Source organism: Pelmatolapia mariae, linkage group LG20, assembly GCF_036321145.2.
Source record: "Pelmatolapia mariae isolate MD_Pm_ZW linkage group LG20, Pm_UMD_F_2, whole genome shotgun sequence".
In the NCBI taxonomy this organism is placed as follows: Eukaryota; Metazoa; Chordata; class Actinopteri; order Cichliformes; family Cichlidae; genus Pelmatolapia; species Pelmatolapia mariae.
Genome location: NC_086244.1, coordinates 32,026,996 through 32,133,090, shown reverse-complemented (window position 1 = coordinate 32,133,090; position 106,095 = coordinate 32,026,996). Strand labels below are relative to the sequence as shown.

Below are 106,095 nucleotides of genomic sequence, written 5' to 3'. Positions count from 1 at the left end.
ATTATAGTCACATCATAGGTTGAGTGTCAGCATTTGACATTTTACTTCAAATCTGGCACAAAATTGTATATAATATGTAATAATGGAAATACTTCTGAATGACTGAATGGCAACCTATTTGTTACTAGACTGTTGATAATGTCCATACTCTCTTACAGAATAAATGACTGTTTAACTGAACAGGCTGGCTGGCTGGACTTACTGCTGTCTCAATTCTGTTATGTGGCTGGGTATGCGTAAAGAGGGGAGGTTATCAGTCATCTTCATTGTTATTATTTTATTTTGAAATCACATGTAGATCGTGACCTTAATATTTAAGGTCACAATTAAGGTCATAAAAAGAACAGAGTATCACATGTGAGAATTTTTCAAATTTGTCAAAGAGTGTAAACAAAGAAAAAACATTTGGATTCAGCTCCTACTTCAGGTGAAATGAAGCTTGGAAAGTAGATTTTTACACAGTAATACATATTGCAGGGTTAAGTGAGGTGTGACACAGGTCAGTAGGCTTGGTCGACCTGAGTTTAGTAGCGTTTCATGAGCAAAACTAAAGACTTACCTTGGGAGAAAAAAAAATCTGCATTTGTTTGCCAGGCTGAAAAGCACGCATCAGGCAGTAGGTGGCAGTACTGGCTCATACAATTCACTGAAGACAGGCTTGGTTATATGAATGTGGTACTGGAACTGGTACACACACATGCAAAGCATGAATGAACCGAGGACTGATGTGAGATTTCTCAGGTTTTTTCAGTCTTGGAGCATGAATGTACTCTGACTTCTCTTGTCTACAAGCTAAGGTCTTTGTGTTAAGCTCTGTCTTGTCTTCCAAGTGCTGACCAACCTTTCTCTCTGTCGCTCTGCTACTCCTCTGTCTACCTCTCCCTAGCCTCTGTGTGTGTGTGTGTGTATGTGCATAATAACTCTTCTTACTTCCTCTCAGGAGTAGGCATGGCCACCTAAACTCTAACTGATACACCTGTCACTCGTTACCTTCATCACCCTCATCTACAGTACTTAAAACCAGCTCTGCTTATCATTCACTGCCAGACTGTTGCACTACACTGCTGCTAGCATTATTCTGACTTTAATTAAAATTCCAGTCCTATTTAGCTTTGCCTGTACCTCACTGCCTTAGATTCATTCCTGAAGAGTCAGCTGATTGTTTTGGGAGGAAGCCAGCTCTAAGCCCATCTCCAAGGACTACCAGCAGGTGGAGTGAACATTTGGAGAGCAGAGTCTGGGGAGTGTTTCAGCATCAACCCTGGGAGTCAAGTTTTTTAGACATCTGGACGTGGATTTTGTTTGGAGCTTCAGATTAATCACTCTGGGGGAGGTTTGATTTGTAAGTCTGTCTTAACTACTTTAGAAATCTCCTTTCTGATCTGGTTTGATACTCAGACTTGTGAATGAATAATCTAAAGGCGGATCATTGCAGATTTATCCAGTGGAGGAGACTAAACTTGATAGAAATATTTTGGAATTTCATTCTGAGTTTTTCTGCTGGCAATGTTCACATTAAAATCTCTGAGCTCTTTGTTGCGTGTCCTTTTGGTAACAAAACATAACACCTTGTTTAATAAAGTTAACTGTATTCTTAGAGTGGCAACATGAAAACACCACTTATGTGTAATTGTTTTGGCTTTCCTCCTTTACCATTTTATTTCTGCTCAAAGATTTTTGCCATGTAAAGTACAGTCGTAGAGTCATTTAACATTCTTTGAGTTTATTTGCCTTAATGCACAGGTGAGACAAAGTTTGCTAGAAGCCTAATAAGCCACGCAAAGCACATCAATGGAAGCAAATCAGATGGGACCTATCATCCCTCTTCTCTCCTCCTCATCCATCTTGTTGTCAGCACCTGATAACAAATAAAAATGAAAGTTGCTGTATGTCTGAAGTCCAAGACTCAAGTGTTTGGAAAGGATAAATACAAAAGCTGTCCAATTTTCTTCTGGTTCCCTGTTTTCTTTGCTTTTCCTCCTCCTCTTTACCCAGTAAATGTAGGTTAGTAGCTCTCCTTGAGACATTTTTAGAGTTTGTCAGGACCACATTTGCAGTAACTCTCCAAGGATGACACTTCCAGGAAAACCATGGCCAGAATCCACACTCTAAATCTGTATATTATACCACCATGGTAAGATAGAGATAGATAGATAGATGAAACTTTATTAATCCCTCGGGTGGGTTCCTCTGGGAAATTCAGTTTCCAGTAGCACAGCACCGACAGAAGTTGCATGTTACAGATACAATAAGGGGAATGAGAGTAAGGAAATACACAATCTAACCCTGGGCCATTTTATATATACAAATTATACACAGGTGATTTCTCAGGATAAGGGATAGGGAAGTTGGGTTAACAATAACTGATTTCCACGGTGTATCGTTTTCCACAATCTAACCTGTTCAATGACAATGTGGAGGTATATTTTTATATATACACGTTTTACTTGTTTTATGTTGAGTTCATTCTTCCAGCAGGGGGAGCCTGGAGGTAGACTTTCCCGTTTGTTGGAAACAAAGACCTGAGCCAATCAGAAACCGGTTCAAGGAATTAAATCCGGGCTCGTTGTGGCCATGGCAACGGATTTACCTTGGTGACAGCTGAGAAATAGAAATGGAAGAGGAGATGCGACATGGGCTGTAATGGTCCTGAGCAATACTCTCAGAATACTTCAGATCCACCCTCGGTGACCCCACTGCACCATGACAGGTTAATTTCTGCAGGGGGGTGGACTCCCGAAGATCTGCAATAAAACAAAGTAAACAAAGGCAGGAATATGGAAAGGGAAACAGCAACCTTCAGTAGTACCCTAATTCAGGAGAGCTCTGTGTAAGAAAATAGAAGCAAATGTAGACTGGTGCATTTAAGGAGATGACATTCAGAAGGTTACATGAAGATTTGATGTATTGGCTCAGAGGGTGATAGCAAAGACTGTTGCCTAATCTGAACATATCTATGAAAACCCAGAGAGTCTGAAAAGAAGGAAAGGATAATAGATACCAGGTTAAGGACGAAAATTAGAAAGTGATGAGAGCAAGTGAACACCAACGAGGTTAAGGCCGTTCAAGAAAGGTTTTCTGTTGCAGCTTTTTATGCAGTTTAGTATTTGATATCATCCCATGTCAGCATTTAATTTGTCAGGAAAATGTGTCTTACTTGGGTTACAGTGAAACTAAATTGACCATTGTCCTCTAACTATAATGATAATTCTCAGAGACACCCCATTGGCAGCTGGACAAAGGCAGATATTCACATTCAGCAGCGTCTACATATATAAAAAATGTTTAAATTATTACACACACACACACACCCACACCCCTTTACCAAATTGTCAAGGCCACTTCTGTAGGTGTGGTCCTCTTGTGACTGTACAAATATGGTTCTGCCTTCTCTACCGCGTCTAATCCCAGAGCTGTATGTAATTGGCTGTGGTATTGGAAATTTTTATTTTAATTGGCCCTGGTTTCTGTCACTCTACGTCAAACGCTCTCTGCTCACTGTGTAACCACGCCTCCTCATGCTTTCCTGAGCCAGTGGTTCATTCGTGCGTGTAGAGCCGTGGATTGCCTCGCCGGGAGGGAGGAAACGTGTTTCGTTTAATTTTGCTGGGTTCTCGTGCTGTCATTAGCAGTGCTGCTACTACAGTAACGTTTTAAACAGTATTTTCGCGGGTACCTTGCGTTGTAATTAACGGCGGCGTGGCATAACGTTGCGAACAGCAAGGTTAGGCTCTGTCACCTGGCTGCAGCAGCTGACTTGGTGTCTTGCGGAGAGTGGTGACAGTTCCCAAAAGAAAACAAGCAATTGCTAGTTAGCAATTCAGCTAGTTAGCCTGTTAGCTAGCTAGCGCTTGCCTTATTGCCACAGCAAGTCCCTCCCTCACAAAGTGCGTGGACGCTGTTGGCTGCGACGGTGAAGTCGAGTGTTTTTTTTCTTTCTTTCTTTCTTTTTTTTCCTTTTTTTTTTTTAAAAACTTCCCTCCTATCAGCTTAATAGCCAGCATCCCTATACAGTTGGTTTGCACGGGAAATACCCCCCACAAAGGTTAGATAGGTTAGGAGACGGTAACATAAAATTGCTGGCTTTACGTTCGACAAGTGTGTTCTGTGGAGGGATACGGATCATACACTGGCAGAGAGACTGGCTAAAAGAAGACGCGAAATAAGAGCGAACAAGGAAGACACCAGGAAGGAGGGGACTGGCTAGTTTAGCCGGGGAGACTGAATCGCACGTAAGTGACTCATACTTCGCAGCAGTAAGTTAGCTTGACAAACGGCTTAACCTGTACAACTTGCACTGCTTGCGGCTATCCAGTCTTCTACTCTTCTGTGGCTTAGCACCTACAACCAGTACGCCATACTACAAATGTTAGCTAGCTGCACAGGCTTCCTTGAAGGTGGCTTAGTAGCTAGCACGACAGCTAATTGAATGGTTCGAAAGTGAAAATGTGCTTGAAACACATCTCGACTACGCTTTCTTCACACGTTCCGTCTTAACTAAGACTCAGTTAAATAGAGGAGTTTAGACAAGTTGGATGTGTGGCTTGAACAGCACCGTGTACCAGCTAGTTGTCATGAGTGGGAGCTTATTAGCCGCTTTGCTAGCTAATTCCTGCCGGCTACCCACTCAGATTGACAGCTCAGCTTCTGACGACACGAAACCTGAATATTAGTGAAACCCAGCTTGTATCGCCCCTTTACAAAACACAAGGCTCATATCTATTACGTGCAGCTGTGGGAACTGTGTGTTCCTGAGCTGAACCAAAGATAAACTTGTCAATGTCATGCAGAGTTCATATGATATTACACTATCTTGGTTATAAATGACTGTAGCTGTCAAACTACTCAGTTAATCAGTTTTCTCATTTGTATAGGTTTCATCAGTCACTCAGCATTCGCAAGTCATGCACACCTTTATAGTAGCCTATAGTAAGCCACAGCTGTGTAAATCAGCAAATGGGCAACTCTCAACAACAGCACAGCCCTGCACTTAAACACAAGTATGATTCTGTACCAAGATCAGTTGTGACAAATATTCTCTCCTCTTTTAGATAGTACATCAAGCCACGCACAGCCATGAGTATTGAGATACCGGTTGGGTTGACAGAACTGCTGCAGGGCTACACTGTGGAGGTGCTCCGACAAAGGCCGTCAGACCTGGTGGATTTTGCCGTACAGTACTTTACCCGTTTGCGGGACACCAGAAGTCAGGATGGGGCCAGCACAGGCGGCAAGACGGGAAAAGGAGTGATGTTTGACGGGGAACCGATGCAAACAGAGTCCAATGGAGAGGATGATGAAGATGATGACTCCGACTTTGAACGTAGGTTGATCTTTTTGTTGTTGAGATTGTCAGCTGTTGTGGTGGAGGTGCTTGTGTGAGTGAAATGGGACACAATGAGTGATTGTGTTTGATTTTGTTAGGGAAAGAGCAAGTGAAGGTGAGGCCCAAAGACTTGTCACTGATATGGTCAGAATTTATCCGTCTTCTTGGGAGATTCTTTAGCGTGTTACGTCTGCCATATTTTCATACATGCACTTGCTCTTAGAAAATCCCACTGAGCAGACAGCTTGGCAAAGCAGACATGATCTAATCTGGGTCTACTACATTCTCATCATCTGACTTTCAGGATCTGAAATAATTTATTATTTACGTGTGTCTAAGGATCTGAAAGATCCGTCTTTGTTAAATATAGATTCAATCTGCTCTTTAACATATTCTTAAATTAAATTTATACTTCCAGAAAACTGAAGTAGCCCAAGATGCGAAAGGTAACAAGGTAAAGCTGTCCTGTAACGACATATAATGTTGTAATAACAAAATCGGCATGTTGTTTTCCCAGAGCAGTAAATGTGTGTGTATATATAACTCTAAATTGTACCTCAATAGTGATACTGGGCCTCTTTTGCATCCATCCCTTGTGTTTGGCACACTGGCATAAGATGTAAGCTGCTCCCAAACTCAGCTGTCCTCTGTGCTCCTGAGAGCAATGTGACCTAGATCACACCAGTATGTTCACTGGCATCATCTGTAAACTATCATGCATATATGTGAAACTATGTGGAGATAAAAACTGAAGCCCCTTTTTCGTTTGTAAATAGTAATTGGAATCCAAATGCTGCAACCTAGCTGGCTGCACAGCTTTTGCCAAATCACCAGCAGGTACCGGAGCACTAAAGTGAATTTTGGGCTTCGAGAGATCTATTCTTTTTGGGCCTGTTGTTAGTGTTCCTTTTTTTGAGCTTCTTTTTTAGTTTTGTGGTTTAATAATTATGCCAAATATACAGTTTTAAATATACAGTTTTAATCTCTGCTGAAAGCAATGTTGGCCAGCCTTGTAGATTGGTACTAGCTGGTTCATGGTGAACAGGGATTATGGTTCCTTTTTCTGCTAATACAAAATGGGTTCTGCCCGCTGTAAAACAGCTGTGACTTCAGCTGAGAGAGTTGTGTGTGTGTGTGTGTGTGTGTGTGTACACGCGCCAGATGTATCTGAGTTTCAGTGAGTCCTTTTGCTTAGTTGTGAAAGTAAGCAGTTGTGTTCTGGCATTATTTCACACCCGTTCAAATTCCAGCCTGGTGACGACATAAAAAAATGTGTCCAAGTACACTGTGATTAGCAATCACACCTCATTCTAGGGCATAATAAAGGAAAGGGAGCTGCAACAGTTGTGCTCCAGGGAGAAATCTGGATTCTGGAGTTCACACACATGACTTCCATGACATTAGATTATCCAGCAGGCTTGTGTATACTTCCCCCAGGGGAACATTAATTTCTGATGGTAATAACACAGGCCTGCATAATGAAAGGTATCGTGTGTTCTTGCCTGACCACTGCTGCAGCCTATAGGTATAAAGAGTGATCTAATTCAGTTAGTTCACTAGCACGTGCTCTAAGACAGTTGCTTGAGTACTGAAGACGGCAAAATAGCATTTTTAATTCACAAACCAAGAACGTCATTACTTATTTTTCTAGGTGAGAAATACAAACCTGGTTCTGTTAGCTATAAAGGGGACATTCTGCATAACTATCAGCACAGTCTGCAAACTATGCTGGTAAAATACAAATGTCATACTTCTACTTACTTAAATTATGATTGGTTATTTGGGGCATTTTGGTGAATTTGGTACTTGCTGCATGTCCTCTCTTGCATGCCTTCTGCTCAAGACTAGGAGTAATTTTTCTCACATTTAGAGCACAAGTGATTAAACTGTATTACTGCTGACTTGGCAGGTAAGGTATTTTGAGTTGCTATCCTCTTTATAAAGTATGGCTGTTGTGAAATTAGTATTGAGGTGAAATAGTATTGAGCTGCGCACTGTAATATAAATATTGTTTAGCTGGTCCTGAATTCAAGAAAAAATGAAAGAAGTTCAAGGTGCTTTTCCAGTTGTGTTGTTTTGCTTGATTTTTCATGAATCTGTGGTATCTGGATATTCTTTAGACTTTAATTCTATTGTTTTAATAGGCTACTTACATTTACGATGACTCACCAGTGTGCTCTTAACCTTTCTTTTGCTCTGCAGGAAATCATTGAGTGAGTGTGTTGGCTAAAGGCCTAACATGTAAATGAACTAGATAGCTGCTTGTGTATTTCCATGGATGGTACACCATATCAGTAAAAACATGAAGTCTTGCGGTAATTTACATGTCTTGTTTCTGTAACTCCTGCTGCCTGAATCCACTTAGGGCTCACCACACAGGTCTAAGCTGGTTAACAATAGCGGATATAGTTATACATCCATCATATTTTGGTGATATTCAGGTTTTTAAGTAACCCTTTTTATATTGAGGCTGAGCTTTTAAGAAGTCATTTATTGACAATTTTATAATCTTCTTCTTCTTTTTGCTAAACGGCTGACATGGACACCAAACTGTGGGTTTCTGGTATTGAATTTAAGATTTGTATTTGGCAGGAGTAAAATTCACTTCTGTGAATATTAGGATTGTGTCATACTTACCTTTAATGGTTAGTAGCTGAATCCAGAACAAATGCATCCATTTTATTCAGTTTTCAGAAATACAATGATAATGAGAGGATAAAGGGACTCGTATTTATGAAGAAAAAGGGTGCAACACAAGGGCATCTTTCTAATTTGTATATGTGGTTTTCCTCTCCTTGCCTCCTCTACTGTCAGTTTAGCAGTGCTTGTTCACTAAGAGAAACAGGAGAGGATGAATGGATGCCTCTGACTGAAACGAGCAGGGCTTTTTAGTCAAAGATGGATGGAGGGACAGATGACTCCTAGAGATGATAATAGAAACTAATTAAAAGTGTCTTTATAAGAAAGACAGCAGGGAAAAAGCAGAGGCTGTATTAAAAAATAATTGAGGGAGGAGAAGAGAATCGGTTTATGTAATTATTCTAAGCTGTACAAAACTTTGTAGAAATGCTTTGTAGCTAGATCCATGTGCCGCATGGATTCATAACAGAATGCTAGCTTAGATTTTTCTCTTCAGAGTGCAGATTTTCCATAGATTAATAGCTCTTAGCCAGTTTTGTCTAGTAATGATTTAACTGTATCACTTTAAAGTTTTTTTCCCTTCCTTAAAAGCATCGGTCCATATTTTCAAAATTCTACCTCAGTGTGTTGTTTTGATTATTTATAAGCACTGGTATTTTGAAAACAGATATCTTGAGAGGAGTCATAACGTCATTAGTGTTTCCTTTTCATCGCAGCAGCTCTCTTGCAGCAGTAAGTGCAAATTTTCCCAGATGGTTGGTATCCATTTCGGACTGCAAATCTTCTGTTGCTGTTAAACACACCATTAGATTAAGAGATAAGGTCTGTTAGAATTTTTTTTTTTATGATACATAGACATCTTTCTAAGAAGGGTGTCCGCCAGTCTTTAAATGTCATCAAAATGGAACACATTAAATAACAGGGTTGAGGGCCTTACAAAAATTTAATAAAGTGCAATAAAATGTTTCAGATCTCAAACTCTTTTGCTGTTTTATTTAGGTGCAAATTAAATGTGACAGTGTGTCATCAGTTTTGTTTTGATGTGATTAAACCTAGAGTAAATGTTTTGAGTTAAAGTGTGTTTGCCCTGTTAAGAGTAAATACTGTTAGGCCTTTATGTATTTAAGTTCTTCTACCAAAGAAAATGTACAGGAAACATTAAAGCTCTATGGTTGAAACACCAGTAATTGGAAAAAAATATATTTTTGTAGAGTTTGTGTTGCAAGTGGCACGTGTTGTAGTTTCCGTCATATCTGTCCAACATGATACAAAAACACTGTCATGCACTTGTAGATTTGCATTGAAGATGTGGTTGTGTTCTAGTTTTGCATGGCCACAAGAGTCCCCCAGTCCCAAAATTCATCATCTGGCCAAATCCGAAAGCTTCATCAGAGCTCAAAATTTATCAGTCTGAGTTTGGCATATGAACCGACAAATGTGTGGATGTGTCTGTCAATGCAGACCACAGTTTGTTTCTGTGTGGAGTAGATAAAATGTGTTTCTTGTATGTTTGGTTTGTGTCAAAGGCTCGGCGTAATTTAGCTCAGAGTATGGCTGCACACAGTGTCATGAAATTCTGCCTGTGACCTCTTTCTGTCTCCACCCTTGCTCTGTCACCACCATCTCAGTGTTGTTTACACCCTGCTCCCCCCAGTCTCTTCCTTTGCTCCCATAGTATTCTGCCTTTCTCCCTCTATGTCCCTCTTTTTTTCCCTCCACATTTTTCCTTTATGTCTCTTAAGCAGTTTGATTTGGCTCTTCTTCTTTTTTTAGTAGATAAAATTAACTCATAACATGATTGTCAGAACAAACTGTTTCTAAAAGAGAAAACAGAGATTCCTGTAGTTTTCTTTGATATAAATTGTGATCCTGCTACTGTTTTCATTTTTTTCTATCCCTCTTTAATTCATACATTTGCTACTGGACCATTTTCCCCCCTTAATATTGCTTCGTGCTTTAGTTTCACTTATTTGGGATGAAAGTACAGACTGCTTTGTCTCTAAAGACACTAATAATTGGTTCAGTAAGACGAGCTGAGATGTCAGTTTTCATTTTCGTCTAGGAGCTTTATGTGTCTGTGCACAGTGGTAACAGTGATTAGTGGAAGAGGGAGTACATGTACACTCAAATGACTTTTGTCACTGTGAGTGTGCACAATTTTATATCTGTAGGTTTGCGTGCTTGTGACTGGTCTCAGTTTAGTGTTGTGCAACAGGTGACCTGATTAGTAGACAGCAGTGTATGTCCAGGGTGCTTTTAGCCTGCAGGCAAATCTCATCCAGCCTACTATGGAGACCAGTTGGACTGGCAGTCTGATGGTGTTAAGTGGAAAAGCCCCCAGACGGCTCATACTACTCTGTCTCGCTGAGAGTTCACTAATGCAGTCGCTGTCTTTACTCTTGTCTTATTTTTACCATATGCAAAAAAGACAAGTTTTTAAAATGCCTTTTTTTTTTTTTTTTTTTTAGCCTTCTGTCCAGATGAAAACAGGGTTTTTGTTCATGTTCAGGGTGAGTAATTATCAAATTACCAACATGGTGTTTGTGTGACCCTCGTAGGATTGGCTGCCTCCATAGACTGAACCTGACTGAATCTAAACTCGGTAGCCCAAACACATAAACTGAACCAGCTGTAAGATAATGGAGTGCTGGTAATAGGATATTCAGAGGGGAGTAATACCACACTTATGGCATTAAGAAGAAGAAGAAGGAGTAGGCTGTACTAGCTGAAAAGTCTTCAGATACAACTATGAAAAATTTTGTCTATCCCAGTTGGTGACAATATGTGATATTACCAATTATTAAGTCATAAAATCTGCCTGGGTCTGTCTCACCTTTGCTCTTCTCCATGCCCTTCCTACACACAGCAGTTTCAGTGTGACAGTGACACCACTTTAATCAAGAAATTGAGGAGTAGTGGCAAAGTTGTGCGTCAGCAGACGCAATTACAATAGGCTCTAATTTAAAATCAAGCTAACGGACAGGACAAACTCTGTTTCTGCATTCTCTCGTTTTGATTGATCGATATAGCTTCTCTCAGCATGCACATTACTTTCAAAGACTGCAGAACTGCAAGCATGACTGGTTACATGAAGACATCTTGACATGAAAGTGTAGCAAGGCAGATTAGACTGAATATAAATTTAATAATGATATTATTAATTTTCTGCATTAATTGGAAAATAAGCTAAAAATTGCCTGGATTGACTAATCATTAATACCAGAGATCATTGTCCATCTATTTTAAATGCCGTGTAGAGTACATAGCAGAAGATGTGATGTTCCAAATTCATGATACAAACATCCTTCGTTGTGTATTACTATCCACACCTCATCGCCTATTTTATGGTCTTAGTCATCTGTACGCTAGTAATAATAATATAGAAGAAGAAATTTTGTAGAACAGACGTTAGAAAAGTTATGTGAAGTATGACCAACTGGAATTTGAACCAAGTTTATGGTCAAATACGTCTTTATGCACCTAATTTTTAAGCCCACTTTTTGTGCTGATGTCAATAACAAGTTTTTGTATGTAAAGCTGAGAAATAGCAATTAACAATTTTTTTTCAGCATTGTATCATATATTATAAATTAACTAGCAATGTAACAGTTTTACTTATGCTAAATAACTTTGTGCTGCTGCTAAATGAGTCGTGGTTAAAGCATGCCAGTCTAATGGGGGGTGGTGTCTTTAAACATTGCTAAGGTCATAAAATTGATCTCTTTTGTGCACTCTGCGTTTTCTTTTCCTTTTTAGCACCAGGGGAGTAGTATGCATTTATGTATGTATGTATGTATTTTTTGTCTGCCTGTTGATCAGACTGTAGAACTCTAAATTTGTGTCTTTGTTGCGTCATTCCTTTGATTTCTTCAGATTGTGTGTGTGTGTGTGTGTGTGTGTGGGGGGGGGGGGGGGGGGGGTGTTAAATCTGCTTAAACTTCATTATCAGCTTTTCTTATCTTGGTGTCTCTTTGTTTGAATGTCTTTGTGGCCTTATCTCTCTACCTTTCATCACCCTGTTTCTTCACGTCTCTTTGAATTAAAAATACATATATATGGAAACCGACAAATTTTCTTAATTCTTTTGTCCTGTTTGTATATTTCTGTATATGACTTTTTGAAGTATTTGTCTTTACATCATTTTCTGGATAAATATCTTTTTAAAATAACAATACACTAAAATAGTTATAGTGTCAGTTCTTTAGTCACTCTTCAAGTCTCAAACACTTTATGTGGAAATGAGATTTCAGGAGACATTTTTGTAGCTGTCCTAATCTCTGTTTTCCATTTAAGGGATTGTCATCAGTTATTGGTACAGCAGGCTATGAGACAACTTGGCTTGCATGCATTTGCTAGTAGACATCATTTGAACCTTTGTACTTCCTTGTTCTCTATCCTCTAGCCATCTTAGTCCCTGCAACAAAATGAGGAAGTGGTGAGGGATGACTGGCTTAAAGAGAGAGATTGCATTTTATCTTCTGCTGCTCCTGTTTGAAGTTAATATGCATCCCGTGGCTCCAGCACCCTATTCTTCTGAATCATAATGCTGTCTGAACCCTGCCTCACCAGTCCAGTTAAAGCCTTCAGTGACACATCTATGTAGATTTATTACCGCCATCAGAGGCATCTAGATTACATACTTCTGGACAATAGATCTGAGTATGATGCCAGCCTTCTTGGTGTACATTAACTCCAGGCTGGAAGCCTCTCAGGAGACTGTTTCTGTCCCAGTCGTGCAAAAGGGTCAGGTTGACCAGTGCAGACTCCTGTCATGTCATCATGTTGATCTCTTTGGTGCATTAGAAGAAGGTGTGATGTTTTGTGAATTCAGTTCATTATGTGTTGGTCTCACCTTTGATTGTCATATGCAATAGATAATGTGGTATGAGCCAGACTCCCCATCATTGGAAATGATCAGATCTGTACTTTAGTTTGGTTTGGTTTCGCTCTTTCTTGAAAAATAAAACTATAGTCTTTTTTGAAAAAGTTAAAGGCTCAAAGTTATTTAGCTTACCCCAGTGTTCTAACAAAATATGCTGTGTTTATCCTACTATACGCACTGTATATGAAGATGTGCAAATTAAAGTAAGAAGAAAGAGAGCAGGAAGTAAAAGAGCTGAGAAGCATCAGTGTTTTTTGTATAAAATGTTTTAAGCAGTTGTTTTTACTTTTTTTTCCCCCCCAATTTGGACAATCCACAAAGCAAGACTTTTAGTTTCAATTCACTGGCCAAATAAAGGCAATAAAACTAACACTAAACCAATATTCTAGGTATCAGAAATATGCTCATTTATTGATGTTTCTCCTGGGAGAGAAGCGGGGGGAACTACAGAGGGGAGTGAACAGATGAGGGCATGGGATAGGAACAAAGTTAAGGAGGATGACAAAGACCTGAATTGAAATTATAAAAAGAAACAAATACAACTAAAGGATGTGGGAATCATTCCTCCAGCGTTTAGGGTTGTTACTGGCGCCACATTTGTCTCAGAGGGCCATAGCTCCAGGCTGTAATTTGGGAATCCCGGTCCTTACTAAGAAGTAAACCAATGCTTTTTTTCTTCTTCTTTTTTTTCACACATTTTCATGGCACTCTAACTGATTCCTGATGTATACCAAAGATGTATCCTCACAGAAATGTATCAGATCTATAGGTCTTATATTGTTTTGTCATTTTTGAGCACTCTTAGCCACTATTGAATGGTCTGCAAACATGCTTCCTGTGTGAACAAGTGCTTTTCCTTTTCATGGGGCAGCCATTGTTGATTATTCTCTCTTAGCTCATGCTGCTCTCATGTATTCATATAGAAAACATCTATAAATGTAAAGTATAGAGCATATAGTACAGAGCAGGATTGTCAAACTCATTTTACATCACATCAATTTTAAGTGGGCTGCATCAGTGCAAGTCCCCCTTCCTGACAATGGATGGAAGTTTAACTACATATTTAATCCTTGAGATATTTTAATATCAGAAAAAGTGCAACAGTACATCTCAGATTTTCTACATGATAAAGAAATGCTGATGCAGCAAATGGAAGAAAGCTGTCAGCACAAATTAAATATGTAAAATCACAGAAAGAAAATCCTGGTAGCCCAGACTCCTGTAATTACAAAATTGAAAAGTTTTGAACAGAAATTTCTATAGTGGGTGGTGATAAAAAAGGAATTTTTCTGTCATTTAATTCTTTATCTCTTACATAATTACTTTTGAAGTATGAATAGCCATTTCCCTAAGCCTTCCAGTGGGCCGGATTAGAGTTTTTACCAGGCTGATTCTGGCCACTGGGCCTTATGATTGGTGTAGAGGAAAAATTGTGTTCACATAGGGTTCAAAGGTAAATGCTGAAGGGAAAATTTGTTTTCTGAGTACGAATATACACATTTCGAATAGTTCATTTAGCATAAAGTCAGCTGCCTGTGCAATGCAGTGGCAGTAAACTCAGATAAGCCTGTGACCAAAAGTTGTTGTTTTAGCTCTGTTTCACAACCTAGCAATGTGAGATAAGAATGAACTGACGGACCTGAAACCTGGTCGGTTATCAAATTATTTTTTTAAATAATTTCTACCAAAAATATGTGCATTTAAAAAAATAATAATAAAATAAAAATCATAGTAACTTAGTATTTAATGTCCTCCATTGGCAGGTTGTTTACCTATGTGTTAGCCATGACAGAACACATCATTTTAACCTTGGTTCTTAAATAAGTAGGACATTGTGTAAAAGGAAATTTATGGTTCATATTTTGCAAATCATGTAAATCCTATATTTTAATTGAAAATAGGACAAAGATGACATCATCATGTTGAAACTGATATATACACTCTTTAAACATTTGAATTTGGATTTTATGTCAACAGTCATGTCCTCCCTTTGTTCTCCCAATCGGTCTGTCAGCCTGCTGTTCTGTTTCCACTGGAACCTACTGTGTCATTCTCACGATCTCCTGTCTCCCTTGGCCTGCGTGTTTGTCTTGATGTACTTGCCCAATCTCATTAGGTGACATGGCTTAGAGAGAGAGGTTATTAGGGCGGTTTAGCAGAACCATCTTTGGCACAGTAAGAAAGAGAATTAACAAGGGACTGAGGTATTGAGAAAGAAGGAAAGCATGAATGAGAAGAGGAGACTGAATGACCGAGAAAGCTGTGGTTAATATCAGCCAAATATCTTTAAAGTTTGACTTTATCTGCTCTTTCAGCCTCTTTAGCTGACAGGATGTAAATACTGTTCAGAAGTATTCTATAATACAATATTTTGTTGCATAACTGCTTAAAGGAGATTTGTTATAATCACTCTAAATAATCAGTGGCACAGTGGCCTCCATCAAGTGTTGCTGAGGAGGTAAAAATTAACCTTGCAGGGTTTTTGTTTTCTTTAACTCATCAAATAACATTTTAATATTGGAGCCATTAGGCAGCAGGTATTTGTATAAATTTGTTGTTCAATTAAAAACAATCACAACAAAATTCGGACTGGGCAGCCTGGAACTTTATATTTCATGGGATTTTATTGAATGCACGAGGAGAAAGCTTTATGTAGACGAGCACTAATGCTTGTTTGTGTAATTTGTTACATATGAAATTAGCCATTTTTTTTTAATTTTATTTTTTTGGTGTTTTGTGTTAGGCAAAAGTCATTGGGGATTTTTTTTTTTTTTAATTTCTAAACTCCTTTGATTTGTAAAAGGAGAGATGAACCTGAAGTGTATAGGCTATAGCAAACTGGAGTCATTCATGTGCCTCAAACCTCGGCCTTCCAAAAACCCTTCCTTCCATACCAACCCACACTATGGGTTAGTGTGGAGGGAAGGGTTGCATAAAGTGACAAAGGTTGTAGGGAATGGTGGTAATTTACATCAATACTAGAGCTATTCCTTCTGGACTTCCAGTGTTCATTTTAAAACAAGATGTAAGCCCGTTATAGATCATTTATGAATGCAACATCTGGAATTAAAATACTTACTAGCACAGTAATAAAAGAAATAAAATGGTCTGCAGGGTTGGACAATTTGCTCCATAGTCTATCGATCATATCATCCACCTTTGGCGTCACTGCTAGGCAGCAGAAGAGGCTATCCACCCTCCATATTGCATAATGTGTGGCCCTGTCGAGAGAGAAACACACAGACTGGTGTTTCTCACTTGCTGCATAAAGAAAAGTTTAAACATTAACATATGCTGCTCATTGATTTAGGCGACCATAATTAGTTAATGTAAATGGACAGATAAACAGCTATGCTGAGCAGCTATAACAGTAGCAACTTGTAACACTCGCTGGTTCTTTACTTATTTACCTTGGACCTACATATCTACTGTCTATATTTCTACCAAAATGTACAAATGTACTCTGTTCTCTAGCTTAAAAAATTATATTAGGAAAAAATCCATCAGTTTGCCTTGTTTCTCATTTGATGATGATGGATCAGTGCCGCCGCTTTAAAGGTAAGCATTAATTTCAAAGCCGGTTTTGTTTTTTGTTGTGTTTTTTTTCCCCTCCCAAGACTTTTGGGATGTTTTATTAGTTTACAGACAAACATGATTGAAAACACAACCACCTTGTAGGAGGAAATGGCAGGTTGCTTTTAACAAAACCATTTGAATGGACTATACATGGTGAAAGAAATTTGTTTTATTTGCTAACAAATGGTAATGACAAATGGTGAATCCCAAAACCCACCAGTAGTTTTCACCACTTACCTGACAATAGGGAGTCTAAATAACTACCTTTAAAATAAAAATGAAATGGTTCGCTTCAAGACATGTAGATTGCCTTCAACATAGCGCTCTACACTGTTGCAGCTATTGTTACCATAGAAACCACTGTCCTTGAAAATACTCTCAGCCAATTGCTGCTGGACATGACAGTGAAAGGGAGCGGTCTCACATAATTGTGAATCAGATAAAGAAAGTTGGGAGGTCACAGGTGGTTCACAGCCCTCACTTCCATAACAAGTATCTGTATCAATATATTTGCATAGCCTTGATATGACTGACTTTCATATCCCTGTCCTTGCGTTGCACTTCTGATAATGTGGGTTTGTGTAACCCTGTTACTGTTTTTCTTCTTAAAAGAGTAGCTGCTCTGTTCATTGGCAGTCAGTAAGAATTGAAGCTGCAAGTGAGAATCAAAGAAAATAAGAGTGATTAATTAAAAACAATAAGAGGATGAGTGCAACCTGTCACTTGTTTGCTTTTGCTGTTTGTTGTATATTTATCTTCCTAAATCTTATAGACTTCCTTCATTTCCATAGTAACACAACCTAATTATGTGTACTGGGTTGGATTTGTTGACTTGACTGAAGTACCAGGTCAAACACGCTTGGCTGCTTCAGTGACATAACAAGTGGTACCCATGAGTTAGGTAATTAAATTCACTACCATTTGACATTTAACTGTAAACATAAGCTTGAGAATTTGGAATTTTGACCCTCTTTTGTGACTGTAAATGGTCATGTAATGGGAAACCACATTGGCCTTGTTTATGTTATACTTCAGTGCTTTGATCAGAATGTGTTACGCTCTAGGCTGTGCAGGCTGACTGTTCTGCAGTTCATAGTTGTACCACCACACAGTACTGTTGAAGGTCATATAGTGTGTTTTTACTTGGGCATTAATGACATTCTTTGTCATCCTGCAGATTAAAATAAATGCATGCAGCATTATCATGGGTACAAGTAATCTTACATCAGTTAGCCACAGCAATAACACCAATTCCCTAATATTATATAGATCTGCTTTGTACCCCCAAAGTAGCCTTTACCATTCAGTGTATGGACATTGGTGCAGTGGGAATGCACATTTTCACATTTGCAAGTGTGCACATCTTGCACATTTGCAAATATGCAAGATCCTTCGGGTCCTGAGAGTACATAAATAAGAGTACAAAATAGCATCCTGAGCAGTAACCAGTCAGTGGCTGTAATACCACAGTCTGGTGTGAGGAGTAATATTGGTACTAATATTGATATTGGCCAGATGGCACATGATTCATTATAGCTATTCATGCTTTTTGCTTTGGTTGCCTTTGTCATATGGAGGATGTGTCATCCCTTGAGCCCTTTTCTGACATGGGATACATAAATCCTTATCAATCTATCAAAGTAATGGTATTCATAATGGCAAGGGATGTTGCTGTGCTAAATTGTGTGTGTTATTTAATTTTAAATTGGATACTTTGCAATGCGCTTGTGTAGCAGCTGTACACCTCACATGATGACATAATTAAAGATGCTTTGGCCTATATGCGGTTACGAAAACGAAATTGTGTCTCTATGTTGGGGATATTATTTATGGCACCCTGTACATGAATTCGCACTACATTCTCACTTTGTAGAAGGTTATGATAGATGTTGCTGCTGTATGCCTGTAGTCTGCAAACTAACCTTAGTTCCTGTTAATGTACTTGCCAAAGCTCAGATTATTTTCATTACTGGTGAATCTCTAGTCTGACACGTCGCAGACAGTCTTCATTTAGACTGTTAAGTTTTATTCCATAAACATTTCAGTCTTTAATACAGCAACTTGAGTGAAGAAAAACTCAGGAGAGGTCTGTGTTCATCTCTTTCAACTAAAGTCTTGCTCACAAAAAATGGAAAAGCAAAAGCACAGAAAACTGCAGGACCATAATCTGGGAGTTCTCTGCACGACATCGGAGTCACCAAAAGGGGAATCGAGGTTGGTCATGACACAAGCGCCTGAGGCTAAGGACTATAAATTATTTCCTGCTATTTACAGATGATAAATGTTGCAGAAAAACTACACCAGCTAGGTTCATAAATTTAGTACCAGATAAAGTCAGAAGGGGGATTGCTGTCATATACGTTCTGCAGCGTCAGTTTCCACAGGTGACTGATAATAATGCCCAACTTGTGCAGATTTATAATCCAGCAAACTGTCAGTTATATTGCAGATTCTGCTAATATTAACATACTAAACACTACTTACAAACCAAACCTTTTTTGGTCTTTAAACGTTTTTTTAAATGGAAATTTAATTGTTGCAATTATACTCGTGTTCATATCTTGGCTGTTACTTGTCTCTGACAAGCTGGCAGCTTGTTTTGGGCTGCCAGCTGCCAATACTCAGCCACACTCGGCTGAATTATGTTAGAAGCGTCGTGTTAACCTCATAATCCCGTAGTCCTAATTCCTCCAAAACACAGGTGAATCCTTCAGCGCCATTTCTGCAGGAATTTAAACTGTTCCTGTGGTCTTCCTCTGTTTTTTGTAATATTAACGATTTTTTATCATCCTTTTTCTTGTGCAGGATTGCACAAATTCCTCGATACTGGCACAAGTACTGTGCATCAGCTTTGACATCAGCATAAAGTTGTCATCACTGATGCCCAGTAACTATTAGCTGTCTTCATGAATGTGGTGTTTCTAAGAATTTCTTTTTGGGAGGAGGCAGCATATTGGTCATTAGAGACTGTGTATTGCCCCCCTGAGAGAAGAAGTCTGGGAAAACAAACTACAGTGTAGTCATTTAGCTTGGTCACTCCCATAATCAAGTCATAACTACTAGGTTATGAGTCAGTAATATGTATTTTATTGAGTAGACAGTCATCAGTGAACTGTAACCTCTCCTAGTTTACTCAGATTGGTCAGGATTGCATTAAGTAGCTGCTGCTGGATTAAAGTGGCACTTGCCGCTGATTAGTCTTTGTGTCATGTAGCACAGTTTGTTCTATGCCTGTTTGTTTTTTTTCATTGATGCTATGTGATGTCCAGTAATTGAAAAAGATAGCAAACTCATGATGTTTGTTAAAAAAAAGTGGTGCTTCTTTTGCTGCACTAACTGCTAGCCTGTGTAAATACTTGGGAATTGCATAGTATTAACACTACCAGGGGCATGGGGGATTTCCAAAGACCTTAAATAAGCACTTTCTCGTGGTGCTTGAATATCATTTGCAAAAGCCTTCGTACGCCTGTGTCTGTGCTGCCATTGCTGCTGCTTACAAACTTTGAAATTTTAGTGAGACTTTTGTGATAACTTGGAGTATATACTTAAGTCAGACTTCAGATAACTGAGTAATCAAAAAAAATATTACATTTTTAGCTGTGTTGTCGATCTTTTCAGCCACCTCGCACATGTAAGCTATGCGGCCAGTTTATTTTTTTCTCTGTGTGAATTGTGTGCTTTTTTGGTTACACAGTAAACCAGCTCCTAAGGGATGTGTTTAGCTTTCCACTGCATAGATGACTCTTTGAGTTATCTTTCTCACCAAAAACAAAGGACGACAGGTTTGTTATATTACAGCCAGCTACAAGTTGACTTTGGAAAGTAGTACATTTTAAAAAGCCAGAATGTACCTTCTACTTGACACAAAGAAAACATTTTGCTCCCTGTGTGAATCTGTAACTAGGAAGTGGCAGGGCACATTTTTTTGGTTTTCTGGTTACTTGCTACAAGTTCACTTTGGAGCGCATTTGATTTTTAGTGGTCATAAACACGGGTAATACAGGAAATTGTATTAGTGAGAATGTTTTGACAATATTATTTTAATATCACATTTTGTGACAGATTGAAGTAATAAACACAAGAAAAATAGAAGTCAATTTGAGCTTAAAGACATTAGAGGCATTGGCAAACCTGATGGCTGTGGTGATGGGAAAGGGTTAACACCAATGCAGCTATAAGCAGTACAGGGTTACTTCCTTTTAAGGGCCTAAGTCTTAGGGAGCGTGTGATAGAGGGAGTTAGATACTGGGAAAATAAGTGAGTCACATATGGGGCAAGGGGAAAGAGGGAGAGGACGAGACTTTTTTTGTGTTGAGAGATGGTAAGAGTTAAATCATAGGCAGGATGTAGAGTGAGCAGAAAGTCGCATGGTGTGAAACACAGACTGAAACAGTAACTAAACTGAGTGTAATAGCAAAAAGAGAGGAAGCATTATGACAAAAAAGATGAAGGTATAGGCTTTGAGAACTGCTGAGATGTTTGTTTTGGCAAGGACGAATCGAAATAGTCTGAATCAGTGAACAGTAGGATGCAACATTTACAGCAAATGTCACTGCAAGCACAGTACTGTAGAAAAGGAAGGAAAGGGCAGGGTAAAGATACAAGCAAGGTAGCTCCTCCAAGACCAACATAAACAGAAGGGGAAAAAAAGTAGTATGTACATATCAAAAGTATAGGAAAAGACGATGTGGAGGAGAAGATGAATAAAACGAAAAATAAATTATTAGATAGTCATAAATTCCAGAACACATGGTAAATCACAGCTAACTATAGGCTGTGCCAGTTTAATTTTGTTTGTCCCTTTATGTCCATACTTTCTATATTACATCAACCATTAGTTTTTGCATCAGCATGTCACAGTGACTGTACAAGCTATTGTTTTATGCTGAAGTGCCTAAGATGGGGTATAAAATATAGCCCAGTTACTAAGTAAAATTCCTCTTGCACCATTCAGTGTAGCGCTGGTAGATTTACTGCTCTTTATAGAGATATAAAAGCTATTTTTCCTCCTTAAAAATCTATATCAGCACTTGCCAAAATCCTGCTTGGCTCATTGCAGTAGCACCTCATATCTCGCCACTCAATTGTCTTTTTCCTCCCGTGAACTCCTGAAGAATTGCTGCTTAAAATCTCCTAAATATCTATGCAGCCCTGATTAACAGGTTATGTTATCAGTCTGCATCCATACAGAACTATTTCTTGCACAGTCTTCCAACTGTTAAAAAGAGTTATTTTGAAAAGTTGTTTTTGGTTATTTGGGCTGAGGCTTAACAGATGAGATTGATGTCATGTATTTGTCAACAGACTTTTTCAGTACCTCTATAGTTTTTGCTGCTGTGACTTATCTTGCTTATTTTAAGTGTTGAACTTTTTTTAAAAAGAAGAAGAAAAAAAAAAAAAAAGAGCCCAGAGTTCACAAGCTTGATCCTTGTAATCTCCATCCTACTGCTGGTGGTATGAACGTGCAGTTATGAACTGATGTTAGCTATAATTTTGTTGAAATATTAAGCATTTTCAGAGTGTGCTCTGTCTATTTGGTAAGGTCCCAATTTGCTAGATGCAGTAATTGGCAGGTTGCTTGACACTCATAATTTGACTCTGGTATGACGCACTGCAACCAGCAGGCATGATACGTCAGCGTTCTTGATACCTGCATTGCACTACACATTTTAACCCAGTATGACACAAAAAGATGCCACAAGGCTTGTTATCGATCTGCTTCCTCTTTGTAAAGCAACCACAAGTGTCGGCACATTCAGAAGCCACACACTGAACTGATTTATCAGAAAACCGTGAGAATACTGTTCTTGATAAGACAATTAAGATCAAATTATTTAATTTTTACTGCAAAGCTATTTTGTCACCACTTTTTTTTTCAGTTTTTTTACACTTGCTGCTTAGTTCACCTAGAGTTATGGAAAAAAAAAACATTTGGTCAACAAGACCAGTCTAAAAGGAATAAGTTGTTGTAGCTCTCTTGTCGCCCCCCCCCCCCAAAAAAAAGGACAAACACTCACTACTCTGGGACTAAGACTCTGAGATGACCTAGTCGCCCACCATGTCCACCTATTGTATCACTACTAGAGCTGTGCCGTGTCATATTGTCCAATAATACCAGTATAAATTTTTACATGATATTAAAATGTCATATCATGATATCATTGCTATAGCAACATTATGCATTTACCTTAGTTGTTGTGTGCACTAGGGAGACGAGACTAGGTATGTCTGTGAGCAAAGCTGCCTGTAAGGCCTCCCATGAAGATTTAGTACCTAAAAAGAGAACTAGCTTAACAGCCTATAACAAAGTAAAGTACTTTGGGAAATCTGCAAGAAGATTGTTCCTGCTAGGCAACAAGATGGAAACAGCAAACCTGGTTCACCACTTCAAAAACATACCAGTGAGTACAAGGATACAAAGGAGGAGATGCTAGAAGCTGGTGATATGCGACCCAAAAGTAAACAAACGACTCAATTGCGAGCTGGACACCATATGACAGGAAGAGCAAACAGTGGATGGAAATTACTGAGGTGGTCACATGGTAAAAAGGCAGGGTTCTAAAGCAACTGGTTAAAAATCTTGGCCCAAGATATACAACACACCAGCTAGAAAATGTTTTTCAATTTTATTTTACAGGATTAACTCTTACTTCTTATTCCTACTTCTGTTGCTGTTAAACTAAAGTGTTAAACAACTATATTGTACTTTTACTTAAAATTTCCAGAGAAAATACTACCTAGGCTACTTCAGTGCTTACATCTTTATGCTGGATATATTGCTGTGTCACTACTGTTGCACTGTAATGTTCCTGGTGCTGGCACCTTGCTTCAATAGCTTCACACTTCAAATTATGTAGTGTGTCATCTGTGACAGTTGCTCATTAGAAAAGGATATTATAAATAATGCTGCCTGCAAGCTGCAAGCATTGATGAAATGTTGTTCTGTATTTTCTCTGTATATTCAGAAATCTTCTTGAAATATTGTGATATAATTTTGAGGGTATATTGCCCCTATTCCCTACTATACATTTAGTTAAATTTAATAAAGCTGTATTCATTAAAAATCCCTGTTAAAAATTGTATTAAAATTTTTTATTATTGTTACCGACTGCTGATATATAGGTGTACATGTGTAAATGTTATCTGTGGAGGAGGACATGCAGGGTAATGGCACGGAATTTTTTTTTCCCCCCACTTCAGACCAGTCTGCCAGTCCTCTGTACTTTTCCCTCCAGTGAGTGGATTTGTATTCAGTGTACTAGGGAGTGTGCAGTACTTCTCGATCTGATGATGTGCTTTATTGAGTCTGCCAGTTATGTGTCTACATCTCCTGTTTGTGTGCCTATATGAACACCTTTCTTATGCTTCATGTATCTGTGTGGATTGCTCTTCCTGTCTTGCTGTGGGTCCAAATGCCTGTTTAAGCTACTGTTTGTAAATGCGTGCGAGTGTGTTTATGTGAGGACGTGCCAGCAGAGTCTTGCTGAAGTCCTTGGCGGCTAGCTCTGGAGGAGAGGTAACACGTGAGGGGAAGCTCCACATCTGACCCTGACCCCTGACGCTCTTATCAATCAGGCCTTGAGAGGCGGAGAAAGTAAGAGGAACAGGCATAAGCATAGAGGCTGAGAGGACTGGATGAAAAAAGATGGAGAGAGGAGGAACAGATGGCAGGAACTGTTGCTGAGCAGGGAATATGCTTTAGGTGAGGGGGGAGAGAGGAATAGATGGCAAAATTTTTGGTCTTTAAAATTACATCAAAAATCCAAATCACAAATGTCTGTAAAGTCGTAGTTTATTGTCAGGGCTAGTACCAACTAAATTATTATATTTGTTTTTTTGCGTTTATTGAAAGATTATTGAATGTGTGTTTATATTTTAGATGTATTCATAGATCAGCTGTGAACATTTTAGATGCAGTTGGTTTTTTTTTTTCTATGAGACATAAAGCCACAATATCAAAACAATAATACTAACATTTTATTTTTGCATGTTGAGCCAAGTTGCAGGGATGAAACTATACAAATTTCTCAGTAATTGGGAGTTGCTACTGTGGAATTAGAGATGAAAAAGCAATCAATCATTAGACTTCTTCAGGTGCACCCTGATGCTTGAAATTAGTCAACCACTACCCCTTATGTTTGATATGCTGGCAAAATAATGATCTTCCCCCTCCCGTAATAGGACCTGTGCATGTGTATCATTTTTTAAACTTGAGTTAGGGTTAGACTTTAAGGTAAATTTTCTTAATTTAATAAAGGGTGTCAAATAGTCACACATAGTCTATTTTCAGTGTTGTTCTGAAAAATTGCCAGCAGCACATACACGCCAAGCACGATCAAGTCCCCGTCACTATTTTATTCTGCCAGACTTGTTCTGTTTAATAGATTGAAGACTCTAAATGGTGTTTGACTCTCTGCCAGGATGGCTAATGTAATGGGCTGACCCGGTCTTTTAAAAGCCAAAAATTTCCTCCATTTCAGTGTTACTATTCCAGGAAGAGTGGTTAAACAAAAACTAGGAGGTGTGAGCAGCTAATACCAGACAAATCCAAACTTGTCACTTTTTTCTTGTAGCACTACGCTTTGAAAGCCAGCACTGCTTCCTTAGTTTAAGTTGGGGCTCATTCATTCCTTGTTAACTGTAGCAGATCTGTCTTTTGTGTTTTCTTCAACTGTACCTCTCGAACTTGTCAGTCTTATTAGTGTCATCACCTAGTAGGCCTTTTGTTGAAGCAAACATTGCAGAATTGGAATTTGAAGCATCTTGTGGCTAAATACCTCATTTGGTTTCCTCCAGCTAACTGAATGATGTATCGATGGGCTGAGCAGACAGTTACACACTGAGAAAGGTTGCAAGGGAAATCGATAGAAAATACCAAGCAGGGAATCTCTCTCTCTCCCCTTCATATCTGTTTGCCCACTTCCTGTATTTATGCACAGTCTCAAGTCAGGGTGCTCTCTTTTTTTTCGTTCCTTTTTTCCTTTTCTGTATTGATAGTCATACAAGGTAGCTCAATAGTCATCACTCATCAAATGCTATCAAGGCATTTTATAGTCTTTTTTTTTTTTTTTTTTTTTGCACTTTGTTTCCCCCTCCACAGTCAGAATCACTCTATCACCCCTTCTGGTGTTTTTGTTTCTTCCTCTGTGGTCCCCTCTCTATTTTACTCTTCCCTCCATCTGTTAATGCTGTTATAGCTGTGCGTGGGAGTATAGGGAGGGATGGAGAGAAATGGAAAAACCACGAGGAGGGGGGGTGCTCTTCTACTTGTTACGAGCTGGATTGTTTGGGGTGGGGTGGGGGGTGGGGGGGGGGATTGTGAAGGGGGTTGTGTTGTTATGGCAATGAGATCTTCTTTGTGTTAGGTTGCCAAGGCAACTTCAGGCGTACACTTGGTACCGCCACCACCACCACCCTACCCCGCCCCCAACCCCCTCAGCCACATGACTGCAGGGAGAGCACTTCACGCTTTGCATGCGCAGCCTTATGCACCCACACACTGGAAATGCATAAAAGCATGTTCACACACAATTTTATTATATCTACATCCTTTTAAATGAGAGCTCTGCAGACTGACAGTACCCAAATCACTTTTAAACTGACTATTGTAAACAAACTATTTTACAGTTAAGGTTTAGATATACTTTTTTTTTTCTTAGCCATTAGCATGGACATTTGAAAATTATCCAAACATCTACTGGCTACACTGGAACACTTGATCAGCAAAGTCATCAGACCAGAGTTGATGGTTTTTTAGAGTAGATTTTCTCAAAGTGGAACTGTTATAACAGAGTATCAAGAAGGTGTATATATATTTTTAAATATTAGAGATCTACTTTTCAGAATTTTTTTTTGGGCGGGGGGCGGAAAAGATTTCTGCAGCACAATTGTTTCTCACCTCAACACTGCACTAAATGACCCCGAAAGATCCACATCTACTTGCTGTTTCGTTTGTTGACTTTGGTTGCAGTTTGACACACATGGTGGTGAAGTGCATAGCTCTAAAAAACCACAGGACCAGAGAAAAGTCATCTCACTGTTCACGTCACTGCCCAGACTTTATATTGCATTAAAATGGTCTGTTCTGAAGTAAACACAGTGCAGCAGCAGATCGCCAGTGCAGTGATCATCACTTATGTGAACTGCTGCAGATCAGCAGTTTGTGATAAGATCCTGCGGGTGTAGCTCCTCATACCGCTGTCATTTCAGTGCAACCTTCATGGCAGCACTGAAATATGGTTGCAGTATCACAGCAGCAGTAATCCCAGGGCAGCACTAAATATATCAGAGCCCTCAGTGTTATATGGAATCAAGCAGTATGCTGCCTACAATCAGGGGACACAGACAACCAAAGGGAACATAACCTCCTAGGACCTGGCATCCACATATGTGGACATCACATTTTGGGTTATTTAGACCAAAATACTAAATTTAGCTCTACAAGGGCCTGATATCCACTTATGAGGACATTATACTGCCACTGTTCTATCGAAATTTTAAACGAATGTCCTCATATGTGGCTCTCATTTTTCTTAGAAACAAAAATCAGGTTAAAAAAAAAAATCTGGTAATTCTTTGTTTTTACATTCATCGGGTGCCAATATGCCCAAATATCAAAGAGAAATTAAAAATGCATGCCATGGAAGAATTCGGGTCTTAGGAGGTTAAAAGCAATTCTTGTGGACTTGTCTCTGCCCAAAAGAGACTAGATGAGCCTTTGAAAACTTCTCGACTCTTATAAGAGTAAAGAAGAAGGACAGGGAATCAACCTTTTGCATTTAAATAAAAAACCCAAAAGAATTTAGGCACCATTTGAGGATACAGTAAAATCATGGAGGAGGACAGTATTAACTTGTAAAATATGTGATTAGTTAGTCTTTTAGATAGACCATATAAAGGAACGTGAAACCTAAGCAACAGTGGTCCGGAAATCAGTGTGTGCTTTAAATGTAAAGGGCAAAAGTACAGACAACAGCTGTAAAACAAAGTATTGTCTGCATGTATTCAGTCAAACAGCAGTGAGGTGGACATTATAGCAGCTTTTTGCTGAACAAAGTACATCAGTGTTTCCAAGCATGGCCTTTTGTGGTCTATGTGTGGATCTTAAATTCTGTGTGAGAATATTCTTTTTTTTTTTTTCTTTCCTCTCTCGTCTTTGTGCCTCTTGCCTGCGGTACCTGCAGCGATCTGACCTGTTCGTGAGTTTGAGTCGGATCAAAACAAATCATTTTAAGCAGTTTGGAATGCGTCCCCCCTGTTGGTGGGTGAATGGTAGCGCTTAAGGGAAATGGGGATTGTGTTGAAGGGAGAGAAAAGTGTGTTTGGGAAAGGGTAAAAATTAGGTTAAGCTGAAGTTAAATCTTCCCAGGTGGTGTTGGGATTTTTCTCAATGCACCCTTTTTAAGAAACCAGCTTATGTTACGTTTTTCGTTCAGTGTATCACAAATTGTATATCTTCAGACCTACCAAGCTCTTATGGAAGAAGGGCTGATAGATGAATGAGCAGGTGAACCTGAGGTCACTGATGGAAGAATGTTAGTGCTATGTGCATGTGTGTTAAAGGCATAGTACATTGTTATGTATTTTAGCATGTTTAGCATTGATATCTAAGTTAACTACAGCACATATTCATCTTGTTAGTTATAGAAAACAGTATTCTGGTTTGTTCAAGAACACTTGCAGTTAGTGATAGACCATTTAATTTTAACCCTGAACTAATGGGAGGGTTGTTTTCCAGCCTTGCTTTTCTGCAGGCTTCACCTCGAGTGCTGTGTGCTGACCACATTTCTTATGGACATGATTTCCAGTGAATGAGGTGGAGGAACAACTAAACATGTGAAAAGAGGGCAAAAAGTATACTACTGCTCTCTGTGAAGCTAAGACTTGTTGACTTTGGTTGCATGACGACGCATCTGAAGTCTGTGTTGTTAGACTTTCCCATTGTAGCTTATAAAAATCAATAAGAAGATGTTTTTAAAGCTCATCACAGTAATTACCAATATAGAAAACAGTGTGCATTTATGAAGCCATACTGACATCACTACTGTAAGACATAAGTTAGGTGCCCCGACTGAGATTTTTTTCTAATTTCACATGAAATATATTAGGTTCTCTGTTAAATAAGTGAAATAGGATATCAGTGTAATTGTGTGTCACCACTGACTGCTCATGTGATTAACAAAACAGTGACCCTTTTGTAGATAAAAAGACTACTTTTGGATTTTTTATCTGTATTTATGAGCCATTTGTGGGGTGTTTTTGTTTTGTTTTTTAGACAAACATTGGTTTGTCAAAGTGCTATTTTACTCCCCCCCCCCCCCACTTCATGCATTAGTGTTGGCAAAATGAAAATTAATCTACTTCCTGTTTTGGCTAATGTTCATTAACATTACCCACCCAGTTTTATGAGAAAACACAAGATTATCTGCCTCTGCTTTGTGTAGAGCCTCTTCAAGAGCTATGTTTTTGCTTTGATTTGAATGGTTAAATCATAATCTGGCAAGGACTGCTTCAGTTGGGCTTGTAACTTTTATGGGAGGCTCCGACACTGTAGGTTCTACTCATGCGTTGGCATTAAAACTGAACATGCAAGCAGGCAGATACAGATTTCAAGTAAAGGAGATCACAAGAGCCTGACTATCTGGTATATATGTGAGAGCTAACACACACACACACACACGCACACTTGTGTATCATTTACTCTTGGATGTGACACAGATGTCAGTGTACTATTAACTAGGACCCCTCTATGGCTTTATCTGTTGAGCCTAAGTAAGCCTGATCTCCAGAGAGAGCAGGCATTGTGAAACCCTCTCCATATCCCCAGATGACTGCAGTAAAGTGGTGTGTGTATGTGAGTTTTCCCCAAGCTCCTGTCTTCGCAGTCCAGATCTAATTTGCTCTGACAGGATGGTAATAAGGTAGCAATAGACACATGCTGTGTGTGTATCTGTATTTCAGCCGTGAACCATACCCACGCTGGCTTGTAACAGCCCACTGCTAGAAAGCAGGTGTTTAGAACCTCAACCTTACCCTCTGCGTGCGTAAATGAAGGCCATGTTGCACACAGACTTAAATACTCACAAGTGCATACAAACTCGAGGGCACAGCTGTTGCACTGGCTTTACCGAAGAAACACATTATGTAACCAACTTTAGTTTGTCTAGATAGAAGTGATATTGTCTCATTTTGTGTCTCATTTGAAAACCTATCAATGCACTAAAGTAGATATACTTCCCAGCCATAACTAACACACACACACACACACACACTGCAGAGACATTGTTTCACTGTACATATGCTCTCATCTACACTGCTATCTATTTATACCCAGCTGTGTTCTTCCGGGCTGCCATAGCTCTGAAAATTTTCTTTTGTCAAGTGCACAGCACTTGAAATCATGACCAGATATTAAACTCGATTATAGTTGTTGTTGAAACATTTCCAGGAAACATTCCCTGATTTAGGTAGGATGTTTTTTCCTGTGTTTGTGTTTAATGTTGTTACTAACAGTGGCTAAAGCCAGCTCCTGTATAATCAACTATCAAAGTAACACAGGAAATTAATGTGTTATTGTCCAAACTCTGAATAATAACGGCTAGAAATGTTAAAGCTGTTTTATTTCCTTTTAAGAGCTCATTGCCCTGTTAATTATTTCTTTGCCACAGGGCCGCACCGGTCCTTGATCTTGAGAGGCCATAAAGCCAGGAGAAAAGATTGTGAGCAAAATGATGGCTTCCTGGCAAGTATTCCTGTGGCTCGGCTGGGCAAAGTCTGAAAAAACAAAAAACAACAAAAAAAAACAACAAAAAGGGGCAGCACCAGCAGTGAGTGTAGCTGCTCCATGCCCAAATGGTCAGCTTACGCTAGCAGAACTAGACCAGTTTCAGGCTGTAGTCTCACCCAGTTAACTCTAAGACTACACTGTGGATAGCTCGTTTGTAGCATGATAAAGAGTTCAGTATTAATACATGCAAGTTTATTGGTGTCCCTAAGGAGAAAGGCCTTTACTAGGTGTTTTAATCAAGACTGAAGGCAAAGTCCATTTCTTGTTTTATTGCTCCTTGTATCATGATTGACACCATAAAGGGACTTTTTCATGATTGCTCTTATTTATAAATTATAGGGCAGTGTAATAAAAGAAGGGTTGCTCCACTTTATTTTACACATGTCGCCACATCTGAAACTGTATTGTAATCTGAGTTGATAGTGCACTCCATCCACTTTTATGAACATGACACAAGTTGATAAGCATCTCTGTGAATATGCAGTTATTAATGTAAATGCATTGACCATTATTTGGCTCAGTGTTTGTTTAGTTTGTACAGAGTACAATGTGTTTAGCTTTGGGTTTCGGGAATACATTGTTTTTTATTGCCCAATCTGCGATGAGCAGAACTCAGAAAAACACATCATGCTGCCTCATATTTTGTTTTTTCTTCATCACATTGCATTGATCTGCAGCGATTACCGTTACATACTTGTGTTTTGCTTAAGAAAACACTGGTAGTGGAGGTGCATGCTGTTTTGAGTCCTTGAAAGCTGAATTTGAAAGCAGAGACAGATCACATGTGCTACCCTGGCGGCTCAAAAATGTTAACAGCGCCCCAGCAGCATCTGTGCATCCAAACAGTGCTTTGCAGCAGCTTGAAGCTGGCTACACTGGCGCGCATACAAGTCGTCTTGTTGAAACAAAATATAAACAAACCGCAAACCTCTGAACGCAGAAACCTTTATTTAGGCAACCAAATGATTATTACATGTAATGTGATCTGTCAGCTGGATTTTATTCCAGCATAACCTTCATTACACGTACGATTAGTTAGAAATGTTTTACTTGTAAACATGCATCTGAGACTTCCTTATTAAGTTATTTGTTAATACATTCATATCTCTATTTTGTTTTGTTTTTTTGTGATCAACTTTTGTTTTATTTTTCCACTTTGTAGTCATGAAAAAATGGATCTCTTCAGCTCAGGGAAAGTTTGTGTGTGTATGCTGGTGTCTTTAGTCACTGCTCATTAATGTGTATAAAGAGACTGATAACTGTGCTAATCTGAAAATGCTCTTTGTTGCGTTCTCATATCTCTTAGCCTAAATCTCTCCTGGTTGCACTTGGTTTCTCTCTAAATCTTCTTGCCCACCTGCATCTCTGAATGTGTCCCACTTTTAGTCTCATTATTTCTGTTTGTCTACCTTTTGTCCAATCTCCTTCAATTATGAACACCGTCTGTTCAGAGCACATAATAGTTATATGGATTTTTTTTCTTCCATATAATCATGAAATTGTATTAAATGTCACCACATTAAAACATAATTCTTTCTGTCTGTTCACAGCTCCACCACCAAGCAGATTCAACAGGAGAGTGTCAGGTAAGTTCACCGGTGTGTGTTTGTGTGTGTTTGACGTCATGTCCCCCAAGTGTAAACCACACCATTGGCGACATTACATACATCACTGCCAAAACAGCTTACCAACAGTTTATTTGTGTGTGTGCGTGCCTGTGGGGCTGATTAGTATCTGCTTTTGCAGTAGAACGGTGCTTAGCCATTTTTTGGGGGGGGTAATCACTGTATTTGTGCACGTCACAAATGTACAACAGTGTTAAGAAGCTTCACTGTGGTGTGTTTTGGGTCTTGTGCGTCTGCCTCATCTCTGTTTCTGTGCTTTAGCGTCTGTGGTTTGGTGTGCACTGTGCTCTTGTTTTCTCACGCTCCGTCATACTTCTGTAGTGTTTACACGAGTGGCTGAATGTCGTCAGCCGTCACAGAGCGCTGCACTTTGATTAGGCTCTGGGTGTGTCCCCTGATGTTTATCTGCACTGCTGTTTTATCATTACTGACCTCCTGTCTTTACCACAGTCCAATGGTTTCCTTGGAGAAATTGCACATTTTAACAGAAATTGCACATTTTAACAACTTTATTTTCTTTGTTTTTTCTTTTCTTTTCTTTTTTTAAAAGCTAATTTAGAACAATGACATTTTGCTGCCCAGAGGTCCTTGTTGCTATGATTTGGTAAACAAAACTGTTCAAATATTCTTTGTTGACAAAGATACTGTGTGGTGCCACAACCTTTGTTGTGGTAATGTTGTAAGACACGATGATCCCTTCTGAGCCATGAGGAAGAATTGCTTTAATATAGCAACAAAGATGGAGCGTCACTGTGATGCTCGTCATGTTTCCCAGAGATGTCACCGCAAAGATTCTTCAGAAACGAAGGCCCATGTTTGTAGTTTTCCTTTTCAGGCATTTGTATGTACAGTGGCTTGCAAAAGTATTCGGCCCCCTTGAACTTTTCCACATTTTGTCACATTACAGCCACAAACATGAATCAATTTTATTGGAATTCCACGTAAAAGACCAATACAAAGTGGTGTACACGTGAGAAGTGGAATGAAAATCATACATGATTCCAAACATTTTTTACAAATAAATAACTGAAAAGTGGGGTGTGCGTAATTATTCAGCCCCCTGAGTCAATACTTTGTTGAACCACCTTTTGCTGCAATTACAGCTGCCAGTGTTTTAGGGTATGTCTCTACTAGCTTTGCACATCTAGCGACTGAAATTCTTGCCCATTCTTCTTTGCAAAACAGCTCCAGCTCAGTCAGATTAGATGGACAGCGTTTGTGAACAGCAGTTTTCAGATCTTGCCACAGATTCTCGATTGGATTTAGACACCAGACAGGTCAGGGATAAAGTTATTGAGAAATTTAAAGCAGGCTTAGGCTACAAAAAGATTTCCCAAGCCTTGAACATCCCACGGAGCACTGTTCAAGCGATCATTCAGAAATGGAAGGAGTATGGCACAACTGTAAACCTACCAAGACAAGGCCGTCCACCTAAACTCACAGGCCGAACAAGGAGAGCGCTGATCAGAAATGCAGCCAAGAGGCCCATGGTGACTCTGGACGAGCTGCAGAGATCTACAGCTCAGGTGGGGGAATCTGTCCATAGGACAACTATTAGTCGTGCACTGCACAAAGTTGGCCTTTATGGAAGAGTGGCAAGAAGAAAGCCATTGTTAACAGAAAACCATAAGAAGTCCCGTTTGCAGTTTGCCACAAGCCATGTGGGGGACACAGCAAACATGTGGAAGAAGGTGCTCTGGTTAGATGAGACCAAAATGGAACTTTTTGGCCAAAATGCAAAACGTGTGGTGGAAAACTAACACTGCACATCACTCTGAACACACCATCCCCACTGTCAAATATGGTGGTGGCAGCATCATGCTCTGGGGGTGCTTCTCTTCAGCAGGGACAGGGAAGCTGGTCAGAGTTGATGGGAAGATGGATGGAGCCAAATACAGGGCAATCTTGGAAGAAAACCTCTTGGAGTCTGCAAAAGACTTGAGACTGGGGCGGAGGTTCACCTTCCAGCAGGACAACGACCCTAAACATAAAGCCAGGGCAACAATGGAATGGTTTAAAACAAAACCTATCCATGTGTTAGAATGGCCCAGTCAAAGTCCAGATCTAAATCCAATCCAGAATCTGTGGCAAGATCTGAAAACTGCTGTTCACAAACGCTGTCCATCTAATCTGACTGAGCTGGAGCTGTTTTGCAAAGAATAATGGGCAAGGATTTCAGTCTCTAGATGTGCGAAGTTGGTAGAGACATACCCTGAAAGACTGGCAGCTGTAATTGCAGCAAAAGGTGGTTCTACAAAGTATTGACTCAGGGGGCTGAATAATTACGCACACCCCACTTTTCAGTTATTTATTTGTAAAAAATGTTTGGAATCATGTATGATTTTCGTTCCACTTCTCACGTGTACACCACTTTGTATTGGTCTTTCACGTGGAATTCCAATAAAATTGATTCATGTTTGTGGCTGTAATGTGACAAAATGTGGAAAAGTTCAAGGGGGCCGAATACTTTTGCAAGCCACTGTATATTCAATGATGGCTTCATTTTTTTTTTTTTTTTTTTTGACATTTTGGTTGTGATATACAGTTCTTTGCAAAATCTTGAGCTCCCCTTGTTTCTTTATATTTTACGAGGAGCCACACTTTTTTATTTTTAAAGTAGTCTTGAGCAGTAGTTCTCTTTCTGAAGGCCTTTCAGAGTTTTTCTTTGGAGTTTGGCTGCTTTTTCACGCATTTTAAGTCCAATGTATATACCTGACCTTTTACACAGGATGCTTTTCTGTTTTTTTTCTCTTTTCCTACCTAGAAATCCCTCAGGAACCAATCAGTCCTGTATCTACACATAGCAGACAATCAATTTTCAATTGTATCCTGAGGCAGTTTGTTACTAGCAGCCTGTTGCAAAAACAAATTTGCTCCAGTTGTTTAAAAAGTTTAATCTTTTAAAAAATCCCAAAGAAAACAGTTTGAAAATGGGTTTAGAGCTATTTGGAAAACTGTAGAAGTGGAGGATAAAGGAAGAGGTTATAGGCCTTAAAACACACACACAAAAAACAAACAAAAACGAACAAACAATGACTTACAGATGAACAAATATCCCACGAATTGCCAAATTTCACAAGAACTGGATTGAAAATCAGTGGGAACAGGTCTTATGGAGTGATGAATCCAAATTTGAAAATTTTGTTTAAAATTTCTGTTGGTATTGATGGAGAAGGAAAAAGAGGTTCAATGTCTACAGCCATCTGTAAAACATGGTGGAGGCCATGTCATGCTTTTCGAGCTGCACGTCAGTCAGTGGTGTTGAGGATCTTGTCAAAATTGATGAAGTTATGAACCCAGAAAACTACGATCAGATTTTGCAATACATCTAAAAGGCAGCCAAATTCCAAAGAAATGCGTTGTCCGTGTGTTTCATTAAAAATAAAAGTGTAGTCTGCCCTTAAATGAATAAGAGAAGAAAAGGGAGTAGAATACTGTCCAGAAAAGGTGTAATGATGTCATTCAACAGTTACACAAAAGCATTTACTCTTTACTTTTCTAAATGGTGAGGTAGGTGTAGCATCCAAAACTTAATATGTGACTAATTTCACAAGGAGATTGTTATTTAGATACAAAGATGTTTGCCTAAAACCTTCTTGGCATTGTCTTGTAATTAGGATTCCTTAATAATTAGATTATTTTGTGATATTAAACCACTGGTCTGTGGTTCATTTAGTAACAGGCATGATTTCACTTTCAGACCGTCTAGTGCAGTGTCCGACAACACTTCCAAATAAGTTAATTAAACAAAGATGGGGCATCTTTTGTTGTGGCTTGGCACTATAAATCAAAATATCCTCTCTGTACAGTGATATTATGAGAGTCCTGTTTTGTATTGTAGCAGTTAATATGAGGATCTGCTCAGAGTTTCTGTCCGCTCTAATGCAAGAACAAATAGTTGGGGGGAGAGGGCCGCTTTCCAAGGACGTGCTAAGTAAAGGAATTTCTGATGACGTAGTTTAAAGTGTTAAACAAAAAATTCAGCCTTGGAGCTTTTAAACTGTGCTTTAAATCAAAAAATGCACTTATCATCATTATTTATTTTTTTAATAATACAGCGTTTGGTCCAAACACTTGTATTTTGGGGCAGAAAAAGTAAGGAATAACTTATTTGACCCAATATGTCCTTTACCTTTGTGGGTCTTAGGTGTGATGCCTCATTGTTTAAGATTGTGTTCTCACTCCTAATTAACTACCATATTCTGAACTGAAGAGCACTGAAACTCACACTTTTGCATATTTATTTCTTCAAACTGAAACAAATGAGTTAGCACATTGACTCTCTAGAGATCACACTGCTTCAAACATCATTGTTATGACTGCTGGAAGAGAAGACTCTACTCTTGCAATTGTGTACACACACACGGAGGCATCAATGTGTTTTGTGAGAAGTGGTGTCTCTCTCTACAGAGGTGGAGGAAACAGATAAATAGTGACTATCTGAAATGACCTTGTCAGTGTTTGTCATGCACTGTGGCAAAACATGTCGCTGCACATGTGTCATTTCCTCAATCCAGTGTCCTGCGGTCCTCTCTTTCCCTACGCTTGTGTGTAGAAACATTAGTTTGTTTTTCCTTGTCCACAAGAATGTGAGAAAATTGAATTATCTTACAAACATAATTATCTTACACATACACACACTTTTTGTTGAGTGGACTCTGGGCTGTTAAGAGTGGTTCATTTTAAAGTTAAATTAGTAAATTAGCTTACCAGTTTACAATGTAAGGGACAGAGTAGTGTATTTTTGACAAGGTTTGTCATTTTTAAGGCAAGTTTTTGTTATGTTTTTAACAATCTTATTACATTTTTGTATGCCTTCTTGTTAGAGCTTGGTGAAGTTATTATACAGTGCTATGCAAAACTCTTGAGCCCCCTTATTTTGTTTATATTTTGCTGCCAAGCAGCCAGACTTGCTTCAGTTGTTTTTTCTTTTCTTTTGTCTTGAGTAATAATTCTCCAGGCTTTCTAAAGGTCTTTATATTGGCTGCTGTTACACTCACTCACATCTGACCTTTCTCATAGCAATCTTTTTTAAAGACTTGACACTAACATATGAATCATTAAGGAATTAAAAAAAAAAAACCCTAACTAATTCAAGGGATGTACCAGTGTTGCTTCTACACATAACAAAGCAAGCCATAATACCACATAATTTGTTTCCATTTGTTTCCATTTCTGTAGTTAAATCTACAAAAAATCCTAGCAATAACGCAGGCATGAAATCGTATTTTTTTTCGCTAACAAAGTGATCAACAAAGAAGCTATTGGCTGAAAAGAAGGGGCAGCCCTAAAATAAAAAACAAAACAAAAAATTCTCTCCAGCAGATGAACAATACCTGAAAGTCATGTCCTTACAAGAAAAAAATCCAGCAAAAACCTGACACATGACCTGAAAGATGCTTGCCTTTTAGTCGATCTATCTAGTATTCACTGAAACAGTCTCAGTAGAATAATGGCTGTGCTGAAGCCATTCTTAACTTCCTAAGACCCGAACTCTTCCATGGCATGCATTTTTAATTTCTCTTTGATTTGACTTTTGGGACCTGATGAATGTAAATACAAAGAATTTCCAGATTTTTTTATTTTTTCTTCTTTTACCTGATTTTTGTTTCTGAGAGAAATGAGATCCACATAGGAGGACATTCGTTTTAAATTTCGATAGAACAGTGGCAGTATAATGTCCTCGTAACTGGATATGAGGCCCTTGAAGAGCAAAATGTATTATTTTGGTCTAGACATCCCAAAATGTGATGTCCACATATGTGGGCGCCAGGTCCTAGGAGGTTAAGGTAGATGTGGAGAAAAGGCTGAGGTATGCCACATTCCACAAGAACTGGACTGAAAATTGTTGCAGACATGTAGACAGGAGGACAGGAAAAAGGTGCAGCCATCTTTAAACCACGGTGAAGGCTTTATAGTGGTTTCAGGCTGCATTTCAGCCAGAGGTGTTGGGTCTTGTCAAAATGGATGAAGTTATGAAGAATCACGAAAAATGCCATCATACAGCATACAATACTATTTGGAAAGTGTCTAGTAACAGATTAATTTTTCAGCATGACAATGATCCCAAACAGACTTCCAATGGAGTAAAAGCATCCCTGGATACAAAATCCCATAGTGCAATGCCATCAGTCACAGTGGCTTTGGGACCTGAACATTATTGAAGCAGTGTGGGATTATCTTGACAGAAAACAGAACAAAAGTTAGCCAACATCTAAAGAAGAGCTTTGAATGTCCTTCAAGAAGCCTGGAGAACTATCCTTGAAGACTACTTAAAAAAAATTACAAGAAAGATTGCATAGGAGAGTTCAGGCTGTATTGAAGAATATTTCCATGTATGTTTGCTTGTTTCAGTAAATCACTGCATGTACCTCCCATTTTCCTAACAAAATATAAATGAATGGGGATGGGTCCAAACTTTTGCATCGTACTGTAATTATGTTTTTGGTTGAAGTGGCTTAATGCTTACTCTGAAAGAGTAGTAGAATACTGTATTTTTTACCTGGATTTCTTTGTCTGTAGTGTGTGCGGAACCATTAAACCCAGACGAGGATGACGAGGACACTGAACCCAGAGTGGTTCACCCAAAAACAGACGAACAGCGCTGCAGACTGCAAGAGGCCTGCCGAGACATCCTACTCTTCAAAACACTAGATCAAGTAAATCAGTCACACAAACAAACAAAACAAAACAGGAAGAGATGTGTACACAGATGGTTAGCAGTGGATATAACTATTAAAAAAAAAGGAAAAAGGTTGAACAAAGAATGATTCCTGAAGGGATGCCTTCCTCATTAAACCTGTCAGTGAGGCCATGAAACAATATTTATTATTAACTTTCCCCATTTGTTTATTCATCTTTCCTGCATGCTATGAGATACGTAAAATACTCAAACATTTTTTATCCACCCTGCAAAGAGTAAACCTGAAGCATCGAGAGGGTACAGTGCAGTAGAGTTAAACGCAAATAATGCTATATTACTACTTGTGGTGTTTGTGTGTGCAATGAATTACTGTCTTGTTTGGGTCACATAAACAGCACAGGTAAATTATGTTTCTTAAAGTCAATTGCTGTTGGGGTAAATCTGACATTGTGAAAAAAATTATTGTATTGTGGACTCGAAAATGGTCCTCTTCCTTTCCCTTGTGTACTTTCTAACACCATTTCCCTGATGGGATAATTAAATTTCATCTCGTCTCCCTTCAGGAGCAACACACACACAGAAGCTAACTGAAATTATTGATGCACAAGCGCATGCGCGCACAAAATATATTTTCCCTGTTACTCATCTTCCTCATTTGTGGCTGACATCCTTTTTCTGTTCCCGTATGAAGGAGCAGTTCTCACAGGTGCTGGACGCTATGTTTGAGTTGATTGTTAAGCCTCAGGATCACGTCATAGACCAGGGACACGATGGAGACAACTTCTATGTCATAGAGAGGTAAGAAGCGGATGCCCGTGTCAGATCATTAAAACTGGGACTGTTTGTTTATTCAAATACAGCCTGTTTATTTAGGCTAGACTGGATGGCAAAAAGGCCAGTGATGGTGTTTTACAGCATAACTGTTGCAAAAGACGATGATGACCAGAGTTCCTGTTTTGTATATTTGAGTTTATTATATTATACTGAAAGACCAGACAATATACATTTGTATTATTTAAACCAATGCAGTGCCATATTCCTGCATCATAATGTAGCATCAGTCTGTATGGAAAAGAGTCAGACAATTATGAGCCTCCTAAAGTATAAAACAATAAATCCTTCCATTACATCCTAAACAACTGCCAACTAGATCTGACATAGTGATATCACTTAGAAAGTATATTATGGTAATTAAGAAATGAGTAGAAGGTAGTTTAAAAAAGCACGGCTGTTATTTTAGAAATCAGTAAATAAGTTGTGACTGCTGGTCATAACAGTTGGGCTTGGGTTTGTGAATTGTTCAGGTTTGACAGGCGTGTGTATCTGTGTTTATGGTATTAGTGGAGCTGTGTATTTCACCTGCTGTATTGTTAATGTAAACACATGGTGCGTTCACAGGTCTTTACAAGGTTAACTTGCATTAAATATACCCTCTGTATTATATTTAATATGGAAAAATTAACACATTGTGATTGGAAAAATTATAATTACTCATTCGTCTGCAGGAAGTTGTGCTGATTGCTGCAGTAACTTTCTTAGGCCTTGGTGAAATACAAACATTTTAAGTTCATTTCAAGAGTTTTGTACTTTAATGTTAGATGCAACTTGAAAGGTTTCCATGGTGATCTCGAAGAGTACAGTGCTCTTGGAGGATATAGCATCTCTTTGTCGCTTACATTACTCTAACCAAAGTGATTACTTAAGAATGACTTAGGGATTACTTGCACTGAAAAAAGCCTGACCTCAAGATGTCAGTTTTTAACCTCTACCACTGAAGAGAGAACAGACTTCCCACTGTGTTTCTGGTGGCCTGCCAACGTTTGTCCCACCCTGGCCTCAGTTCATTCTTGGCATGGCTCATATCAGTGCAGTACAGCAGTGTAGTTCCACTCGTGTGCTATCGTGTCATCTGCATACACACTTTTAAACACAGCGTGCTCCCTGTACATGAGACATGCAGTGACCTTTATGAGCAGCATGCCTGCCTGATCATATACTATCCTGTGGTTTTTTCCTAGCCTGTGCAAAGTGTAGGTGGTAGCTAATGTCACGAGCAGGGTGGGGTGTGAACATGGACACACAGAGAGACGAAGGGATAAACAGAAAAGAAAAGCAGTGAAGATAATAGGATAAAGCAACATTGCTTGTTTCCCATTTAATCTTTTTCTTATGTCACTGAGGCATATTTGTATTATAGACATCTCCTGCTTTCCTTATGGTGTCGTATTATTAATCAGCTTAAACAGATTGGTCTGTTTCTGCTGTCAGCTGATTCTGAATGGCATAACTAAATGGGTTTGTGTAGCTGGCATGTGTGCCACTATATGGTAAATGTCCACTTAACAAAATCATAGACAGTCAGTTCTAAAGCCTCTAAGACAGGAAGTGGCTAGAAATCCTTCAGAGCTCCTCAAGGATGAGGAGTAAATATATAATGGGAGGAGTGACGTGAAAGATGTGAAAAAGGATCATTGTTGCTTTCAGCTGTGATTACTTAAAGTGTTATTACTGTAATCATTAAATTAAAAGTTTCAGTTTTGAAATCATTAAGTTGCGTAATCTTTCTCTCCTGCCTGGATTTTTCTCATGAAAGCTGTAATGTCTTATATATTTTCAAATCACTGTGAAGCTCAGTGCCCAAAATAATTTTTAAATTCTGTTTACTGATATTGAGCATTTGCACCGTGTATCTAGTTTAAACATCACTGAAGGCTGTGCCCAAGGGTGGGCTTAGAAAAATTATGTACACATCCCCTAAGTGCAGGAAGAAACATCCGTTTGTCCTTGAGCAGCAGTTCCACAAATATACTCGTCGCTTTCTCATTTGCTGCAGTTTATCAAGAAAGTACATTTAACACTAGAAACACTTTGAGTTCAAAAGCACTGAGCTACGTTAGTGTGATGTTATTCCTAGTGGTTGAATGAAGAAACAGAGGTGGTGAAAGAATCATGGCTCTTTGTTTATATTGACCCAGACATATTTATCCAAGCATGAAATTTATCAGTGGCCACCAGGTTTCACACCTGTTTGGTTGTTGAATAATGTGTGAACAACACATACAGATGGGTCTAGAGGGGGGAAGAGAAGAGAGGCTATGAAATTGTCGAAGTAACTTGCAACAGCTTTAATCCGCTTTGGCACAGATTCTACAAATCTATGAAACTCTACCAGAAGGATTTAACACATGTAATGCTAATACAGCTTTCAGATCTCATATCATATCTACTATCATTTAAATTTAATTCATTTTAAATTTAAATTTATCAATGGATTTGAATCACATCATAAAGCCATTCATTAACTTCTCTTGCCCTATGAATGGCAGAATGGTCTCACCATAGGATGAAGGTGACCACATCGAACAAGTTTGCATTGATTTGCAATGAACAGATCTACCAGATCCTTCACTGCTTAACTTTCTCACTCATCTGTAGCTACATCTTAACTTCAGGCAGCTGGTGAAACAGGTTATCATTTTTCCCTCCGTCATGATAATCCAGTCGACGTAAGCTAATACTCACTCGCCATCGATAGGGTTTTATCCCCTCTACGCAGCCAATGGGAAGACTGGCTAGCCTACAAAATGAGGGGTTAATCCTGCCAAGCAACAACGCTGCAAATTACCTACTCCAGGTTTAATCCTCATGCAGACAGAGAGGGAGAGTGGGCACAGAGCTTCTCAACTGAAGCATTAGTCTCAATGAGTCAAGTAGGCACTATAACCTTTTTTTATTAGACAGTGGGATAATATAACAAATCCGACTGTTTTCCTGTCATGTTTTCCTGCTATTAAATCTTTTACTTAGTGGATTGCAAAACAGGATACTTTGTAAAATGAAAGATTTTGAATGGAATGATTTGCAAAACATTTGAAGTACATTTAATTGGTAGAAGAACAACGACAAAACAAAAAATGTTAAAAGTGAGGAATTTTCTTGAGTTTGAAAAATATATGATCATTTTGAATTTGGTGCTAGTACCACATTTTAGAAAAGTTCAGACTTTTGTTAATCACATTTTCTTTCAAGCATGGCTAATGGTACTGTTGGAGTTATAATAGTGAAATGTGTTGCCATTCTCACTAAATATTTGGAGCGGTTCAGGCAATCCTCTGTGGTATTTTGCATTTCATAATGTACCAGATGCTTTTAATAAGCGACAGCTCTGGACTGCAGTCAGATCAGTTTATCACCCCAACACTCTTACTGTGGAGCTATAATGTTGTAAGAAAGTAGTTTGCTATAGTCAGACTGATACAGATACAGCAGCATGTACTACTTCAAAATTTGCATTGCTTCTTCAGAGTCGGTGGTCCACAAACATATGTGAGCTAATGCCTCCAGCCCATAGAATCGCCGATGCTTATTTTGAATGGTGCAGTCCTGATGGCACCTCTGTTTATTGTCCTAAATGAGCTTGTGCCCAGAGGATGTGTCATTTACACTTTTATTCATTGCTGACAGTGTTTTTCACACGTGTTCCTGAGCTTGTATGAACCCACTGATTTTTCCATTACTAAAATCTTTTATGTTTTAAATGTAGTGCCTCCTCGGGGCCTAATGATTCTGCCTGTTCACTGTTAGTTTTCAGCCTTGTCCCTTGGAAACAAAGATTTTCTTTGTTATATTACACTGAGAGGTGTATTACAAATTATTGAACTTCTTCTTACACAGTATTTCTCAGGGAAATAGACACTTCTCCATCTTTACTTCCTCTCTGAGATGCTCTTCAAATTAAGTGAGTTCAGGTATTTTTTGCAGTGATACGTTTTCCCTGGTTATACCTATGCGCGCCCATCAATCCATTTCAGATAACTTCACAGAACAGTGCAGCATCTTTATTTGCTTACATTACTGAAATATAGTATTGAAATGATTTGCAAATCAATGCATTCTGTTTTGTTTTTTGTTTTTTTTCTTTTTAAGAATAAACACAAGTCACCAAGTGTGCCACGCTATCACGGTCCTATCCACAGGCTAGAGATGCTCTGTAAATAGATAACCATGTACACCATTTTGTAATTAATAAACATTACCCATTTTGGGTGATCAGTGATGACTGTCATCAGAAAAACCTCTTACAACAACTAAAATGGTAAATTTTTTTAAAGCTTGTGGAGAGGTTGAACACAGTCAGAGGAGGAAGCCATAAAATTTTTATGCAGATCTTGAATCACTTTCTTTGAAACTGCAGCTCTGTCCAAGTGCCCTACTTTTCTCACTTTGAGACTCTGCGGCTGGCTTCTTGTTATTTCTAACCTTCTGTCCATCGCTCTCTCGCCTTCTCTCCAGGGGTGTGTATGACATAGTGGTATCAGGAAAATGCGTGGGTCAGTATAACAATAAGGGCAGCTTTGGAGAGCTGGCACTCATGTACAACACGCCACGTGCCGCCACCATTATAGCCACCCAGGACGGAGCGCTATGGGGACTGGTAAGAACTTATAATCCACTTTAAATCCTTTTCTAAAGCCACCACCTACATGAAACTCCACATTATTAAGCATTTTCTAACTCCATTTTGTTCTCTTCGTTTTTCAGTAACATTTCAATTATGACCCCTTTGAACTTACATCAGCTGTTGTACATCTGTTGTAATAGTATAGCAGCCTGTACAAGTCTGTAAAGCTCAGGTTTAAACTGTTTTCATTGAAAATTGTCTCCAGAGGATTGCACTGTGAAGGCTGGGAGCTGTTTCTGTGACTGAACACAGTTTAATAGGCTGTGATGCTGAAGCATGTTAAGAATGGACTCCTGTAATCTATGAATGGAGCCAGTGGCTTTGTAATGGCTTTTGCCGCTGCAGCTCCACCTGCTGGCCAAGCAGAGGAAGAACAATGTGACTTTTTCTCTATATGAGGTATTTGTTTATTAGAGACATTTTTCCTCTCCTAGGACCGTGCTACATTTCGTAGACTCATTGTAAAGAACAATGCCAAGAAGAGGAGGATGTACGAGTCTTTCATTGAGTCAGTGCCCCTACTCAAATCACTGGAGGTGAGTTATACTTGGATTGGTTTGAAATAAGCCTCATCTTACTCAGTTTAGGTCCCCCACCCCCACCCCCTCATATTAAAGAGTCTAAAGTTCAGCAGAAAGTATAAGAATGTGATTGATGAATCTGAGATGAGCTGGGATTAACTTTTCGGGTATTTGCAACATTTCTTCTACAATATTGCCATTTTCCCTTAAATGTTTGTCTTCTCTCTTTCCAGGCAACAGAGAGGATGAAGCTAGTTGATGTATTAGGAGCAAAGCAGTTCACAGATGCCGAACGTATCATCACACAGGTGAGAGATGCATTTATCAGATGTAGTTTCACGCTGCAGTATTGAAGGTTTTTACATTAATATAGAGCACTATATTTATAAGTGTCTATTCTTTCTCCTCAGGGAGACAAAGCTGATTGTTTCTACATTGTAGAGTCTGGGGAGGTCAAGATCATGATGAAGAGTAAAGTAAGAAGCTCAACTTCTTTGAATGAATGTATTTCAGTGTGCATTTCTATAAGCAGAAAACTTAGGATCATACTTACTGGTTTAACAGTATGCAGTTAGACAAAAGCCTGATTATATTCTTTCACCAGGTAATTTCTGTACGGCACAATAGCAACCCACACTCTCCATTGAAATCCATCACAACACAAAAGCGTGTCCTCTATTTGCCTAGCAACTATGGGAGTCATGATTGTCTGCTGAGTGCCTCTTGCTTCAGGGTTGAGGCTCCTAACCTTTAATCCTGTTCCGTTTTCTCCTCCCCCCTCTCCTGCAGACGAAGGCAGACCACGCAGACAATGCGGAGGTGGAGATAACACGCTGTACCAGGGGTCAGTACTTCGGGGAGCTGGCCTTGGTCACTAACAAGCCCCGGGCCGCCTCAGCCTACGCAGTGGGAGATGTCAAGTGTTTGGGTAAGACAAAATATACTTGGACATCAATGCCAATCCTGCTATCTCAAGGATAGTGATAAGGAACTTAGATGTGTGTAACCCTTGTATATAGTTGGGCATCATATAAAATCTGTGAATGAGTAGTATTTAAACCACTCAAACTTTCAACAGGTCTGTGGTATTCATTTTCTACTAATTGAACTGTTACAAGCACTTTGGCCTGAGATATCAAGTGGCATTTGAATTTTGATTAATTCACGGCCGGCTGTTCATCACCTTTTTTATTTTCTTTCTTTCTTTTTGATTGAAGGCCATTGTGTCATTATTTTGCCTTTAAAGTGGTCACACTAATTCAGGCTCTTCAGAGTGTGTATGAGCAGCTCTTCAGTTTTGAAAATGAACAGGATTATTATTATTATTTTTATTTTTTTTTTAATAACTGGTTGTGTTTTTGTAGCATCCCTGTGGTTTTTATTTAGTTTTCCAGTCATCTCTGTTACTTTTTTTAATGGTGTATTAGCTCCACTCTGTGTTCCCCTGTTCACTCCTCTTTAGTGTTAACCATAAATACACTGTTAGTATACACTCTTATCCATCTTGTATTTCAGTGTATTTTCTGTTCCCTGACAGTACCCCAGCCTGTTTTGAACAAATGCTTGATCTTTTAAGAAGAGGAAGTGTCATTAATCCGTACTGCAGCGGCATATGCTGTCTGCTGTACTCCTGTCACTCTCCCACCGTTGTTAAAGATGAGCAGGACTTCAAAGGTCCCCTGGTGCCTGTAGTGCTGTTATGAACATGTATATCTGTCACAGTGCATCTGTGACAGATAAGATAAGCAGTCTGCTAAATGTATTAATGATGCATCAGAAACATTTCACTGATGACTGAAGTTGTTGTTTCATTCGGGATGAATGCTTATGCTCGCATTTGTCCCGATGGAGGTGAATTTGTCTGGTACTTTGGAGACCTCGGGGTTCAAGTGGGGTTCTTGTGAGATGTGTTTCCAGCTTGGCATCTTCAGATGATTCTAATCGCAACTCTACTCATTGCACTTGCCTCTCAGAAATACGTCTACCCTGATATTCTAATATAGATGTTTGGTAAAGCCAATCCTTTATTTATTCTTTTCAGGAAATTTACATCGCAAAGGCAGGCAGCTTCAGCACAGACATAATGCCTCACATCCCAAACAGAAACACTTTATCTATTCCTCATGGCTCCAACTTCCTGTTGAGCTGCACACCAAAGTATCTGTGGTTAAAGACTACTTCTGCTTCTGGGTGGTTATCGGTATTGGTTATGTCCTCCTTCTACCTCTGTTAAAGTCCACAACCATCCCCAATGGGGGATTTGCAATGTTAAGATGGAGATGATTACATTCCCTCCAATCCACAAAGTCCTGTGTTTACATATATATGTAACTTCAAAGTAACTTTATGTGGGGAAACATTACATCAGTAACCCTCGTGGACTGTTTAAATGTGTTGTGACAACTGAATTTAATCCTCAGATGTGTTTCACATCCATCTCTGTTTCTCTGTTTAGTAATAGACATCCAGGCATTTGAGCGCCTCCTGGGCTCCTGTAAGGAGATCATGAAGAGGAACATCGCCCACTATGAGGAGCAGCTGGTGGCTCTGTTTGGCTCCAGCATGGACCTGAGAGACTGAGCCTCCCATACCACCCTCCGTGCCTTCTACTACAAACACACATTCAGACAGACAGACACACAGACATATGTCCTCTCCCACATCATGCAGTGGCTATAGAGACTCATAAGCTTTACACAGATGGTGCAAATGCATGAAAGTGTACTTGGCTCACCTCCAGGTATATAAATCCTCAGAGTATGAACACACACTCCATCACACACACACATTCACTGATCTCTGTAGGCACTGAGAGACGCTCACTTAAGTCTGCTCACCCTTGTGCACAACCAGCTCAACAGACCCCTTGTTAAGCTGACTTTGGTTAGATATACATATACAGAGCTAGCTGAAGGCCACATACCTTGTTGCTTGAGCCAGCTTCAACCTCTCAGTATGAATGCCTTTGCTGCAGTGACCTAAAACAGGTAAAAGCAGTGTAAGGACTTACAGTACATAAGCACTCCATACACACGTCCAAAAAGACACCGAGCTTCACATGTGCAGGCTTTGCATTCACGTGAGCACTTAAACAACTCCAAGTTGTTCCAAGCCTCAGCCAAGGACACATCAACCCATGGACACACACACAAACACAAACAAACAAACACACACACACACACACACACACAGGGTTACAGGGGTACAAGGGTACAACATATAGGCAACCACAGTTGCAAAAACGGATACACTGTGGTAAAATGGAGATGAAAAACTTCCCTGAAAAGGAAAACTTCAAATTCAAAAAGGCAAAAAAAAGAAAGTTTAAAAAAAAGATACGTTTTAGAAACATTTTATGAAGATTCAAAACAGAAGCTTTGATAAAATATTTAAATTAACAAAAAAGAGTGTTTCCTCTTTGGGGGGGCTGGGGTGCAGAACTTTGTGAGCGCGCTCCGTTTCTTCCTCTACTGTTGTTGATCGAGTTGAGTTAGTGCTGGTGATTATTGCAGTACCACAGAAGAAGCAGTGAAAACAATAACAACCCTATGTTTTCTGGGCCATTGTTATTCGTCATTGACTCCACACTTCATTGTATTGAATTAATTAATAATGTATTGTTATATTCTTTTTTTTGCTTTCTGTTTTGTTTTACTTTGACCAGTTCTGATAAAATTCACCATCATCTCTGACACAATGTAAAGAGAAAAAAAAGGAAGAAAAAAAAACAAACATCTAATATAACATTAGTGCTTATTTCGCCTTGATTATCCTTGAATAAGTTGTCCTGGATTTAAAAATGGAAAAAAAATAAATAAAAAATTTTGTTAAAAAAAAATCTCGCCTCTGTTAAATTTCTAATGCAACTTGATATTTTTTTCAGTGCCATATTAATAACATGTAAATGCAAGTATTTGGGTGATTCAAATGCAGTGCATGTAACACTGAGCTTTGGTTGATTCTCACAGGCAGTTTGTGGTCCTTCATTATGTTCTAGCCTTCAGCTTATGTAGTAAGAGACTACTCATCACTACTGCACTGCTTTGTTAACGTCATTTCCCTTTGTTTCCATGTGTCTATTTTCATCTTTCCTAAAGGTGCTTGTACATGATTCAGCTGTGACTCAACTTTAGACAATACTTACTGCAGATCACTGTTTTTAATTAATTTTTTAAAGTTACAATAATGAGTCATACATTATGCATTATTTAAATGGTAGCCAAAATATTCCACCTACCATATAACACAAAGAAGCCACTCATGACCTCACTGAAAAGGTCAACGGAACAGATTTTCTTTTAATTTGTCACTTTTTGTGTATGTGTAATACAACTCCCATTCGCTGGGGGCAGACGTGACAGCACGCACTCTTGACGTGAGCAGCAGCATTTCCTCCCGTTATGGACGTACCGGTTTGATGGTAGGGGAAACTGATACAGGAGCGGACACTATGAACGGCCATAAGCTTATACAGTCGTGTAGCCAGATTTAGAGCTTACCGCAGATCAGCTGTGAGACAAACTCTTGTGAGAGGACGACCAGAAACGGCAACCAACCACGAGACTTTAAAAAATGTAGGTAACTTTGTGGTGGTAGGAAGCGACCGAAAAGTTGAACTTGTTGCTTTAGAATTAACTTTAAATGAGTTTCTTACTAATATTTAACCAGCGTCACTACGCACCCACGGAGTACTGCTTATTGACGCCTAAAGCTGTAAATAAGCACATGGGCATGCTAGCATGTCGCTGTGAATGCGAGTTCATTTAACTTGCATAGAAGTGGACGCCAATAAGGGAGGAGTAGTTGACAAATATATATATATATATATATAAATACCCACGTAACTACATCTTCCCAAAAATACCCAGTTGGGTGGTCACGTGTGTCTTCTTATTTTTATGTCAATATTTTATCTGAAATGTGCTTAATTATTTTAGGATCAGGGGAGTTGTGGGCAGTGAACCATCGAATAACTACAACTCCCACAAAGCATACATTTCTGCTGCTGCTACTACCTGGGGGAAAAAACTTTTTTTGTCTGTAATAAATCTGTTTTCTGATTAACGAGAGCATTAAAACGGTATTGCCACGTTTAGTTTAGCGTCTTTCTTCCCTCTTTAAGGTACCCGATATTTATCTTGTTGCCCTCCCACCCCGTGTTATTTCTCACTATAAAGGTTTTTGGGCTATCTGGCCAAGGAAAAACATAAAAAGAAGCATCTTATAAGTGAGAGAGGTTACAAAAAGGGAGTAATCCCTTATTTTTAAAGCATACATGAGTAATAATATTAACGATATTGCTATATTTTAGTATTCTATTGTTGTATTTAATGAATGTACACTGCTGTACGCGGACGTGAAACGCGGTTATACTACGCATGTGCAGAATGTAGCGGGCGACAACATCGAGTGTCTATTGCGCATGCGCAAAACCTCTGAGCACGGAAAGTAGCGTTTTTAGTAATTACTGTTGGAAAATCTGACATCCTCGCTTCATTCAGACGTCACATAATCACATCAGTGTTTTATGAAGAAGCGGGAGTTGTTTTAGTGAAAAATAACGTAGGAAACACACAACTAAAGTTAGAGGCGTGGCTGTGATCGCAGTGTTCCCATAATGCATTGTGCGTGTGTAAACGTTTATGGTATATTTAATAATTTACAATGTAGCGTTTGTGTTTTCCTAAAATGTGGCGTGAAATTTCCGAACAGTATTAGTTCGTGTCTGTTTAGTTGTGGCATTTTTAAACGTTAAAGTGCGAACCGTAATAGAGACGGCTATGTCGGAGAATGGGGTCGGGCTGCAGCTCGTCTAGTCTTCAGTACACTCTTGTTTCTCTTCAGATCGTATAAATCTTTCGCCTTTTACTAAAGATTTCCGTGGAGAGGAACAATAAGAGTTTGATCTAATTTTTTGATGCCCTGCGTTAGTGGGGCTTGTTTCACTGTGAAAAACTAATGTTCATTTTTAAATGTTGGTCTATAGGTTTCGTTGCAAGTATGTCACAGTGTGGTTAAGTGGTGTGTAATACTGCTGTTTTTGGTATCAATCTGACACCAAGTAAATATAGGACCAGTACTGCCAATACTGACACTTTGCAACCTATAAAGGCAGTTTATGGACAAGATTGCAGTGTATCACAATTTATGGCATGAATCATCATAGGTTTGCCATTTCTGAACATATTTAATAACCACTAAATCACTGTGATTCTTCAATAATGAGTTAACACAATAAAAAAACACCTTTCAGATTTTCCTGCATTTTGATACTAGGTTTTTTGGAGACAAGAAATATGCATGTGCCTGTCTCTAAACCAAAGCACATGTTGTTTAAATGTGCTATAGGCTCTAGAGCCTATTTGGGGGGGGGGGGGGGGGGGGGGGGGGGCGGTTGCAATACTATTGATAGTTGAATCGATCGCCCAACCTCTAGTGTGGTTCTTGGTAATAGATAAAAGTGTAAAGTAATTCAAAGTCCCTTGTGTTACTTTCAAAACGTCACTTCCATGTCCACCCCCTTCACAATAAAAGCCCAGATTTTGGCTGTCTTTTTGTACTAGTTTTACTAAATAAAGTAGTTTTGGTTATTTTGTTTTGTATTTTAAAATTAACTAATAAATGTTAGGTTTTTTGTTGTAATTTATAGTAAAGTAAGTGTAATATAAAAAAGTATAGCACTATGTTTTGTGTTTTCCTTATCAAATAACAGACCTATTTCTGTTTTGGTAGGGAATGTCTGGAAAGCATATATTGTGAAAGTTTACAAGACGATTGCATTAGTCTCTAAACATATGTTCCAAAAACAGCATAAGCTGTGACTTCAGTTGAATTTGAATTTTGCAAACACACACACACACACAAAAGTGGACCTCTTTACAGAAACAACAAAAAATATATAGAGCACACAAAACACTGCTGTTGATTTAAACATAATATGGAAATGTCAGTCATTTTAATGCAAAATCCGAAAAAGAAAAAGGTTTCTTTTACTCTCGAGCAGTGACAGGAAGTTTCCAAACTCTGTTTTGCATCATACCCGATGTAAGTGTTGTGGCTTCAATACTGAATATAATTAAAGTTTAAAAGGCAGAGTCGGACATCAAAAAGAAGGTAGTCAGTGCCTTATTCAGTAAACTCCCATTTCCTGTTGAAGGAGAGTATGTGAAGTAGCGTTGCATAGCCAGTAACACATTCAAACCAGTTTGACAGTCAGCTGTTTCGTTTCAGCATTTCTCTCTTGGTGAGTTATTTATTTATTTAGTCCAAGAAAAACTTAAATTAAGAACAACTGCAATGTTTTTCTCACTGTCAGTCATTTTTCACATTTTGCATGCACAACTTGGGGTGAACCCAGTTTTGCTTCTTCTTTAAGATGACTTTAATTACTGGTTTGTGACTCTAATGTGGAAAACTTGACTATCATTTAAAATATCATATATATAGATATAAACTGAAGTGTGAATGCATTTGGGTTTTTTACTTAAGAAGCAAGTACAGCTTGGCTTTGAGTTGAATTAGCTGGATTAGTTCGTTTCAGCGTCAGTTTGTGCTGACTAAACTGCACTTCAGCCTTTCTCAAGAAGCTCTGTGGTGAAATTGTGACAGATAACTACTGCTTCCCCATTTAGAATGATAACAGCTATTAAACATCAGGACCTCAGCGTACATGACAGAATCTATTCATCAGTTAAACGCTCTCACATCTCAAGCGCACATAAAAATCCATGAGCGAGGCTGTGATTGCACTTTGATGTGTATTTGAGAATTGTGATATTAATTGTGAGGCAGTTTAAATCCACAGTGTGGATTTGAACCAAATGGACTTCACACGTATGCTTACACTTCCACTCCAGATCAGAAGTTTGAGCTCTTTGTAGTATTTAAAGGAGAGTGAGACAAGATCTCAGCATATGCTACTCCAGCATGTCGCGATAAAATGGAACTTACAAGTTAGTTCAGTCACACCCCCACATTACATCTCTCACATCATACTTGGTAAGTGATGTGAGAGATGTATTTTGGCAGTTTCTTTAGGCTTCTCGAGTTCCCGTTTCTGCGTTCAACACGTAAAAGCTGCTGCTGCCCTGCCTGCTGTTTCAGCAGCTCTGACATCCACCTGTAGGATCCACCGTTATATTATGCGCCCCCCTTCCGGCTCTCCTCTCTGCTCTCTCCTATCTTGTCTCTTTTGTCTTACTTCTCTCTATCACCTTTTCTATCCCTTTGAAGAAGTGAGGCTCCATAAATATTAAAGAGGTAAGTATTACTTCTCAGTTGCAGTGAATTGATAGAAGAAAATAAATTGTAGAAAAATAAACAGAAGAAAGTAGAAGAGAAATAATAATTTAACATAAACCACTGACGCACTCCGGGGCCTGATTAACCCTGGCAGGGCCTCCTTGGATGAGGGTGTCTAGTGAATTATATTACTATATATATATTTGCTGTTTCTGGTATGGTTTTGAAAGCAAATGAATGCCTTCATCTCTAATCCTTGCTCGCACTGCCTGTTGGGTAACAGACACAGTGTTTTAACCACTCAGCTAAGGAGGAACTGCATGCTTGAGACACTTCCTGATATTTTCACACTTAACCATAGAAGGTAAATGGAGACTGACTTGAAACCCTGATCATCGCAGGTCTAAACCAGTAACGTCAACGTCCGACGATCCAAGGCGACAAAACTTCTACGAGGTCTCAACACTGGATGGAGACGTTAAAGAGAAGCTACGCGTAGTCTCCGAGCAGCCAGAGCAGGTCCACGCCGTTCCCATCCACCAGCGTCCCGACCTGCTCGTTCCCTGCGCAGACCTCGTCAACTGTGAGTGGCAGAGGAGCCAGGCCGCCCGGGTTCACTCTCTCCAAAAATCCTGCTCAGAGTTTCCCGTCAACCTGGTCCTCCTGCAGGGCCGCGGGGAGACTGAGAGGCTACTCGGCCACGCCAGGCTGTCTCGAGTCGTGGGTCACAGCGGGAGCCTTTTTGTCGAGTCAGTAGTTGTGTCCAAGGCGGAGCGAGGCAAGGGCTACGGCCGCACTTTGATGGAGAAGACCGAACGTTACGCCAGAAGTCGAGGGTTCAAGCGTCTCTGTCTAACCACCCACGATAAGCAGCACTTCTACGCCCACCTTGGCTATGTGCTGTCGACACCAGTGCAGAACGCGGGGGCCATGACGGCATTCATTCCCATGGAGACGCTTCTGAGGTTCTCCCGGATGCCGAGTGAGGAAACGAGCGTGCAGACGCAAACAAAGATGCACGCTCAAGGGGACAGAGACTCAGGAGGTGGTTGTGCTGTACGGTCACCTCCATCCTTTAATTTACCTCCTCCTCCTCCTTTATCCATCCCTACTCCTCCTCCTCCCACTATCCCTTGTCCTCCCCCTCTCCCTCCCCCTCCCCCCCCTCCTCAATGTGCAGGGCAGTGTGTAGTTCAGACTCTGACTGAAACTCCGTACAGAGATGCCAAAGGACTTCCCATCTACTGGATGCACAAGGACATTTGATGATCGCTGTCAGATACACACCAAAAGACAGAAATAAGCACAAACTCACAAAACATACACATATTGGAAGAAGTGTGACATAGAAAGAACTGTGCTAGCAAACCAAAGAAGTAAACACTCACACTCAACACTTTAACTTTTTCTACGTCACAGTTTGCAGAAGTATTTCCCAACACCTGTGAACAGACGCTGCATGTGTGCCTGTACGTCTGCATCGCTGCACTGAGTAAAAGAGAAATGATGATGAACATAAGGACCCAGCAAGAAACTGGGGATAAACTTTAATGCTCCAGTTTCACTCAAGAATGTACTTTTTTTTATTGTAGTGACAGATGTTTAAGCCTAACTCTGTACAGTGTAGCCTGTATGATACACAGACGGGATCTGCAGCAGCAGAATTAAACTCATTGGTTCAGTTTGGTGTGTTTACTTGAAAAGAGCTTTAATAATTGTAATTGTTACAACCAGTACAGCTGAGCAAAGCATAAACGTGACTCCTCTGCTCCCAATGCGGGACCTTGGCACAGCAGAATTTACAGCCCAGAGTGTTTTATGTGTTTTTTTCTGGCAGTTAAGCGAATTAACTGCAGGCAGGAGCACACACTCGCTGCAGATTATGGCCCGGGTTATATCGTAATAAATATTACATATTTTCCTTGTTGTTTTTTTATGTGTTTTGTAATCCGGGTTTTGAGGTTTGATTGAAACAAGAATAAATTAAAGATCATGACTATTTCCTATTGCTGTGAGACTGCTTGACTTCCATATAAATGTGTTTTGGCCCCCAAATGTCGAGAAAAGGTGGCGCTGTCGCCGCTTCATGCGCAAAAGCGCAGCGCGGTGGTCATGTTAAAAGCGCTTTGAGTGCTCCGTTGAGTAGGAAAGCGCAATATAAGAATCAGTCCAATTACCGTTTAGCCTTACACATCAGTGGGGCACGCCTATCACTGCTCGGCACCGAGTGCGCGCGGAGAATCCAGGTTAGCGCTGGGGAGAGGAAAAAAAATCCCTCATCTAAGCAGAATCTAATCTGAGCTCTGATCGGATGAGAGGGTGACTCACATCTCTCACCTCAGTGAAATATCAGTCTATCCCGAACTGTCTGAATGGCGGCATCAGTGTAACGTTTAAGGAAAGGGGGCGGAGCTCGATGCTCAACAGGTGCGAGGCTGCAGTTTCATCTTTGCAGCTCCTAGCCCGAAGATGCACACCGTCCACCTCCACCTGTCCATGTCTCAACTCCAATCGCTTCATCTGGAGTTCTTCAGCCGTAAGCTGGCTGTGCATTCAGCAGGAACTAGAAGCTCCACATCGGCTTTGACTGCTTCCCCTGCAGCGGATACACCAGCAGCGCCAGCTCCCCTCCTTCTGTTTCCTCACATTTAGAAAGGTTTGAAATGAGCAAAACTAAAAATAAGCTTTTCTGCGTTTGTTGAGCTGCTTTGATGTAGAATTTTTCGCAGAATAATGCGAATCACAGTCATTGTTGCACTCAATGATAAATACTTCATATCCTCTGCAGTGACAGCTCGGACCAGTGCAAATATAACCAATCTCAACCACTTAAGTAGCTCGTTGCCCATCAGTCTTCCAAAATCTGTCAGCTGCTGTTATTTTCGCATGTTATTTGTTATTTGGTTCATTGAAATTTTAAAGATTTCTTACAGTGGGTGAAAAATGATTGGAATAAAGAGACTTTCTTATTATTATAGCTTTGACTGGTCTTTATTTTTGCATTTCTTATCATGTTTTTCTGTCAGATAAAAGCCCGTACTTGTATATACAAAGTTAACAATCTAAATACAGAAAAGTTCATCAGGACGATTTCTTTCTCCTGCCAGGAAGGACACATCAGTGGGTGAGCAGCCATGGAGCTGTCTCTCCTCCTCCTCCCCGTCTTCTTCATCTCTTCCCTCCGTTGCACCTCGCTGCCACAGAATTCCCCCCAGGCGGATGCCTTCATCGGCACCTCGCTGCAAGCTGTGGCTGCAGCTCATCCCATCCTGCAGAACCAGCCTTTCATCCTGGTGTGGAACATGCCCACGGCAAACTGTCCGCAGCGATACAACATCCACCTGGACCTGGGAGACTTTCATATTGTGGAGAACAAGAAGGAGCGCTTCCAGGGACAGGTGATCGTCCCTCATCCATTTATTTTACTGATATTCTACTTTAAAACCATAGAAAGAGGGCTGGTGAGGGCACTGTAACAGTAGCAAGGATTAAATGTGCAATAAATCCAAAACAAGTGAAAAAGGGAAAATGTTTGATTTTCCAGAAAATGACCATCTTCTACCGCGACCACTTGGGAAAATATCCATACCTCTCCCGAAATGGCAAGAGAGTGAATGGAGGACTCCCTCAGCTCGGCGACCTGGCCTCTCACCTCTCCCTCACGGTGACGCAGCTGTCCGACCTCCTGCTACCAGATTTCAGCGGCCTAGCTGTCATCGACTGGGAGGAATGGAGACCGTTGTGGGAGACGAACTTTGGATCTAAGATGGAGTACCGGAGGTTGTCCAAACTGCTGGTGAAACAGGAGCAACCAGATCTTTCGGAGCAGGCAGTGACATCGCTGGCGAGGCAGATGTTTGAGGAGAGTGCTCGGAATTTCATGGAAGAGACACTCCAGTCTGCGGTCGGAGAACGCCCCAAAGGCTTCTGGGGGTTTTATGGTTTTCCCGCCTGCTTTAACAAGAACAAGAGAAAGACAGGTTGGTCTAACACTAACGTTGAACATGTTGGTTTTCTAGCAATCTGAACAATAATGACAACTCCTTTTGTACCGATGATACAGGCTGATCTCTGTCTTTTATTTGTATTTCTGTGTGATCAGATAAAACTTACACAGGACGCTGCCTCAGGGGGACCAGGCAGCAGAATGATAAGCTGTCCTGGCTTTGGGCTAAGTCCTCCGCTCTCTACCCCAGCATCTACCTGCCACAGAAACTGGCAGGGTCTGCAGATGCAGCTCTAATGGTCAGGTACAAGAAAATCAGCAAACCTAGAAATGCATTCACTTACACTCTGCTGCCTCAGGCACTCACATATCCAATCATGACAAGGGTATGAGCAGTCCTGTCATTTAGCTTTTGTTAGCCCTGATGGCCAGACGGGTGGTTTCGTTTACTCACGGACAGCTCTGTCTTCTTTAACCAGACACAGACTGCTGGAGGCATTGAGGGTGGCGTCACGTTGGCCATATCACAACAACACTGACCACGCCACACCCGTCCTCCCCTACGCCAGGCTAGCATTCACACACTCACTCAAGTTTCTCAGTAAGGTAGGACTTTTTTAGCATACATCACATAACATTAAGACTTTAAATATGTGGCATGACAAACTGTGTGTGTGTGTGCAGATGGACCTGGAGCACACACTTGGAGAGAGTGCATCACTGGGGGCAGCTGGAGTTGTGCTGTGGGGAGAGCTGAAATTCGCCAAAAACAAGGTGTGCATGTGAGAAAACATTATCAGTGTGTGTGTGTGTGCGCGCCTATGTGTAACCATATTGATCTTCCCAAACCATCCAGAAACAGTGCATTCTCCTCAGAGACTACGTCCACAATGTCTTGGGTCCCTTCGTTCGATCTCTGAGGTCTGACGCAGAGCGCTGCAGCTTCCAGGTTTGCCACGGCAATGGACGCTGCACCAGGAGACACCTGGGCTCTGGCCACCGGCTCGGTGACTCTTCCAAACATTTCCAGAAACACTTCATGTGTCATTGCTACCAAGGCTGGACAGGGCAGGGGTGCCAAGACAAGAAGAGCGAGAGCAGAGAGGAGGACGATTGACCTGAGCTTTTTTGTTACGGTGCTGTCCGTTTATGAGTTCATGGGGATAATAATACTACTAATGGAAGTTACAGTTTTGAGCAGTGTGGTCCAAGTTCATTTTAATTTCATTAGTCCAAAGGGTTTTTTTTAATGTTTAAATCTTCTCTGCCCTTTCTGTTTTCCAGTGTAACCAGTTGTTAACCCCTTGCTGTAAATCCTTTGAATTCCTATTTATGGAGTCATCTCTTGATTGTAAACTTTAACAATGATACACCTACCTCCTCGAGTGTTCATGACTTGGTCAGAGGTTGTGAAGTTGGTATCCATGGAGATAATTCTGCCATCATGCACTTTAATAGTCTCCTGTGGTCTTCCAGTTGTTTAGACTTTTTGGCTGTTTCTGTGGTCGAGTTAAGATTTAGTTATCTTGTCATAAATGAAAGGAAGAAAAGAAACTGTGTTGGCTGCATTAATGGGACCTGTACTTAAATTTGACTCTAATGGACATCGCATAGGAAGACTAAAGTGTAATGTTTTACTGTTGCAAGATTTTTTTTCTCAACCAATAGTAAAATAGTGTCTTGTTACCTTGGAAGAAAAGACAAATTTTAAACTTGACATGTGTACATAAAATCTGACTGAAAAATCCCATCAAACATCATCATGAACGACAGAACACTGTAAATAAACGACTTGGTGAAAACACGTAACTATACATTTACCCAGTCACTCTATCAAATACATACTTGACAAAGTTGATGAAATCAGAAGTCTGTTTAATTTTCTGGCCATCCACAACATTTGTACTTTATGTGTTTCCTGTGATGCCCACAGCGAGTCACCCAAAATGACTGACAGCACTATATAAAAACAGCTTGTACATTTTTAGACACAGTGGCAATGACATAATGGTCTGACATTATTTCAAGCAATGTGAGATCAACCACTTCCCTTCTGCCACACTGCCACCATTAAACAAAAGCTTTATTTAAAAGTCCTTCTCAAATAATCCTAGTAAACCTAGAAGTTGGTTTTCAGAAAACTCCAATCTCATATTTCTACGGTAATAATCTGAAAACGCTGTCGGTGTTTTGTTTTCTCTGCACATCTTCCTCACGTCCCTCCTGTCGCTCTCTTGGCTGTCAGGTTGTGCCTCAGTGCGTGCAGCTCTTGGATCAGCAGTGACAGCTCTGTGGCTGCAGCCTCTTTTTCTCTCACTGCCTCCGTCAGCATCCGTATTGCGCCGCCCTGCTGGACTGGAAGAGGAGCAGACAACAATAAATGTTTGCTTTTGTTTGCACATTTCTTTTATTTTTTCTATTTCTTTTTTTTTTTATCTCACCTAAGAAGTAAAAAATGAGTAACACTGTGAGCAGAAGCAAAGTGATGATAGCGCAGCCCATGGCATAGGCCCGGGATGAACTTGGCGTCAGCATGTCCTGCAGTCGGCTCTGCCAGGATTTGCTGCCTGGGTGGCCTCTTTGATTGGCAGCTGTCGTGTCACAGGTGTAAATGTTCCCATTTGGCGAAGGTGTGTACGCCGGACGAGGAGGCCTCATTCCTGAAATCGCATTTAGTCAGAGTCAGCGTGAGTGTTTGTATGTGTCTTCGCACTGTGGATGGTGTGTTTGGGGCGATTTTACCTTTGTGGCTGTGCTCGGGGTGTGTTCGGTGGAGGTCGTTGATGGAATCGACAGAATGCAGCTCGATCTCGGTGAGATCTCTGTCGCTGACCCTGTAGAACTGAGGAGTGGTCTGGGTGGAAGAGGGCCTCGACATGTCTCCTTGTCTTGAGAATAAATTGGGGAGGAAAATCTGCTCACTGCTTGCTCCAAAAGGCTCTCAACTAATGAGCAATTACTTTGTTGATAATTTAAATGAGAGGTGCTGCAATCTTGGAATAGCTCTGAAATGCAAAGAGAGGCCGTGGATTTTTAAAGTTCCATATTAATAAAAAAATTTGAAGCTTGGGTCTGTAAAGATTATGTTTATATACTAAAGCTCTGTTCCTATGGAACCAGCTCAGACCTTAACTCAGCAACTTTCGTCTATTCTCTCCCATAGTTTGTGTTTGGTTCTCATCTCTCTGTGCTCTCCCTAAGGTGGCTTTACCAAAGGTATCTTCCTGTTAAAACATAGATCTTCCTTCCTACTGTCACCTGCATGCTCACAGGGGATTATCTGATGTTTGAGGTTTCCTTTCTAATATTGCTTTCCTTCTTGAAGTGAATGCTGCTGCGTGTTGGTGGTATGTAGGTACATTTTTACTAAACTGATCTCAGTCACTGCTTTTGGAAAGTGGACCACAGCTGCGTGAAAAAGGATTTTCATAAAATATGACCAAAAACATTGTAGGATTTTTCACACAAGTCCTTAAAGTAGTAAAATAGGCCCAGATTAAGTAAATTAAGAATTAGATTCAGACTGGGTTATTTATCAGTGAAAATGTGCCAGTATTACACAACTTTCAGTGAAGATTTTTAAGCCCTTGCTTTCAGTATCTGTAGTTTGCTTTAATCCTACAAACCATCTTGGAGGAATTTTATCCCATACAGAAAAGCTTTAGGATGTTGGTGGGATTCCTCGGATGCTCACTTCAGGAACATTTCTACTGGATTAAGGTCAGGTCAGGACTTTGACTGCTCAAACCCCCAAAATTCATAACCCAGAGTTAGTTAAACTCCAGGGATATCACTCTGTCCAGTTAGGAAGCTTCAACCACATCTGACAGTTTGCTCAGAAACATGTACATGAGTAACCCAATCAATGATATTGTGTGCTTCTCCTGTTCCTCCTACTGGGTTGAAGCGCTACAGCCCTTTCCAGCTCTTCTTAAGTAACTGCATGTTACCTGGCATCTCCTCCACACTCTGGAAATTGTGCTGACCCAGCAAACCTTTTTGTGATGGCATTTATGAAGGTGCCATCCCGGAGGAGCTAGATTACACATGTAGTCACAAGAACACTAGGGAAAAAAAGCAAAACTAGAAAAAAAAGGGATAAGGACAGAGAAACAGTCTATAACATCTGCAAAATGATTCCTTTTTGGGGGTTGTTTTGTTTTTGCTTCTCTGGTGAATCTGTTGTCACTTTCAGTGAAAGGATTTGAAATGGATTCATAATGGTTTATACTTTCTAAATGAACACACTGACATGCCTAAGGTTGAACAACACCACCCTGTTTCATGCTGTAGATAGGAGAATAATGTGTCAACCTTTACTCAAACACAACATTTGCTCCACAGAGGTTGTTAGAGAAGCCTTCAGTGGCTTAGATGCTATATCCTACATTGCTTTGTGACTTCCCAGACTATCACATGACTGGTTCTCCTGGTTTCTCTCATGCCACAGAAATTCCCAGTCTTTTTGGAGCCTGGTTAAATGAAATGAGGACACAGGTACTAAATAAGTAAACACAGATTAGGTCTTTTTTGGAAGGAAGAAGTTTGTGATATATTCTGCTGGTGGAATAAAGCAGCAGGTGATGGCTCGGGGTATGAGGGTTGACTATTTGAAGAGAAAACACACAGGTCATATGGGCAGCTGATTAATCAGAGCTATTATTAAAGCTGGCTGCCTAACCGATAAAGGCACAGTGCTGCGTCAAGGGCCAAAGGAGGTTTCTATCTGGAGACTAACATAATTATAAGTGGGATACATGATTTCATGAACACACCTAAATAATGTAAACTCATGGACCTGAGCAGATTTCTTTTACTGGATAAGTACAAAAAAAGTAACATTTTCTTCTCACCTACCTTGTGTCACCATGAACAAATGCTGTGTTAGATTTTGTCTCTTCTGGTCAGTCACTCTTCTTGCTCCCCCAGTTCTCACACATCCAGACACCCGATGGCCAAAACATATGGCTGCACCCAGTGGCGCAGCAGTTAAATCAATTCAATCTCTCGATGGGTCTTTCAGGAGCCACACTGTGACAAAATAAATCCAAATAAACTCCCGTTCAATCCCAACAGTAAAATCTTAATATTTTAAAGCCAAAGGGAACGCGTAGATTTTTCCCAAGGGTCCTTCTGCTCCTGAGTGTCACCGAGCAACTGCAGGATGCCCCAGAGCCAACCCTCCTACTACTAACTATGTTTGTGTGTCTGATTTAGTCCACCCTAGTTTTTTTCACCCCTGCTCCAAGCATGCTCGTGCACACGCCCCAGCTTTCCAGGCCTTAAAGGCCTAAAATAGCAGAAGGAACACGGGGTTATTATTAGCTGCTCAGCCAAAAGGATGACTCAAAGATCTGGGTGGAGGGCATGATGGGGGTACAGAGGGATAAACACACTCATAAATACTCACAAGGACAAATATCACAGTCTGGCAGCTTCACCTGGCCAAAATATCCTCTGAAGTGTGAGAATCAAGAGTGGATGCTGTAGTGTGTACATAGAGGGTGGAGTAACTGTGTGTCATGATAAACTGAATGCTGATAAAGGATGTTAGGGTCATTATGAAAAATCATCAAAATGTGCTTTGAAAACAATGAAAGCAATGGTTCAATGGGGCCCACTTAATGTCCTCTCTGATGTTTCTTTCATTCTTGATCACTGAACGAGAGCAAAAAATCTGCATAGTCTTCAGATTCAATGCTTTTTAGATACAGACAAATTATAAAAGGATGCACAACTTTTCAAATGACTGCATCTCTTTTAGTAACATTGGTAGGTGTACTGCTTCAAAAGCCCTCACCCTCTTGGGCCTCTGGATTCCATCCTGGTAGGTCTGTTCAGTGATCCATCCTTGGTTTTATTGGAGGAATTAGCAGCTGGTGGAGGTTTGCTCCAGAGAGAAGAGGAATGAAAGTCAGTAAAAGCAAGAAAGAACACATTCGTGTGAATTAGACAGATCGGGGAGAGTGAAACAGCGAAGCTATGAGGAGAAGAGGCAGTGAAAGTGGGCAAGTTGAGTGCCAGGGTGGTAGGAGTATGGAAGTGAGACCTGCTTCAACCTGTATGGTTTGGAGGCGACGGCATTGACAAAAAGAGAGAATCTGAAGATGTTACGATTTTCATTGGGAGTGAACAGGATGGACTTTAAGTGAGTACAGTGGCTTGCAAAAGTATTCGGCCCCCTTGAACTTTTCCACATTTTGTCACATTACAGCCACAAACATGAATCAATTTTATTGGAATTCCACTTGAAAGACCAATACAAAGTGGTGTACACGTGAGAAGTGGAACAAAAATCATACATGATTCCAAACATTTTTTACAAATAAATAACTGAAAAGTGGGGTGTGCGTAATTATTCAGCCCCCTGAGTCAATACTTTGTAGAACCACCTTTTGCTGCAGTTACAGCTGCCAGTCTTTTAGGGTATGTCTCTACCAGCTTTGCACATCTAGAGACTGAAATCCTTGCCCATTCTTCTTTGCAAAACAGCTCCAGCTCAGTCAGATTAGATGGACAGCATTTGTGAACAGCAGTTTTCAGATCTTGCCACAGATTCTGGATTGGATTTAGATCTGGACTTTGACTGGGCCATTCTAACACATGGATATGTTTTGTTTTAAACCATTCCATTGTTGCCCTGGCTTTATGTTTAGGGTCGTTGTCCTGCTGGAAGGTGAACCTCAGCCCCAGTCTCAAGTCTTTTGCAGACTCCAAGAGGTTTTCTTCCAAGATTGCCCTGTATTTGGCTCCATCCATCTTCCCATCAACTCTGACCAGCTTCCCTGTCCCTGCTGAAGAGAAGCACCCCCAGAGCATGATGCTGCCACCACCATATTTGACAGTGGGGATGGTGTGTTCAGAGTGATGTGCAGTGTTAGTTTTCCGCTACACATAGGGTTTTGTATTTTGGCCAAAAAGTTCCATTTTGGTCTCATCTGACCAGAGCACCTTCTTCCACATGTTTGCTGTGTCCCCCACATGGCTTGTGGCAAACTGCAAACGGGACTTCTTATGGTTTTCTGTTAACAATGGCTTTCTTCTTGCCACTCTTCCATAAAGGCCAACTTTGTGCAGTGCACGACTAATAGTTGTCCTATGGACAGATTCCCCCACCTGAGCTGTAGATCTCTGCAGCTCGTCCAGAGTCACCATGGGCCTCTTGGCTGCATTTCTGATCAGCGCTCTCCTTGTTCGGCCTGTGAGTTTAGGTGGACGGCCTTGTCTTGGTAGGTTTACAGTTGTGCCATACTCCTTCCATTTCTGAATGATCGCTTGAACAGTGCTCCGTGGGATGTGCAAGGCTTGGGAAATCTTTTTGTAGCCTAAGCCTGCTTTAAATTTCTCAATAACTTTATCCCTGACCTGTCTGGTGTGTTCTTTGGACTTCATGGTGTTGTTGCTCCCAATATTCTCTTAGACAACCTCTGAGGCCATCACAGGGCAGTTGTGGAGCTGTTTTGCAAAGAAGAATGGGCAAGGATTTCAGTCTCTAGATGTGCAAAGCTGGTAGAGACATACCCTAAAAGACTGGCAGCTGTAATTGCAGCAAGAGGTGATTCTACAAAGTATTGACTCAGGGGGCTGAATAATTACGCACACCCCACTTTTCAGTCATTTATTTGTAAAAAATGTTTGGAATCATGTATGATTTTCGTTCCACTTCTCACGTGTACACCACTTTGTATTGGTCTTTCACGTGGAATTCCAATAAAATTGATTCATGTTTGTGGCTGTAATGTGACAAAATGTGGGAAAGTTCAAGGGGGCCGAATACTTTTGCAAGCCACTGTACATCAAAGGGAGAGGGTGAGGAGTTTGGAGACAGATTCAGAGGCATGGCTGAGATGGTTTGGCAGAGGAGGGGTAGTGGATATATGGAGCTGATAGGCAGGAGGAAAACAGGAAGACCTCAGGGGATTGATGGATGTAGTGAGGGAGGGCATGCAGAGGGTGTGGAAGAGAAGAATGTTAAGGATAAGGTGAGATGGAGGAAGATGATCTACTGTGGCATCAGCTCTAAGAAGAAGCAGCTGAGATTAAAACACACCTAGCACAACTAGTCATAAATGTAGCATTAAAGTCGTATTTGAATCGCCACAATCTGCAAATTTTTCAGGCTTTTCTTTGCTAGTTATGCTAAAAGACTTTTGGTATTGAATAAAAATATTGACACTGCACGAGGCTCTGAAAATCAGGTTTTACTTTATGCGAAGGCAGAAACACTCCAGAGCGAAACATTTCCACATTTATTAAACTGAGCTGATATAAATATAATAATTTTTATTCTGAATTTAGTCTCCCAAAGAAAGAGAACTTTAAGGATTTGTTGTTTATGTGTAAAACACCAGAATTTCACGAAGCTAGTGTAAACAAAAGTTTTTTTTAATTATTATTTTATTTTATTTTATTTTATTTTATGAATGAAGTGGGAAGCCAGTAATACTTCAGGTAACACCCACTTTGTGTTTTCTTTAATTGAAAAGATTGAGCGTGATTCGCTGAACCAACCAGCAAACGTCTGCGCGCCAGCGGTCCAGCAACTACATTACCCACAAGTCCTCGCGGCTAATCGTTGCGCTTCATGTGGTTTTGCTAGGTGAGCGCACACTGCACTGAGTGAAGAGTCCTAAGAGTTGAGAAACACAGCGGAAGTGTTACTCCGTCAGGAGCAGCGAGAGTGCGTGCTGAATTTAGCGGGGACTCAGGTGTCATGATGTGGGCTCGGTTGACGGTTGGAGCCGGGGCTTCGGGGCTCGGGTTGCGGGCTGCAGGGGACGGTTTGCTGCGGTTCGTTGGAGCTGGATGTGCGGGGAGGAGGCAGCAACAGAGCCGGGCTGCCAGCACAGAGGTAAGCAGAGCCGTGAACTTCAGTCCTTGCAAGTGTGCCAAAGGCTTTTGGCGTCAGACTTCACACAATTGCTGAATTTTCACTCATTTCATTTGTCACGTGTTCGATATTACTTATTAATACTTTTTTTTTTAAAACTCTTAACTTTGGTCCTGTGGTGTATTTATCCTACTTTATAAGACTTTTGTATTTCAAGAAATTCCAGTGAAAGGACAATTTCAGGCCTATAACTCAAGTACTTTAATGAGATTTAGATGATATTTTTGATTGGCTCTCTGAAGAAATCTCGCTCTATTATTGTTACTGCCTACTGTGTGTGTCTTTAGTCCTGTCTACCTCCCCTCACCCCCAACAGGTCACCTCAGAGGCCTGCCTGCCTGGTTCTTCCTGTTAAAAAGGACTTTTTCCTTTCCACTGTCGCCAAGTGCTTGCTCATTGGGGGGTTGGTATGATTGTCTGATTGTTGGGGTTTCTCTTTATTGCTGTAGGGGTTTACCTTACAATATAAAGTTCCTTGAGGTGACTGTTGTTGTGATAAGGGTTAAGGCGCTATATTAATAAAACTGAGTTGAATTAATACAGTATTAACATGTGAGTTCGTGACAGCAACGGCTCACCCATGCACACATAATGTACATCTGTCCCTGCAGAGTGGCCCTCCCCCCTGCCTGCTTCACTTCACTGAGCTGCACAAAATGGCTTTATTAAAACCACGAGTGACTGACTCTGCAGTACTGTCAGCAAGGTTTAACGCAGGGCCAACTTACCCTTTCATCCAGCTTTTTACTCCTTCATGTCATCCCTATGCTTTTGTAGGTTTGTATGCAAAGAGCGTTTGGGTCAAAACAGTTGATCAAGATAGGATCAGTCTTGTTCTTTCACCCTTGTAATACCCAAAATTTCAGTAAGTACAAAGCAGTATAAATCCACAAAGACTTAAGAGTATATGGGTCTAGTTGATACTGCTATCAGAGCAGCCACATGCCTTCGGTTTGTTCACAGTAACGGTTGACTGTGGACAGTTTGGAAAGGTGCAGACACACAATGTCCCACAATGCGCTGCTGTTGCCGTCGCTGATAAGCCCACCTTCACCAGCTGGTTCAAAGGTCAGACTAAAGAGAGCATGAGAGAGAGGCCTATCAGCTGAGCTGTGTATTAATCAAGGATGTGTTGTTATTATGTTCCTGCTCACTGTGTTATTTGCAGAACATGCTAAACTGCTAAACCTTTTAGAAACACTTTAATAGATTTAATAGCATGCAGGAAATCAGCAGTCACAGTATTGCATCTGTGGACTTTCACTACAAGCCTGATGTTTTCTTTTCCCCAGACTGCCTTGAAGAAGACTCCACTATTTGACTTCCACAGGGAGCAGGGGGGAAAGATGGTGGAGTTTGCAGGCTGGAGTATGCCCGTTCAGTATAAAGACAGTCACATTGCCTCTCACATGCACACCAGAGAGCACTGCTCCATCTTTGATGTCAGCCACATGTTGCAGGTGAGGCATGTGCTCTTAAACATGGGTGCAGATTTCAAGTAGAGCATCGCAACTTGGATTTGAGACTTTCTGAGATATTCTGCTGTAAATATTGGGAGCAGAGTGTGACCCCTGTGTCAAGCAATGTGTGTGTCAAGTGAAGAAATGTATGTGTTAGTCACATCATGGCAGAGTAAAAATAATGTCTAATAGTGTCTGGCTGTTGTTTTTATCCACCACCCAACTCTCCAGGAAACTGTTGCTGTTAAAGATTTAATTACAGACTTTTTGTTTTTCTCTGTCAGACCAACATCCACGGCAAAGACAGGGTGAAGTTCATGGAGTCACTGGTGGTTGCAGACATCGCAGAACTCAAGGACAACCAGGTACATTAATGATTGTTTCGTTTTAAAACTGCTTTTACTGACTTTTTGTTCACTTTGAGGCAAGTGAGGGGAAGCTGTGAACACAAAACTAGCAGAAGATCACCGTTTAACTTGACATGTTGACTTTAATCAATTTTTTTTTTCCTTCCAAAAATATAATCGTCTGGTGCTGAGCAGGCAGTGTACACAGTTTTTACTGAGAGGGTTTCCTCTAAAGTAGCTGCCGGTCGTATTTAGAGACAGAAACAATGAGACTGTATCCACTGCAGCATGAGGGCATCAGTTCACTCTCGTTGTGTGAATGATTATAAAGGATATATCTTTAATCAACTTTAAAAAAAAAAATAAATAAAAACTAGCTGGACCACATTGAACTGGATTTTCTCTTATACACAGAGGTTCAAACATATACATACATGTATGTATATACACAGGGGTGCACAGAAGTGGTCCACAGGTGTGCATGCTCTTTCAAAATAAAAGACCACCAGATAAGAAGTTGCAACGCGCGTTTGCGTACATAAGATTTTCTGGGGGAGGACAGACATTTTTTTTAGAACTCTTAAAGATGTCGAAGAAGCAAGCTCCTTTAAGCAATTACGTTGGTGTTCCTCCACCTCCAAAGAAATGTCAGAAGGAGTCCGAACCGCAAAAGAAGCGCGTGTTCTCGGAAAAGTGGTTGCAGGAGGTGAGCTGGCTTCAAACAAATGATGAACGCACCTCTGTGCGGTGCAGAATATGCCGTGAAAATCCCACTCTAGCGGACAAAAACAGTGCCTTTTATATCATATAAAATCTGCACATTTCCGAGAATACGCACTTCTTTTGCGGTAATGCAGAAAACACAGATTTTTAGACGGGAAACTGTTCTTGAAGTACACAGAGAGAGAGAGAGAGAGAGGGAGAGCGCTGTGCATGAAGTGTGATTTTTTTTTTTTTTTTTTTTTTTTTTTTTTCTTTTTTCTTGGTGGAAGCAAAACAGCCAAAGTCAGAGGGAATTCATGACGATGTTTACGTGAAGCGTAGTTTGGATCTTCTTTTGCTGCTGGTTCAGCCAATATTGTTTGGAGAGAGATCAAACCTGCAGCTTCAGAATCTAGCGCAAAAAGGACATAAACACAAAGCGCGGACCCGCTGACGCATCAGAATCAGTGAGCTGTCAGCTTTCAGCCCCGACCGTGCCCGTGCCGTCGGGTGAGAAAGGCGACATCTCACTGATTCTGATGTTTCGGCGGTTCCCCACTTTGTGTTCAGAATCTGTGTACCTGCTCTTGTTTACTGTTTTAGCTGTTTAGTGGTTGAAATTTTGTGAGGTTTAACCTGAGATTTTGATGTTTCGGGCAAAATACAAATATTTTAAAAATCGATTGAGGATTTTAATGAATCGATATCAAGTTATCCAAGCTAGAATCGATTTTAATCGATAAATCGATAATCAAAACCCACCCCTAGTTCCAAGATCTGCGTGAGCACCCAACTGTGTCCAAGTTTCAACCATCTAGCTGTTGACTTGAGGTGAAGTTGAAGAATTTGGACATAGTCCACATTCTTCATTATTCAAACTATTTTGTGTAATGTACTAGTATCACTGGTAGTAAAGCCTCACCTTTACTCCTCCAAACATACCTCCTGTCATTGTGGCCAAAAAAGCTTTTCTCGTCTGACCATAAAACTTTTTCTTGTCCATGTGAACAGCTGCAAATTCCATTCAAGCTTGAAGATGCTGACTTTGGAGCGTGTCCTTCTTTCTTAATTGGCACCCTTTTAGTTCACAGCGACGTAAAACCTCACTGTGGAGAGTGATGATGGCGCTCCAGCAGTATACAGTTATACAGGCTTGAGTCCTTGTGGTTCCTGGATTGTTTGTCTTTCCTTCAGTTGTTTGAACTGATGATCTTGGAATCTGCAGTTGTTTAGAAATGGCCCCAAGAGACCTTCCCAGCCTGTCTAAATCTGAAGTTTCTCTTCTGGCATCTTCACTGAGTTGGGTTTTCAGATATTCTGAGTATTGGCTAATCCAGTGAGTGCAAGAGACACTTAAAGACGAGAAACTTAACATAAACACAATGTCCACAGTGTCCTTTTTTCTGTTTCCTTCATTTCCTTTCTTGCCTCACCTCCAAGGGCACGTTGACCCTCTTCACTAATGAGAAAGGTGGGATTATTGATGACCTCATTGTGACAAAGACGGACCAGGGCTACCTCTACGTTGTCTCCAACGCCGGCTGTGCTGACAAGGACTCTGCTCATATGAAGGTGAATTCAAGAAATGTATGTAACAAACAGGCCGAGAGTTAAAAAGCATCTGATGTGTGTGGGTGTGTTTTGTTTTCAGGCCAGACTGGCAGAGTTCAAATATGCAGGTTTTGATGTGGATCTGGAGTTTCTTGATTGCGCACTGATTGCTGTGCAAGGTAGAATATTTGTGCGACAGTCTGCCTTCTTTTTCTTTTCATTGGTGCCCTTACTATAGTCTTCATCACTTCCTTTCCTTTCTACTTCTCTTCCTGCTTCCTTTTCATCTTATTTTACTTTCCTCTGGTTTTGCTTTCCCTCATTCGCGCTTTCTCTGTCCATCCATGAATTTTGGCTATCGCTTCTGATTTTTTTCTTTTCTTTTTGAACTCCTGCAGTTTAGGTGTCTCAGATCTTGCAGATAAGAATTTATTTGCATGTCTCCAGGTCCCACTATGTCTCAGGTGCTCCAGGCGGGATTGAAGGAGGACCTCAGTAAGCTAACTTTCATGACCTCTGTCCTGGCCACGGTGTTCGGTGTCCCTGACTGCAGAGTAACTCGATGTGGATACACTGGAGAGGACGGGGTGGAGGTGAGCACATATGTGTGTGTTTGCAGGTACTTTCATGCTTCGGGACAACTAGTTTTGTATTATAACTTGTTTAATGGACAGCGTTTTTAAAAAAAAGGCTGTATTGGCAAGCAGTTCTGTGGGGTCCCATGCCTCTCTGCAGGCCCTGTCCCCCATCACTCCCTCTGCCAACCAAAAGCCTGTGCAAGTCCTCGAATGTCCGTTATTGCCTGGACAGTGTGTTATTTCTTTCTAACCTCAGTGTGTAACTCTTATTAGGCCTGGTCTTTAGTGAGCTAACCACTGGGACTTGTGCAAAAGCCCACACTCTCAGATATAGTGCCATTTATGGAAAAGAGTGCAGCTCTAAAAGAGGCATATGTGACATATCGAAACCACAAATGCAAAACCAAATGTTAGGCCAAAGTCAAAAGGCTGTGGACTAACTACTCTGTATCCTGCCATTGTTGATTCACAAGTTGTCTTTTTAAAGAAAGATTACAGTTGTTGATATGCACCCGCTCAAAAAAGAAGAACCTGTTCCATATGAATGATCTACTAAAAGAAGTGATGTTTTTTTTGCACTGTCTGAACACTCTGAACTGTAGAAAGCAGGATGGATGTGGGTGGATCTCTCCATCTATCTTACACAGCGATGGTGGCAGCTTGATTTTCTTTGTCTTCATTTCACTCGGTGCTCAGGCTCACATCTGTTTACTATACTTATTATAACGGTTTGAGTTATCAAGCTAATTACCTGTTTCTCTTAAAAATGTTAAAATATTAATCTGTAATTAATGTTGAGTGACCCTGTAGTGAAGCGGCTTAAACATTTGATGAACAAGTTAAAGTTTGCTGGGTTTTGTGTCCAGGAGGAGACACAAATCCCTTTGGGTTTGTGTCAGGAAACTGATTCTGCTGTTTGAAAAAATAAATAAAAAATCTGACAAATAAAACATAGAGAGGTACCTGTTGTGTTGGCCCCTTGTGAATAAGGGAGCAGCTGACAGCAGCTTCTTCTTCTTAATATGTAATCAACATCTTGAAATAGGCTTGATACACTTGCACTTATTTGGGCATTCATCTGATGCAAATCATGTTTGAGGAAACGTCCTCTCTGCAGACTGCTTCTTTGATTGTTAACAACAAGATTCAGTTTAATTTTTGGTGCCATCAGCTGTAGATCTGCCTGGTTTCTTGTAGATAGAGCGCCATCTAGTTCTGCTATATCGTTTTCCAAGACAAAAAGACTCCTCAATGTCTTGTTCCAGAAATTCTTACTCAAAACATCCAGAAACCTTATTGTGAGCACTTAATCTATGAAATGTTTTCTGTTGGCCTAATTACAGCAGCCAGCTGTATCACTCTGTGCAATAAAGAGATTGTGTAATGATAGCTTTACAGGATGCAAACCTTCAAACTAGCTTAATTATTTTTAGCTAGCTGCACGTCTTTTGATTGGCAGATATAAAATAGTTCCTACATCAACCTACACACACACACACACCAGGGTCTGTGGCTGACAGATCTGTAGTAAACTTCTCCAAAATGGGTATGAATTGCACTATGTATCATTACATGCGTAGATGTAATTTTGAGGTGAAGTCTCCATTTTAAATATGTAATTCTCTGAACTTTATTGCTTTATTGACATTAAAGGTACTTGGATAGAGACGTGGCTCTACAGTTTGCCTGTGTCTCTGTGTGTCAGATCTCCGTCCCTGAGTCCAGAGTGGTGGAGCTGACGGAGAAGCTACTGACCAACAGTGAGGTGAAGCTGGCCGGGCTGGGAGCTAGGGACAGCCTACGACTGGAGGCGGGGCTTTGTCTTTATGGCAATGACATCGATGAGACCACTACACCTGTGGAGGCCACGCTTGTCTGGACCATAGGTTGGGGTTTAATTTTTTTGGTCGTTTATTCTTTTTTTCTAACGGCTGCTTTTGTGTGAGGCTGTGATGAAACTTGTGATTTGAAAACATGTAAATTATTTTGTTTTTATTTGCCACTTAATAAGCAGCTGTCGACTAAGGCGTCACTCAAAGGTAAACATTCTTCTGATTGGTCTCCGATGGCGAGAAGCAGCACACGTGTTAGGATCTTTTCCTAATAGTTTCACAATTACATACCGATTAGATACCACCATCTCATAATTTGGAATTACACATAAGATTTATTTATTTTTTCTTTTAATTAGAGGATCCCAGATGTTGTTGTGCACGCCTGCCTTTTCGTTCAGTCTGTCAATGAACTCTGCTGGTGTCTCACACACAGGAAAGCGCAGACGCCAGGCCAAAGATTTCCCCGGTGCTGACATCATCGTACCTCAGATCAAAGCCAAGACAGCCAGGAAGAGAGTGGGTCTGGTGTCCACCGGCCCCCCAGTCCGGCAGCACACGCCTATTCTCAGCCCTGATGGAAAGGTCATAGGTCAGAATGTGCCAAAGTGCAAACACAGACATAAAAACATAACCCCCCCCCCCCCCCAACAATTATGAGAGTATTGTTTGCCACAGTATCTGTTATGATGTTGCCAATTGGGGTTTCCAGACTCAGACATTTTCAAATCTTACATGTTAGGGCTTTAAAATAGATACGATCGCAATGTTTGTATTTCTGTGGTATCATATCAAATGTCAGTGAGATGATTGTTAAGTGTTTCTCCACACACTGCATGATTGCAGACATGACAGTGCCTGTCATATAGAAATAAATGACTGAAAAAAAACTGTACAACAGGATTTCCTTGGAAAGACAAATTCCTTTTTGTTTTGTACAGGTGAGGTGACCAGCGGCTGCCCCTCTCCCTGCCTGAAAAAGAACATTGCCATGGGTTACGTGGATGCAGCGTTCGCCAAAAATGGAACAGCCATCCAGGTCGAGGTCAGGAAAAAGGCAGTGCCGGCCACCGTCAGCAAGATGCCCTTTGTACCCACCAAGTACTATACTGGTTAGGAGAGACACTTGTATGGCGAGTATAGGTGCTGCTGAGCGTTCCTTCAAACGATCCCGTATTTGCCAGCACTGCCCCCTCATTCTTAGCCCACAATTTAAAATGTACAAATCTTCACTGGTGAGTCCAAGAGAGGAAAAATTGGTCCAAAGATTACTACTGACTATTGATCGGTCACTGTAACGCACAAATATATGAAGTTTAAAGTAGTCACAGTGTTCATATTCAGAGTCACCAGGGCTGCTGCTTTGAGGATGGACATTATAGGAGCTCATGTAGAAAACAGGGTGTCCAGATGACCCTCTTTATAATGGACTGCAAAGCATTTTTATCCCTTGTCCCCCCGTCCCATATATTAAGAGTGTGTCCCACATTTTGACTGGCTCTGCAGGATGTGCACGTCTATAAAGTCTGGCTTTTAATCAAACTATCTGAAGACAGCAGGGAAGGCCTTGTCTTATATTCAAGTTGAAGTTAGTCCCACGTAGAGTCATGTAGCTCTGCCCATCAGGGAAAGATGATTTTCGTAAATGTGATGGAAACTGCCACAAAGAAAATTATTACGTTAAACTGGGAAATTCAATTTTTGTCCAGCTAAAAAGTTCCACACCGTCTCGTTTTTTGGAATCTGGTCACCCTACATAGAAAGACTTTACACAGACTGCCAGTCCTTATTTAATAATTCAGTATTATGCATGCATCTGGTTAAGAAATTCATGGTGCACTAACATGGGTTCCCCTGCGGATGATGGGGCTGAGAAATTGTTCACGTTGTTCCGAGACCAAGTTGTTTTTTTTGTTTGTTTAATGAAATACTTTGCCGCGCTTTTATTTTTCCAGTGGGAGTAACAAAGATGTAAACACTAGCATTTCACTTTTTATTGCTAACAAAACATGAAATCGTTTCAGTTTGTCACTGTTGGACCAAAACAGAAACTGCACACGACACATTTCTCTTTTTAAGGTTTTCTGAATGTCATAAACCAAATTTCCAGTGACCATGGTTTTATAAAATGCCTGATTTGTAAACAGGGGCGACTTATTGTCCTTCCATGCAAAATGTCTCTGTCTGAAGTGTTGTAGTTGTGTTTGTGGTATTGAGTTTTTTATGTTCACTTTCTTTTTTTACTCTTGGTTTGGTGATTCATAAAGAAATCATAAGATAAAAACACTTTGCACCTGGGCAACATGTGGTAGAAGACTAACTTGAAAAGATGTTAATTGTAATTATTTTCTGTTTTCTGTCTGCTTCTAATGAAATCTTAATTATCAAATGGTACACTGGCTTATGACTTATGTATGTCTTTCCAAACTACTGACTCTTAGGTTCTCTTGAATATTTGCTGTATGTGAGTTTGTACTAATAATTGGACTAATTGTGGAGTTTTTGTAAACATTTTCTATTGATATGAGGTCTTTTCTTCAATAAAGGTGATTTTGTTCAGTCCTCCTCTTCTGTCATCTTCAGCATCCTTTGTCCAGAATATCCATTACTCCTGTTATGCACAGGTCCATCTGAGCCTTGCCTCTCTTTGTCTTTAAACCATGGTTTAAAAACAAAGTTAGAGGTTCCCCCACCTCAAGCTCCGTATCCTGTATTTATTGTTAGTCCCACCATCTCCAAATGTCAGGTCTCGATACTGTGTTGTGAATAATACCCAAATCAGATACAGTAAAATTCAAGATTACATTGGTAAAATGTTCATCTCCAAGCATGAGTCTGGAGGGATGTAAATGTGTTTTCCCCAAATTCGACTCATGGCTCACACCTTTGAATGAATAAAACACGATTAATGGCGAGCCGTTTGGTATGAAAACCCCAGAAATTCAAACTTCAATTCAAAACAAATGCATGACTCAATTTATTTAATCATATCAAGTCCACAAAGGAACTTCATTTACGACGCGTGACGTTGGCTTTACACGTAACCGGAAAGGAGGGACTTTAACTGAACAAACCTGGCAACCCCGGCTACCGGTTTTATCAGTAGCTACTGAGGGGAAGATGGTGGACTTGGCGACTACAGCGTGCTCTAAACTCCGTCCCAAACGCTTTGAAAAATACTTACCATCTCACCCTAGTATTAGATATAGATTACCCGGGGACAATCATAGATAATACACCGGGGCAGCTGCTAAAGACAGCCACTTTTCCGCCGACGGACAACTCTTTATTCATAGACTGAAGAAAGCGAAAAGTTACGGAACGTGGTGTTGGTTGGTGATCGTAACGGAGGCTAGCCAGCGATAACCAAAGCGTCAACACGAAAGAAGGTGGCTTAAAAACAACATCAACAAACCCCCTAACACTTGTAAATACGGACAGGCTTCTGTTGCTGCTGTTTTCACGCCCGTCGTTCAAATCCTTGAGCTAGCTAACCTCAGCTAGCTTTGTTGTGAAACGGAGGATCAAAGCTGCTCCAAATGCCGCGGAGTAAGACGGGGAAACGTGGCTCCGGTAAGCCGGGTAAGTAGCAATAGCAGCCATGCTAACTCGAGCGCAAGCAGGAATATAAGGGAGTAGAAGTCTGAATACGGTTTGAACAGATCTAACAGTACAGTTGGAAGAAAGACTAGCAGGTTGAAGCTGGGGTATTTTTGCCATATGGAATGGACGCTAACAGACGGGCAGCCTGTTGCTCCCTAACTTTAGCATGTGAGTTGTTTTGCACCCTGTCGTGCACATCCATGTGGGTATATTCAGTGCTACAGCTTAGCAGTGCAGTCTGCATTTGCTTGGCATTAATGCTAAAGTCCGTTTGACACTCTAATAGGCGCGAGGAGTGGTCCAGGAAAGCTTGATGCATTTTTTTAAATAGCTGCAGACTTCTGCATTAAGAATTATTATTTAAGCTCATTTACATATGAATGCATCAATAAATGAAAAAAAAGTTGCAATACAGAAATGAATGCCCATTTTTCATGTTTTCTTCCCAATCATGGCCATTCTTGCATTACATTCACCTTTCCGTCCATTCATGAACCTGTCCACTGCTCTTGCTCCAAATATACAATCTATTTCAACCATCCGTTCATTCCATCATGTCCAGGCTCTCTCCGTCAGGAGGTTCTTCAGCTGCAGCTGTCGACTAAGGCGTCACTCAAAGGTAACTCTTCTGACTCTTGACTCCCGACCCCAGCTTCTACGTCTGGTTCTAACCTTGTCCAGAAGCTCTTGAACCTCATGATAGTGCATGCAGCAAATCAAACGACCATGTCGTTGTCGTCTATTCCAGCTGCGCTCTTCCTTCTGCGTGCCTTGGCTGCTCGCTTTAATAAAGATGTAGCAGTTATATCTGAATGTTCTCATTCTTTGTGTGCACGTCTCACGTGAACACCATGAACGTGTCCTGGCTTTAAGGCAAGATTAAAAGATAGACATTAAAGAAGTATGAATGTCGTCTAACAACTTTTGACCTTTTCATCCACCCGTCCTGCCTCACTTACAGGTGTTTGGTTTATTTATTTATTTAAAAAAAACCTTTCTTGTTTTATCACCATCTACTCTGATCGTGAACTGAAATTTTTCCTCTTCTTACCTGCATTAATACCATAAACAATTACTTGTTGCTTCCTGTGCGACTATGTCATGTGTAAGCAATGTCAGGTCAGCGTGACATTCTGGACGCTGAGTTAAAGTCACTGGTGACACATTGCTCTATGTGGCAATCCCTAACTTACTGTCACATGTTCCTTATTAACACATAATATAATCATGTTAATGTTTGAGCTTCCTTTGAAACCCAAAGCTTTCTGCAAACTTTAATGTACGGGATGGATGGACGGGGAGAATTTCAGGGTAAATTTTTGAAGTTGTTTAATTTATGCAGGATAACAGGATTTAAAGTTATGAGCCACAGTTCAGCAATAATCCCCAGCTGGTAGAAACATGGGGAAACCACGTATTTTACATGCTGGTCCAAAGTGTAAGTGTGGCTAAAGGAAGAATCCCAGATTACATAGGATAGGCTTAAGAAAAGAAGAAGGAGAACCAAAGCATTTCATTATCTTTGGGAAGAGGCCAACAGGGGCAGAAACAAGAACCACGTGTATTGTCAGTATTTAGCTTTATTCAGATAATTCAGTAGTACAGCGTTTTAAATCATCTACTTAAAAAATAGTGGGAAGCCGACAATATGCAGATATAAATATCATTAAAATGACTTATTTGCCTGGGAGAAGGCAAGTACAGTGCTAACAGGATGGGGCCCAGGACACAACCTTGTGGAACACCTCATATTATTCAGTTGATGATGGATAATTATGAGAAATGACTGACAAAGTCCTATGTGAGAGAGATGCAAAGACAACCTTTTAAAGCTATCTTTAACCTCTCAAGCAATAAATGATTGTGAATGGAGACAGCACTGACAACCAGCAGTACCAGTAGAGAATACTTCTACATATTCCAGTAGAAACAGACTATTTAAACTCTAAAAACAGTAGTTTTTGTTATCGATGCAGATTTATGCATCAGTTTCCTGCAACACTCCACGTGGTGTGGTATTTTAAGTTGAAGAATTTAGTTTTCTTTCAAGGTCTGTTTCTGGATGACTTCAAATAGGGCTTGCAGTTTTAGAAGAACAAGCGCTGACGGTGAGAAAAATAGATGTCTGAATATTAGCTGTGCTGCTTGACTTCTCCAACTGTAGGGGTAGTGATCCATTCAGACGTTTAGCAAAGTGCCTGCAAGGAGAATGCAGGTTAATTTAGCCATTGGAGTCCTATGTCTTCCATCTATAGCATGTGGTGTTTTTAAAAAGCTCCCACATCCTCGGCTCGAATCTGTCAGCAGAGCCTTATTTCCCAGTGGCCGACCAACTGCTGGAGCCGTGTGAGTGACTGCTATGTAAGCATAAAGTGGCAATGTGGAGAGGACACGTGAGTACTGGCGGGGAGCTCACACTTCACTAACTGAGCTGTGTGTGGGCAGGCCTGCGTAGGAAGGTGTGGAGCTCTGTGTAACCAGTGAAGTGACCAGCAGTTCAAGGATGGTGACTGGGAAACTGCTGACTTATATTGGCCCACAGAGTGTGTTATCTCAGCTACCAACAGTATGTTTGCCTCGGTCCATTCTGAGTAATCAGAACATCACATAAGGAAAGCGCACTTCAAGGAACGCTGTTTCGATCATCGTCTTTTTTTCTGAATTTACATTTTTTCCTGTATTTCCTCATGTGTTATTTCACAATTATTTAAAAGAAAAGAGTTATGTAATTATTAACTATTAAGTAGAGAGCAGTTGTTGCTAGGAATCATGAACCGATTCTTGGTAGAGACATTTGGTGTGAAAGTAAAATATTTCAGAAGCAGTGGGAATAATGAGACTCGGATTTGAAGCTAGATTCCCAAATATTAGGTGTAGCAGTTGTTGCTCGTACTGTTTCCAGAGCCTTCAAATGATGGATAGGAATTAATCAGCTATGATGATGAAGGAATTAAGCAGTGCTTGGCTTGTGAATACAGGTAAGAAACTCTGTAAAGGAAAGGTAAAACTTAAAATCTGACAACAGTGGCTCCACAACTGAGTCCAATCCAGTCAAATGGCTGAACTTTAGCCTAGTTTACACTCTTTTCTCTGAGCTCAAACATGGTCCTAGTTGTCTATGCATTTCTTTTTATCTGGGAAAACAGGTGGAAATGACTACAAGATATTGCAAAATGTGTCAGCAAAGTTTCTGTATTTGCTGTGCTTTTGTGTTGGGTATTGAATAGAATGGAGTGACTTTCCTATTTCGAATTGCTCCAACACCGGTGACCTTTGGGCTACCCCAGCTGTCCTGTTTGACCTCGACACGAACACCTAAACACACGCATACTCGCGCACACACAGTCTGACCGTTCTGGATCCCACACACTGAATGAACGAATAAATGAAAACCACACTGGTCTTCAGTAATCCCAACAACAGTAGAAAGTCCTGAGCCAGCAGGAGTGTTAGCTTAGCTCTGCATGCCTCACTCTTAGCCCTTCTCATACACACACGGCAGAGCTGTGTGGAAACAGAACATCTGGCGCTAATAAACAAATAAAAGATGACGGAGCATTACCTAACGGAAAATCCTTGCGTTATCTGGTGTTTGTTGTGGTTAGAGACTTCATAGTATCATGTTATCCTAATGGAGCACTTTTCTGTGGAACATTAGGCTTACTTGTCATTTAAAAGTAGAATGGGAGGCTGCTTGGTGTGATGCACTTTTTCACTTTCCTTGTGTTTTGTTTATTTATTTTTCTATATTCCACTGCAGCATGTCATTACATTTTTGCCTCCTTTCTCTTGGTTTGTGTGTTGTTGAAGCTGCTGGTAGACAGCCTCCTGCCAGCTTGTGGTTAATTTAGGGAAGCTTCTGGATTTCATTTTTTTTAAAAAACAAGTTCTGGTGAAGTGTGTCATTTTAGCCATCCTTTTATTTATTTATTTTTAATTTTGTTTAAAATAAAGATTCCTAATATGCAGCAGATGTAAGGTGGTCTTAAAAAAACCGAGCATTTAAAAAAAAAAAAAAAAAATTCTCTTAAGTGCTTGAAAACGTTTTTTTTTCTTTGCTATACCATGTGCATACAAAGGAAGCGATTCTGACCACTAAAGTCAGACTAAAATATTTAGCATTGAATTTTGTTCCACTGAATCTAACAGCGTTCTGGTGTTTGTGCGAGTTTGGCTGCTCCCTGGTGTTTATGGAAAAATCGAAGAATTACGCAGCTTTTTCAACTATCACAGATGTGTTTGGGTTTGGTTTTTTTCCCTGTTAGTTTGGTAAGCTTCACAGTAAGAGGAAGTTGTGCTAACAGGTAATATAAGTGATGGGTTACTCAACACGTTCTGCTGCCTTGGAAAATGGCAGAACAGGTTTCAGTTTTACTGTAATGTTTTTTGCATTTGATTGGAAGTGAGCTGCTTATAGTGACATAAGAGGGCCTCAGTGTCGTCCAGATCTTCTTTAATCATATAATAATAATAATAATTGTGGGTGCTAATCAAAAAGTTTGGGTTAACTTCTGTTGTGATTTATAACAAAAACAAAAAAGGACTTATGTTAGACATTAAAGTATCAATATATACAGTTTCCATCCATCTTCTTCCAAATATAAATCCCTTTGCTCTGCTGTTTTTTCTTATTTTATCTTTTCCGTCTCCAGGTGCTAAAAATGGAGTAAAGGGAGAGGCGGCAGCCAGCGATGATGAGCTGACGTCGGACATTCTCAGCCACTACAGCAGTGCCAGCGAGAGCACCTCGGTGCTGGAAGAGGGCACGGGTAAATACACTACACAGTTCATTCCTTCTACATGTGCATTCAGTCTGGGTTTGGGCCATTATTTTCTAATTGATTTGCCACTAAACGATCTGTGTATCTGTGGCCGGAGTCTCCAGTCAAAACTTCAAACAGTTGCTTTTTAATGCAGTCGTATCAGTTTTCTGTGTTGTTTGATCTGACACAGGAAGTGAGCAGGTGGATGAGCAAACTGCCCAGGAAGAAACAGAAGACAAACTCAAACTGTGTATAGACAACCTGACTGATAAGAGGTAAGAAACTGGTTTTTTTTTCTTTTTTTTTTTTTTTAAATCAATTAAGTGTCAAGAAAGCAAAATGAGCATGCAATGGCACTATTAACTGCAAAAAAAAAAAATGGCTCCAACACCTTTAGTTGTTGTTTTCTCTTCTCATGTCTTAGTGCAAAGACTCGTCTAGCAGCTCTTGAGTCGTTGCGACAGGCCTTCTCCTCCAGAGTGCTGTATGACTTCCTGACAGAGAGGCGCCTCACCATCAGCGACTGCCTGGAAAGGAGCCTCAGAAAAGGTAATGCAAAACAACATGAATGGGTCTGAATTGTTTCAGTTAATCTTGCTTTCTGCTAACCTGTTGATGCCACTTTGTACAAATTCAAAAGATTTATGAAAACTGGGTTTTTGTTTTTTTGTTTGTTTGTTTTTGTTTTTTTAAATGGAACGGAAGCATGAGAATGATTTAAAAACTGCAGGTACTGATAAAACGTTCTTTTCTCTTCGTGTGTCCAGGCAGTGGGGAGGAGAAGGCGGCGTCGGCTACGGTTTTTGCTCTGCTCTGCATTCAGCTGGGGGGCGGAGACGAGGCGGAGGAGGGCTTCAAAATGCTTCGCCCGCTTCTCACGGCCACCTTGAGCGACAGCAGTGCCAGCATAGCAGCTCGCCAGAGTGTGAGTAATCACATGAAACTTGTGAACGTTTATGCAGATCTGGATTTAGGATGGCTTATTCGCGGGGGGGGGGGGGTTATTTTCTGCTCAAATGTTATCTTGATTATTTAGATTCTAACTAAGCCCAGATTGTGTTAGGATCACACATGAAGTGTCGCTGTCTGTCCTCAGATGCTTGTGTGTTAGTTTGACCGTTGTTGCATCTGTGTCCCCGTTAGTGTGCTAGGACTCTGGGGATGTGCTGCTATGTCTCATCTGCTGAAGATGGAGAGGTGAGAACACTTTGTAGCTTATCAGTTTAATTCTAAGAAGCATAAGCTGGACGTTTTCAGAGTAAAAGAAAAAGACTTAAATAACTTATGCTGTTATGCATTGATGTTACCTCCTCACAGGACTTAATCAAGTCATTGGCTCTTCTGGAGAGTGTGTTCATGTCTTCGTACCCTAATGGAGAGGGAGTTCTGCCCACACCTAAACCTGGAAGTGCAGGTCTGCACACTGCTGCCCTGCAGGCCTGGTCACTGCTGGTCACCATCTGTCCCACTTCTAGACTGACTGTGCTGCTCAGCCAGTGAGTAAAACAAGCTTCTTCTGGCATCTTCTGTTGTGACTGGCAACTGACTTTAGTTTTAAAATGAGAGGTGACAGCAGTAGTATCTAGCAGTGTAGCTAACTGGTAATCGTATGCCTCTTTCTTGCTGTAGTCACCTCCCTAAACTACAGGCATGTCTTCAGAGCAGCGATGTGAACTACAGAATCGCAGTAGGAGAGACCATCGCCCTGCTGGTGGAGCTGGGGCGAGAGATAGACGAGGTACACACCTGAACAATGAGAACAGACAAGTACACTCACTTACAGGCGTATAGATTTAAACGTCTCCTGTGTTAGTGCACTTATATAGTTGCGTGTGAATGTCTGCAGGAGTTTGAGGTGGAGGACGGTGAAAGTCTGTGTGAATGCCTGAAGAGTTTGGCCACAGACGGCAACAAGCACAGAGCCAAGAACGACAGAAGGAAACAACGCTCCATCTTCCGAGAGGTGCTGCATTACATAGAGGTGTGTTATCTCATGTTGAAGCTGTGTAAAGACTGACAGAAATGTTTTTAGGTGCCCGATGTTCTGTTTTAACTTGCCGAGTAGCTTTCTTCAACATCACTTTACCCACATCTGAGCTTCTCACTTCTCATTTCTCTCTCCAGAACGAGGACTTCACAGAAGAGAAAATCAGGTTTGGAGTGGAGAACGTTTACATTGACAGCTGGGTGAGGAGAAGGATCTACGACGCCTTCAAAGAGATCCTCGAGTCTGGAGTCAGACACCATCTTCAGGTGAGGAAACGGAACAAAATGCCTTCATCTTTATCATTGATCACCAGAGTGGGCTTGTTTTCATACAGCCTCATTTACTGCAGCTGCTCAGTGCCTTCTGTCTCTTCAGTCTTGTCTTCTGTCACATCTTGCATGGACTGCAGAAAACAAACCTGAAGTTGAGTGGGAAGACTGGTACTGGCTGCTCAGCCAGCAGGCTGCGAGGATACCAAATGTAATTTTGTGTGGAGGATATGCCAGTCGGCACACAATGAGCACACCTACACACGAGCCGCTTGTGTGGGCAAATCCCACTGCCTCTGTTAGGTTTATTTAGGGTAAATAAGCTATGAAATGATGCACAAACACTCTGAACTAAATGATCCAATGTTTAAAGTGACGCCTCTACTGAAAAAATCCACTAGAATAAGATACTATAGCTTTAAGTAGGCATGATGTGGTACTTAATTTAGTAAGTTTAATGTGGTTGTTTTTTTTTGTTTTTTTTTTTACTGGATGTTTTAAGATGCCTTTTGTATGTGCCCTCTACTTGTGGTACAGGTGAGAGTTGGATATAGGTGGGACTTGTCAAGTGAAAGGTTGCTGGTTTGATTCCAGCTAAAGATACAAATCCCAGGAAGGGCATCCGGCATAAAACTTTTATGGAATAAAACATACATTTATTGCCCATCCTCCTGCATCGCAGTCTGCATAGCATAAATGCAACAAAGGAAAATCGGTTTTATCGTCGGCTCATATCGTCTACTTTTTGTTTTGGTGCAGTTCAACCAACTACTGAGAGACATCTTTGGCCTTGGCCCACCACTCATCCTGGACGCTGCGGTCAAGGGCAACAAGATCTCACGGTTTGAGAAGGTAACAGCAGCTCCTGCTGGAACAATCTGACCTCTGCCTTTGAGTATTTTTCTTTAAAAATGTAGCGTTTGAAGTGACCGGTGTGTGATTACAACCTTGCTCTTATTTTTTTGGGCTTAAACAGCATCTTTTCAACTCGGCTGCCTTCAAAGCCAGAACTAAACAGAGGAACAAGGTCCGGGACAAACGTGCCGATGTCATGTAAGAGCACAGCCACAATGAAGAAACCGAGAAACTCCTTTCATGGATACAACGTGATGCCTTCAGCTCTTCGCAAGCCTACACTCAGCAAACAGGGTTTTTTTTTTTTGTTTGTTTGTTCGTTTATTTTCCTTTTGTGCTCTTCACATGCAGTGTCATTCTCCAAATTTAAGGCGGCCAGCGTTTATTCTCAGTTTGCGGAGGATGGGTCCCGATGTTCTTTCAAAGCAGGCGCCGGCTTTGCTGCCATAGCATTTCTGATTCTCCACAGTGAACATGAGCTGTGAAACAAAGCAAAACTTCCTTTCAGTGGGATTATAACGACTCAATTCAGTGCAAATACAGAGGAAAAGGTCAAATCTCACTTACAGAGTCACACTCAGTTCAATCTGTTTTCCTGTCATCTGACAGGTGAGGCAGGTATTTTACATTTTGATGCCTATGGTCCCATTTAATATCTTAACCTATCCAACAATGAACTGATGTTAAAAGAGCCAAGGACGTATTCTGGAAAAACACTGCCTCGCTACATTTCAGCTGCCAAACCAGAAACTGACTTTACAAACAATGCAACCTAAAGGAAAATGTGTGTGGTGTTTGTGTGGGGGTGTGTTTTATTGGAAATTAATTCAATCATGAAAATTGAAAATTAAAAAGGAAAAAAAGGAAGAAAAATCAAATAAGAGGTAATATTGTCATGTTTGTATTCATATTTTTTGGAGTTGTATTTCATTTTAACCATTTATAGTGAAGAATTGTATTTTAATAATAATTTATTAAAGGGGACATAATGTGTGTGGTTTTTTAAGACTTTTAAAAAATACTACAACTTGTTTACAGACAGAATTATTGGATAAAGATGGTAAAATGAATCTGCTGCCTTCTTTTTTTTTTTCTCTTGTATTTTTGTTGCAGGTTGGTGACTCATACCATCTATCCATGTGTATGTACTGTAGATAAAGGGAAGATTGGGGTTTATGGAGATATGTGTTTATAAAATGTTGGATGATAACATACACACCACTAATCAGAGCTGCTGATCAGATGAGTTTGGGTTTGTAAAGGGTCAAAGCCAACAGGCTTGACCCCTCACCCTGCATAAAAGTTATGATCTCACCAAACTGTCTTATCGGTGCTTCTGGACAAAAGTTTGAATAAAGAGAATTTAAGCACACTGTTTTCTCCTAAGTTCATAAAGTTCCATCAGAAAGGAGGTCTAGTTTCTGCCCGGAAACATGATATTTAGCGGATCTAAGTGTTAGTGTGAGCACAGGTGCTTTACATGAAAATCCTACAATATGTGAAATTATTGTAATTTAAGCTGTAATTACCTTTAAGCATAATTTTCCAAGCCCGGAGCATAGTAATTGTACAGTGTAGTTTGGCCAAGTTTAGTCTGTTTTTTCAGAAAGAAAACACCTCATTAATCATGAGACAGATTTCACGCTGCCAAAATCCCTATTTATATATCACTGTGGACAGCGAGTAACCACTAAAAATTGTTTTTAAAAAGTATGTCCTGGTCACTTTAGTTTTTAAAAATTCTTCGCACTTTCATTCAGACTGTAAATGTTTCAAGAATTAAAGGCCACGGATCTCTGCTGCCTCTCTGCGGTCATTTCCCTCAACTACACCCCCCCCAACCTGAGCCGAGTGGTATCGCCCATTCATGAATTCAACATGGAGTCGCTGGTGCAGCGAAAATCATTCTTCTGACATGTTGAGCTGCAGCCAAAGAAGCGATATACAAACGTTAACAGAGCTGCGTGGAGGTATTCGTGAGTCGAGCTGCAGTGAGCCTCAGACTTCATATAGTTTTAACATTTAATGCACGATGTATGACCGTGCAGCGGACTGCAGCGACTGTTTCAGGGTTTAAGGCTTGACAGGAACTACGAGTGAGCCACGACAGGCTCTGATGGAGCCCAGACAAATCACCGGGGTGTACGGAGAGGTGAGCGGCCTGCCTGCGCCTGTTTCAGCCCATGTGAGAGAGGAGCAGCTCCAGGAGCCCCGGATATACACGGTGACAGCAGGTGAGCGCTCCCCCTCCCTCCCCATGTGTGCACAGATGATGATGATGGTCATTATTTATTTATTACCACCCGGCTTCCCACTGTCAGCTAATTTATGTTCACTGCATGGATAGTTCATGAGAAAACAAACTGAAAACTCTGAACCTCCTCAGTACTGACCCCAAAATGTAGAGGAGTGGGAGAAAAGGGGAATAAAATGCGCCCAGCTGAAACTTCTCTAAGTAAAATACACGAATTATTATTAGTACATATGCTTCATAGTAGGAAGTGCTTTCCATTTAGGGTCCATTTAAATTTAGTGTACACTTGAAGTTAACCCTAGCCAGCTACATTCAAGAATACTTCCTTTTCAGCAGCAGTTGTTCATAAGTAAGTACATAAGTGACGTGATCGCTTGGTCAGTAGGTCTTGAATATGACCTGATATCTTGGTCTGATGATCTAGAGGAGGAACTACTGGGACGTCGTGCCATGGTTGTATGAAGCTGTTAATTTGCACCTTAATGTGACAGTTTATGGAGTTATTGTGTAAGTAATGAAAAACATCAGGGTGGCAATCATGGGGGGAGTTATTTTTTTAAACACTCAGTCCAGTAGTTGTCCAATCCAGCTCACACTCTCCTCATGTTAACTGGAATCAACAAGCAAGATTAAAAGAGCTCCTCACTACTTGCTTTCCTTTCAGTGTAAGCGATCAGAAGATGTTTCCATGTCGAGGGCCGTGGTTTTTTTTTTGTGAGAGCCTGCCGTTTGAGTACAAGAGCAGTGACCTTGTCTTAAGGGTTTAAAAGGCTTTGCAGCGTAAACCTGTCTGTGTCGGGGGAATTCCATTCAGCCTCAACGTTACTGGTTCATTTTAAACGGGATTGTGAAGCTGAGGGATCGACGCTCGAGTCAGCTTTAACTCTGCAAGGAGAGCCACCAACCCCCACCGTCCATCTCACAGGGGAGAAAAGCTATCTCGAGAAAATAGTGCAACCATGAATAATAATTTAACTGGATCATTAAAATAACAAGTGAAGAAAATGAGCAGATATTTTGGTTTAATCTGACGGGGGAACACTATCTTTTATTATATTAACATTTGCTTGCCAGGATGTCATGCAGACACGTGTTTTTTTCTTTGTTCAGTGACAAGTATTAAACTTTTCTATGTTCGCTGTGTCCATGTGCAGAGTGGAGTCAGAGCGAACTGGTTCGATGCTCCAGACTCCGATACTTGCGGGAGTTCACGCTGATCTCGGAGAGCAACAATCACAAGATCATCAGGACTGTTCTTCCACCAGGACCGTGTGTGTCTGTGTCTGGAGAGTGAGTTGGGCCATAATTTAGTAGTAATAATAATGGGACATTTTCTAATGTAAAATCTTAATTGATTGGCAAAAAAATAAATAAATTCCAATACTTAACAGTGTCTGAAAACCTCTACTGACTTGATCTCAGGTGGTTTTACTTGTCCACCTGCTGCTGTGATGTACGAGTGCACCACAGGGTGTCTCAGAAAGCTGGAAGTCCACTGAGTGTGGTTAAGGTGCAGTGGAGAAGCAGTGGATCCCTCTGTCTGCATCAAACTTTGGAGTCAGTTTTTCTTTCTGTTTTATTTTTTTAGGTTGTTGAGTGGATTCTCTCCCATTCGAGGCCTGAGAGCTGTTATCAGAGACACGAGCGGTCACCAGCTCCTCGAGGTAAGAAAAACGGGACGCTTCATTTTGTAACGTCTGCGTTCGAGCATCTTAACAGGCTGCTGTTTATGGTCGTGTCTGTTTAGATATGGAACTGCCACGGCCTCAGAAAATGCCTCAACCTGACTGCTCTTAACAAACACGGCCGAGTGTATGACGACGGTGAGATGAAATCCTGACGTATCACCACCAGAAACCGATAAGAATCAAGGACGCGGTCTCATCACCGTGCTGCCATATTGTTCTGCATTCATGTATTTCTGTATTTTAAAAAAAACAAACACTTATTCTCACATGTGTTTATTTTCAGCCCAGTTTGGCTGCCTGTCGTGGTCAGAGTGTGAGAACAAACTGCTGTACGTAGCGGAGAGAAGCAAGAACACATCAGCCGAAACGCAAGATGGGGGACACGCGTGGAGAAAGGTATGATGCAAACATATGTTCGTGCTGTTTTGCTAACCTTACAGCAGAGTGTTCGAGTGCCGGACTCTTGTTCTGTTTTTTTGGGGGGACGTGGGTTCCGATGCCCAATCAGGACAGGAGTTTGTACTGTGAAGATTGGGGGGAGGCCCTGACCAATAGGAGCGAGCCGGCGATTTGTGTGGTGGATTTGGAGATCGGCGCGGTCAGCGTGTTGGAGGGCGTTCCGCATGATGTTTCACCTGGACAGGTGAGGATGCAGAAGTTTACGACACTGAACCTTAAATGTTCATACACCTTATTCTGTTAGTAACTTTCATACAAACTAACAGGAGGATGTTTTTTTTTCTCTCTGTACATTTGTGTGTTTTTATCTCCAGGCTCTGTGGGCTCCCGGCAGTCAGTCAGTGTTTTTCATTGGCTGGTACCACGAACCCTTCAGACTCGGACTAAAGTTCTGCTCCAACCGCAGGTTAGAGAGCTGCTTTAAATGCGCTTCCAGAAGCAGCAAAATGACCCTGAAACTTGTGAATGTTTTCAGACACTATAAAAAGAAAATGTAGTTAGTTTGACTGAAGCAAATACACGATTTCTGTATACATATACATTTAAAACGTACTTCTTCAATTTATGTCTCTGTTGGTCTAAACTCTTTCAGGTCAGCCTTGTTCAAGATTGACCTGTGTGGACATTGTGGTGAGAGCATTCTCTTTGTCTGTTTGTTAATATATTAAAGTTGTGCCCCCACTTTGCTCAGCTAGCCCTCTCGTCTTCCAAACCAGAACGTCTGTCGGGGGAAAACCTTTCAGTGTCCAATCCCAGGCTAAGTCCTGATGGGTTCACGCTGATCTACCTGCAGGGTGCGGTGTTTGGTCCTCACAACCAGTGCCTCAGTCTGCAGCAGGTGCTGTATGTGTGCTCATGTATGTGGGGTTTTTGTGCATGTCTGTGTGTTCTTTCTCTTAATGGCTGACTGCGGACTGACTCATGGATCATCCTCCACAGCTGGATCTGGAAAGCGGGGAGACATCTACGCTGCTGGATGTTGTCAGCAGGCCACAGGCTGGTACGTTATAGTTCCTGAAGGTGCTAAAAGAGAGGCTCGTGTCAGTTTCAATTAGAATTTTGTAACTATGATGGATGAGTTTTTCAAAATTCAGATTTGAAGAACTATAAATTCTCACAGTAAGAGATTAATGCATCAAGAGAACTTAAGAGTTACGTGTGATTGCTCGTAAATATTGAGGAGCTCGGTGGAGAGTTGAACTCCTCTGCACGTCTTTCTGTTCCAGGTGAGTTTGCAGGCATGTATGAAGCGCTGCCGTCCTGCTGCTGGTCTGCAGACAGCCAGAGAGTGATGTTCAGCAGCGCCTGCAGGAACTGGAAGGTAACAAACACATTTCTCTGGCACAACCTGGTAGAACTGAAACAACTCCTATTTTTTTTGTCTATAACATGTTGTGTTCGTGACACACACACACACACACACACACACACACACACTTCTCCATGGCTCATTTTGCATTTCTCTCTTTCAGGGTCTCTTCCTAGTTGACAGAAGATCAAAGATAGTCACCTCCCTCTCTGATAGTAAGAGTCCATCCTCTCCTCCACCGCTCTCACCACCACCTCCTCCTCCTCTTTCCCTCCTGTCCTCATCTCCATCACTTCTTTTCCCTCCTCCTCCTCCTTCTCCCCTCTCTCCTCTGCTCCCCCCTCCCCCTTTCCCATGTTGGGCTTCCTGTCCTCTCCCATCTCCTCTTTTCCCTCCTCCAGACGATTCCCCCTCTGTTTCTCATTCATCATCTCCTGTTTCTCCGACTCCTCCTTCCCCTTTTCTTCCACCTCCGCCTTCTCCTTTTCTTCCGGTTCCAGTTCCTCCCCTGCCTCATGAATCTCCCCTTCCTCCTCCACCTCCACCTCCACCTCCTTCTGATTCTCTTTCTGAACCTCTCCCTCCTCCTCCTCCACTGTTTCATCTTCACCAGGAGGACAAGGGAGAACAGAAAGGTATGACAAGACCAAAAAGAAGAACAGCACATCTTACCTCTCTAAGGGTTGACCTTTCTCTCTGTTTGTTTCACCCCTGTCAAGAGCCCGTGTGTTTATTCTTCATCTCTTCTTTCACCCTCTTCACATCTGTCTTTGTTTCCTCCTCTTCAGACCTCTCGGATTCTTCTTCCCAACTTTATGGCAGCTGGAAACTGCTGACAGTCCAGAGAGACCTGATGGTGGTCTGCTGCTCCAGCCCGAACACCCCTCCCACTCTGGTCGGACAAACCACAACGCCACATGTGAACACAAACATGCAATGCATGTGCGAATGTTTTCAGTTATTTAAAATGATTTGATATGTTTCTGTTTATCTGCCTCTTGTTTCCACGGGGATGGACGTGCATGCAGAGGGTGGGGTTTGTCCCGCGTGCAGGTGAGGCCGTGTCCTGGCAAACTCTGCAGGAGCCCCTCATGACCTTTGACTTCAGCTGGAAAGTTCTAGATGTGACTCCTCCATCGGACGAGGAGAACGCAAACTACCGTGAGCTTTCAGTTTCTCCTTCAGTAGACGTGTTTTGAGTTTCAGCTCCATTGTCCTCTTACTTCCTCTCTGTCTTATACAGCTGGCTTAGACTTTGGTGCAGTCTTGGTTAAACCGTCTCGTCCCCTTGGTGAAACCAGGACACCTCTTGTGGTCTTCATCCATGGTCTGTGTTCATGTCCCTACTTGTTATGCCGTGTTATTGCCTTTTTTCTGTCTACTGTGTGGGTGATTTATTAAATCGTTTTCCTGTTATTGCTGTTTGCACCACTAGGGGGCCCTCACTCTCAGTTCCCTGCAGAGTGGAACAGCACCACAGCTGGGCTGGCTAAACTCGGCTTCGCTGTGCTCATGGGTGAGATACATGTGCTGCTTAGATTTTGTCAGGCTCTCATGCCGTGCACACAAATGAGTTTAACATTTTGGAAAATGAGGTGGATTTAATTTAATTTAAGGTAAAGATTAAAAACTGGATTAGCTTGTTGTCTTCAGAGAGTTATAAATACAGCAGATGGTATATTTGTTTCTTTTTTGGTTTATTCAGTTAATAGTAATAATTAATCAGTCCATAAAAAGTACACATATGAAACAATGGAGTAAAGGCTCGGATTCGCTACCCATTTTCTGCTGCTTATCTGAGTCCAGCTCTCAGGGGTAATAGTCTAATCATAGAACCCCAGACCTCCCTCTCCCCAGCCACCTCCTCCAGGGACATTGAGATGTTTGAAAGCCAGCCAAGAGATAATCTCTCCAGTGTGTCCTGGGTCTTTCCCAGAGCTGCCTCCTTGTAGGACATGCCTGAAACACCGCTCTTATGCAAGGGCCAGGAGCCCTCCTAATCAGTTGCCTGAACTACCACAGCTTTCCCTTTCAATGTGGAGGAGCAGCAACTTTACTTTGAGTCCCTCTTCAGTGACTCCTCACCCTGTCTCGTGAGAGCCCAGCAACCCTTTGAAGGAAGCTCATTTTTGCAGCTTGTATCTGTGATCTCATTATTTCAGTCACTACCCAGAGGCTCGTGACCATAGGCGAAGTCAAAGCTTTGTCTTCACACCAGTCAGTCGGTCAGTGTCCTGCTCCACTCTATCATCACTCATAAACAGGACCTTGACATACTTAAACTCCTCCACTTGGGTCAGTACCCTGTCCCTGACCCGGAGTCGACACACCTTTTTTTCAGCTGAGAACCGCGGCCCAAGTGTGTCTCTGATACTTTTCATTCTAAATATGAACCATTTTTTAAAATACATATATATACATAAATACACGATCATCCCACCATTACCAGATATATTATGTTATCTTGTTTTGTTTTGTTTTTTAATAAAAGAAAGAAAATACAGAAACTTAATATCTTCTGGTGAAAAAGCAAATCAGTCACCATCTACAACAACTACAAGCCTTTCAGGGTTAATATTATTAATATTAATATTGTTAGTATTTCTTTAACATTTCAGTTTTGATTTTGCTGTTTTCCCTTTCTAATTTTGTGTCTCTACCCAGTGAACTACAGGGGATCCACGGGGTTCGGCCAGCACAGCATTTTGTCACTGATCGGTCAGATTGGGAGCCAGGATGTAAAAGATGTGCAGGTATGTCCTTTTTGTTTTTTCTGCTCCCAAATCCAGGAAAGAATGATGTCAGCAGCAAATCCTGCCAGTGATGCAGTTTGTCAGAATAACAAAAACATAATTATTTTTCCCATATTTGACCATATCTGCACATGTAGCTCTATCACTTGCACAGTCACTCCTGCAGATGTAAGGAAATGATCTGTCCTGGCTTCCTTGTCTTTCACCCAGAGGGCTGTGCTTACTGCGCTGGAGCGTGACCCGAACCTCGACCCCGATCGCTTGGCTGCAATAGGTGGTTCTCACGGCGGTTTCCTGGCTTGTCACCTGCTCGGTCAGTATCCTGAGTCCTACAGAGTGTGCGCAGCCAGGAACCCTGTCATTAATGCTGCTACTCTATTGGGAACCAGTGATATAGTGGACTGGTGAGGCATCCATGCAGATATGCATCGACAGATGAGAGCTTTTGTTCTGCTGAATCAGATCAAATCCACTTCATATGTGAATGCTTTCTGTCACCCCATCTCCAGGCGTTACACCAGTGCTGGGTTTCACTACTCCTACGACCAGATACCCACTGCTGAGGCCCTGGCTGCTATGTTACAGAAGTCACCCATTGCACATGCTGCCAAGGTCAAACACAAACACAAACATCCCATGTGATAACCTTAATGAAACGACCAGAAGCGATAGCTACAAAGCTGCTTTAATAAGGAAATCCTCTTTAGACCCCTCTAGAGCTCACAATGCTGATTAAATCTCAGACTCCACAATGACGAGACAAAAGTGCCTCAGAGATGATGTTACCGCTCTTATACTCTCAGTTGTGTCTCTAAAAGCTAAGCCCGTCCTGTGGACGTTCAGTAATTGCAATTGTAAACACAGGACCTTTTTATAGTGTGCATCAAGCGATGTTTTTTTGAGTCAAAAATGTGGGTAAAGAAATGTGCTGTGTGACAATGTGCAGATCAAGGCTCCGGTGCTGCTGATGCTGGGAGGCAGAGACAGGAGGGTGTCTCCACACCAGGGGATGGAGCTTTATAAAGCACTGAAGAGCCGAGGTTCACCTGTCAGGTACGACGGGGCACAACAAAATACATAAAGACAATCTGACAGTGTGAGCCCTGCCACACTGGTTTTACTCATATTCAACTCAGTCATTCCTGTCATTTATTTCTTTAAAATCAGGTTGCTGTGGTTTCCTGAAGATGGACATTCTCTGTCCAGAGTGGACACACAGGTTGACTGCTTCCTCAACACAGCGCTGTGGCTGCACCAGCATCTCTGACCACGCACGCACACACACGTACGCACAGCCACGAGGGCGTTTTTGTTGTTTTTTTGCTTCAGCTCGACGCTCTGAGAAAAGTGGTAGAAATCTGGTTTTTGATCACAGCTGAGAATCTTAAAAATCGCAGACTTTTTAATAACTAAACAACGCTTTCTAAGGTAAAGTTAACAAAAAAAAAAAAAATCAAAAGAAATAAAGAACATTTTTACAATGCAGCAATCATGTGTGCATGTCTTGTTTGTTTTATCATACATCACTTAGTACCTTTATCTAAGTCAGGGGTGTCAAACATAAGGCCCAGGGGCCAGAATGGGCTCGGTAAAGAGTTCAATACGGCCCACTGGCGAGATGTGAAAATTGTGAAGGAGTGTATAGATTTTGATGTTTTAACTGTATTTTCATAAGTTTTACAACTTTTTCTACTGAAAGAAATGTCTGTTTCTACACTAGATAGAAAAAAATTATATTTTTTAATTGCAAAACTTTTTCTGTAATTTTATGTACTGGTCCAGCCCACCTCAGGTCAAAGTGGGCCCTATGTGGTCACTTCCCAGTCCAGGCTGGCAAAGATCTACCAGCACACATGGGGCATGTAATTTAAGGAACTATCCAGCAGATGGCAGTCTCTTCATATTGTAGCCATAGACATCAGCTGGCTATGCATGTGTCGGTTCAGATGCATGAGATTAGCCCACTTAAATGAGTAGCCATCAAACAGGTGGTTGTAATCACATCTGCTTTAAAGTTAACACAGAAAAAAATGAAAAGTGGAAAAACTGAAAAATCAAAGCAAACCAGGACTCAGTGTCATTTGAGTCTTTGTAAGCACACAGACCCACTGCAGAGCTGCAAACCACCTGAAACCTAAGCTGGAGCCTTTAAATGAGACTCTCAAGCAGCTTCCTCATGGGGCTGCCTGAACAAATAGTCTACTGTAATGCTGACCTTTAAGCACAGGCAAAGAGATAAAGCAACTCCGGGAAAGAAACATGTTTAGATTTAATGGTGATGAACTCTGCAGGAAAGAAATCCTAGATATCTGGTAAAAAAGATGGTTGTTTAACTTGTCTTTAATCCATTTTGCACTTGGCTGGAATTTCCCTTATTTCTGGAGTGCTTCAATCATGACTTCCCCACAAACACCGGAGTGTTTTAATATAAAGCTGTAATTTTCCACTCGCAAACCTTGCACTTGGCTAAGAGGTGTGCTGAGACAGTGGCTAAGGAAAGCAGAGCCAGTTTGTCAGTACTTTGGTGGCCTTGTCAATAGCGGCCTTGAACAGTCCCACCACTTCATTTCCCAGACAACACAAGTGGACATTCCTACAGCTGATAGTACTGACAAATGAAATTCACAGATGCACATTTTGAAAGATTAAGTGGCGAGATGAGACGCCGAGGTGGGCGATGTCCTCCAGAGGTCTCACGCTGGTGTCCCAGACACGGTGGCGGAGATAATTGGCCTCCCCACCAACACTTTGCTCCTGTGGCCTTGACTGCAGCAGCTGCCGCCCGATGAAGTCACTGCCACGTGGGTGTTGGGTGGGGTCACCGATTCTGAGTGAAAGACGGAAGTTGCGTTAAATGAAGACAAGAGGCAGATAGAAGGGAGAAGTTCCTCTCAGCGGTATTTGCTGTGTGGGCTGGGGCTCAGAGGTGAAGCATTGTTGAAAGCTGGAGACAGGGAAAAGACTCATGCTCATGCTGGGTGAATGTAGGAGGTAGACAGACAAAGAGAGGGAAGAGTGAAAGTGTGTTGTCTGACACTGGTGGACAAAGAGCCTTTGGTGTTTGGTTCATTCTGGTGCTTCCCTGCTGCAGCTGGCTGCAGGACAAGTAAAGTAAAAGAGAACAGCAGAGGACGATGGAAACGAGCAAGGGAATCAATCTGGCAGTGTTGCGAGTGCATCCTCTGGAGAGCATGAGCAACAAATGTGGCATTTTGGGTGCTTATAGAAAATGCAACACATTTTATTTGTGCATAAAAGAGGAAGCTTTGTCCTTATACCAGCACAAAAACATCCTTATTTACTGCAGCTACTTAGTATCTTTTCACCTTGCTAACCATGCTTGCCGGAATTATAATAGTTATAAGGCTTCCTAAAGAGCTTTGAGCTCAAAATGTGGCATAGCTCAGCATGGGGTGCAGTGTGTCCTTAAAATCTGAGGGAGCTGAAGGAGTGGAAGACAAAAGAAAAAGATAGATATCCTAAATCACTATCAATAGCTGATGAACAGTATCTGAAAGACATGTCCCTAAGAAATAGAAGAAAATCAAGTAAAGATCCGACACAGGACCTGAGAGATACACTTGGCCTTTCACTTGATCAATTTGAAGCCTCATTAGAAGTGGCCTCAGTGGAACGTGGCTCCCAGTCAGCCATTCTTAGAAATCAAGAAGCCTGGAGAACTATTCCTGAACAGTAGAAATTACAAGGAAGAAATGACAAGAAAGCTCAGCTAAGAGAGTTCAGGCTGTGTGAAGAATAAAGGTGGTCATATCATATCTCATTTTTAAGCTCATTTTTGCAGAATATGCTTTTTATGTATGTTTGAATGTTTCAACAATATTTATTTAAATTTTCCAAACAAAAAGTAAAGAAATGAGGACGGGATCAATACTTTTGCACAGCACTGTACACATACTTACATACACATGCCAGAGGAAACAGGCCTAAAGAACGCTTTCACTGCTGCTGTCTAGAAGCCCTGTATACTTCCAAATCCACATAATAAAACAAAAACTGCAAACTGTGTTAAAGGTGAATGAGATGGCATTTGATGTCGATGGGCTTTGAATTTGTCTCACTTTTCTTCTGGCTGCAAAGGTTTGTTCCAACATTCATTTCCTAGTCACCCAAATGTAAAACAATGGATTCACAAGGTGAGTAAGTTTAATTCTCAGCCGCAACCTTTCAACATCTGTTGCCCTTCCACTTTAGAGTGGGAATTTCCCATCTCCTCACCCACACCCTTCAGCCATGGCCTTCACCTGTGGACACTGGTTGTGTGCCAGGGTGTTACGTGTGCAGTGCTGAAAAGAGCCAGTACAAAAAATTGTTCCTTTTACTGTCTGACTTTAAACAAATTAATAAAATGCGTCCCAGGCCTTTTAATCCTTAGCATGCTTACAGTACGTCCCTCAGCATAGTCCTTAGTCCCTGTTATTTCCTTTGTCTTGTTGTTTTTTAGCATGAAAGAGCGATTGTGTGCGCACACAGTGTTCATTCAGGAGCCTATTAAAACGGGCCTTAAAGAGGGGAAGCAGCATTTTACCATCTCCCTTTTGATTCACCCTTTGACTGTAAAAGGCTGTTTGAACAGGAAGAGTCCCAGTCACTAAAGGAGAGACCTTCCATTGTGTTAGCCCTACGTGGATTGCAACCTTTCACTTTTATTTTTTTGGTGTCATTCCTTTTCTGTCATGTGAGCTTTGTTTAGAGCTGATGAGTCACTACAGAGCCGTTTTGTTTCTGGGATTCATAAAGGGATAGCTTTGGGTTTGTCATCGATACAAAACAAGCTGCGCCATTGTCTGCAGAGTCTGGGAGGTAAGGTGTGTTGGCGGTTATGTGGGCACCGTAAGTACTTTTGGGGTCTGCTTCTTGTTTGCTTTCGGATCAGTGTGTTTATGCGAGCTGACAAAGTGTTTGTGTTTGTCTAAAAATGGATCTTTTGGATCATTTTTCCATATATGTGCCAGTGCATTAAAGACCCAAGTGTAATTATACCTGTTTCCAAAGCAAATCAGTTGTTAAGAGTTATTTTTTCTTGATTCCAGGATGATGATCTGTATTGGTCTAAGAAATTTCCCCAAATTGAATTAACAGCAACATGAGGAAATCATTTGGCGTGTTGTAAGAAAATAAGGTTTTTAGAATTTAATGATGGGCAATAAAACCTGAGATAAAGAGCTTCTAAGTGTTGAGCCATTCTGAACAGCTAATACATTTCTCCCCACTCTGAGTGAGCAGTAAACAAAACATGATAATTTTCCATATCTGTGCTACATCTACTGTACTATCAAAGTCTCCAGCAGATCATGGGAATATTCCCCCTTTAGCTGTGGGAGCCGTCTGGACTCCAACATACACAAACCTCTTTTCATCTCTCCTCCTCCAACCATTTGGCTCGGCTCCATCTTTCTTTTGTCACATTTATCTTTCTTCTTATTCCCATGCTGCATCCTAAGCCACTTTTGTACCAGTGCCATGCAGGATAATAGCAAGGGTGGGTAGGTGGGAGGGGGCTCGCTGTTATCCTGAGAACAACTTACACCAAAGGATGACAGGACAGCTGCAAACCCCTCGTGGTGCTGATATATTGATATCTCTCATTGTTGTTGCTGTTTGTTGTCGTAGTTACCGTGAGCATGAACGACCTGTTGGTTAGAGAATCTGCCAGAACTGAAGGTAGGAACATGTTTGTAGATGCAGCATTCCTTCACCTGAATTTGATTATACAGGCCGGGGCAGTGCACAATGGTCTTTATCTGGCAAAGAAGAAGGGAAAAACAGTGAAAGTTGATATTTATGTAATTGAAAAGACATTTTACTGATTTTTTTTTCACTTAAGGAAGAATTTACTTGCCCTTGTTTTGTAGGTTCTCTAGAAATACTTGCCTGTAGCAGTTGGAAATCTGACCACATTTTTAGGGGAAAGGGGTTTGGCAGATGATGTTGTTTACTAGGAAGAGCAGACATTAAGACACTAGTGCATTAATTGTATGTGAAGGGTTCATTGTTGTCGGGATGAGACATCTTGGTCTGGCTGGAATGCCTAAACACTTTGATTTTTAGCCTCTGAGGAAGGAATACAATGTTTTCAAGGCTTGGTTAGAGTGTTGTTACATAAACACTCACAAATAATTTGCCAAACTATACTACATTGCCAGAATTATTCACACACCCATCGAAATCGTTGAATTCAAAAGTTCCAATCTCTTGCATTGTCGCAAGTGTTTAAAATGAAACACCTAAGCATGCAGACTCCTAGAAATATGTGTGAAAGAATCTCTCAGGAGCTCAGTGAGTTTCAGCGTGGTACTGTGATAGGATGATACCTTTACAACAACTAAAAAGGGATCATCAAGTCCAATCTCGAAATTACCTCACTACTCAATATTCCTCAGTCAACTTTTAGTGGTATTATAACAAATTGGAGGCAACTGGGAACCACACCAACTGAGCAATGAAATGGTAGGCCATGTAAATTTACAGAGCAGGGTCGGTGGATGCTGAGGCGCAGAGGTCACTAACATTCTGGAGAGTCAAATTCTACAGACCTCCAACCTTCATGTAGCCTTCAGATTAACTCAAGAAAAGTGTAGAGAGCTTCATGGGTATCCATGGATGAGCAGCTGCATCCAGGCCTTGCATCACCAAGACAAAGCAAAGTGTTGGATGCAGTGGTGTAAGGCATGCTGCCACTGGACTCTAAAGCAGTGGAGACATGTTTTTTGGAGTGATGAATCACACCTCTCCATCTGGCAGTCTGATAGAGTCTGGGTTTGGCATTTGCCAGGAGAACGGTACTTGTCTGACTGCACTGTGCCAAGTGCAAAGTTGGGGGGATGGGGGATTGTGGTGTGGGGCTGTTTTTCAGGAGTTGGGCTCGTCTGCTTAGTTCCAGTGAAAGAAACTCTTACTGCTTCAGCACACCAAGATATTTTGGATAATGTCATGATCCCAACTTTGTGGGAACAGTTTGGGGATGGCCCCTTGCTGTTACAACATGACTGTGCACTAGTGCACAAAGCAAGGTCAGTAAAGACATGGTGCAGGCCAGTCAAATTATGGGAGAATTTGACTGGCCTGCACAGAGTCCTGACCTCAACCTGACAGAAAACCTCTGGGATGAATTAGAGCATAGACTGCAAGCCAGGCCTTCTCATCCAACATGTCTGACCTGGAAGAATGGTCAAAAAATTCCCATAAACACTCCTAAACCTTGTGGGAAGCCTTCCCAGAAGAGTTGAAGCTGTTATACATGCAAAGGGTGAACCAACATTATATTAAATCCAATAGATTAAGAATGGGATATGAAGTGTGAATGCAGATGAATGGACACTTTTGGTAATATCATTCAATTCATTTCAATATTATTTACATAGCGCCAAATTACAACAGTTGCCTTGAGGTAAAGACCTTACTGTAATAAATTGAAAACCCCAACAGTCAGCACTTTGGTGACAGTGGGAAGGAAAAACTCCCTTTTAACAGGAAGAAATCTCCAGGAGAACCAGGCTCAGGGAAGGATGGCCATCTGCAATAACGGGTTGGGTATGAGGGGAGGAAGACAAGACAATGACACATTATGGAGTTTAGCTATGATGCAGGTAGCCAGGAACTCCTGCAGTGAAGTTATACTTGCTTTATTTTTTTCTCAAATAGTCTGAACCTAAACTTATGCTAGAGTCACACTAGAAAATACACAGTGGTTAGGGCCCATAGCATGACCAAAATTCTAGCAACCATGTGCAATAAAGTTAATGATAATATATTATTATTATCATTAACTTTATTATATACGTTTTTTGTTTAATAGCATCAAATGGCAGTTATACATAATCTGTTGGCAATAATACAAGGTTTAACTGTGATAAATTGGTAAAAATTGTAAATCTGTTGCCATCTACATACACAGAAACTCATATTAACTACTTACATTGAGAAACCAGCCTAAATTTGATAACGAATAACAGGATGGATGAATGGACTTTATTTTATTCATTTTTTAATGTGCTCCCAATAAATGTTCTGAGAAAATTTTGCATTACACAAGCTCCTCACTTTACTGTTGCCTAAGAATAAAAACAATTGAATTATGCAATAACTTGTTTGTTTTCTGACAAGTTTTTTTTGCTTGTAACTTTTTACATTTGTTTTTTTTAGCTGATCCTCATTATTCAAGTGTTCATTTACTCTTAAACACACACCAGACTCATCTGTGGCGAAGCCAGCATGACCCTGGCAGATTACTATAACCATTTTAACTGCAGAAGAACATGGGACCCACACCCATTTTCACACCTTGGCTCAGGCGATTAGAGGACCATCAGGGGGTCCTTTTGTCCCTCTTTGGGGGGATGCTCCCCCTAGGTTTAAATCTGGGACTCCCCACCATTTGACCTTAGAACTGAAGAAGCTTCTCGGATGAGAGGTGAAATGTCTTCAAGCAACTTAAAAGAAGTCCAGACGCTTTTCTTTACAAGCTCCTTTGACTACGATGACCTGGATGACTGAGAACCTTCACAGACATATGCAGAAGAACATGTTTTCACCCTTTAAGCTCTCCTGACGGTCTAACTCTCTGAACTCAGAGCTGATTCGAACCACCTGATTTTGCTGTCAGATGTTCTGCCAGTGCGCAGGAAACTTTCATTTTGTCTAAACACTAAAAACATATATAAATATTTTGGGTCTAGCCTTGTGGTGTTCATAACATTTCCCGACATTAATACCTTTTTTTGGACTCTTCACTAATAAAAAACATTTACTTTATGTTCATAACTTATATATCTTAATATTTTCTCTGCTAGCAGAACTGCACTTCTCACTAAAAAAGCACCTTTCCTAAACTCAACTCCCTTTTGGGCAACTGCTAAAGCCACTGAAAACTAATAAACCTTTTTCCAAGCACCATTTAAAATCCATTAATGCACATGTGCAGATGAAGCCACGCACTATCCTAGAAACATATCTGTTTTTCTTTTATAGGTGACAAATTGCAGAATTATCTAAAAACATCACATTAAACGAAACAGAGTAAAAGCCCATAGTAAGGATCACCTCATAAAAAGCTTCTTTTATCAAAGCAGGTTTTAAATTGAGATTTAAATACAGACACACATGCTTCTTCAGCTAACTCCCCAGGCAGGCCTCTTGCCCCATCACAAAGTCTGATAGGTTTTTGATCCCCACCATCAAGTCTGCATTAATTCCTACCAAGGGCACATAAACTAAACATGAATTATTAAAACCTGGGTCTGACAATATTTTGATTTTCTTCTTTGTCAGATCAGAGAGCTGATATTGTACTCTGCATTCAAAGATATGATTCTCCAAGCTAAGAAACACAGGCATTTTATATAAACAGAAACTCAGTTAGGAGAGGAGGCCTCGGCTCTTTATGTTTTTTTGAAGAGAGCTACTGAAACCATATTCTGGATCAATAGTTTTTGCTGCTTATTACCTTGTAAGTACCAGGCTAGATTTTGCTCAGTAAACCCTGCTGCCTTTGACTTACGTGACTGACTTGGTTGCATAAACTATTCAGTACAGGACAAACTGTTCACTGTACAATTTGTGCAGAAGTTTTATTAAAGTATTAATAGAGTCAATTACACCCCAGTGCGTCACTTATACTAGTCTAAGCTCATCCATGCCAGATCTACCAGGCCCCAAAACTGCAACATTAACAATGAAGATCTGAATGTAGTGTATATTAAACCCCCCATTCAGAACTGTTTTTGAGCACTTTGTTGCTTGTGCAGTTTTTCTTCAAAAAACTTTTTTGCTCACGTCAGCAGCTTTCATTCTTTCCTGCGTTTGTCTCAGCATGTGTGCGTTTGCCTGCATGTATGCACAGTGTGTGTTTGTATTAATGATCTATGCAGTGAAGCGTTTTGTATCACGTGTAATGCATAATTCATTGACAAGTGATGGGATGTTCTTTCATTAGTCAAATGGGATGCGGCTACCACCTGTCATTACACTGCTCACTGATTCATATTCTGTGTGTTTGTGAGCGTGTGTATGTATATATGTGTGTACTTGATTTATATGATTTTAGTATTTGCTTTTTAAAATTGTAGTGTAGCTATTTTTATCTACAATTACTGTATAGTGATGCCACTAAAGTTTTTTATTAGATTTATGTCAGAGAGTATTTGTAAACAAAGGAATTTCAAATACAGGCTTTTTTTTTAATCTAAAATGATAATGTAAACAGAAATGCCTTTTGATATAATAAATGTACAATATTTTTAATGAATTTGAAAACATTTTTGTGCATTCTGTTAAATTTTTTATGCATTTTTATTTTAAATGTTAAATCTAATCTGAATATGTGATTCTAAATGTTATGTCCCATCACTTGTTATGTGTTTTGGAGTATGATAGACTATCAGTGATGGATCAATGGTGACCTCAGAGTCTTTCAGAGTTTCAGAGAAATTTTCATTATACTTCCTAGGACACATGACCCCAATGACTGAATTGGATAGGTGTAAAAAAAAAGAATGCATATATTTCCTGGGATGTAGTGATGCTAGTTAGGCAGCTGTCCGATAACTGCAGACAAACGTTTTACTTTTATACCTCCTGAGTCAGGGGTGTTGGTTAGAAGTCTCTGCTCCTTATGAGGTGCAGATGGAGAAGCCGAGAAATGAGGCAAGACTGTTTGGATTTGCGTTTGCTCAGTTGTGTACATTCACATGCACATTAAGTTAGGGTGCGAGTGTGGGGGTGTTTTAATTTTGGCTGGAGCCTTTTGGTTTATCCAGTAGGGATTTCAGACAGCGAGGGTGTGTGTGTGTTTGTGTTTCATAAATGCTGGATTACCTCTCCTCCATCTCCTCCCCACCTTTACACATAAAGAAGCCAAGTCCCACTTTCTGAAACACACAGATAACCACGGTGGGTAAACTACACACGTTTTTGGCTTTGTTTGACCTTTCATTTATTTATTTTTTAAAGTGCAGTGACTCTGAATGTGGTCTAAATGTCAACCTTGCTCAGTACCCAGTGTGTGTGTGTGTGTGTGTGTGTCTAATCGTCCCTCTGCATTTATATTAAGATGCAGCAGGCGGCGTGTGTGTAGCAGCATTGCTTTCTTTTTAAGACGTACTGCTGTACTTGAAGGGATGCGCGCATGTGCATGTTGCATAAATGTCCCACCTCATGTTTATTCATTAACTCCTCAAACTTCTTTGCAGCGTTCGACAAACTCTGCACACTTTGATCTCCGGATCACTCACATAGCTGAGTCAGCAAAAAAAAAGAAAAAAAAAAAAAAAAAGCTAAAGACACACACAAACATTCTGCTGAACACAGACACCGAACATGGACACACCAGAACAGCACAAATAAACTCGCTGTAGACACACACACACACACAACCAAGCCGTATGCATAAATATCGATCTCCAATCAAACATCTTCATGATCCATCTAGAACTGCTGAGTTTCTTTTAAATATGGATAAGTCCAAATTCTATATTTAATCAGTGCTTTCAGTTGAACTGAACTGGACTTAGAAAATAGAAACAGAGACAACATTTATTCTTTATTTTTAAAGGACCTGTTTCCAAGCTACTATAGTTTGACTACTAAGTTAATAACTATCTACACTACATCTTTTGTAATAATTGTTGGATGCTATCTTTGCCTTAAGGAGCATAATATATTACTGTCATTTTAGTGCAGAAAGAGTTGAAAATAAGAATATTAAGAAGTTTATCCAGTTTTGCTCAGCGTGTATTTGGGGGCCGTGCCATACTATCATTTTCCCAGGCATCTAGTGTGTCAGTTAAAAGTTAGTTATCTAAATGCATTGCTTGTATATATTCTCAATATATATACTGCTTCTTTGTACACTCACTGGCCACTTTAACAGATACACTTTGTCAGAGGTTGGGCCTTTTGCCTTTAAAGCTGCCTTAATTCTTCATAGCACAGATTCAACCAGATGCTGGAAACATTCCTGAGATTTTGGTCCATACTGAAATGATAGCATCGCACAGCTGCTGCAGATTCATCGGCTGCACATCCATGATGTGTGTTTTCCATTCCACACCATATTAGACGTCTACTGGACTGAGATCTGGTGACTGTGGAAAACCAGTTTGAGATTATTTGGGCTTTGTGACATGGTGTGTTATTCTGCTGAGGGCAGCCATCAAAAGATTTTAAGCACTGAATTGTGGCCTTGTGATAGGCTGATTAGATATTTGTGTTAATGTGCAGTACCTAACAAAGTGGCCAGTGAGTGTGTAGGTGCTGAGGTTGACTTTTCCTTACTTGGACCTTTCCACTTGTAGGGCGTGTTTTACTGATGGCCTTGTGTCTGTTGAGAGTTTATTTTTATCCTACATGCCTGCTAGTCCTCTGAGTAACCAAGTGGTATTATAACTGATTTCTCCTTGCCAAACACCCGAGGGTGTGTTCACCACAGCGCACACTAAAATTTAATCTTATGTGGTATCTCATGTCTTTACATGCATTTTTATCAGTGTGGGTTTTGGTCTTTCATGTTTGCACAGGATTTTATTTGCATTGGCTAATTGTTTGTGCATGTGTTAGCTGAAGCAGGCAACGGGTTTGTAATAGCTTGTGTTCAGGGCGCGGTGGACCCCTGCCAGCTGGCACGGGAGACCCTGTGCCATCAGAATATTGGTGTGAGTTTCATCTGTCTGGGCGTTCCGTAAAGGTGCCCGTCATGCTTGGCGAACACAACACTCAGCACCAAAACATTCCCTCTTTCCTTTTCCACAGGCACACACAAACACATGCACACCCGCAGTACTTGATACGTTGCAGTACTTGTACGCTGATACTAATATTTGTGAAGTGCGCTCCAACTTTCCTCACAAAGTAGTCAATCAACCGGGCTAAACACCGACCTGCTCCAGCAGAAAACAGCAGCTGTGGCATGTGAATATGAATTGCCAGTGAACGCGATGCATGGTAAGAGTGCCAAACGGTTAATAAATAATCCTTCCTGAGAACATATGATTCGGGTTTGAGCCTCATTTGTGACACAGATGTCTCATTTCTCCAGCAAGATGCTTCCCTGTTTCGCCTGGTCACGCTGCTCACGGTGTCCAGCTGTAATGAGAAATAAATATTGATAGAGGATGGATTAATGCGGTATTGTGTTGTTAGAGAGTTTAATGTGGGAACTGTCAATCTGCTCAAGTTTATTGTCCTTTTCGGTGTCCTGTTTGCCCCTTTTAAACTGTTATATCGGCTGGTCTAATAGTTTACACTTGTGATTTCAACAGAGGTATCACACCTGTGCCTTTTGTTTCCTCAGAAGCAAATAGATAAAGCTGATATCATGTAAAAAGATGGAAATCTCTATGTATTGCAGGGCAAAAACTCACGTGTGGAGTAAACGCATAACAGAAACAAACACATCAAGGAATATTTTTGTCCTAAAACAGTTCTGAGTCATAAAGTTGAACAAACATGTCTCCTGTACTTCAGGGCAGTTGGGGATGATGGTATTGCTGGCACATTCTTCTGGAGCACTGGCCCATGTTTCTCAGCTATCATCAGGCCCAGAGCGAAATCTGTCCCCTGCTGCAGCACAGACTCTGTCCTGCGAGCCTTCTGTTTTCTGTTGATGAATGCGTCCCTCTCTGTGTTTGTGCTTCAAAAAAGAAATAAGAGAGAACGCGAGATAAACAAGTCCACGTAATAAGAGATTATAGCGCCTGAAGCATCCTCTTCTGCAGCTTGTTTAAAATAATTCCAGCAGACTGATGCATGTTTCAGAGGAAAAAAACAGATGTTGTGTTTCTGTCACATGCTTCGGCCTTACAAATCTTTGTGTCACTTTCATTGTCGTGGTGTGCTTTTCATCTGTTTTGGAAGGTTGAATCTGCACATTGTTACGGATACAATTAAGGTTTGTGAAGCCTTATTTAAGCTTGATTTATAATTTTCCTTCACCGAAGGCTTGAGAGCCGGTTATTGCAAACATGTTTTTTTTTTTTTCACAGAAAACACCACCGCAATTGTTCTCAGCAAGTGTCCAAAATCAACTTTACATTCAATTAACAAAGTCTTCTCTTGGCTGTAGATTGTATTACGAGGGGAGCAGGGGAAGAAGTGAGATGTTGTCATTCGAGCGTGACAAAATTTTTACTGCAG

General features: G+C 40.8%; 7 protein-coding genes and 1 non-coding gene across 11 annotated transcripts; 7 read left to right on the top strand and 1 right to left on the bottom strand.

The window, feature by feature from the left end:
* Nucleotides 1-3,533: 3,533 nt before the first annotated feature.
* prkar2aa (protein kinase, cAMP-dependent, regulatory, type II, alpha A) lies at nucleotides 3,534-48,269 on the top strand. The gene is made up of 11 exons (XM_063463454.1): nucleotides 3,534-4,232; nucleotides 5,052-5,323; nucleotides 31,761-31,796; nucleotides 38,358-38,494; nucleotides 39,170-39,276; nucleotides 43,771-43,912; nucleotides 44,374-44,475; nucleotides 44,694-44,768; nucleotides 44,871-44,936; nucleotides 45,250-45,388; nucleotides 46,916-48,269. Exons 2-11 carry the CDS (start codon nucleotides 5,077-5,079, stop codon nucleotides 47,038-47,040), a joined length of 1,176 nt encoding a protein of 391 aa, XP_063319524.1. The 5' UTR covers nucleotides 3,534-4,232; nucleotides 5,052-5,076; the 3' UTR covers nucleotides 47,041-48,269.
* A 606-nt stretch (nucleotides 48,270-48,875) lies between these two features.
* Nucleotides 48,876-54,689, top strand: LOC134618908 (N-alpha-acetyltransferase 80). The gene is made up of 2 exons (XM_063464528.1): nucleotides 48,876-49,034; nucleotides 53,103-54,689. Coding segments are annotated over exons 1-2 (867 nt in total). The 5' UTR covers nucleotides 48,876-49,032; the 3' UTR covers nucleotides 53,968-54,689.
* LOC134619612 (U5 spliceosomal RNA) lies at nucleotides 50,285-50,398 on the top strand. The gene has a single exon (XR_010092018.1). It is a non-coding gene; the product is annotated as a U5 spliceosomal RNA (small nuclear RNA).
* Nucleotides 54,690-55,013: 324 nt separating the features above from the next.
* On the top strand, nucleotides 55,014-58,266 carry hyal3 (hyaluronidase 3). 2 transcript variants are annotated; one of them, XM_063465319.1, is made up of 7 exons: nucleotides 55,014-55,357; nucleotides 55,809-56,099; nucleotides 56,246-56,681; nucleotides 56,804-56,951; nucleotides 57,127-57,248; nucleotides 57,332-57,421; nucleotides 57,504-57,677. In XM_063465319.1, exons 2-7 carry the CDS (start codon nucleotides 55,836-55,838, stop codon nucleotides 57,572-57,574), a joined length of 1,131 nt encoding a protein of 376 aa, XP_063321389.1. In that variant the 5' UTR covers nucleotides 55,014-55,357; nucleotides 55,809-55,835; the 3' UTR covers nucleotides 57,575-57,677. The 2 variants fall into 2 exon arrangements, with proteins under 2 accessions (XP_063321389.1, XP_063321388.1); XM_063465318.1 differs by having other exon boundaries at nucleotides 55,030-55,357; nucleotides 57,127-57,253; nucleotides 57,504-58,266.
* Nucleotides 58,267-58,381: 115 nt separating this feature from the next.
* si:dkey-20d21.12 (uncharacterized protein LOC556245 homolog) lies at nucleotides 58,382-61,766 on the bottom strand. The gene is made up of 4 exons (XM_063465320.1): nucleotides 61,505-61,766; nucleotides 59,390-59,535; nucleotides 59,089-59,307; nucleotides 58,382-59,002 (listed from the first exon to the last, which is right to left on the bottom strand). Exons 2-4 carry the CDS (start codon nucleotides 59,523-59,525, stop codon nucleotides 58,860-58,862), a joined length of 498 nt encoding a protein of 165 aa, XP_063321390.1. The 5' UTR covers nucleotides 59,526-59,535; nucleotides 61,505-61,766; the 3' UTR covers nucleotides 58,382-58,859.
* Nucleotides 61,767-65,238: 3,472 nt separating this feature from the next.
* Nucleotides 65,239-74,569, top strand: amt (aminomethyltransferase). Its single transcript, XM_063463854.1, has 9 exons — nucleotides 65,239-65,498; nucleotides 66,830-66,997; nucleotides 67,282-67,362; nucleotides 69,487-69,618; nucleotides 69,698-69,776; nucleotides 70,045-70,190; nucleotides 71,881-72,061; nucleotides 72,444-72,599; nucleotides 72,949-74,569. The coding sequence occupies exons 1-9, from the start codon at nucleotides 65,361-65,363 to the stop codon at nucleotides 73,122-73,124; spliced, it is 1,257 nt and encodes a 418-aa protein (XP_063319924.1). The 5' UTR covers nucleotides 65,239-65,360; the 3' UTR covers nucleotides 73,125-74,569.
* Nucleotides 74,570-75,119: 550 nt separating this feature from the next.
* On the top strand, nucleotides 75,120-84,850 carry ifrd2 (interferon-related developmental regulator 2). Of its 2 annotated transcripts, XM_063465288.1 has the most exons (13): nucleotides 75,120-75,589; nucleotides 76,173-76,229; nucleotides 80,263-80,379; nucleotides 80,564-80,648; nucleotides 80,798-80,922; nucleotides 81,141-81,298; nucleotides 81,517-81,570; nucleotides 81,691-81,869; nucleotides 82,003-82,111; nucleotides 82,220-82,354; nucleotides 82,498-82,626; nucleotides 83,389-83,481; nucleotides 83,606-84,850. In XM_063465288.1, exons 1-13 carry the CDS (start codon nucleotides 75,547-75,549, stop codon nucleotides 83,684-83,686), a joined length of 1,365 nt encoding a protein of 454 aa, XP_063321358.1. In that variant the 5' UTR covers nucleotides 75,120-75,546; the 3' UTR covers nucleotides 83,687-84,850. The 2 variants fall into 2 exon arrangements, with proteins under 2 accessions (XP_063321358.1, XP_063321359.1); XM_063465289.1 differs by lacking the exon at nucleotides 76,173-76,229.
* A 498-nt stretch (nucleotides 84,851-85,348) lies between these two features.
* zgc:136971 (S9 family peptidase) lies at nucleotides 85,349-93,426 on the top strand. Of its 2 annotated transcripts, none has more exons than XM_063464572.1 (21): nucleotides 85,349-85,718; nucleotides 86,893-87,028; nucleotides 87,327-87,402; nucleotides 87,486-87,561; nucleotides 87,710-87,822; nucleotides 87,935-88,069; nucleotides 88,200-88,291; nucleotides 88,478-88,515; nucleotides 88,602-88,723; nucleotides 88,825-88,885; nucleotides 89,112-89,206; nucleotides 89,358-89,409; nucleotides 89,983-90,089; nucleotides 90,223-90,355; nucleotides 90,438-90,521; nucleotides 90,630-90,710; nucleotides 91,859-91,947; nucleotides 92,158-92,351; nucleotides 92,457-92,559; nucleotides 92,894-93,000; nucleotides 93,115-93,426. In XM_063464572.1, exons 1-21 carry the CDS (start codon nucleotides 85,601-85,603, stop codon nucleotides 93,212-93,214), a joined length of 2,112 nt encoding a protein of 703 aa, XP_063320642.1. In that variant the 5' UTR covers nucleotides 85,349-85,600; the 3' UTR covers nucleotides 93,215-93,426. The 2 variants fall into 2 exon arrangements, with proteins under 2 accessions (XP_063320642.1, XP_063320640.1); XM_063464570.1 differs by having other exon boundaries at nucleotides 89,358-89,829.
* The last annotated feature ends 12,669 nt before the right edge of the window (nucleotides 93,427-106,095 follow it).

Coding starts and splice junctions, on each gene's coding strand:
- prkar2aa (XM_063463454.1), top strand. CDS start 5,077: ATGAGTATTGAGATACCGGTTGGGTTGACAGAACTGCTGCAGGGCTAC. Junction 39,277..43,770: donor AACTTCTATGTCATAGAGAG/GTAAGAAGCGGA, acceptor CCTTCTCTCCAG/GGGTGTGTATGACATAGTGG. Junction 43,913..44,373: donor ACGGAGCGCTATGGGGACTG/GTAAGAACTTAT, acceptor TTCCTCTCCTAG/GACCGTGCTACATTTCGTAG.
- hyal3 (XM_063465318.1), top strand. CDS start 55,836: ATGGAGCTGTCTCTCCTCCTCCTCCCCGTCTTCTTCATCTCTTCCCTC. Junction 56,952..57,126: donor GATGCAGCTCTAATGGTCAG/GTACAAGAAAAT, acceptor TTCTTTAACCAG/ACACAGACTGCTGGAGGCAT. Junction 57,422..57,503: donor TGAAATTCGCCAAAAACAAG/GTGTGCATGTGA, acceptor CAAACCATCCAG/AAACAGTGCATTCTCCTCAG.
- zgc:136971 (XM_063464570.1), top strand. CDS start 85,601: ATGGAGCCCAGACAAATCACCGGGGTGTACGGAGAGGTGAGCGGCCTG. Junction 87,823..87,934: donor GGGGACACGCGTGGAGAAAG/GTATGATGCAAA, acceptor ATGCCCAATCAG/GACAGGAGTTTGTACTGTGA. Junction 88,724..88,824: donor AGTGCCTCAGTCTGCAGCAG/GTGCTGTATGTG, acceptor CATCCTCCACAG/CTGGATCTGGAAAGCGGGGA.
- ifrd2 (XM_063465288.1), top strand. CDS start 75,547: ATGCCGCGGAGTAAGACGGGGAAACGTGGCTCCGGTAAGCCGG. Junction 80,380..80,563: donor GGTGCTGGAAGAGGGCACGG/GTAAATACACTA, acceptor GATCTGACACAG/GAAGTGAGCAGGTGGATGAG. Junction 80,649..80,797: donor GACAACCTGACTGATAAGAG/GTAAGAAACTGG, acceptor CTCATGTCTTAG/TGCAAAGACTCGTCTAGCAG.
- si:dkey-20d21.12 (XM_063465320.1), bottom strand. CDS start 59,525: ATGTCGAGGCCCTCTTCCACCCAGACCACTCCTCAGTTCTACAGGGTC. Junction 59,308..59,389: donor CCCCGAGCACAGCCACAAAG/GTAAAATCGCCC, acceptor ATGCGATTTCAG/GAATGAGGCCTCCTCGTCCG. Junction 59,003..59,088: donor ACTCATTTTTTACTTCTTAG/GTGAGATAAAAA, acceptor CTCCTCTTCCAG/TCCAGCAGGGCGGCGCAATA.
- amt (XM_063463854.1), top strand. CDS start 65,361: ATGATGTGGGCTCGGTTGACGGTTGGAGCCGGGGCTTCGGGGCTCGGG. Junction 70,191..71,880: donor CTGGAGAGGACGGGGTGGAG/GTGAGCACATAT, acceptor TCTGTGTGTCAG/ATCTCCGTCCCTGAGTCCAG. Junction 72,600..72,948: donor CCCTGATGGAAAGGTCATAG/GTCAGAATGTGC, acceptor TGTTTTGTACAG/GTGAGGTGACCAGCGGCTGC.